The 111869-nt window shown below is 39.3% G+C and overlaps 1 protein-coding gene across 3 annotated transcripts; it reads left to right on the plus strand.

Moving 5' to 3' along the window:
• The first annotated feature begins 12232 nt into the window (after positions 1 to 12232).
• HOMER1 (homer scaffold protein 1) lies at positions 12233 to 109293 on the plus strand. Of its 3 annotated transcripts, none has more exons than XM_065860333.2 (9): positions 12233 to 12388; positions 36932 to 37088; positions 44229 to 44360; positions 49095 to 49187; positions 56754 to 56896; positions 80560 to 80716; positions 92930 to 93040; positions 94658 to 94738; positions 99954 to 109293. In XM_065860333.2, exons 1-9 carry the CDS (start codon positions 12384 to 12386, stop codon positions 100140 to 100142), a joined length of 1068 nt encoding a protein of 355 aa, XP_065716405.1. In that variant the 5' UTR covers positions 12233 to 12383; the 3' UTR covers positions 100143 to 109293. The 3 variants fall into 3 exon arrangements, with proteins under 3 accessions (XP_065716405.1, XP_065716406.1, XP_071658926.1); XM_065860334.2 differs by having other exon boundaries at positions 102126 to 109293; XM_071802825.1 differs by lacking the exon at positions 49095 to 49187.
• The last annotated feature ends 2576 nt before the right edge of the window (positions 109294 to 111869 follow it).

The following is a 111869-nucleotide window of genomic DNA, read 5'->3' on the forward strand; positions in this document are numbered from 1 at the left end:
GGTCAAGTACGTAAGTCCAATCAAAAGTTACACATTCAAAATTGGAGCAATTCTGTCTAATGCAGCAGTAATCCACAGCGTTGCTTTTTTCACAACCAGGTGCACTTGGTGTATGTTCTTTAATGAGTTGCAATCCTAATAAAGTAAAGATGTGTTGCTTCTTGCCTTGAGTTTTAATCCGTCATTTTTCAGGCCAGATAGTTTTTTAGCCAGTGTCATAGAGGAAATGAAACAGGGACCCAAAAGGAAGCCAGCACCTTATCTACGAAGAGGCTACCACATATCCATAATACATTACACCAGCTTGAGGCAAGTTCAGTCTTTGTTGCAAGCTATGTATTAGTACAGTTTCTTCTGAATCATTTATAATGTTGCTGTGCAAACTGGGTTAGTATTAGGAACCCTAGAAATGCCAGGTGTCAAAATAATCCTTCTACTGGTAAAAGTATTCAGTGTGAAATACTATAGTAAAGCAACACTGAAGCTGAGCTTTTGAAATCACAAAAGGCAGGAAATGCAGAGTTAAGGTTACCATGGAAACCTTAACTCTACACCTTTAGGTAGGTAGTATGTTATGGTTTTAATTACTTCCTCTTTATACAGCTCTATATAGGTGTTCTCCTTTTATTATGTGAATTCTAATTATATTGAATGTTATTTATAATACAAAATAATTGCACTGACAACTCAACAAACATTAGAAATCAGGCATTAGCTGTGGCTGGCTGTATCTTGCACTCTAATATTAAGGTGACTGTATGATATGTAGCTAGAAAATAATATTAGGGGTAACTTATTGGTCAAGGTATTAAAAAGTGCTTTTTCTGAGTTAGAATTGCACAACACGGCCGTCACATTACAGAGGTCGTAACAAGAGCAGCAAAATCTTAGGAAACACAGACAGTTTACAGGCTATAAACTTAAAATGGTATTTCATAGAAGTTTAACCAGGATGATGGTACACTTCTTCACCAAAGCACTAAAACACAGCATTAGTGCTTTACTAATGCGCAGTGTCCCCTCCAACACTTCATCTTGCACTTCACAGGACATAGCTCTTCCTCATTCTCCAGCTGCCTTCCCAACAACTTGGTGAGCAGCATGAAGCCTCTGCAAAGTTTGCATTAGTCTACAAACATGACAGTTCTCCAGCCCAATTCAGAATTCCTGTATCTGCCTGCTAAAGGGGCAGATTTATATGAAGCTCTGCCTTCTTTTAATTAACCATTGGCTCGATTGAAATACAAGCAATGGCCAGATGTTGAACATTAGGAACCTCAGGCTGAGAGACATGGCAGCAAGCTGGCATCTTTGGCATTTTGAGGGGTGTGGTAAATTGTATTGTACATTGCTCAAAAAAAGTCCCCTGTCCATGACAGCAATTCATATGATGTTTGGGAGAATCTGTTTCAGGAGTTTAGAAGATTGCAATCAAAACAGTATAAATAAAAGGATGCACTGTGAGACAGATGTTAAAATGAACATCAATAATTTTTATTTCTCAAACTACTGTTGCACTTCTGGCAGCACTGTTTGGATAATAGTAAATATAGTTCTAGGAAGTATAAATAATAAAACAGGTGAGTATGATGTTCAGGTAATGTAAAATCTTTGTATCTAGTTTTCATTGGCAACTGCTTCCTTCACAAGTTTTAGCTTTCCTGCTGTGGCAAGTGCTGGTTCTGAAAATCAGGTTTGGCCTTCCAGCTCAGCCTTTTTTCCTTCTCCTGTCTGAAAGAGCGAGTTGTGCTCTTGGTGGTGCTTCCCGTAAGGCAAAGACACAGAGTTACACAAGGTGGCTTCCTGTGGCTTGAGTAGTTCCTGTGAAGTAAGTGAATCTGCTGCCAAAATTGACAGGGCAAATGGCAGGAGAGAGCAGGGTGGGAAGGGGATCTTCCCTGGGGCATCTCTCAGAAAACTGTGTCCTGTTTTATCTTCCAGACTACATATCACGGTCAGCTGGTGTATAGCTGAGTGTCTCCATTAATATCAGGTGGCACCCAGTGAGTTTTAAGGCTGAAAGGTAATCTTAGACGTACAAGGAAATGTGCCAAATGACGCCCAACAGATTCCAACTGTAAAGGCAAGTCTTCAAGGTTAGGAAATGACAAGAATGAGGTTGCTCGTGTAATTTTAATTCAGCTGCTTTGCATGTACGTCTTAGGGTCACTTCACATATCCTTCAGTCTGTTGAAACAGAAATCCTATTAACCATCCTAAACATTACTATTCCAGAAGTCTTTTGTCTCCCAGATGATGGAAAGCATTCATGCCAACTTTAAAGTCGTCCCTCAGCTAAAATTACACAGGTGTTGTAGCAAGAAGTATTTAGGTTCCCCTGAACAAAAATCAGCTACTATAAATATAAAATCATCTAGTCTTTCATTTAATTTCTCTTCCTCTTGCACTTAAAACCTACTTCTGTGGCTCTTCTTGGAGCCTTTACCACACAAGCCATTTGTTCCCTACAAGTAGAAACAAAGTTTCCACTAAGACATGCATACATTCCAAGTAATGCCGTTCACAGGGCTCTTTAGAGGAAGGTCTTCCTTCACTGCAGGTTGTCTACCAAGCAGATCCATCCTATTCACTGAACGAGTTAGAAATTCTGTGAAAACAAAACAAAACAAAAAACCCACAAAAAACAAACCAACTATGGAACTATGGTCATGTAGTTACTTTGTCATAACGTATATATACACAAGGATATCAACAAGTTGCCAGTGTATCATCCCTTATGGAATGTCTAACCTAGGAGAGTTTAATGATAACAAACTTTCAGTGCTATCTCTGGATGTCCTTAGAAGCTGAACCATAAAAGACAGATCCCACCTTGTGGCACCATACTGTCCCAGGTGGGTCACCAGCAGGATGGAGTCATGTTGTTATTCAGTCTCTTCAGAATAACTAGTCCAACTGACAGTTTACCACTGTTACACAGCCAGCACTTGAGAGGGGTGAAATGCAGATGGAGCCTGTTGGTTTCACTGATGTCTTCTGACAGTGGAAGAATGACATGGTGGGTCCTTTACCTGCATCTGGAGCAAGTGCCTGCCCTCCCCTTCCCTGCTGAGCACACTGCCCATCCAGTTTCACCCATCAGATCTGAACAGTTCATAGAATCATAGAATCATAGAATGCTAGGGATTGGAAGTGACCTCAAAAGATCATCCAGTCCAATCCCCCTGCCAGAGCAGGAACACCCAGATGAGGCTACACAGGAATGTGTCCAGGCAGGTTTTGAATGTCTACAGAGTAGGAGACTCCACAACCCCCCTGGGCAGCCTGTTCCAGTGTCTGTCACCCTCACTGTGAAGAAGTTTTTTCAAGTTTACGTGGAACCTCTTATGTTCCAGCTTAAATCCATTACCTCTTGTCCTACCATTTTTTGTCACCGAGAAGAGCCTGGCTCCATCCTCGTGACACTCACCCTTTACACGTTGATAAACATTAATGAGGTCACCCCTCAGTCTCCTCTTCTCCAAACTAAAGAGACCCAGCTCCCTCAGCCTTTCCTCATAAGGGAAATGCTCCACTCCCTTCATCATCTTTGTTGCCCTACGCTGGACTCTCTCAAGCTGTTCCCTGTCCTTCTTGAACTGAGGGGCACAGAACTGGACACAATATCCAGATGCAGTCTCACCAGGGCAGAGTAGACGGGAAGGAGAACCTCTCTGGACCTACTAACCATCCCCCTTCTAATATACCCCAGGATGCCATTGGCTCTCTTGGCCACAAGGGCACAGTGCTGGCTCATGGTCATCCTGCTGTCCACCAGGACCCCCAGGTCCCTCTCCCCTACACTGCTCTCTAATGGATCATTCCCCAACTTATATTGGAACCTGGGGTTGTTCCTGCCCAAATGCAATACTCTACATTTGCCCTTGTTATATTTCATTAAATTTATCCCTGCCCAACTCTCCAGCCTGTCCAGGTCTCTGGATGGCAGCACAGCCTTCTGGCGTGTCAGCCACTCCTCCCAGCTTGGTGTCATCAGCAAACGTGCTGATAGGACACTCTAGTCCCTCATCCAAGTCATTGATGAATATGTTGAACAGTACTGGCCCCAGCACCGATCCTTGAGGCACTCCAGTAGATACAGGCCTCCAACCGGACTCTGCCCCATTGACCACAACTCTCTGGCTTCTTCCCTTCAGCCAGTTCACAGCCCACCTCACTACCTGATCGTCCAGACCACACTTCCTCAGTTTAGCTATGAGAATGCTGTGGGAGACTGTGTCAAATGCTTTACTGAAGTCAAGGTAGACCACATCCACTGCCCTGTCACCATCTATCCACCTTGTTATATCTTCATAAAAGGCAATGAGGTTGGTCAAGACTGACTTCCCCTTGGTGAAGCCATGTTGACTGCCCCTAATGACCCTCTTATCCTTGATATGCCTTGAGATGGCACCAGGGATAAGTCATTCCATTACTTTCCCAGGGATGGAGGTGAGGCTGACCAGTCTGTAATTACCCGGGTCTTCCTTCTTGCCCTTTTTGAAGACTGGAGTGACATTTGCTTTCCTCCAGTCCTCAGGCACCTCTCCCATCTCCCAAGACTTGGCAAAGATGATGGAGAGTGGTCCAGCAATGACCTCAGCCAGCTCCCTCAGCACTCGTGGGTGCATCCCATCTGGGCCCATGGATTTGTGGATGTCCAGATTGCCTAATTGTTCTTTAACCCAGTCCCCATCAACTAAGGCAAATTCTTGCACCGTCCTGACTTCCTCTGGGGCCTCAGGGGTACGGAGCTCCTCAGGACAGTTCTGTCCCCTCTGTCACACCCGGTTTCACTCTCTCCTCTTTTGACTCCTCAGGTCTGTATTTAACTTGGCAGTTCAAGCTTCTAAACATCAGACTTCTCTATTCACTGCCCTACCAGTCTGAAGCCTCCCTTCCACCCTCCAGCTTCTTTATCCTAGCTTTTCATCCAATCAGTTTCCCTGCCTGTTAAGCTTTTTCAGGCTTCTCTCACTGGATTTTAGCCCTGGGTCTACATCTGATCTCTGTTTCATTCTTAGTTCAGTGCTCCCACTCCTTTGCCTGCCATTTCTCTGCCTGGTACTTAGTCATGGTTTCCTCTTGGATTTCTGTTTTCCCATAATTTGAAAAGCAGGTCTGACTTTTTATCAATCTGGCTCCAGGCTCAAAGTTGTGTTCTCTCTTAATCCTGAGCTGCAGAATGTCAGGGGAGCAGTCTTTAGAGATTTGTAGGTAACTTCCCAAGTGTGTCTGAGAAGTAATTTGTTTTTCAAAGTTTAGCCTGTTGTAAATTGGACTGCCCTGCCAGAGGAATGGAAGAATACTAAATGTGGGAATAAGTAAATAAATAAATATTTGGAATGTTTATGGCCAAATTTCATTTTTCTGCTTGACAGCATGAAGATGTTAGTGCTTCCCAAAGGCTGGTCAAAATTTTCTCACATGGAGAAGAAAAGTATATGCTAAGACTTCGTTCTCAGCAGCAGCTGAACTCTAGGTGCATGGAAACACTGTGGAAATAGATGGAAATTCTGGATGTTATTCATGGAAAGATGTACAGAAATACAGCTTAATTTTCTCCAAATCTGACTTTTTCATATTCTCAGAAAAACTTATCTCTAAGAAGGAAAACTCAGGCAGAAAATTAAGGAGTTTCTTCAAATACTCACAGATGCTATTGTTAGAATGTCTACAAGAACTTCTAAAAAGTAAGTAGGAAAGAACTGCTAAAAACAGAAGCTAATTATTCCAAGGCAATCTTATATTCACTAGTGAATGAGTACTTCAGACACTACCAGCTTTCAGACCCTGAGACATAAAAATATGTACCTAGTACTTGGAAGATAGGAAGAACGGATACAGAAACAAGGAAATAATGGGTAATATTTGGAATTTGTTATTTTTACTAGAAATCAACTTGGTTTGGTTTGGTAGGAGTCATCAAGAAGAAAAATACTGTATGATCGCTATGACTTACTCTTTCTGAAAACACAGACCATTTTGTCTATAATGTAAATATGACTGAAAAAACTTTTTTTTTATTAGTATGTGATCCACAGAGGACACACTAGAAAAAAACTCATTGTATGCAAGTATAGTTTTGCCAAGAAAGGAATCCCATTGAAGAGGTTTCTGATTCACAATGCTATTATTGCCACATTTCAAAACACATAAGTAAAAAATACCTTTTTTTTTTTTTTTTTAACAATATTTTTAGCATCTTCAGCTGAAAGAGTGAAGCAGCGAAACAGCAAAAATATCTGCAAGGATTTGGGGAACCAAAGCTGAGTGATGTATTTAGATAAACTTGGAGTAATTACACAGAAATTACAAGCTGACATAATCACTCTGCTGGCATAAACTCTGATTTCTGTATGGTCAGAAGAAACACTGGAGGAAGTAACAGCCACTGACAAACCTGACTAAGAGGTTAAAGCATTACTCAGGGCTCAGTATCTTTAATAAATTCCTGTAGGGGTGTAGTGCCACAGAGCTGTGTAGGAGATGTGCGATCTATTTCTGGTGGTAAGACAATGAAATGTTGGAAGTGGGTGCTGGAAAAACAGCATTCACTGGCAACAGGACAGAGATAGAAATATTGGACCATAAGGCATCTCAGGGAATTATGTCATACAGTTCCTTTCAAAAACAAATCTAGTCTTAGTTTGAGAGTTCCACATTTACTTGAGTATAAGGCAACATTTAGGCTTCTTCATCTATTTCAGGAGAAACAATGATGAATGTAAATTTCTCCAGAATCCCTCCAGGCCCACCTAATATGACAATGATGATTTTTCTAGACTTATAAAAATGCAGACAGAAACCTTGGGTTCAGTGAAGAGGATGCCATTTACTCTCTTCCCCTCCTTTTCCCTACTTTATTAAATGCAGATCCTGCAAGAGAAAATGATGGAGAAATGATCCCACTCACTGAAAGAAGCATGTGTGTGGGGATAGAGATTTGTGATTAGACAGAAGAAAAGAGGGCAAGGAAAAGGCATAAAGGAGTAGGAGGAAGGAAGAGACACAAAATAGCAGCAATGCACAAGAAGTGAGGGAAGTGTGAGTTGCTGACTCCCTCATCTTTGAAGGCAATAAACATCCTCAGTTTCCTTAGGGATTTTGGAATTTATACCCATCTGGTATTAAACCAAACGGCAGCTGATGTAAAACAGCAGCAGTAGTAACCCCAGCCCTGAGCCCTGGGGTCTGCAGGCTGCGAACTGCTGGAGGAAGGATGTCTGTCCTTCCAGATACCTTCAGCTCCTCCCACATGGAAGCAGTGATGGCTGCCATCTGTGGTTACTTTTCAGTCATCGATTCTTTTGCACCCAGTCGCTATTTTGGAAGGCTGCTCTTGAAGGTACCAGCTTCTTGAAGATCAAAAACATTCAGAGTGCCAAGAAAAAATATTTAAAGCAAGTTCATGCTCATTTATTCTTTTGCCCCTTTTTTAGATCTTCTTTCTCCCCTTTTTGTGTTAGCCTCACATAAAATACTTTGAGAGCATAATAGTATGTTGTACTGGATTTTAGTTTGATAAACCAAACCAGACAATTTTAATTTTTCTACTCTTGAATAATGTCTCTGAGGTTCCCTAAACAACCTTAGAGTTTCCCTCTGGTTCTGGTGCAGCTAGATTTTTTTTTTTTTTTTTTTTTTAATGTGCTGACTGGAGCTGAACAAGGAATTGGATTTTAAATATTTTCAGCACTTTATCTGGTGAAATGGGATTTCCCCATCTTACAAGCACATTCGTCTTTTCTGTGGAAACTGTAGCTCCTAATCAATGTGCAATCAACCACTACCCATCTGGTTTTGCATAGAGAAAACAGAAGTACTATGGAAGCTCAGGCAAAATTCAGACCCTTGTGGTGCTTTTTGATTTTCCAGCTGTGTTCTGCTGCTTTTCCAGGACTTTGGCCAGGCCAATGGCCATGTCAATACACAGCAGGCTTGAGATTCAGAGAGCAGAGCCATCTGTTTTTTTTCTGTCTACAGGTGTCCTACCGGGAGGTTGAACCCAAACCCCCTTTCAGAGGTATCCCTATGGCTGCCAAGTTTACAGGTGTTGTCCCAGCTGGTTGGCCATTTATAGCAAGGGTATCAGAACAGGGTTTGGCAGCTTGATTGTTGGCTATGAATATACATGCCAGGAATATGCTCCTTCACAGCCTCAAATGATGGTCTCTCTCCTGCACCACCCTGTGCTTTACCCTGTCTGCAGCCATCCATCTCATCTGATTGTGGCATTGCTTGGTGTCTTTGTGGAGCAACAGCCACTGAGCTGCTGACAGTTTCCATCAGGCAGCATGCTCTACAGCTCAAGACCGCCTCCATCAGAGAGCTCTAAACAAAGAAGTGTTCCAAAACAGCAGGGGAAAAAAACCCAACCAACCAACTTAGATCTGAGCCTCTTGTTATCACTATTAAATCTCTCCTTGTCATATTAGCTCAGTCTTCAAGATGAGGTGATTGTGTATTGTTTCTCCTGCTTATGTCTATGATTTAATTGCCTACCTTGCTTTCTTTGTATCTCCATGCACAGTTCAGTCTTACCTGATGGATGTCACCATGTTTTTGTATAATATATCAATTTAGGAAATGGTAAGAAAGAGAAGTGATTTCAATAGGCTTGGCAAGCATAAACAAAGTCTTTTTCCAGAGGACAAGTAAGGTTAACTCAACCAAATCAACCTGGAAACTGATCAAAATTGTAAAAGGGTGTAATTGAGACAAAGCTTCAGGCTTAGAGAAAGCTCACTCAGAGCAGGAGGAACAGCAACAATAAATATGGAAGGGAAGGAATCAGTTCTGTGGAGCTTCTACATTTAACTGTAATAATGAATTAATACTGTTTAAATGAAGAATTAAGAGGAAATAAAGATGAACCATGACATTTACTTGGAGCAATGCTTTCTTTGTCCCTACAGCTCTGCTCCTTCACCCGGGATCTTACCTGTCCCAATACTCCTAATTTATTATAGAGGAGGATGAAATGTGCAGGGTGTTTCACAAGTTGGTAAAGACACTCTTGGTATCCCACATGGGGCTGTTCTGGAGATAGCAGTGATTCTTTACCCCTGAATCAATTCACACCTCTCATTCACAAGTGAACATGCAATTCTTCCCCCCAGGGCTAAGTATATGTTTAGTTTCTTTTACATTTTTTTCTTTTATCTTCAGTCTCAGGGATTTCTGGTTTTGCAGCCATACAGTGGGAAAACATACTTCATGCAAGCCAAATATGTGAACAAGTTGAAAGGCAGCGACAGATGGAGCCATCTCTGTGATATCTAAACAAAATACATTGGACATAATGAGATACTAAAGCATTTGCATTAGTGTGTGAGCTTGAGCTGAAAGAACAAAAATGATGCAACTAGAGTTACTCATATGTGGATTTAGAGCCTCAGTTTTTTTGCTCTTGATCTGCGGTTACTGCACGCAAAATGTCATGCGGGACTTGGAGAAACTAATGAATCTAGGCTCCTAGCTACTTGACATCAAAGAATATTTACAAGCTGTTGTTTACAATTGCCTAGTCCAAATTATTTTTGTTGTAGTCTCTTCACTCATATCACACTGATAGCTAAAAGGAACTGTTGTGGATCTTCATCTCCCCCACAAACACTGGGGACTGCCTCAGTTTTATGGATAGAAGCCTGTGCATCTAATTGGATTTTTTAGTGGAAAATACATAGAGCTTCATATGTTTCAGAGTCAGCACGTGAAACTCAACTGAGAAATGACAATGGCAGTCCAGGAAAGTAATGCAGCCTCATCATAACTGTGCGTGTTCTGAGCGCTGCCCACAGCAAACCTTGGACTGTCGCCACTCAGTCTAAAGCCTTTGTAGCTCAGTTCTTTTACTTAAGGTTATGAGGTAGTGTGTGAGAAATGGGAAACTGAGGAAGCTGTTGTTTTCTTCCTTGCGAGGCCGTCTGCCTCATTGCTACTGCTAGGAATGATTCATGCTAGGTTTCTTACGCTTCTGTTCAGAGATGGTTTCCCTTGATATTTAATTTGTCATCTTCTCTCTTCTCATAGCTAATTACTTTTATAGGTCAAAATTTTGAAGCGAGGGTCTGTAAAACACGTGCACGTATTTTGAAAAATACTCTTAGTCTGGAGAGATCAGATTGTTAGGTAAATCCTTTTGCTATATTTCACTTGGTCCCAGGTAGTACATTACCTTCCAAGAGGACAACCAACCTTTTGTTAAAACAACAGCTGTGAGCACAACGTTGTTGGTTTTGTCATGTTTTACAACACCATAACATGTCTTGGTAAAACTTGTGTCTTCTTCCATTTTTATATGGGGATTGACATCTCATATCTTATTGATATCTCCTGGTTATGCTCATTATAGTTTAATATGCCTCTGGTGGGTACAACATCGCTTATGCAGGAAAATATAATGAAAACATTGGAAGTGGTCCTAGAAGTATCTAAGAGCTAGGATGCATGTTCCACCTGGGGTATCGCAATGCTACTGGTATTGCTTAGGAGCAGTTACCCCTGACATTTATAGATTTAGGAAAACTTGGAGAGTTAATGGAAGTATTTACTGAACCTAAGATGAGGTAGGTGCCCACCAAGGTAGTAGGGGTGCTGGAGCTTGGGCTGCCCTATTGGGTTAGAAGCAGCAATGTGTGCTGTTTGCATGCCACCATGGAAGGACTGAGCCGAAACCAGTAGGATCTGGCAAGCTCACAGCGCTGTTTCTTCGCAATACTATTAGCATGGACGTCCTGGAATCTACATTTTTGGGGCAATTTCGGAATGACTGCCGTGTTCCCTTCCCGCTGAGTCAGTAACGCCGTCGCGTTAGAAGCGTTCGTGGAGCAGGAGGAGGCAGCCGCGCGGGACCCGCGGACCCGCTGCCGCTCCCACGGCCAGGGCGGCGGGCCGGGCCGCGCCGCTGCCGCAGCCGCGCTCCCCGCGCTCCCCGCCTCCTCCCCTGGGCGCGGCGCGCGGCGGCGCTCCCTGCCGGCTCCCCCGCCAGGCCGCAGGGCGCCATCCGGGGCGGGCGCGGGGCGCGGCGGCGGCCGCGCGCGACGTTGCCGTGGAGACGGCGCCGCAGGGGGCGGGGGCGGGAGGGGCGGTCCGGCCAGCGGCGCCGCGAGGAGGCGCACGGAGGCGGCGGGTCCCGGGCCCGCCCCGCCCGCCCCCCTCGCCGCTCTGCCCTATTATGGAAGAGCTTCCGGCGGCGTGGACCGCCGTGACATCATCCCCCGCACCCCGGTGACGTCAGCGCCGGGAGCGGTGCGTGACGCCGGTGCGTAGGGGAGCGCGGTGACGTGCGGTATTTAAAGGGCCCGGGCGGAGGATGGAGGCAGAGCGAGCAGGTGCCGCCGCCAGGAGGAGCGGGCTGGCTGCGCGCGGGGCGCTGTAGGGCGCGGCGCATCCTCCCCTTCCCCCGGGAGGAGCGGGACGTGCCCACCGCGCGGTGCTGGGCGGGCGGTGGCGGAGGTGTGAGGCGGAGCCGGGGATGTGAGCGGGGAGAGGCAGTGGCTCGGGGGCGTCGAAGCAGCCGGGCACGCCTGGCGCGGCGCTCGCTCCCTCCTTCCCTCCCTCCGTCCCACCGGCGGGGCTGAGCCTACGGCCCCGCCGCAGAGAAGCGCGGGCTCGGCGGCTGCAGCCCCTCCCGCCGCCCGCTGGCAGTGACCGACCCACCGCGCCCCAGCACGATGCCCGCCCGCTCGCCGCAGAAGAAGGCGTGACGGCGAGGACCGGACCCGCCGCCGCGGGAAGGAGGCGCGGCACCACGTACCTCCGCAGCCGCGGGTGGGCGGCCGGGCGGAGCGGGGGAGCGCGGCGCCCTGCCGCTAGCCGCCTCACGCCGGGAGCCCGATGCCAGCGCCGGTGCTGAGGCTCGCTCTGCCTCCTCGCGAAAATGCGTCGGTGCCCGCCGCACTGCCGGCGGGAGTGCTAGCGGGAGAGGCGGCGTGGAGCCCTGCGCGCACCGCCTGCCCCATCCCGCTCCGCGTCTGAGGCGCACGGAGCCCTCGGCGACCGCTCACGTCCCAGCCAGCAGCGCCACAGCCGCCGCCAGCCCCTCGCGGAGAAGGCGAGCGCTTCCCCATCCGCCCGCAGGAGGGGACCCGTCTGCCCCCGGAGTCGCCGCCGCCCGCCCGGGGGCCGGAGCCGCTGCTTGCGGGCGCCTGGCGGGGCCGGCGGCCATGGGAGCCCGGCCCGCGGGGGGTGCTCCCTAGGGCGCGGGCGGCCCCGCTCGGCCCGGCAGCTGCGAGCCGGCGGCGCGGCCCCCCGGGCCTGCGCGGCGAGCCCAGCGCAGCGGCCCGCCGCCACGGGGCTGCGGAGCTGCCGGCGCGGCGAGGAGCGCCCCGGGGACGCGGCCCGCGCGGCACCGCCGGTGCCCAGCGCTGCCGGCCGCCATGGGGTAAGGATCTCGGGGGGCAGCCGGGCTGGTGCCGGGGCGGGGGGCGGAGGCGGCTGCCCGCGCCAGCTGTTGCTGTTAGGCGGGCGCTGCCGAATGCGCACGGAGGCGAGTGGCTTTATTGGCGGGGCGCAGGAGGAGCAGGCATCCTGCTGCCATCGATGCTGTGCATCAGCCCGCTGAAAGAAAAGCAGCGCGCTCCGTGAGGGGCGCACCACGGTCTGCAGAGGTTTGCCTCCGCTGTAGCCACATCGGATCGCTGGAGGAGCCGCCTTGGCTTCCAGATCCCCACCGTGAGGACCTTCTCCGGGTCGTTAGGGGATGGTCAGTCCTGAGAACGGCTGCTTTAAGCTCAGTGTGGTGAGGTGGAACTTCAGAGGAGCGAAGGCTCTTTTTAACCTTTCTGGAGTCCAGAGGATATAAAACAACGTGTGAATTTCCCAATAAAGTGAAGAAGGCTCTAAGGAAATCTGCCTTACAGCAGGTCCCCTAGTTAACTGGGACATCCGCTTGAGGTTTTAAGGAAATGAGAAGGAAAAAAATCTTTAAAATGAATCTGATTACATCTAAATTTGTAGATTAAAAAGTGACATAGATACCTGTGAAAACTTTACACAGTTGTATCTTTAGTAATTTGTGTAGTGAGATGAAAAAAATAAACCGTACTGCTGGGACTGCCTGATAGCCTCTGAATGGAATGGAAACTCATCCATGTTCAAAAGCAGCAGAAGCCTGATGTGATTTGACTAACTGCAAGGTGGAGGCAGACTTTTTGTGCGTTAACAATGTGCTAGTTTCCTAATACTTTATGACATAGTTCAGACTATAAAAGTTACAAATCAAGTCCTTTGTATTATGGTCATTCAGGAATTCAAATGTGAAATTGGTAGATTAATTTGGAATTTTAAAGTGTTGATTTCCTCAAGCTATTAAGAACACGTGGCATTCTCTGGTTAACTTCATTGCATGTGGGGTGATAACAACTGCAGCATTGGCTCTGTCCTGGTCACTGGGGTTCACTGTACAAGATGTAGGAAGGAATGACTTCTTAGGCTAGCTTTTATTTTCCTCTTGTCTTCCCATCCATTAAAAAAGAAAAGACATCCCAAACAGAACAAATGCAAGCCTGCAGCTATCAAGAAAGTGATCATGTGTTTCAAAAACCTGCTAAAAGGCTAAATAATATTACAGTGGTTTAGGGATGTATTCTTAAGGCTGTTAAGCAGATACGGAATTTGTAGCTTTTAAAATTCAAATAATGGAAAACCTCATGTATTTAAAATCGATATTGTGTTTGTAGATACATCAGTTAAGTGTATCATATTACACATACAGAGAACTGTTGACGAGCAAGTGTTCTTTTTCTAGAATTAAATTGAACAGTTATGAAAACAAAAACCTGACTTAAACAAAAAAGACTCCCCCATTTCATCAGCTTTCATACAGCTGGTGTTTTTAGTGTCATAGCTTCTTAGCAAACCGTACAAATCCATATCTGTAGAGGGAGTTGAAATAATCCTAAATACTTAAGTTGTTGGTGTGGTGACTTGAGTAGTATCTTGGCACACTGAGGTCAAGAAGACAAAACTTGTTGGCAAAGATTTTGAATACTCTATGGACAGTACACATAGAAGTATTGTGAAATAGAGGTCCTTTGCAGACCATCTTCTAACAAGATGGCCCAACCTAGAAATGTAGGTATGTATTACTGGCAAGCTTCCTGATCTCTAAATGTGAACACATCCAAGCCAGGACCAGCACAAGCTCTGTGGATCTGCAGTTGCATATCACACATTTGACAGTGTTTAGAGCAGAAGTCTTCATTCAGTAGCTGTTTTGTGTTAGCCTCTAAATGCAGTTGCCCATGGATTTTGGCAGTATTTCTAGACCAAGGTGTACAGGGATCTTAACACTGCAGTTGTGACAGTAGTCTTCTGATACTCTGCTAAGGTATTGAAATAGAGTGCTCTAGAAGCAAGCTTCAGAATGGTTGATACTCCATTTATATGGCCACGTGAGGGTCTGTGTACTGTATTCAGTATTTAATGAGTATTCTATGCTGCATAAGCTTGTACAGTGAGCTTCTAGTACCTGGCTGATGGAGAATTTACCTGTTTCAATGGCCAGAACACAGAAAACATGAGGTGGCGAGAGGAATTGGCTTGCCAAACCAGCAGTGGCCTTTTTAGCCTCATTTATTATAGTGAAGAATTTGTTCTTTGGCTAGTGTAGTTCTGTCTGCTTGGTGCATTGAATGCTATCAGGCAAGCCAGGTAATTATGCACTGTGTATCTGGTGGATACAAAGCTGTGGGTGACTGGTCTCTGGACAAGTCCTACCATTAAATACATGGTTTTGAGAAACTTGAAGCTAGAGAATGGTCTACAGAGTGCAGTAGTTCAGGACACACTCTTCTTAGTGTTGTATCCCAAGTGTCTGTGGGTGTCTCTCATGTCACAGGAGAAGGTAAATGAATCAAGCGCTGGGAATTGTGCAGGCCAGGCATTCAGGATGTCCACTCTTGCCTCCCTAGCACCTGCCAGTCTGCCTCTCCTTGCCTAGTTCCTCATCCCCATTGCATATAATAAGTTCTTATCAATAGTCACTGTTGAGTGTTATAACCATTTAATTGTGCAGGCAATTGTGTTGGGTTGATCACACAGAATATAGCATTCTCTAATAGGAACACCTGGATTTTGGTGTAGATAGGATGACCTCAATATGTTCTGTCCTAGTTCATGTCTCTTGTATTCCCAGTATTGAGAAATACAGAATTTGCCGTTATTTCCCAATCAGTCTTCTTTGAGCAGAGGTTGATGACATTAAAAATCCTCAAGAAACAGATCTGAAGTAAACATACTCAGGTTGTATATTGGTAGCCTAGATTATTGTATACGTTGACCAGGTAAGTTCCATGTTAAAGCTGCAAACCATCACCATAGTTTGCTGCTCATTGGTACTACTTTTATTTTTAGCTGGAGCAGGGGAGTTAGAGGTTTATATTTGTGGATGATGATGCAGTCATTGCTTAGGCTGAAATGAATACACTTCATGCTAGACATAGAATGGAAGGTGCATAGCCATGAATTCTGGTAGGGGTGAGAAGTTGGTGTCCAGTTAAACTTTATCTCTTGGATTAATTTCTGATTTATTAATGAGTAGTCTCTACATAACTCCTTTATGGCCTTCTGTGCTGTGCATGAGTATCCAGATTTATCTTACTAGCTTTTCCCTTCACTCTTGCTGAATGATAAGGAATTACAAGGTAAAAGCTTCTGTAAGATGTGCTTGTCCCTGTCATGTCACGTTAATCAAGGTATCTTTATAAAGACTTCAGCTTCTTTTCACTGTTGTTGGACTATATTTAGTATTTTATCTTCGTAAAAGTGGTTATGTGTCAGTTTGAGATGGCAGAATTAGAATACTAGGGTTCTTAAGTTGGTCAGAGAGTATTGTGGAAGATCAATATTTTAGGATGTACTTATTAGTGTTGTAATTGCCTAGAAATAAGTATTTTATTTTATTTTTTGTCAGTTGGGAAAATGTCTGTTGCTGTTGATCCACTCCGAATTCTTACACTTTTTTGAAGGATGGAGAGTTAGTCAAATTCATTTATTTAAATGAGGATCTCATCTCACTCAGAATGTTGGGTCCCATTTTGTAGAGAAAAATTGACAAATCATGCTAATTCTAAACTGTAGGATGTAATCATTTTCACAAAGCCCATTTGGAGCTTTAAAATCTAAAAATATGTGAAAATCTAGCCTGTTTGAAAATATGGGACAGACCAGTCTTGCTGTGGAGATTGAATTTGTTTTGCTGCCTGTTGACTTTCTTTTTTAGGTATTTCCAAACTACAGTCTTGTCCTTAAATGTTTCAGTTTCCTTTCTCTATCTGGGTAACAAGACATGAACACTATAAAGCTGTTGGGAGCCAGAAGCATTGATGACAGTTGAATTTGACCTTACTCAGGTTGTTTAACCTGTCTTTTTCCATCCCACGAGCCTTAATGATAGCTCTCTTAAAACTTCATCTCAGCAAGAGTTCCATCAGCTGTGCTTCTTTGACACAGAAATATTGCAGGTAATAGAGCAGAAGGTACAGCTCCCTGGCAGTAGTTCAGTGTTACTGCAGTTCCTAGCCATCTTGCTATCTCAATTAGATGGTTATTGTGTGAAAGCAATGGCAGCAAAGTAGCTTATGCTGTCTTCTGTAGCAGCATGGAGAGTGTAACAGAAACAGATCAACATTGTTTACTATAGATAACACCCACAAAACTTGATTATCTGGAAAAAAACAGTAAGGTATAAACACCGAGACAGATGGACATATGTAAATCAGCCTGAAAGGGGTAGTGAACTACTTTATCAGATGGCAGTGTTTGGAGACCTCTGCAATGCTTAAATTATCTTTTGTCACAGTCATTTTATGACCATGAAATAAGCATGAGAAATCCAAAACAGCTCCTCTGGCCTGGCAACATGTAAGTGAGTGTCCTGAACACCCTGGGGGATGATTTCCTTGCTGGCCTAGTGAAGGTATTTGTAATGCCTTAAAGTTGCGATAGATCTGTTTCAGTATTTCCATGCATTATAAAGATTACGTAGACTGGGTCTTTGGGTGAAATCCTAGTTCTGCTGAAAATAAAGATTTCAGTCCTTCACATTCATCATGTTGAGATTATTTTTACTTTCAGTGTCTCGAGGCAAACATGGGATGAATGCTTTGTGTATGTGTTCTTGTGATTTCTATCTCCCAAATGGTGCTTGCTCTAGTACAGTTCCCGTTGTCTTTGTGGGACTCATAAGCAGATGTTGAGCCGATGCTTGAGGAAATATGCAGTCTTGAAGCCATAGAGATTGCGATGTCATTAAATACTGGAACAGGGCAGCACTTCTAGTCAGGGGAGGCAATGACACCTAACTGGCTTTAGAGTGTTTCTGCCTGCTTAGTTCGTAAAAGTAGTAAGTACACAGAATTCAGAAATCACATTTATGGGAATTTTGTTGCAAAACATTTGTTCTTTATGATTGTCTTTTAAGACTGTTATTTGATTTAAAGCTCTTAGCTGATCACTCTTTAAATTACAGCTTTCCAAATCTACGTCTATGTGTTAGTGTACTACAAAGCATTATCTTCTGAGGTAACACTAATTTACCAGTAGTTTATTAGTGTAGGTGCCTGGGACATCATCTTAGCTGAGCCTATGTTTTTCCAGTGTATTCCAGATCAGTGACCATCTAAACAATGCAAACGATACAGATTTGAAACTTAGTTCTTCTATGCTTTAAGATCTCTTTAATTTTGAACCTGAGGCCTAAACTAATTACCAAGAGCTGATGTCTCTTCTAGTCCAGAAGTTATAGTTTAAAAGGTACTTAGCAAGGGAATGAGTGTGGTATAGAGATAGCCAGTGAGGCTGAGACCACATCTGGAAAGGAACTCACATATATATGCACATAAAAATTAAACATGCTTGTGTTTGAACAATGTACTCTTTGTATTTGAGACAGTCCTGCACTCGAAAGTCGAGTACTCAGTACACTTTTTTTTTTTTTCTTGGAAGATACCATGTTAGGTTGAAATGGTATTTAAAAGCCCTAATTAGGTGAAAGCCTTCTGTAATAAAAATTTGCAAGAGCATGCTTTCTAGTTCAGCAATTCAAGCTGTTCTACTTGTGAGGCTTTTTAGATGTGTTCAGTCTTAAAGGTAAGGTGCAATGGATGTGCAAGCATTGCACTATGAAAAATCCACTTTTAGATCTAATTTTGATAAGTTGTTTCTTTTCCCCATTCTGCTGCAAGTATTTTAGTTTTTATTTTTTCCAAGGCTGGGCCTTGTGAGATCCACCAAAATTAGCATTGTGTTCAGGACAGGGAGTTTAGAGGGGAGAGAAGGATGGAGGGAGCTGTGATTTCATTCCATTTGGGCCTTACAGCATGGAGTGTTGAACCCTGTTGTACTTACGCAGCCCCCCAGTAGTGGTATGAATGTCATCTGCTCTGTTCTGCAAAGTAATGGAACTATGTTTGAATACTGTATTGATTTTCTGGAACTGCATCACAAATACGCTTCTGGCAACATGCTGCATTCTGACATGCTTCTCTGGTGGCAAGTAGTGCTGGATGCAATCATCATGAAAAAAATCAGACAATATTTAAACATGCAATCGGTGTTGCTGGATTGCCAGATACAACGATAAATTGACATTTCCACTATCTAGTCTGTTTTGTTTATTTGTTTTTTAGCCACAGATATCAAGTTAACTAACTTAAGCAGTCCACATCACTTGTTTTGACTAATGGCTTCTACCTGAATAAATAGGGAGGAACCTGAAATACATAGTTCCTTTCAGGTTTTTCTCCTTCCTCCATGTACATATAAATGATTCACAGGCACTGTTTTGTCCATCTTTGTAGCTGTATTCTTTGCCAACATCTTGATCATTACATTTTTACTGAGCTTGCCACCAAAAAAATGGGAACAACAGAAGATGGGGGCTGCTTTTTCCTGTTTTCTGCCGCAACACAGACATTTGTGCAGTGAGCTACATCAGTACTGTAACCCAGCTGACCACATAGCCATACAAATATAGGAACTGGCACAAGGGAAGTGTTATTACAGCTGGGATAGATATACCTTTTGCTATAGCAGTGTATTTTGGTGGGAAGTGTTCAAAAAGATGAAAACTCTGAGATACACCTGTGCAAGTTTGCTCCTCAGTATTGAAGCTCAAGTTTGGAAAGGTTTGAAGTCTCTGCAGGGTGAGGCTCAGCTTGTTGAGAAATGGCATTTTTTTCCCCCTTTCAGTAGTGTCTTTCATAGGAAGAAACGTAATAGGTAACATTGCTGGGGCTTAGAATTCAGGTTTTTAAAATGCTTTAAAATGACTTACTCTGTAAATAGTATATTATAGTCTTGAATTCTTAGGTCATCTTGGAGCTATTCTTGTAACAGGACATATAATGAGATCTTCCTTGAGTTTTGAAAGCTGAAGAATGAGCTTTAAGTGGTCAACACTTTATAGTGAAGTGTTGGTAAAATAAATTATCTTTGACATGTCTTCTCACAGTTCTTGCTTCTTGTGCCTGTTCATTTCCATCAGTCTGTTAGCCCTGGCTTGTCTGTACAAAAATCTTAAAGAATGTACTGTGTGACATTGGAGGAACCACTGTTTTCTTCAACACAGGACTTACTGTGGAGTGTGCAGTCATGTCATGGCTTCTTAGGTTATGAAGTGTTTTCTATGACAGCAAAAATAAGTGTATGGAATAATATATCCTATGTAGGTCTGTTATTGCATGCAGTAACTGAGCTCTAAGCAGCTCTTTGGCCAGTTGACTTTGAAACTGCAGCACCTGTGCTTTTGCACAAGCTGTATTTTTCAGTGAGTTGTATGTGCCTGAAAGAGTCAACCTGCAGTTAGATGGGCACAATTTCTCTTGGGTTAAATTACTTTCAGCTTCTGGGTACTGATTCTCAAGTGCTTTTTCAACATCCAAGTATATGTCCCTCCCATGTCAATATTTGTTCTTTTACAAAACACAGAACGTTTCCTGTGTCTGCTTTAGCGAGCCTCCTACCCAGGCATCCAGAGCTCTCTGCAGCTAGCTATCAGTAGGAAACGGGTTCCTCCCAGGAAATTATTGGCAGTGCTTGGGAATAGGTGGTGCCTTGCTGATTGGAGTCCTAGGTAGGCTTGGTTCTCCAGAAGCACTGCACAGCTCTGGTAGCAGCATGTCTGGCTACACGCAGTGGTAAAACTCCCAGGATCTTTGGGAGGTTTTTCAGGAGAACACACAGGTGCTGAAGCATGGTTAAGTAATGATCTGTTTTGTTGGGATTTCTGTGAACCACAAGCGCTGAACTCTAGATTCCCTAAATTACCTCACTTATGAATGCAAATCCTGCACATGTCTCATAGCAGTTCTTAATGGGCCACTCAAGAGCTGAGATAATTTTTACTGATATTTATGGATTGAATGACCTAAAATGTGAGATACATTGTTTTAAAAAATCCTCCCTTTTTGTCCACATTAATTATGAATTTTAAAAATCAAATTGGAACAAAAGCTAGAATTGTTCTGCTGCTGGGATGCATTGAAGGGCATTATGGGGGCATTTCTTAAAACATCTATGACTTTTATAATTAGCAGCATTTGAGAATTAATATTATTCTGGAGCAAAGTTCTTAGACAAAGGGAAATAATCTTCTGTTTCCCCAGTTGTTCTTACAAAGAACAATTTTACTTAGCATGAAAATATATTTAGAGAGTCCTTTTCTTCTGCTCCTTGGTAACATGCATATTTCCTAGATGTGAGGAATATGGCTGCTCGTGAGTGTTCAAAGATGGACATGATAATCCTTAAATCACTTACACTAACTTTACAGAGAGGAGCCAAGTCTAGATCTTCTAAAGGTTACCTTCTGTTCCACCTTCTTGCTTGTCTTGATGTCTTGCTGCTTCTGTGGCTGGCTGTTGATTTTGTGAAATTGAAGTCCGTGCTGATTCAGAGGACTTTGTTGCCACTTAGAGGAGCAATATGTAGGATGTTGCATATGTTCCTGGAATCATTTGCAAAATAATAGTTTGACACCCTGGCGGGAGGCTTCTGTCAAGGAAGAATATTAACTGTCAACACCATGTTCAAGTTCAAAGTGCTTTTACAAAATCCAACCATCCAAAGAGTTCTGCAACTTGGAAAATGCTATTCCTGTAGTGAGAACTTAAAACAGAGGTTTGATTTGATGTCCTATATGGCTCTCGACAAATCCTGATGAATCTATTTAGACCCTAAAAGTTGCTGGCTTGATGATCCTGCAACTTGAATGTGATGATACTTTTCTGAAGTCCCTCAGGAAAAATATGGCAGGAATTTACCCAGTTATTAAGATACAGACTTTTGTCTTCACCCTGTACAAGATTCCTGCTAGGCTCCTGCTAGATTCCTTATTGTAGAGGAGAAATATTGTGAGAGATAGAACGATGGTTTCAGACTGTGGGTAAGTTAACTGATTTTTGGAAAACCAGTTCATTGCATGTTGCCTCATATGAAAACCAGTTTTGCAGCAAAGTATGTGGCTGTGTGCTGGTATTAAGAACTTGATGATAATGCACAGTTTGTGATTAGCATTGATCATGAATTTCATCTTCCACATTTGAAAAATGCAGCTAGTATTCTTCTATGGGAAGTTTGTATTGAACAAGTAATAGCCCTCTCCAGAATGGTACAATAGCGGTTAACCTTCTTTGTTGGAACTTGACAGTCATGGTGACCTGTGTGTGCCACCTGACACCTTAATGAAGGTTGTTAGAGGGAAAAAAAAAAAAAAAAGGAAAAAGGCAAGGATTCTTGTTTATAGGTTAATATACTTGCATTCCAGAGTTTTAGGAAATTAGTAGCTGTGAGCAAACTTCACACAGAGCTGAGTAATGATTAGAACTGATACTTTAATTGGCAGATATGAAATTTTGCTCAAAATCGTCTTGTCTTATATGTATGCTGTTCATCTTCCTAAGAACTGTTCCCCTTCATTTACTTGCAAACACTGAGGTTTTTTTGCGATGAAGTATAGTATTAGTACTTCCTACTCAAGGTATTCTATTTACTAGGTTAAGCAGTTTCGTATTGTAGTATGCATTCTGTTTCTCCACACGAAACCTGTTAGAGAGTGGGAAATGGCAGTTTCAGCTACATGGACTTGTATTTGATGCTTCTGTTAAGCCTCTTTTGGAGGGAAACGTGAGCACCCAACTGCTCCATTTTGGTAAGACTGTACCACGCTTAGCATATGTGTCACTGTTTATATCAGGGCAACACTGAAGTGTGTCAGATCCTCTCTATTAACCCCCACACACACTAAGGAAAGGGAATAGGAGGAAAAGGGAGAGAGATTTACAAGTTGGAAACCTAAAAAGCTTCACTAATAATACTAATAATTAGAGAAAATAATGCCAAATACACAAAACCAACAGAAAAAAATTAATCAGAGACCTTGACTGCTGTAGCAATAAAAGATTAACGTGAGCCTTTTCTGCATACCATTCCTACCGTTAGCTAAGTAGAACTGTAATAATCGGCCATTATCAGCGCCAGAGCGAACAGTGTCTGAAAAATCTGCAGCCAACTTCAGAAAAATACAGTTACTTAACTGAGCTGAAAAGAAAATTCACCAAAAGAGAATTGGTCTTGTTTTAACCCAAACCAGGACAATGAGTAAAATGTTTTCAAATGCAGCTTGCTTTAAAACTGACTTTGCAATGCAAGCATTCCATAAGTAACTGGTAAACTTGCTTGTTTCTGGCCACTGTTTAGTTAATGGATACAGAAATGCTAGGGCTTGGCTTCCTACATTTAATATCTGTTCTGATATTTGTGCATAGGAATGGATGAGGGAGGCTTGTCCAGTTCTTGGTTCATATGTAGGTTGTGAATGCATTGTACCAGTTCATTCACATACTACGTCAGGAAAATTGTTCCTGTTCACAAAAAAAAAGGGTCATACTGAAATAACTAACTGGGTCTTAACAAACACTGACTTCAGGTCTTTGATTAGATGCTTCCTAGCTGTAGTAGCATGCATTTATTGCTTGAATATTTTTGTCGAAGTATGAAATACAGGCCTTTGATGTAGGCCATTCCAATTCCATGGGAAATACGTAAGAAAATTCAAGTTTTCTCTGGCATGCAGGCATTTGAGCCAACAGTTCTACACGAACTGTATGGTGTGCATTTTGTTGCTTAGCTTGTTAAAATGCTGAGCAGTTTCCTGACATCTGATTTTTTTTCCTGCAATTACACTTCCAACAACTAAAGTAGCTTCCATCTGGGTAAATCCCTAATACCTGCCTGCTGTCTTGAGGTTAGAACTACAGTCATTGTAGGTGCTTTTCTGAAGTGTAAGCTACATTTTGAAGTATGCTTTGCAAACTGGTTGATCATCTAGTTCCAGTACAATGAACACATAATACTTTGTCATTACCAGCCTTCACCAGTGCAAGCAAAACCAACTGCATGAACCATCAGTGAAGAAACATTTCTTTGCCTTATTCGAATAGCAATACCCAAGGGCAGTACTGATGCAGCCATAGTGTTTCCAGCATGGTCATCTTCCCTGTGAGCTGCTTCCTTATCAGTGAGACAGACTAGTCCAGGTGTGGCTGCTCCTCTCCAGCTCTGGGGGGCCCATCCCCACGGCACAGTGCTTGGCACAGTCCCTTGGCTGACTTCTACCGTGCAGACCTGTGTACCTGTTCCCACACTGGCCTCTCTAGCGGGTTGTGCAGGGCATCTTTTGCTCCATGTACGGTGTGTGGTCATACTGCTGTGTTTAAAAATGGATTGTGCTAGTTGTGAATCTCACTGTTATACTGGGAAGTTCCTGACAGTAGTATGTCTTTGGGGGAAACAGGATTTGGAGCTGTTGTAGGAATGCCTTCAGTGTTCTGATGATCTGTTCTGGGAGCCGGTCAGGAGTGGTGTTTGGGTGTCCTGCCTCAGGAGTAGTCTCAGAATGTGTTTGTTCTGTGTGTGATATGACCAATCAGGGAGATTGAGATCTGTCATTTCCAGTTACAGCTCAATACAAGTGCAACCACTGCTTCCAAAATTTAGTAGTATTTACTGAGCTGTAAGTTATCAAAAGGGAGGGACTTGCTGGCATGGTTATGGCATGCTCAAAGTGAATTAAAGAGGCTTTATAGTTCCTGCAGTGCTCAGTGGGATGATTCAAATTGATTTGTTACTTATGAATATAAAATTAATTTGTTTACCTTTTGAGGAGTCTAATTTAGTTCCTTGATACAAATGAAATAATCCAATTCTTATCTTGTGATGTGGACCAATGATTCTTTTTGAAACTTAGCATGCAGCTGTAGCACTCTGGATGGGACTGTAAATTGCCTGAAGATCAGCTGACGGTGATAGTGATGAAGTGCATTTTTATTCAGCCTGGTTCATTCTGCTCACTCTGTAAGTTGTGGTACTTTCAGTGGTGCTGGTGGAAGCATGACTTTGGCTGTAAGGTGTCTGCAGTCAATGTGCACGTTGTGCTAATGATTTATTTTACAGTTTCTGTTTCTGAGGGTTAAGTGTAAAAGCTCTCAAAACTGGTAACTGACAACTTCTTAATGTTAAATAAGGGATTTGTGGATTTTAACTAGAAATAAAAGGAATGACAAGTGCTAGGTCCAGTAAAATAAAGTGTTTTCATATGTGGAAGAAGTGGAAATTAGTAACTTGGAGATGCAGAAAAAGGTGAGGTGGACTTGGCTGATGGGGTGAGAAGTGGAAAGGAGATGTGATCATTTCCATATGAAGACCTACAAGGAAGCAAAATGGAAATTTAAAACCAGTAAGTGGAGTAATGTAAGAGAACTCATAGAAGCATTACAAGAAGTTGTCACTAAAGCTTGTGATGCCAAGTGAGAAAACCTTATTTTGTTACAGAAATATGTTCAAGACAAATTCCAAGTGTCTCATAATAAGCAAGGAAGATACGTATTCCTTGTTTTTTTGTGTTGTGAACAAGTTGTCGAGACATCTAGTCTTTAGAACAGCAAAATTATTACTTGTGTTATTTGAGTTTTTGTTGTCTCTCAAAGTTGACTGGAAGAACAGCAGTTAAACTTGACATCTAAAAGTACTAATTTGTAATTACTATGACTGTTTACCATATTATTTCTGATTATGTCAGTGGAAACATATGATGAAGTGATTCCATAATTTTGTCTTCCTTCTGTTCCTTTTTAGGTTCCAAAATTCTCTGTCACTCTTGTCAAATGCCCCAGCGTTTATCTGTTGCCTTGTACCTGTGAAATACAGCCATCAGAGCAGAAATTCCTGTCATAGGCAGTGATGAGACTTGATGGAGCGCACAAAATCACACTGAATGTCAAATTAGAAAATACTGTGTTTACATTGTTTATTGAACTCTGCCATTTTTTATGGAACTTAAGCTAATGCAGGATTGGCACTCTGTTTTCAGTGCTCTGCATGTCCTCGTGCCAGCCCTCTGTTCTTGGTCCCCTTCTTGCTGCGCCAGCTGTTCACACTGACACTTGTCAGTGCTGCTGAAGGATTTCATTACAGCAACTAAATTCATCTGACCAAACTTCAGAACAGAGGGTGTTGATTGTTGGACAGTCTTTGTGCGCTTTCATGTTGGGACAAAGCAAGGAGCTTCAGTCTGTAAGTGTTCTGAATGTGCTGCTCTGGGTGACGCTTCTGCCACTGCTTAGGACCCTTATATCCCATGGAACAGTATGATTAACATCAAAGAGTCTTTGTGCGCTTGAAGGGGGCTGTTTTTCCCCATCTATGTCTCAGCAGAAGCACCTAAGTGGCCCCATCCAATTTGGCTTAATTCTCACCTTGTTCAGTCAGCATCAATCAGTGTAATTAGTTATTTGTGAGTGGTATTAACAGCTCTTCTCACAAACTGAAAATTGTTTTGCAAAAGAAACTACTGAACTTTAGATCTTAAAGAATCCATGAACTAACTTGAGGGTGTCTGTGAAACGTGACAAGGAAAACGTGCTGAATGGGAGTAAGCTTGCATTCTGGACATTGCAGTGGATTGAAAATCATGTCCCATCTGGAGCCGTCCTCCTCATCCTCTTCCTCCATGCCTCTGGAAAGGAGAGTGCTGCTGGGCCTGCTTGTAGAGCAGAGCACGGAGTCCTGGCTCACCAGCAGCATCTCTGGACCCCAAAGCGACTTTGTGCTCTCATCCTGTCTGCTTCTGTATTTGGAGAACTGTGCTTGTTCTGCTGGTATAGGGATTTTCTTTCCTCCCTATTTTTTTTTTTTCAAACCTCTCCTTAAAACTGTAGGTCTTGTAATGGTTCTGAAGACTATAGATACTGTCCCTGAGGACCATGTTTAGAAAATGTCTGTTTAAACTCATGAAAACTGGTGGCACAGAGGGCAGGAAACTCTAAGTTTCTCGTATGACTGTGTGTTGAAGTGCTGGGCTAAGTGACAGTAGAAGTTCAAGCTGAACAGTTAGGCTTCTTTATGTTCTCCCTTAAAATATTCACATGAGTTCTGTAAGAGTAATCTGACTGACACATAGCTCTACTGATGGAAGGTTTTAGGTGGAGATTGCAAAGGAAAGATTATACAGAGATTACTAAGGAGCTAAGGGAATTAAAAAGAAATCCAGGTTATCAATTGCCTTTGGACTTCTCTAAACTTTTTTCCCTAACAAGTATGAGTTACATTACTATGGACCCAATTTCAAAGAGATGGTGATTTCAAATTGATTCCATCTTTTTGAAACACCCTGTATTTCTTCCTTTACTACATTGTGCTGTGTAAGCATTATTCCTTCCATTTCTATTTGTGTTGCATGTGTGGCAAAGTTTATTTTCCATGCTGTACAATGGAGGGAAATTAGTATTTTTAGATTATTGCCTGCCTGTTTGTTACTCCAGTTGCAGCTTAGCTTAGTTTACTGTGTGCAAGGGCTATTGCAGGCATGCTAACATCTAGACTGCTTTCAGAAATGTCTGGCTAGCCTGTCATTCCAAGGTTTTTTGTTCATTACGTTGTTGTTCTGCTTGCTTCTGGTTCATACTTTCAGTGACTTGATGTGGGAAATAGCTATACACCTAAAACTTAATTGTCTAGTCATAAAGATAGAACTCTTCTCTTGACTTCCTTGACAATAATTTTTGGACAGAGCAAAATCTAGGAATAAAATACAGCTTTGGATCAATTTTTACTATCATGATGAGTTAGTGTTTTCACCATAGGTAAACATCTATTCTAAGATTAAACCTGTCATAGTTTAGTTGCTCCTAAGTCATTAAAACCTGATGATTAGTTCTCTCAAATCTTTTAATGTAAAAAGAAAATTGAAGGTAAATGTTAATTCAGAGATACCTTTGTCTGCTTACTTGCATGGTTTAGAGGAATAATCACTTAGGTACCTAGAGAAATTCTGAAGATGCCTGTATCTCTGGAATAACTTCATAAACTGAAGTGAAAAGAGTGACAAGCTGAATACTTGTCCTTGGTAATACACTTTTTTTAGTCTCATCTGACTTCTGAAGGTTTCGCTTCATTCATGGTATGAAAATGAGCTTTTGAAGGTTGGGTGAGAGGGCAAAAAGGGAAAACCTTAGAGAGATGGACCTTCATGCAGCTTTTGGAAGAACTTTAATAGTGATGAATTCTTGGTGTGAATGTTTGCTGTAAAACTTTGCCTGGTTGCCTACCTGCAGAACTTGAGCAGCATGTGGCAACTTGGGGTGTGGGAGAATAGGCATGTCCTAAAACCCACAAAATTATAAAAGTGAAAGCAAATCCACTGTTTAGCTATTTTTTTCCCTCTGTTTTTTTTAAGCAGGTCAACATTACACTGCACATATCCTCTAGATACCTTTTTTACTCTTCAGTGCAAGCAGCTTCATGTTCCTGACATTATACCAAGATTTTAAGGTGGGATTTTTTTTTTCCTGGCTCTAGAATACAAGCCTTAATTTGAAGTAGTATCTGTTTTATTCTGAATATAGGAGTTTGCATCTTAACCAGCAAATGTAGTGCAGTGTGTTCTGCTTTGATCAGGACTTTGAGGACATGTTGACTCTGCTTGTTAGAGCTCAGCAGGAATGCTGTCACCGTCTTGGGAGCCCCAGAAAACAGCAGTGCTAGACTGCAAGTTGTTCTATGCAGTTAGGAGGCAGACTTCTAGGAGAGGTTCAGGATGATGAGGACAAACAAGTGGTGAGACAATACCTAGAAAGCAGGATGAAATGCCTCAGCTACAGGTGTAATTGTGACTCACATCTAAATAAGCCTAATTTTACTGCAGAATCTTGTGCACTGTGTCATGTTCTTTCTCTGAAGAATGTGTGTACGTTTTCATGTTTCAATTTTCACTTTCCCCAGTGTGTGAGAAAGCAAAATGTGAGTTTTTGCTGTTGATCTGGACATTGAGCGTGTCTAGTAAGACCCATCTGATTTCACTGTATCATGAGTGAATATGATGCTTTACTTGTTGGAAGGAAAATGAATGGACACTGTCATCCAGATATTCACTGTATTCTGAGAAATAGTTATGCAACTAGAGAATTCACTGAAGTCTACTGATATCTCAAATTTACTCTTGAAATTAAGGAAAGAATTAATTTAAAACATTTGTCATGCAGTTAACACTGACCTACCAAAATAATTTATTCCATCAGCCTCATGAATTTGAATTAATATGTTGAAGCCATCCTCACTTGATGTTAGGCATCTGAAGATGGGCTGAGACAAAACACAGTTCTTGACTTCTAAGTGATTTTTCATTTTTTGTGCCTTCTAATGTTGTGAGGGCCAAAGAAGGTTGCTAGGGGGATGTTCCTAATGCAAGATATTGATGGCAGAATCTGTTTGGTTGCTGTCCTTGAAGTACACTAACTGAATTAGTGACCAGCTTTATTATTAACATACTTTGTAATATCTTTGAGGTGGATATATGTGAGTTTGTATGTAAAAACACTGTTCAGAGCATGTAAAAATGAATGTGAAGTCCATGAAGGCAAACAGGACGAAGAAGAGTATAGGAGACAAATACTTAGGGTCCAGATGTTTAAGGGACCCTTGTTCTTGATGTTTTGTAGGTTTCCACAGTTAGTGAGATGCCTGAACAGAAGTGCCAGTGAAACAGATTGGAAACATGTATTTTTTTAAGAGGAGAGGCGCCAAGGAAGAGTTGGTCAGGTCAAATAAATGACTTGCATGGAGGCAAGAAGATAGGTCTGAGAGACGGGTCAAAGCGAGGTCGCTTCAGTCCTGGTCAAAGACTCACTCCATTCTCCTGTGCCTGGGCCCACCAGCACTGGCAGTATCCCGTCCTGCCACCACTGCTCTCCTGACAATAAACTCATTATGCCTGGTTCTTCTTGTCCTCTGTGGAAAGCAGGAACCTGGGCACTGATTTGTCCTGTGCTTTGCAACTCTGCCAGATTCCATGCTGTTGATGTTATTAAATTTGTGAAACGGTAACTTCAGTGCTGTGCTACAGTTACTTTTAAATCTGTGCTGTGGAAAAAGCTCTTTGCTATTCTAAAATTTACCAATAACTGCTATCCTTCACTGGTCTCTTATGAATGGGAAGCTCAGACAGAAGAGAAATGAGTGTAAATGAACTTTCATAGTTATGTTTTTTTTTTTTTAAATTTTGGTTTGTTTAATAGCAAGAGCCTTATTTCCCAAGGCATGGTAATCCTAGCTCTTCCAATTTTATATTATGACTATACGTTTTAAGTGTCGTCTGCATTTATCTTACAGTGCCTACTTGTAGGATACCCCTCTGCATTTCTTCCCTCCATTACTCTTCTGGAAGGTCTTATGTGTGGGCTTCCTGAGCATTTAGTTGAGATTGGCATATATAGAGTGGTTTATTTTTTCCTGAATGGACTGTTTTATAGGATTACGTGCACATAAAAATGCCATCAACATCAGTGGATGTGCCAAAATATTACCAGAAGCAATTGATTTCAGAAATGTTTTCCATCCTACATTTTGAAGTTACATGCTTTCCTGACTTGCCTCCTGTGTTGTACAGGGAATTTTATTCATCAATACAAATAATCATAATACACAGTTTTTCTACTAATAAAAGTCCTTAATCACTGACTTCATTAAGAGTTCTCTCTACACATAGGTGTCAAATTTAGACTGGCTTGTACAAAAATATGGTATTTGCTGTTAGCTGTATACATACGTGTTTTGCTTATACTCCATAGCCCATAGTAAAAAAAATGTTGAGTTGTTTTGTTTTGTTTTTTTGGGGGTGTTTTTGTTGTTGTTGTTGGTGGTGGTTTTGGGATTTTTTAAAGCTTAGGGGTTTAAGGCGTGCTGATATAGTGCAACTGTTTCCCCTCCTGCCTGAATAGCTCTTACATTTCAACTAGTCTTTGTGAGGACATTGACATTTCAAAGATAATAGATATGTAAGAATTTTATGGAAATATAGAGCCAGGTAGAAAAGAGTGATTGTTTGGAGGGCAAGAGCTTAGTTCTTAATAGTCACAAAGGAATCTCTTGGATGAGATGTTCTGCCCAAAAATGCAGGAAGGTTTCAGGTAGAAGTTTCTTTTTGTTAGACACCGGAAGTCCAACCGTGAGTTAGAATTTTGGTTTAGACCAATTTTTATTAATTAAAAATACTTAAAAAAACCCACCAAAAACCTGGTAAAGAAGAACAAGAGGTGTTGCCCTCATCACCAATAGCTCCTTATTGAATGAATAGAGTCTGGGACTGTGTGATAGGCTTTCTCTTTAGGATGATACAAAACGATGCAGGTGTAAAATTGGATGAAGTTTTCTGCCACATTTCCACTGGAATGGGCACCCTTGATATTTCTGTTGTGTTTAATTGTCTGCCTTCCAGTGCTCTGGAGTCTTTTCCTGTACGCTGTTTTCCAGGGATTTTTGTATGAACCCATCACAGAATCCTTTCCAGTAGTAAACAGCTTTTACAGCTTGGACAGCATCTTTGAGCATGTTGTGATTTTACGTTTGCTGGACTAAAGCTACTAAGTCAATTTGAATTCTAAAATGACCTATGCTCAGTTTAACACATGTCACCGTTATGCGGTGTAGTTTAGGAGGGAAGTCCAGCAATGCTTTTGTTTATTTATATGCTCTTTAATGTTAGAAGCTGTTTCGTCAATTCAGTGCGGGGGGTTTGCCTTTGTCTTCTAAAGTTATTTGTCATCTAAGGAACTTTAATAATCTAATGTTTGAATAATTCTAAAGTGTTTTCAAACTCTGATCTGTGCTTTCATAGGATTGGAATAACTTCAAACCACAATCTGTAGTTTTACCATCTTTGAAGCTTCTTTGAAGCACATTTAAGACTAGAGCTATTGAGCAAAGAACATGGATGAAGAATCATAGGTGCTGTACTGTGGGCAAAGGTGGAAGGGAAGGAGTAGATTTTATGGGCTGAGGTTTGAACCTTTCCTTCTGAAAAACAGGCGTTATTGGGCATCAAAATGTGTCTTGTAGATTTATAAAAATAAAAGCACAGTCTACAACTTACCCTGTGAAAAGCAAAGTGTTGGAGCTGGCCAAGCCAATTAAGTGAGCAGGCCTGGCAGCTTCTTGTGGTGTATCAGCAAGGCCTTGTCTCCTGATCCCCCGTGACAAAACACTAATTTCAAAGAAATGCACATGTGAGCAGATCACTAAATGATTTTCTTCTGACTTCCTGTTATCTTATTTCTATTAAGTGCTGTGCGATATCTGATTTCAAGCTCAAACACTTTATTGTTCAAAAAGTCAGATCCCTGAAAATCTAATGTAGAGTACATACTGATGTTTCTGGCATAGGTAAATGTGTTTTTTACTTAACCTTATAAGTTTGATGAAAGGTACTAGATCACTTCTCACTTCAAATCCTGAAAAATTGCTGGTATTATTTGGGATGGTATGCTAATGCAGAAGTGGTAAAAGATCTAATACTGAATGCTGATTGTTAAATGGGAACTAAATGGTTTAGAAAAAAGCTTGAAGGCACTGCTATGTGCAGTATTATGTAGCTATAAAATGTATTCGATAAAGTAGGCTATTGAACTTTATAGGTATGTAGGCTCATATATGTATTAACTTCTAAGGAAATACAGAAGACTTACCAGGCTTTTTAGGAACAACTTGCTAAGCTTTTGGTGACTTTGAATAAACCTGACTCAAGCCCAAAATATAACAGCAAAAACAGGTCTAAGAATGAAAGTGTAAAACTAGATAAACCACCGGTGGTACGGGAGAGATTTTGATCTGGTTGCTTGATTGTAACTTCCACTTTTTATAATATCTCAAAACTTGGTTTGAGACATTGAAGTTGTTATTGTATGTTTGTAATGTAAAAAGAAAAATCTTAAGATGTTGTTTCACAAGTATGTGATGTTTTATTGAAGTACTTTATAATTTTCATTTTTTTTCCCAGATGGCAGTTGTCAGTCACTTTCTGTCCAGAAAAAGATCTTATTTCAGAACAGTTTCACACAACAAGAAGCCAATGTTATGCAATACTGTCCCATACAGTGTTTATCTGACTTCAGTGCATTTTTAGGAATAAGGAAAAAAAACCTGTGTTTTTCTGTTGCTTCGAATTATGTTTGCAGAGCTTGTTGACTTGTACTCCTGAGAAACCATTGGCTGTGTTTGGATACCATAGGCGACAAATTAGTTTTCACTAAAGCTGCACTTTTAATCACTCTCCTCATTTCTTTCCAGGAATCTCTCCCCAAGCTGCTTAGAATAACCAAAGATTGCTACAGCTTTAAAAACAAGCAGGGAAAGTATTTTTTTTGAGACTGTAGCAGGGCATCAGGAGAAAGCTGTAGTCTTGGTGTGCTGTCATTTTGAAAAAAGCAAAAAGGTCTTTGTCTTATCCTAAATCTGAGGATAATCAGCAAATACCTGAGAGATCATGCAGGAGATTCATGTTGTCCGATACAGCGAGAAGTTACCTTGGGTGACAGATCACTATAAGTGGCTCAGAACCCACCATCTGCAAAGTTACCACCCACAAAAACATGCATGTGATGCCTGCTGAGAGAGTTTGCAGTTCTTCGGAGTTTTTAAGACCTACATCAGGGAAATAAAAATGCTGTAATGGTTGAGATAAATGTTCATTCTCATGGACTTCTCATTACTTGATAGATACTTTGCAGTTATCAAAGCTGAGCTGAATAGGAGGCCTTCATGACACTGAACCTCCTTATTTATCCTCTTTTGTCCTGCTAGTTCAGGAAAATAGCTCTACTTAGAGATTTAAAACTTCTAATGTATTTGAATGCTTTGGGGATCCAAGAGGCTTTTGTATAAAGTTTTAGGTCTGTTTTTTGTGTTTGTGGCAGTGAGGGAATGTCATACTCAACCAAAACATTTCGATTAAGGAAATTTAATTAATTTAGTGCATTTCCAATGACAATGAAAATAAACAAACACAGATAACACACCTCATCTTCCCTGTGGACATCCCTCCAACTCCATTCTGGCCTCTCATCCTCTCACCGCAGGTGACACTCAGAAGATAATGGTCAGAGCTTGTGGTGGCTTTCTGCTCCTGCTTGGGCAGCTCTTTGCTCCAGCCCTTGCTCAGGTGTCATCTCCTGTGTCTCTTTTGTTCCTCCAGTCCAATCCTGGTCTGTACTTGTGTCTGCCCAGGGCATCCCTGGCCTCGTCTCACACAGTGCAGCACCCTCTCAACCAAAACCCTGCCGATTTAGACCAGTATGCTGGGGGAAGGGAGAGGGTGTATAATATTTTTTTTTTAATCATCATTAACATACCATAAAGGGAGCCAAGTAGGATGCCAACTGGTATCATAGAAGTTCATACCTTCTTTTCAGTACCCTTATTGTTTTCACAGTAACTAAGGCAACAGAATTGCAGCCTTGAGAAGTTGAAAATAACTTTGGAGTCATGGTAAACAACAGTGTGGGGAAAGAAATAAGAGGAAGGAGGTCTTCAGCACTAGTATTGGCATGATCTGGAAGTACCAGACATGTTAAAGAGTAGATTTTTTTTTTTTTTTTTTAAAAAAGCAAACATTAATTATGTATTAGCAAGGAAAGTTCTTTCTAACCTTCTGTACTAACTTAAGCTTCTTTTGTGAAAGCATCGATTAATCTAACACATGGGAAAATGAAATCTTATGTTCTTATAATTCAGTAGTTTGCATTTTTTTGAAAAAGATGTGTTAAGATGTCAAAATGGAAAGAGCGGTTGAAAACACTGTTTATTCAACTATTAGGACACAGGCTTTTCTCCTAAGCCCAGCCTAGGACTGATCACTTATCAATTAACGGATTTCTATATCAACGACTAAAAAAATCTTGTGTGACCTGCGTAAGTGGTGTCTTCTGTGCTTCTTCAGTCCTCATGTTGCCACACAAGTCTCAGAGGATTTAGCACTTATTTCTTTTTAGTCTATGCTTGACCATTGTAATGTTGCAGTCTAAGCCAGTTAAGAACAGCAGCATATTGGCCTGAATGTTTATGCCATGCCTGAGCAGACATTCTAATAGTCAAACTGTGTTACTATGGCATTCTTGTTAGTTTCTTTTCTTTTTGTTCAGCATCAGGATATTTCTGGAAGAATGAGTGACTTCTCTGTGTAATTAGTGATGAGTTCTTGTCTGAGTTCCTATTAGTGTCTTTAATGAATACCAAATACTTTCTGGTAATGAAAGAATGACAAGAGAAGGCTGAAAGGAGAAGGGAGGCAAGAGTAAGGAACTGATAGGGGTTTTTTACAGGATTATTTTTTCTTACTTAAAGCTGTTATCTTTTTCCTATCTCAGCTCTTTATAGGCAAAGGTAGATTTTTAAATTTCAATGTATATAAATATAGACTATAAAATATATTTTTATTTATATTAATTGTCTGGGTACTTAGGAAAAAAGGAAACCATTATCCTATTTAACTAATAGTAATATTCCTGTAGCTAATATTACTGCAGTTGAATTAAATGAAACTTCCAGACTGGGAGGATATGCGGATAATAGTAGAAAAAGGTTTGAGTAAAGATTGATTAGCTGAAGTTAAAAATCTCGTATATGTTTTATATATTACCTTCTGTTTCTGAATGTTTTGGCAAATATGAAATCTAAGTAGCTCTATTGTAGGTTGCTACAGAAAAGTACGGATGACCTTATTGTAATAGCAGCTTTGAAGGACTTCAGTAGCACATCTGTGATGGATTCTCAAACACATTTAGTCCTGTAGATACAAGGTGCATAACTTCCATTTGTTTGAAGAAATAATAGTTATAAATGTTCATCGTCTAGTGTCAAAATGCTGGTCTAATTCTAAAGACATCTGAAGTTTAGCATCTCTGTTGGAAAAGAATCCTAATTACCCCAGTAATCTGGCAAAATTATGATCTGTCCAACTAGTTTATTGAAGGGAGCTACGCTTTTTCCACAGACTATAGACAGTTTGTCATTCAGCAAAGCTTTAGTTTCAGTTAAGACATAGAAAGAAAAGACTGTAACTATAGTTTTATCAGAAGTGACTAGAAAAGTGTTAAGTAAGCTTCGTTTATGCTGTTGCGATATCGGGCGGTAAGGCCCTGTGAAGCGCTCTGGCCTGTCCCGGAGCAGCGCTGCAGGAGCCTGCAGGCCACCCCATCAGACAAACTGAGGATATTTAGCTGGGGCTGTGGAAGATTTTTGTGCTGACAGGGCTGAACAATCGGACTTTTGCTGACATTCCCACTTGCTTTAGTCATATAGTTTTTGCTTACCTTTTATGCATTAAAATCCTAACCTGTGGTATGCTGAAAGTCTCAGTAGTGTGATGGACTGTACTGTGACAGAACTAGATATCAGTGCTGGTCAAATGTGTATTCATTAACTGTACATCTACAATTTGGATTCAGCACTGCTTTCATCTTTTAAATTAATGTGGTCAGAGCCTTTTTTTTCTCCGTTCAATGTCAATCTTCATCCAAATAGCTGTCAGGCTTCCAAGGTTCTTGTTTTGATGGGCTCTTTAATTTTCCAGAGTTAAAGAACTGGTTGCATTATGGTAATATGCATCATATTATATTTAGATATGCTTAATTGGAAGGTAAATGCAAAACATATCTTGAAGACAAGAACTAAGGCTTTAAAGCAGAGTGAGGGCAGGGACAAAGGATATGTTGCTTCACATCCTGGAAATCGGACAAAACGAGTCTAAAAACCTAAAAAGTTAAATCTAACTTAAAAATTTAGTACTTAGTATCTTTGGGATTTGATGGCAATATTCCCTGAAGAATACAGCGATCTATGTGTCAATAAAATGTAGCTAAATTTAAACTGACAACCATCTTAGTGATACTAAAATATTTTTAGATTTTTGTGCAATACTACATGTCCTGGTAATTATCATGGGGAAAATAAATAAGAAATTCTGAAGTACAGTAGGGTTTTTTTACCTAATATAATTTTATTTGCTAAGCAGTTAACTTTGAACCATGTATGTTATACATACATAGTGTTGTTATGAAAATGTTCAGGTGTGAAGATCCAAAGAGTAAGAGGTTCATAGCGCAAGTTCCTGGTCTTAATTAATATTAGTTTTAAAGTAATTGCGTTGGATGAGGTAGTTCAGTTTCAGATTGTGGCCTAAAATGGATTAGAATTGTCAGAGGATTAAAAGATTTTTTGAGAAGATGGGGCTGTGAAGTCATACACTTTCTTCAGTGTGCAGGGTAATGAGGTGAAGTTACAAATTCATTAATGGCAGTCAGTTTAAAGGGATAGAGGGTGAGGGCTGGGGAGATGATGGAACAGGGCTGAATCTATATTAGAGATGTCTGTCTTTATCTGATTCTACAGCTGGGCGCTGATTTTTGCATTAGAAAGCTTGCATTTTGCTTGCATATATACATTCATGCATTTATCTGCTCTATGCAGCCACACATACAGAAGTTCTCAGGAAAAAATTATGCAAAGTAAAATGTGTGCATCCCAGTGGGCACAACTGCAGATAACTTGTGTACGATATTATGTACAAATTAGATTAATGACGTTTTACTCTGTCCTTCAGGGAACAACCCATCTTCAGCACCCGAGCTCACGTCTTCCAGATTGACCCAAACACTAAGAAGAACTGGGTTCCCACCAGCAAGCATGCTGTTACTGTGTCCTACTTCTATGACAGCACAAGAAATGTCTACAGGATAATCAGTTTGGATGGCTCAAAGGTAAGTTTCATTTCAGAAAAATTGCTTGCTTCAACAATTTTTGTATTTATTCTCTAGTCTGATGTCCTTCATGTATCTTCTCAGATACTTTTGTCACTATCTGAGTAACAGATTACCGACATGTTAAAATAGTAACATTGCATGATTACATGTTTCAAATGCTTCATAAGTTTTAAGTGTTTATTTGAAAATACTGTTTTCCATGTCTTCATATTTACTTTGATAAATCTATTGCTGAATTTAAGTGATGACCTGTTACTTAGTCAATATTGTGAGCAGAGTAAAAAGACATTCACTGTGAGATGCACTAAAAGTACAAATAGGGTTACAATAAGCTGTTTTCATCTCTGCATTCAATGATCTATCAATATCATTGACTTCAGCATTAGGAAAGACATCTGTTCAGTGCCCATAATCACTTAGAAAATCCTTTGTTACGTAATCTTCCAATTTTTGCTGTAGAGAATGTGAGGATTCCCTCCTAATAAAGATCTCCATGGTAAGCTTTTTTCAAAACTAATTTGGTTTGGGTTTGGGGATGTCTAGGGGTGTTTTTCGTTTTCCTTTGGTTTTTTTTTTTCCTCATGTAGGAAGGATAATGTGTCAAACTGCTGTTGTAAGGAACTTTGTCTAAGAAATTAATTTCACACGGAGGAATACTTGACTGTTCCTTAGGTGCTACCCCAAGTGTGTATAAAACCAGTAATTTTACAAACAGTATATCAGAAAACTCTGCAATAAGGACATTTAAGATATACAGAATGTAATCAAAGTTTTAAACCTTTGAAGAGATTTTCATTTGCACCTTCTGGAGACGCATCAGTTCATGATGGCTGGAACTGAAGTCATTATTTTAAATGAGGAAGGAGAATTTTGATTATAAAGTAGTATATGGAGATAGATCTCATCGTCAAAGATGATACCACTTGAAGTGATTGAAACACTGGTATCAAGCCTACCAGAATTTTTCCATGTTTAAGTCTTACTTTGTTTTGTCTATTCCCAGCCTTCATTCAAATAAGTTTGTTCTCTCAAATAATCAAAATACCTTTTGTGGGACTATTTATAAATAAAGATTTTGGGATTGGAACTAGATGCTGTATGAACTCAAGACTACCAGTCGTAATCTGTAGCACCTTATCTGCACCTTTTACAAAATCCTTGTTCTTGTATCCACTGGGGTTCCTCTGCCTTTGTCCAAAGCTGCAACTCCTGCAAAGTGGCTGCAGAATTAAATTGTCGAGCAGTTGTTCATCAATTTATTTGTTCTTCTGTCTACTGCAGCATTTTCTTTACATTTGCAGTACCATTGGCAAGATATATTGATAATGCAATCTGTCACTTTTATTTACACTCTCTGTGAATGCTGCAATCATAATCCATGTTTTACATGTCCTACTAAGACCTAGAAACCCAGTCATGATTAAAAAAGACTCATTGTTTTAGGCATCACAACACCACTCTGAAACACACACAGGTGAATAGCAGGGAGGCCCACAGAAGAATTTTAAGGAGGTTTTCAGTGTAAGTCCCAGAGGATTCTTTTAGTCTGAATTAAAGGCCATCTTTTTTAACGTGTACAAATACAGTATAGTATGTACAAAGGGCTAAGTATAAGTTTGAAGTGCATCTAGGTAGTGTCTCTGCCATATGGCATACGACTGGGTGTCAGTAACACTGCTGGCACCTGAGTTCACAATGCCTCTGTTGCTGATCAGTCAGAAGCATTACATTTTCAAAAGTGAAAAATAAATGCAATTTAATTCTCCCATTTTAAGTTTTGAAATGAAATGTAATAAAGGTAGTTTTGTGGATTTTACTTAAAACCCCAAAATCTTATACTGAAAATGTCTCAAACACACATGTTGCCACTGGCCAAAAAGACTTGTCAAACAGACTGGTTTTGAAGCTGTCATGCTCCTCCCTTGGAGGGAATAGATCTAACCGGATTTTACTGTGCACTTTGGTGCTTGTGGGGTTTACAGCACCCTGTGGGTTTGTATGGTGGAATGATATGTTTGTGGCTGCTGAGTTACAGCAACTCCATGGCTGAGCAGTAAATCTGTAAGTGATGGCAACTCACACATATATATTCACTTAAACTGCAGTGAGGAAAGTTTGAGAGAGATATAGTTTAAATTTTAGTGATAAATCATATTTCTGTCCTGCACCCTACCCTTTCTTTAGGTCAGGAGGTTTCAGTAGGATTCCTGGATAAAATTTAACTTCTGTATGATTGTCTGAAAGTAATTACATCTTTTTTTCTTCAAAACAAAAGGGTAATTTTAAGACATGACCTTCCCTCAGCTCTGAGGAATGCTATTGTACATTGTAGATTCCCACTCGAATTTGCTTTTGGGGATCTTTGGTGTATTTTGAGAGAGTTGTTTTTTGTTTTTTTTTTTTCCTTGTTTTCTGTATCAATGGGTTTATGATCCACATTCAGCCAAGATACGTCATATAGAAGCAAGTTCTGCTTATTTTTAATGCATTCTTTGTAATGCTGTTTTTTTAAGCTATGGTCTTCTGTTGAAATACCTTGTACAAGAAAATATGCATCTCCCTCTAACTTGACTCCACAAAATGTTCTAAGATGATAAGGTGTTGAGTGTACAGGCCATATTTTATAGCCACGTACAATACTTGGATCCCTGTTGTCCACGGCAGGGAGATCCTGATACAGATAATGTGATACAACTCAAGTCTGGTTTCTGTGACCTCTTCAGTAAATACCTTTTATGCAGCCTCGTTCTCCTACCACTCTAGTAATCAAGAGAAAGCCTGAAAAGTAAAATTTCTTATGCAATATGACATGACAACATCGAGCAGTTGTTGCTAAGGCTTCCATTCTCCTTAATTACATAGTCATCTCATAGCTCCTTGGAAAATGTATTTTAGTAGTTCTTTCTCCTTGGTAATGGAAGGAAGCCTCCATTATTTCTTTGTTAAAACTGCACTCAGACACTAAGATTATTCCCAGAATCCCACTGTCTTTACTGTTCAGCCTCTGGCAACCATTGAGAAAAGACGATAAGTAATGTGATTCCTGCAGTACTGATTAACCCGCTGATAATTATTTCACCAGATTCAATACAGGGAAAAAAAACCTAATAATTTGTGGTCATCTAAAGCAAGAGGAGACTCTAGAAAGGAGTGTTTTTCTAGCCTGTTGCTTCCATGGGCCTTGTAGATGTTATTTCTGAGTCAAATTCCCCATCAGTGTTACTGCAGTAGATGATCTTTACATTTTAATATCCATTGTAAAATAAACTAATCACACATTTACATGATAACTTGTTTAATGCCAAATAAAGGTTTTAAATACAGCCTGTAAACACAGGTGTTCAGTGATCTTCCTTTGAAGAAGTTAAAAAAACTGTGTGTCTTAATTATTATTGCTGTCAGTTTTAGCACAAGATAAAACCATATTTGACCACTGCTGTGTATTTTGCAGCTATTGAGTTTGCAGTCAGCAGAATAAACAGCTAAGAGACATGCCCTATTTTCTCATAGCTAAACTAATATGAAAGGAAAACGTGAAAGCTCTTTTATTATTCCAGCAAAATCTAAAGATAACAAAATCAGTTTTCTTCAGAAGCTGAATGTCTGCCTGTCAGGTTGACTCTGTTCTGTTTTTAAGATACTTTTGTACATTTATACTAACAACATTCTTAAAAGTTGATGAAATATTTGACACTTGTTATACTGGTAACTCTACAGTGAAAACTGGCACAGAGGAAAACAGTTAAAGCAGTACCTATTTGAGTAGATAATACAGGCTTAATTATAAATTCTAATTTAAAAGATAAATCTCTATTTTTTTAAGCTGAAGATATGAAGGATTCCTATCTAATATCTTCCAGAAGTAGCTGACACTGACTGTAGCGTGCTCTAGCATTGCACTTTTAAAAAGCATAACGAATTTAGCACTTGAAAGATCTGACATATTAATGGTTTTAATTCAGAGAGGATTGAAAGCTTTGATTTCCTTGTAAAATTGGTAAATCTGATGAAAGGCCTTTTTTTTTGTTGTTGTTTTTTGTATCACTGGGATCTGAATGTAGCTTTCCCAGTGAGAAACTTGCTGTCTTTGGACTAAAACTGTCCACTGGAGTAGAGCCTCCTTATTTTTCTCTGCTGGAAAATAAAGGGAAGAATTGCAGCGACTCTTCCTCAATACAGTTATTTTTTAGAAAGTTCTCTTCATACCTTTCTCGCTTGCAAGGAGGCAACTTGACGGTCACTGTAACCCAGCCTAAATGCAAACTGCTGTCAAAACAGATATCCCATTCTGGTCTGGGCAGCCTGTCGTGGGTTCCCTCTTGTGCATCCGGGCACATGGGCTGCTGAAGTAGTGAGCAGTCTCAGCTGAAAAACACTTGTTTTCTCCAAGGTTTTTCACTGGGTTAATTTTCAGCCAGGTATGCCACTGTCACTGCAGCAAATCCCCATCCTGCAGGCTTCAAACCTGCCCGTTTCTTGGAGGTCCTGAGTCCTGGTCCTCAGAGTCATCTTCTGTGTTGAGGAAGTTACATCCATGATGTAATACACACATTCTCAGATCTGTGACGTAAGTTCAAATTAATCAAGCGATGGATGGAACTAGGGCTTTAGCAGACTAGACAATGTAGCTGGAGCTTGAGTTGGGAGGAAGATTTCTTTTCTACATTGTGCCCAGGATATTTAATTTTGAACTTTACTGCTGACAGCTTCTGTGGCAAGACAGATTGAGTGTTAAGTGAACTTGCACAGGTCTGTTCTGGGCTTCTATGGGGTTATTTCAAAAGTGGGCTTCCAAGCACTACAGTGCACAAGAAGACAAGAAGCGTACAAGAAGAAGGAAGAGCTCTAGAACACCTCCTTTCACTCCACCTTCCTATCTCATAGTATCTCTTCTGTCCTATATATGGCATAGACAGCCATTTTCTATATGGCCGTAGTGCAAGCCTGCTGGCTTTAATTGGGCTCCAAACCTCATGCCTGTAGAAAGGAGAATGACATTTGGATGACCAGTGACTTCACTGATGAGCCTCTCCTAGATGAAAATCTGAGAAGACATTTCCTGGACATTTGGTACTGAAGGTGGTTCTCTAGCATCTGATCACACAGCAAATCCTGTCCTTGACCTGATGAGGCTTGTTGGGTCATGCATTCTGTAATTTTCCAATACTTGTTCACAAATGATATCCAAAATTTTGATTTTGAGGTGAAGGTTATCAGAGAGAACTGCGTGTTTGATATCCCCAGCTACATTCAGATTTGCTCTTCTGATTTAATGCAAGTACAATGGAGCTACCAAAGCTACTTCAGAAGCTGCAAATTTTGTTAAATACATCTGTGCTGCAGTATCTTTGTCTTTGTGCATGTTGCAATACAATGTGTTCTTCTGAATTTTATTGCAGTACTTTTCTCTGCCAGTTCATCCGAGACTTGCCATATGCACATGGGAGCTGTTTGTTAGCTTAGCTGACCACTCAGCTGTAAATTTTTCAAACCTGCCCTTTAGAATTCAGAGAGAATTTTATCTTGATGGTACCTGTGCTCTAGTGCAACCCAAATCTCAGCAAAAGTAAAAGGTGCTAAGTAAACTCTGTAACTACTCATTTTAATATCTACTCAGAAGGCCATCACACACACATAGTATAGACTGATTTTGACGTCCAGAAGATCTTAGGCTTGGGAGGTCAGTGCTTGGTCTCTGTGATGTTGAAGTTTCTCAGTGTCACCATTCTGAGAAAACACTTATTCTCTACACATCTGTACAGTTCCTCCTATTCAAAGAATAAAATAAAGATGTCATTTATGACAGAGAAGATGGCATTTTGTTGCTGCACTGGGATTCTTCAGCCATCACTGGTTTTAACCTGCTGGGGTAAGGCAGGGGTTCTGGTTTTGTGGAAGCAAGGAAACACACACACTCATACTCCAAAGATTCCCAAGTTGGTATCATAAAACAATTGCAGCAGGACACTACTGACAGTAACCTTTGGAGCACAGTAGCTGTCACGTAAGAAAGATTCTTGCTGAATTGTTCTGCTCGCAGTGTGTGCTATTTTCTGGGAAGTTTTGAGGATGTTCTGTTTCACGTGGGTGTTATAAAGCACCAGTGATTCATGAAGAGGGCTGTGAATTATTTAACAAATGTGACAGAAACTCTTAGTAGCACCAGACAGTTAAGAAAGCATGCCTGCATTTCACTTCAGATACACATATTTTATGGTTTATAGCTAGTCTTTTTTGTTCATACTGGTGGTTATAAACCGTACCAACCAACAGATTTTTAGTTAAATGGAACCTGTTGGTGTCACTATAAGGTTTTATCCTTACATACTTTTAAGTCAGCTGGACAATTCCACATCCAGCTTTAGAATATGTTAGACAAACCTAAATGTGATAGAAATACTGTTGAAATCCATGGTAAAACTTTAGTTGCTTTTAGTGGAAACAGCATATTATCTAGTAGTTGTATTTTTTGTTTACAGTTTTATGCTGGAGGATGTGCTTTTTCCATCCTGCATGTAACAAGAGCTAGAAAAGAAAAAATATTTTGAGAGTAGCTCTTTTTCTGTAGTTGGTGTATGACCCTGTCACTGTTAGGCATGCTTGTGTGTGTGTAAAAGAAAAAAACAGATTCTAGAAATACAGAAACTTAAAACCAAATTGTGCCTCTTGTTTTATTGCATGTTTTCCAGTTAGAATCACATATGCAGTGGGCATGAGGGGAATGCAGTGAAGCTTACAGTGGAGCCTGAGAAGCGCTGCCTTAGGGGACAAGGAAATATACTTGTGAGACAAAAAAGGACTTTGCTAGTTCTTCCATTCTGATCTCGTTAGCCTATGCAGATGCTTTAAAAGACTTTTTTAGACTTGCTCACTACTAAATGACTGCTTGCAATTGCAAATAGGTGTGTCTCCCCATGGACCCTGGCTTTTGCTTCTTTTACATAAAATATATGTGAAAATACTCTTTTGTGATTTTAGCTGTGATTGAATCAGAAAGCTGTTCCTTAGTTCTCAGTGTGTCTCATTCAGTATATGCAGATACTTGACTACAATATTAGCATTTTCAATTATGGGTAGTCTTTAAAAAAAAAAATCAAACCCACAAAACCCCTTTTTTACACCTATTATTTTTTTCAGGCAATAATCAATAGCACTATCACCCCCAACATGACATTTACTAAAACATCCCAGAAGTTTGGCCAGTGGGCAGACAGCAGAGCAAATACAGTCTATGGCTTGGGATTCTCATCTGAACATCACCTTTCAAAAGTAAGTATGACCAGTGGCAGCTATTCAGCTAGTCCAGCATCTTAAGAATATTTGATTCCTGCTCATTGTATCTTGAGTCAGTGCTCACTGTTGTTGCTCTTTAAAAATAATTTACAAAAAGTGTTCAGTATTGATACTTTATAATGTAAAAAGACAAGATAAAGTGTGATACCTGAAAGCAGGAAAAATTAAGCTATCACAGTGTAAGTTGTTCATGTTTTCTAATTCATTTGCTAGGTTTCTCTATTTTTAGAGTTGTTCTTCCAATACAGTTTTTCATAATAGAATTTAAACGAGTAGGCAATTTAGTGTTTCTTCTGTATTTAGATCTCCTAGGGAAAAAAAAAAAATAAGTAGTACTTAGATGCATTTTTCTCTTTTAAGCCACATTTATTTTCACTTTTCTACTATATAGTGCATCAAATTACAAATATTTCAACACCTGGAGTCTTAAAGGTAGTGGGAAGAAAACTACATTGCTGAAATACAAAAATTGAAATGTTTACTAGAGAAACTCTGTGCCGTAGGTGAGGTTGTTTCTTTCTGGTCTACTTGTGCAGGAGGGAAGTACACCTCATTCCAAGGAAAGCAGTAACCCCTGTTTCTCAAAATGGTGGTACAGTTCCTCTGAGCACCCTTCTAGAATCCCTGTTGCTGTTGATATTGCTCTGATAGATGAGTCCAGGAGCTTGTACAAGCCAGTGTCATTTTTCTCCAGATGAGGAATTTCATTTCAGTTTAATAACATGTCACTACATTAGGCAGGGAATTTTTATCTTTGAAATATACAAAAGATCTGGAAACCTAAATGCAATAAAAGGAATGTATACTACATGTTTAAGTAAGGAATAATGGTTGACTTGCTATTTATTAAAAAAAAAAAAAATCATACCAGCCATTTTGAGAAGGTAATTGTCACAATCCAAGGATAAGCATGGGTCTGTTAGAAAACCATTAAAATAAGAACCAGTCCTTCTGCTTTACTGGATAAGTGTTACACTTCTAAGATTTCTTCCTTCCATAATCAGATAGATTTCATTTTCACAAAGCAAAACAAACACAGGAAGTTCTGAATAATGCTAATATTGTATGTGCGTTTGTGCACCTGTCATTGCTTTGGTGAACTTGGAAACTTTGCCAATTACTTTAATTGGTGTGTATGTCCTAGAGACACTTGCTTAACAATAACTTTTCTTAGTAATTCAATGTATTTAGCATAAATGCTACTTTAGTTTACCTCTATTATACACTAGCTTATTTTCCTTAGTCACAGAATGCTGCTTTAGGGGCAAATATCGTGCTGTAGTCATGTGCACTGTTTGCCAGACTTTAAACACTAGATTAGCTTAGCCAGTGAAAATATATTTGGTTTTTTTATCTGTTCTATCCTTGACTCTTTTCATGTTCTCTCTATGTAGATCTTACTGCCTTTGTAATTATAGTTATTTCAATCCCATTCTTTCACTGCCCTCAAATGGATGTCTAACAGTTTTGAGTACACTCTTGGCATAAAACTTTATATTGCTGTTGAAAAAATAATCTGAAAGGCTACAGAAGGTATTTTGTTTTAAGTACATGTTTGATTAGCAGTTGCTCAGATTGCTGTGTTTTTTGAAGAATACACAAATCTGTTGAGAAAAATAGCAAGTCAGAGACCTTTTATGAAGCTTGTGGTGATGAAGGTCCTGACCTTTTCAGCAAACTGTTCCTGCTATATTATATCTTAATTATCAAACTGATCTTCATGTGAGTTGAAATTGCTGGTCTTTGCTACTAAAATTCATAAAGGTAAAACTTGTTGTGTTATTTGAAAACTAACAAACATGTTCAATGGAGAAAAGGAAACTTTTCTTTAGGGTACAGTCTATTCAGTCACTAGAGTTGGTAGATATGTTGGTCTTGGAACCAGAAAAGCCAAATTAGAAATCCTGTGTCTTCTGTGTAGCTTTGAGAAATCACTTTATATTCTCTTTCTTGTCTTGTCTCTCTGCTCAGATTACAAAGTATCATTTCTGTGCACTGATATTGCAGTCAGGTTTACCAGGGCGCTCTTTGGTACACCTCGCACCGTAGGACATGAAATCTAATTTAGGGCTCAAGGTAGTGCTGAATGTTAGTAATAGAGCTAACAAATAAACTGTATGTATGGATTTTCTTCGGAAACAGGTTGCTTCTAGAAGCTGTCTTAAAAACTGATTCTGGAACTTCTTTTCTCTATTTGATTTATCACAGTCTTTAAGTGAACAGCCCTTTTGTATGTAATTTGTTTTGCAGTAGTGTCTCTGGGCCCCAATGAAATACTTCAAGTTCCAGGGAACAAAAGGCAGCCTGTAACCACAAAAAACTTAGTCTAGTCTTTGACTAAGTTCAGCAGGTTAATGAAGCAAGTAATCAGAGCAGATAGGATAAACTGTTTGTTCTCAGATCATTGTCTGCTTGGCTTCTAGTAAATGTTTGACTTTTGGACTATTTTGTTTTGGTTCATGTGCCTTTGTCCTCCTAAACTAATCACTAGGGTAGAGTGCAACACTGGTAACCTCTTTCTGTACAATTATTGTGACTGAGAACTGGTGGAGTTAGAATATCTGATAGAAGAATAATGGCACTCTAATCTACTTCACATACAAACAGTATAGAAGAAAATTTATTAAACATTTATTTATTCCCATTAGACCTTTTCTCGATATGTTGGATCACAAATTCATCTCAAGAATGTTCCATCACAAGTCCGTGACACCTGAAAGATGATTCCTATGTCAAAGAATGTTCCTTTCACAGGATCAGGATTTGCTAGCAGAGACTCTCTTGCTGCTGCAGTAGGAGGAACAGAATGTCTCATGATTTTCAGAAAAAAATGAGATGACTTTCTCATTCAGGATACGTCTGTACTTTTGATAGTATCCTGATGTATGAGGAGAAATATTCCTTTTCAGGTTTGCTGTCTGTCGTATGCCTTTGAATTAGCTGACCTGGTTTATTCCATGTAGCTAAAGAGCATGCTAAATGGCAGAAGGGCCATGGCAGATACTTGTCAGAGCCTCTTGTAGTCTCCCTGCACAATTTTTCATCTTTAATATATGGATTCTCCAGAGAACCTTTCATTTCATACCATGAGATCTCATGTTTGTTATTCAGGAATTTTATTAAGAGATTGCTATTACCCATCACTTGACTATCTCAAGGAATTCTAGTAAATTTGTGAAAATTTCCACTGCAGTTGCCTTGCTGTCTCTTTCTTAGAATGTTACCTATTTATCTGTCTTATTGTGTGTTTTTTTACAGTTTCTACCACTGTGATACAGTAGATTATATTTACTGCCTTGCATGTCTTCAGACATTTATTCTAAACCTCAGCATCATGTTTTCCATTTACCAATCCTATGGTCTTAAAGCTGATTTAAACAGTAGGTTGCCCATCAGATTTTGTGGTCTGTGTACAAGTCTTAAATAAGTATCATCTAGTTCTGGTGATCTGTTGCCATTTTGTCATCTATTCTGAGACCTGTTTTGACTCTAATTAGACTTTCAGTGTGTGATATCTTTTTTCTCCTTCTACATTCAGGAAGCGTATTCTTTTAAATAACCTGACAGGTGAAATATAGGATACAAGTGGAGAGAAATGATATTTCCTCAAATACTAATAGCCTACCAGCAGAAGAAGTTTAGACAATAATGTTTTTTAAGTCTTGCATAGTAAGTGAAGTTCTGATTGAAAATAATTGAGGAAATTGTATCACACAAAGGGTACTCTTGATCCCTTCTAAATACAAGCAGTGCAGAACAATTTTTTTGCATACTGCTGCCAGAAAGATTTAGAAACAGTTGGTGAAGCTTCCAAATTTTCTCCAGAATTATTTCAGTCTTAAGCTGATCATAAGAAGATAACGTTCTGTCTGAAAGCAGCAGGAAACAAAACCAAATGCTTGGCTACCATAGCAATTAGTGTAGTGTCAAGCTGAGATCTGTGAAGCCAAATTTTTCTCTAGCCAGAGAAACTAGGCCCTATTCTTACTAAATTGATTTAATCTCTCAAGTTTAAGGGTGCGTGCATTTCTCAATTGGTGCTTTAGCTATTTTCTGGAAGAGGTAAATGTAGCATAGAGATGACACTTCGTGTCACAGTTCAATGTGCAATTCCTGAATTTGGTGTTCAGTATATGCAAGTGTTGAGTTCAGTGAATTTGTTCTTTAAATTGATTGATGTCAATGAACAATCAAGAAGTGAACTTGACTCAGTATTCCCACTGCTGCTTTCCTAATTAGCTATTGAAATTATAAATTCTGTAGGATTTGGGAAGAAATCAGTATTGTTTCGTCATGAAAGAATGAAGCCCACAGAAAGCTCTAGGCTAATAGTGATCACACTAGGCTTCAGAACCACATCATCTGTTGTAAGGAGGAGAGTAAAACCGGAATCTGAAAGCAGCTGTGTAAGGCAGCTTGTTGCTATTATTAGCGATTTCTGAGGTGAGGTTTTTTTAATACTATCAGCAACAGATCAAACTTTGTTGCATTGTAATTTTCGTGACACATAAACAGTGTGCATTATGTCTGAAAGGTATATCACTGTATAACTCATTTAAATGAGTATCCAATAACGAGAAAAATTTTAAAATCCTACTGACAGAATTTGACTTTGTAAAATGTTAAGTACAGCATTCTGTTCTGCATGCAATGTACTACTTCATGCCTACTCTTTATCTTTTTCCTTTTTTTTAACATATGTACCTTCAGTTTGCTGAAAAATTTCAGGAATTCAAGGAAGCTGCACGGCTAGCAAAGGAAAAATCCCAAGAAAAGATGGAGCTAACAAGTACACCCTCTCAAGTGAGTCTTACTGCCTGATTCAAGCCTAGTACTTAATATCTGCACTACTTACCATATGGTATTTTACACACGCATTATATTAAAAATAAATGGGGTACTTCCCAGTTACCCTGAATCCTCTCAGCAGTCAGCTATAAGTGTTAAGAAGTCTAAGAATATGTTTAACATACACTAGAGATGTTTCAAAGGGACTTGCTTTAAAATAAAATGGGCCATTTGTTTATTCTCATTCCTTCCTTTGAGGTTTCACCAGAAAACAAGTAAACATAGTGAGCAGTTATGTAAGTAAGTCCATGGTAAATAGCTTTTGTGTGTTTTCTTATTGTATCTATGAAACTTTAGCTGGTGCACTGTAAAGGAATTTTATAGAAGAGTCATTGCAACAAAAATCAAAGTGAAACCAGCAAACTATTTTTACTTATTTCCTGCTGTGTAGTATTCACTTGTGAAATGTGTTGAAGGAAAATGACAGATTCACATGCTGGTTCTGGAGTTTTATTACAGTAGGCCATGATGTAAAAAGAAGAGTTTATAAAAGGTATCTCAAAACATGAGCTGAGTTAATATAGGCGTAACAGGAGGATAAATTAATATAGTCACATTTACGTGAATCATGCCTAAACTTAATGTACTTGAAAATGAATAACTTCAAATTTGCTTTGAAAAAAGAAATTGCACAAGGCCCCTCCACTCCTGCCCTACCCAGTATTTCTGGTCCTGTGTGTAGCTACTTGATTTGTTTTAAGCACTACTGAAGGCAAAGGTAATTCCTTCTCTTGGAAGATGAAGCAGTTTTAAAACTACAGCAGAGGCTCCTGCGTTGAGTAGGATTAATGCAACTGAGTCTTTTTTTTGTATGGGGAATCTTCATTAATTGAATTAGTGCATCTCTTAGGTGCTTTGTGCTGTAATACGCTCCTGATCTTTGATAGAACAAGGATGGCCAGCACATTGCACCGTGCTCTACGAACAGTTTTATTGCTACCAGAAAGCTACATCTGGTGTTCTTCCAAGAGAAGTCAGTGGAAACCACAAGAATACACACAGTGAACCAACCTCATGTTGTTTTCCTGGTAGGCATTTTGCCCAAGTGTTGGCTTTTGCTATTAACGGGAAACTGCTTGCTCTACTGTAACAGGAGAAAAAAAAGGCAGTATTTTTTTATTAGTTTTCTTGACTGTCTCTATATTTCTGATAAATTCCACAAATAAGCACAGAGATAATGGAAGTAGGTATTTCAAAATTATAACCTAATATACACTTGGCTTTAGAAACAGTGAATTGCTTCAGCCAGGCCTCCAGTTAGTCAATGCTATAGGCAAAACAATTACTCTACTTCTCTTTTGACATGTTGACTAATACTCTGAACTCAGAAGTTGAATCTGACGCTGTCGAATGGAGCAACTTATTATTTGATTTGGACATAAATTTGAACTACTCACTGATGCTTTTTTAGACAAGATGCTTTTGTCTAGCAGCTGCCCAGGGTTAAAGCTTTCTTTTAAACTATATGAGCTATTAATATTGTTCATTTTCCTGTACAGATTTCCTTTTATACTTGGAACCTAACATTTTATACTGTAGGCAGTTACAGAACTGTTACCTTGAGCGATTCTATAATGCACATTGAGAGCTGCAATTTAATTACTGCACACTTAGGAATAATTTCATATTCAGGCCTTACTTTTCATCTCTTGGCTTTTCACTGTGTTGATAAGTTAGCATATTATTCTGAAAGATAAAGTTAGTGCAAGTGCTGACACATCAGCATAATAGTCTTCAAATACTTAATGCTTCTCATTAGTTCCCCAGAGAGAAGGGAGTTGAATCAGGAACTCCGGAGTTTGGAGCAGATGAGGAGTGATGGCTTCATGGAAAACTGCAGCGCTCCCAGGGCGCTGGGGCTCATTCAAAGAGATGTATGACTAGGGGGAACATGGGTGCTTCATAGTGGAAAGGGAAGGTGGGACCCTAGAGACATTCGAAGGAGCGCTTGCTGTCATTTTGATCATCTGCCTGGTAGTGGATGCAAGACAAGCAGTTTGAGTGTTGCCTTTCTCCATAATTTTACAGCTCTTCTTTCCCTGCTGCATAGTGGTCCTTTGCAGAGTGGGAGAGTGAAAGAGGAAGGAGACATTTTCAGTGGCTGGTCAAGACTTCACGGGAGCCTGGCTTTTTTTAGGAAGCTTTGACAGGACAGGCATTGGGAGTTAGTGTGTGTGTAGTGAGCTCTATAATGGTAACACAGTTAGCTACAAGTTTCAATCCCTTTGCTGTCTTGGACTTGCAGACATCCTTCTGCATTAAATTAGTAATAGGTAGAAAAATACTGCATATCAAAACTGGAAAACAGTCAAATACGTGTCAAACTTAAAATTTCTCTTGCTGCTGCTTTTAAAAATGGCCTTATTATTTACAAAATGATTAAAGTACCAGATGTAGTACATTGCCAACTCTCTCTGCTACACAGTTCTAAAAAAGAAAAAGTACATGTGCTTTTTTATGCATTAAGTATTTCCCTACAGATTGAATCTTTATTAAAATATCTCCACAACTAGTGTAACAAAAGCTTGCACATGGTATTTGCTGTTCACTATTCTTTGATGTAACCCTGCAAATACTACAGTTTCAATTCTGAGTGTCCTGTAAAAGCTTGTTTGAACCTGAAGAGAAATAGAAAGCAAGAGATAACAACAGAAATATCTCTGAAATAGCATATGTATTTGTAGTTTGAGTACTTCCCAGAGCTAGCCATGTTAAAACTTAAGAAGAGTCTTATATAAAGTCCACTGAAGTTAGGCTGCTTCTCTAAGGTGTTACAAGCTTTAGCAAAGTGTTGGTACTACTTGGCTGGATACTTCCACCAGAAAAGTGCCTCAGTGGCCTGGAAGTAGTAGTTCTGTGTTGAGTATTTTTTGAATATACTGTTTCATTTGGTAGCATGTATTCTTCGGCTTTTTTGTGTGTGAGACATGTAGGAGAAAGAAAACAATATATAGCCCTGTTTGCAATTACTTAATAGCAGGTGTTCCTTTTCCCTTAAGCTAGGCTGCTGCTGATTTTAAACTCTGCATTCTTACTGTTTCTTTAATACTGCCTGTTCTCCTCTTATTTACCAGCAGGCTTTGCTCTAATTTCCCAGAATATCAGATAATACAAAATTTCACCATATATCTTGTCTGTAAAAAGAACTTAACTTGTTCATAGAGAAAGAGTGCCATCGACCAACAAACAACAAGGGAGATGCTGCTTTGTTTGATTTAAGTCCCACTGGGTGCACGGTGCTTTCTTGAAATGAAGAGGAAAGCATTGTTTCTGTGTTAGAGAACTTATACTTTTGGCCCATCTCTATTATGATGGATACATACAATAACATAGACCTTATCTATATCTGGTATATCTGGAGGCTTCAGTCTAGAAAGAAGTTGTCTATTTTGGTACTTCTGAGACCAGCTATGCACACAGGTGCCCCATCTGGTGTCCCTTTAACTCAGCCTCAGGTAGTAAAGCTTTGCAATACTCTTATCTTGTTTATATAAAACTAAAATACTGGCTCACCTGCTGCCCAGACTGCTTTTTTAACAAAGGGACTTATTTTGCTCATCTTATAAACTCATGGATCTTACAGTGACAAGCCACCCATGGTTTGTTTTCAGTTACAAGCTTGCCTATGCACTCGAGAGCAACACTTCAATCTGGAGTTCACTGGGCCACATGAATGAAGCAATAACCTGAAAACTGTATCATCCCTGCCCCATCCTTTTTTTTTTTTTTCCCCCCTCTCTCTTTTAAATTAACCTTAATTAGGTCCAAGTGTGGAAACAGAGCAGTTTGTGTGGTTTGCAGTCTCACCCTATCCATGTTACAACCCACTGGAGTCTGAACCTCAGTTCTTATTTTTCTCTAAGCAAGAATATGTCCTCAGATATTTCTTTTGACCCCACTCAGTTCAGATTAAGACCTCTGTTAATTTCTGAAATTGCGTGGTGAGTAATTTACTAAAAATAGTCTTGTCTGTGTTTTGAGCCCCTCCCATGCAGACTACTAGGAATAGCTATTGCCTGTGCCTGAAAAGCTTTAGAATCACATTTTTTAATGCAAGGAATGGATTAGTTTCGGCAAAATGGTCATGGTTTATCACCCGTTGGCTTTTTTTTCTTTGTAGAAGTACAAAATCCCTTATAAAGCTTGTGGAACAATTAACTTTCTGGGATATTGTGTGAATTTCTATACTGAAACAAACTTTTCACATGTGTCATGGTATCTGAATCAGTAGCTGGCAGGCTTATGTCATTGCCAGTCAGTATGGAACATAGAATCACTCTGAGGAACAGCAATGCCAGGGAAGTGTATGGAATACTTAATGAGGAAACAGTATAATATTTAATACAGAAACAAGCTGAAATTCATTTGGTATGTTCGTTATTTCATATCTACCTACTCCTCCTTTTTTTTTCTGTTCTGTATTTAATCACCATTAAAAGGTGGCTTGATCTGTGCCCTGAAGCCTGCTTGTTTTACTTTAAAGACACTTTCGTGAGTGCATACATTTTGTTTATAAGATTTTGAAATTTAAGGCATCTTTTGATTAATTACCCTCTGTTATGTTTAGTTTATATACTATAGGCACTGTCATTTTTAGATTGCTTGGCATCACCAGAGTCCTGCATACTCATTAGTAGGGCCAGAGCTCCTTTAGACAGTGCAGATCTCTGACAAACTCTTGAATAGCAAAATATACCTGAGTCTTACTCTCTCATTTACTTGTCATGTAGAAAAATACTAATCCTGACTCCATATGTAAGTCCAGGAATGGTAAGTGACTTGAAGTTCAATATCCTGCAGAAAACAATACATGATACAATAGTGGTTTCATACCACAGGTAAGCTGTTAATTCTTTCTTCTCAAATGCGTGAAATACATATTTGTAGCTATCACAAATGGGAATATTTGGCCTTAAAATAAACCATTTGTTTACAAGAAGACTTGCCATTTTGATTTAAGCACTGTTTTTTCCATATAGTGTAGATACAGTTGAATGTTAGAGCTAACCTTCTCTCTCAGCTAGAAGGGAAGGGTGAAAATCTCTTTTTTTAGCTGACTGCAATTTCTTCCAGACTCTGTAAAGTCTCGAGTGAATGTGTGAAGCTGTAATGATATGAAATAAAAACTTAATTACACATGAACTTCTCACCAAAATGTTTCTAAAATTCTTTTACTCTCTCTAATTGAAGTAAAATAGGAACATATTATTTGTAAACATTTGTAAAAACTTTTCTCAGTTTGTAAAAACATTTTAATAAGTAGACTTTGCCCTTATGTATCTAATAATAGTGTTGTAGGAATTTTAGCTTAAAGATACAAGCCTTCCAGCTTTTGTAGGATACGTATTTTTTAGAATATCGAATGTAGTTTGGGAGGAGGAGGAAATAAAAGAGAAACTCGTGGGTCCATAAGGACTTTCATTTACTGTCAGTGGAAACTACTTATCCAATCAGAGTATAATAATAGACAAAACCATATAATATGTATAGAATAATTTACTTGCCTGATTATCTTGCCAGCTCTGTTCTCCTTTCACACTTAATTTCAATTCAGTTTCTGTTCAGTAAAACTGTTCTGTAGAAATCAAGATTTAATTTTGACTTTGGAAGTATTAACATTTAAGATAATAGTTTTGAGTGCAAAATAACACGATTCTTCCTGAAAACAGGTACCAATTTGCATTCATGTCATTAAAAAATTATATTTATATTATAAATAACAGTTTATATCTGTGGAATTAAATCCATGTAAGCTAATTATTTCTGCATTTTTAATCAGTAGGAATTTAATAAGAAGATGCAGAATGGAGACACTGGTGCATGTGCATTGTATAACTTGATGAATGCTAAATATAATAGAAATTTAAGTCAGTATTAAAATGTCCTATCACCCACTAATTCAAGTTGTAGAGTGAGATACATTTCTCTCGCAATGTCAGAAATACAGCAGAATAAAAGCAAAATTTTGACAATTGTGCTGCAAATGCTTAATGTAATTTAAAGTGGAATGAAAATCTTGCACAACAGTATTTTTGGTTAATGAACACCAGAAAGGCATGGAAGGTCATGATGACAGCCACATCTTACTTTCTTTAAAAGAACCGAGTTTTTCCATCTAGTTAAGTGTCAAAGCCAAAGACAACATTTTCTATACATGGAGAAACAGATTCAGTATTGGCTTGCAGAAAGCCTCATTATTGTAAATTAGTTAGAGGATAGAAGTGGAGGCTCAAAATTAAGCCCTGACTTGTTGAGATCATGACCATCTTCAGACACTTCACAATTCCTGCTGCGATTACTGTTCTTCAGCTTCCCATGCAGAATGCCAAAGAGCTGGGAAGGGGGCCTGCTGGCCTTCCAGAGACTGTGCTTGTGTTTCAGTTTAATAACATTAAATACCAGTTTTATCTGTTCCCTATACAGATGGCCAAAGGCTATGTGCCCATAGGACGTGCTTAGCTTTTGGAAATACCATAATTCAACCAGTCTTCTGCTGCATAGATACCCCTCCATGACATCCATTGAGCTCTATTCATGAGATTCTTCTGTCTTAAATGTTACTATTTGTTTACTAAAAGCCTGCTAAGACACTTTGAAATCTACATGAGCTACTTAGCTTATATCTCCTGCAGGAATCATTACTTGAAAAATAATATAATAGCAAAGAAAATACTAAAATTAAACTATGTACAGTGACTGAAAAGCCTATAATGTTCTAGCCTAGGATGTGGGCTATAAGGGCATACTTTATTATAAAACAAAACCGCTTTTCCATGACTAGAAATTAGCAAATGGTGTTTGCTGGCCAAAACACAAATGCACATGTTGACATGATGAAGGGTGATTAACAGTGCCTTCTGCTGGGAGGCAGCTGTTAAGTTTTTCAGGTGTCTGTTTACCTAGCAGTAGCAGAAGCTGCCTGGCTGTAGCTGGAGTATTCTCTTTCCCAGATAATACCACGACCAGCAAGAGCTAGGCCAGGCTAACGTGTCTACAGAAGCTTTGCGAGGACTCTGCTGAACAAGTGTTCTTCCCAGATGGCTCATACGTGGAACTGAGTACACCACCAATGGCCTTTCCACTGTTTGCTTTGGTTAATAAACAGTATGAAAGATAGATTTTGAAACAAATAGCAGAATTGTTTGCTTCACCATGTTAGAAAATAAACTAAGAGACAAGAGTCCTGGGTGTCAGTTGTCACTCACTGTGAAGCAGGCTGTGGGGTGGGTATGATACCAGGTAAGAGAAAGAGGTCTGTAATAAGCAGGAGGCTGGATTTTTGCAAATAATTCATAGGTTGTTTGTGTTTTGTACAAGATAACATGAATGTTATGGTAGTATACTTCTAAATTCAATTCATATGATGAAATATGACCATGAGGGATGCTGGGAATCTGAGCCTCACATTAATACTACCTAAAATGTGTGTATCATTTAAGAATTGATGTTAGTACTTATGTGGACATAGCCTCCCTGAGCAGATCGTTTTGTAATTTTAATGTGTTGTTTGTTTTACTTAAGGAATCCGCTGGAGGGGATATTCAATCTCCTTTAACGCCGGAAAGTATTAATGGGACAGATGACGAGAGAGTGACGCCAGAAGTGACGCAGAACTCAGAACCAAGGGCTGAACCAACCCAGAACGCATTGCCATTTACCCATAGGTACAGATTCCATTCCCACATCCTGATTAAGTGATACCTGTTTCCTTCCTTGTTAAAGGGGCATTCTCCCATACTGTGTGAAAACAAAGCAAACCCAGCTCCTCCCTCCCCAGGAAAAGCTGGAGTGGCTTTTAGATTCGCAATATAATCTTTGTTTTAAGAAAATAAAAAACCAACACAAACCTGTATGAGAAAATCTCTTGCAATAAGATTTGGGGGAATGTGACCTTATAGTTTAATGGACTTAATGTGAGCCCTTGAATACTGGTGAGTGCAGGTGTCCCTTTAACAGGAAGCATTATTTCAGTGGCTGAGGTCTTAGTAAAATTGACTACTTCACAGAATAAACCAATTAAATTATTTTGCACACATTCATTAAATGACTGATAGGATGGGATGTCAGCCTTTCATTGACAAGTTTTTGGAAGAAAAGGGACTCTTACAACACTTCTGGATTATGAAGTTTAAAGCAGCCTTTAATTGAACAGTTCTCTGACAGTTGAAAACATTTTTCAACTTTTTTTGAATAGTGAGAGAAACTTTCTGCTTCAGACTGAATTATAATTTGTTGCAGTAGGAATGCTGTGCTCTATTGTTCTTTAAGAAAGCTAGGTCTTTTTATTTAATGATACAAATTGACTAAAAAAGAGTTGATAGATATAGCTTGACTATTAGAAATGTTTGTAAACGGGTCACTCAATAAAACATATAATGTATTGAGACCATGGAGAGTAACAGAAACATTTAGTAAACTTAGAAATAGAAATACTAGATTTATTTTTTTAAATATTGTCTAATTCAGTTTAAATAGAGCTTGAGGTCTCTTGACCAAAGGCTGGGGAATACTAGGATGTCAGATATGTCATGCAATTCAGAATGAGCAACCATAGAATTGAAATTGTGCAGGACATGTTTTTTGTAAGAGATTAACACTATTAAACGTATCTGGAAAAAAAATAGACATTTTCAAATCACAAAAAAATTATACTTTTGCACTAGTTTTTTAACAGAGTGATTGTGTTTATTTTTATACTTCATCTGTCACCAGTGCATCTATTATATATTTTAGAAGAAATGGTGCTTTGTAAGAGTGCTATGTGCATGTTGAAGGAGTATTATAAATGTTGCACATCTATCAGTGTTCTGTAATGAGTTCATTCAAACTGTTTACCAATATTTTTGTGAAAAGGAGTTGTGATAAAGTCCACATGTGAGTAGTGTTGTTTGTTTGGTTTTTTTTTTTTTTTTCCCTAAATGATAGCTGCAAGATCTTATCTGTCATTCTGCATCTGTAAATATGTTTTCTGGTATGCCAATATAGTAACTACTCTTTGCTCTGCATTGAGCATGACTGAAGATGTTTTGAAACTACCCAGTTGTAAAATTTGATGGTCTAGAATAGAGGTTACAAAACTTTCACATGCTTCACATTTTGTATCTACTTCATGGATGCAGTGTGAGTGCCTGGTTTTAGTTTTCTGTCCTGTTAAATACCACTAGGTAGAAATGGTCTTCTAACAATAACTCTGCATTTTGAATGTAATTTCTCATGATGATTCTCAAAAGACCAGAGTTTTGTCTTGTCTTAATGGTAGGTTCAGATTTGTTAGTGAGCTGTTACTGAAGAAAATGCAAATTTTTTTAACCCTTTGAAATAAATTGATTTTTGGACTAGATAAGATTTTTGTTATAAGTAAATAAAAATTATTTATTTATTATTAAAAAAGGTGCATGAAACACATGCATGAAAGAGATGGAAAGAAAAGTGTCTGGTATTGTGTTAGTCCTGGATAAACAGGCATGTTTTTGTAGTGGTATTTCATAATACTCAATTGACAACTAGGTAGACATACTGAGCAGCTTGTGCTGGCTGAAAGGGTGCTCTCTGTATACAGTCTCTTTGCCCTGATTTAAAAGAAAAAAATGCTAAAAAAACAAACCAAAACAAGAAAGATCTTACAGCCTGATCATTGGAGACTCTGGGCTTTTCCCGTGTTGGGGTACAGAAGGGGATTGTGGTCCTCCTTATTCCCTCCCTGTCTGAAGATGCTGAGTGTTGGTGGCACTCCATGTGTGATGGAGAGAAGTTTCCTTCTGCACTGTGATAACTCCTGCTGATCACGGAGCCTCTTCCTCCTGCACCCTGCGTTTCAGCAAAGGTGAAGTTTAGCCAGTGCTTCTGGGTGAGGAGGGTAGCACTGGAATGGCATTTGAGTGTTGTCTTGTGCTCGGCAATGCTTTTTACATCTTTGCCTTGACTTCAGGAGCTGTTGATCAGTCGCTAGGTGCTTTTCAAAAGAAAAGGCGTTGTGGTCTTTCCTCCAGTGAGCTCAGCTGTAGGGACATGGCAATCACTGGATATGCTTCACTGAAAAAACACTACCATTGCAAGTTCATTTCTTCCATAAATAGGAAAGCTGTGTCCTGCGCTGGCACAGGCAGTATGTGCTTATTCTGTGGTGGACCAGACAGAGCAGTCCTCAGTGCAGGCTGGAGCACCAGAAAGGCAGGTGTGGGACTGCATGGCAGGAGCCCCAGCAGCTGTGAGGCAGGTGTTGGAGCTTCATGGGCAGGATGATGTGGTAAGGGGGACTGGTGGGGTTGGAGCTGCCTTGCTGCCAAGAGGATCAGCAAGCTGGGCCGAGCACAGGGGGCTCTGCGGCAGATGACAGGGTTAAAGGCTTGAAGGGGCCCGCTGTCAAAACAGCTATCTATGTAGGTCAGAGGTTTTCATGTCTTTGTATGAACTGGAAGGGTCTGACAGGAGTTAACAAGGTCAGAAATCACAGGTGTGGAGGTCCTGCTTTAGTGTACATCTTACTACTTACTTCTAATCTGCACACCCAAAAAATGTTCAATTTGATTTTTTGATAACACATCCTCACTGGCCAGATAGGTTCTCTTCTGCAAGCATTCCCTGTGTTTTTTATGTCTTAGTCTAAGAAGTTGGGACCTGTTATTTCAGCAGCTTTAGTGTAGACTACTTTGGTATTTATAGTTATCTTCTGATCACTTAAACCCAAAAAATGAAAAACAGCATTACTTAAATCACCAGATTTTTGTTATTAGAACTCACATTTCTTATTATTTCAGTAAATAATTGTGAGTATTGAAATGAACATTTTCCAGTAGATGTCTAAAATTCTGTTCATATTCCATGAGCATAACAGAGCGGAAGTCTAGTTGCTTCAATTTATCCTCATCTGGAAAGTCCTAATGCTGTTCACAAGCAGTGCACCACTAGTCAACTGCTTGAGAGATAAGGGTATTAAACAGTTACGAGCCTTGCACAGAAGATGAACTCTTGTAATTAAAGATCTTGACTCTTCAAACTATTTATGATGGTTAGTGTTGAATTATGAAGCAATATTACTTGGGATCTCCCACACCCTATAATATACTATAGCCTGAGCACTGCTCTCATGAGTAAATGTTGTCAGAACAAATTAAAATTAAATGTAGCCTAAGCCCAGCATTAGAATTTCTAAAAATCTTGGCTGAGGCACTGATGATCCTTTTTATGAAAGATAGCTAGTCCAGGAAGGCTTTTTTCTAGCAGAAGCTAGTTAATCAAATCTAATATTTAAAATATTTACAACTTAAAAGTATCTCTTTTCATTCTTAAGTAAATTTTACTTTACTCAAACATCTTTGTTGTTTAAAAAATATTTTCCATATTCTTTAAGTTGTGATGTTTTTTTCCAACTGAAAACTGTTGATCATAAAATGGGTTTGGCAAAAAAAAGCTGCTAAAATTTTTTTATTACTTCTGATGTGACTGGCTTTTAAATAAAAGTTTCAATCATGATGGTGCATAGTATGCAATTCCTGGTTGTCTGAATAAACCCAACGAAATACTATACTAAGTTCATTCAACCTTAGAATATAATTCAAATATTAAACCGGAGTAGTGTATCTGGTGAAGTCTGCAACTGCTGCTTGGGGCTTTTTGGTAACTGGTGAACTTGCTCCTTCACCCTTGAAAAGAATACATTTGTTTATAACAAGATTTATTCCATTTTTGGCACCTTATGAAGCTGATAAAAGACACTTTCAGAAGCAAAATATAAGAGGATTCTTCTGGGACAAATCTCGAAAGTCTTCAGTTTTCTGTTAACCGTGACTTTGAACCTGTTACCTCGTATTTTCTTGTAATACGTAAACTTGGAATTCTATTACATGTTTTGATCAGACAATATATATTTGTGTGTTTGCTTGTTCATTAAAATTCCTATTTTTGTATTCAAACAAGTTTTTAATAGGGCATTTGGATTCGTTGCCTTAGTGAAAATGGACTTATTTTAAATGATGTTTATATCCTTGATATGTTATTGTCTAGATAGCTTATCATTTAATAATGCTGCATGTAAATCCAATGCTGTACAACAAAGAAAAAACAAAAATCTTGCTGCTAGTTCATGTTCCTTCACTGAGTTTTCATTAAAAGTTGTATGCAGAAATCTGTTTAGTAGATCTTTCACTTTGTGTATTAAAATTACTCACGTCTACAAGCTTAAATATTTTAGTTATCTTACAGTATAGGCATTTGTGGACCATGCTGAACTGTTAAGCTGGCTTTAAGGAAGAGTTTTGATTTAATAATTTTTGTACTATTTTTAATTTGAACTTATACTCGGTTTCTAGTATTTGGATGTGCTTTATAGGGTTATACGTAGCTTCCTTACCAAGTATTTCTGGGGGTATGTATTACTTTTTAAAATTATTGGGTTTGAATGTTATTTAACCTGATCACAGGATAGTTTCTTGTTTTGAGGAAACTCAGGAGCTCTGTAATACAAGCTCCTGCTCAAAGGAGATCGGCCATGAGATCAGACCAGGCTGCTCTAAGCTTTATCCCGTTGGGTTTTGAAAACTTTCAAGAGTGAAGACCACTAAAGCCAGGCTTTCTAAAAAAGGTTTCTCTGTAACACAAAAGGCAGCAGCTGTCTTCATGTTGCAGAGTACTATAATGAACTGTGACATTTTAGGGCACAATGGAGGAACTCTGGTAAATTCAATTACTCAGTTGAGAAAAGATTATTATTTCTTGAGGCACACTCAGAGAAAAAGCTCAAAAGTGTTATGTTCCTGCTGTCAGTGTAAGTGAAGACCTGGTTAATATAGCAACTTAGACGCAGGTCTTGATTTCACCTCAACCAACATTTGTTGTTATGGAGGTCTTAGCTGTACTGTGCTTTGGTGTCTTATGCTCCACTGGTGAAAGCCTGGTGGTCTCTGGAAGAAGCATACAGGGTAGGATTTGTTTCCCCTCCCTCCTATACCCAGTTCTTGCTGCTTCCTGCACTTTGCACTTCTGCTGAAGCTGCTGGGCTCTAGCTCAAGTACCCATCCTTGAAAATCAAAAGTTCTTGCTAGGAAATTATTAGTTTGAAAGGAAAATCTTACCTTGTGTTTGTGCAACTTTTTTCCATACTTCTGATTTCCTAATTGTGACAATTTCTGAAAATTTTGGAATATATAGCAAGCCATTACATGGTTTTAAACCAGTAACATGTCAGAGCATAATACAGCTTTTCCTGTGATATTTTCACAAGGTATCTCTAGTAATGGAGGGAGAGGTGGAAAGGACTTGTATCTGCTGTTGGAAGAATGGTCATGGTCTGTGCATTGCTCAGCTCTTCAAAATGAAGAAAGTCTGCAATTAATAGAGCTAATTTTAATGGCTGGGGAAATGGATGAGATCCAAGACAAAAAATAGCCTTACACTTAATTTCACCATCTCCCTTGTGCACCCAAACACGTTGCAGTCTGGATCACCTGAATTACCTACCTCCTGGTGTTTATTTAGTGAGAGCTCCAGGGGTGATTCAGACAATATGAGCTGGGTGTTTGAAACTAGGTGTCCTCAGGGACAAGTAAGCATTCTTGAAACATATCTGTCAAGTATGTTCTTAGAAGAGGAATATGATCCTTCTACAATTCATATTAAAAAAAATTCCAAACAACAAAACAACCAAACAGATACTACTTGTACTGTGTAATTTTTACCACTTTAATCACATCAATAAGAAAAACAAGCCCAGTAAAAAATGAATGAACATTTTCTAAAATACATCTATTGTATTCAACCTATCTAAAATATGGATGACATTAAAAGCTTGTTAATACTTCAGCAACTGTAAGCCTTGGCTCTGTGAATTAGGATATACGATACTTGACACTTAGATTCTGTAGGGTGATTTTTTGTTTTTGTTTAATCTATTAATTCACAATAATTAATTTTGTTAGATATTTTCAAGAGTATAGTTTTCTGAAATGTTTCATTCATTTTAGAAGTCTACTCTTGGCACACTGATTTTTTTAGACATTTTTAGGCCTTGGTGGAGGAGCTGTTCTCTTCATTCTAGATTTTCCTAGTAATTTAGTTGAAAAATGAACTTTTTCTCCTTTGCAGTTTGATACCAGTGTGTATGCTTGTTTAAATTTGTGAGCAGTGTCTGTGAAGTCTGTTTCATGGTTTAATTTGTACATATATTATTTAGAATCTGCTGTTTTGTGAGTTGTAAGCTCAAACATGCAATCATCTTTTCAAGAAGAATTAAAATAATAGTTGTGGAAGATCTAATGTAGACATTTGGTACCTCATGCTTTCTTTACTCGTACTTCCATCAGTGTTTCTGATATTGTTTAGTGTCATCATAGTGCTATCATACTGCCAACCAGTAAGTAAGGATAAGCTGCACACTGAACTTTCCTCGGGCACCATGAAGGAGTACAAGGTGTTGTATTTAATACAACAGAGACCTCTCTGGGTAAATTTTGCTCAGATTAGGTCAGCATTTCCAACTATAACCGGTGTCTTTTCCAAAGTTTTTTTCAAGACTGAGAAGTGTCATTAGTATTAAAGAGAACAGACACCAAAGAAGTGCTACAGGTCTCAATACACTTTTCTCCAGAAAAAAACACAATGAAAAATTTTGAGAGGAAAAAGCCACTTTGTAGAATTAGTTTTTATTTAAAATTGTCTGTGGAAAGACTTAACACTTTGAAAGAACAAATATCATACCTTGTTTGGATTGGAAGCCTCAGTGCATACTTACCATTTTTCAGCCACCCATTGAAGAAACAGAAAAGGAAAGCCAGTAATACCTGAAGTTACCAGGGGAAAAAAAATCCACATAGCAATTAATGCCCTGAGTCTCAAATGAATTTTGTTAGTCATGACCCTCAAAAAGTGAACTCTTTTGTGAAAAACAAAGGCAGAGGGGATGTTTTGCAGAACAAACATATTTTTCACTAAGTTGGATCACTCAAACTTCACTTTCTCCTCCGTGTTGGTTAGGACAGTTGATGCATGAAAGTATTTTATGACTGAGATAACGTGAACCATTCATGCCCATATCTTCAGCCTGGGACTAGTTCTTGATGAGGAGATGGGGTCTTTTTTCAGAGCCTGGAATTTGGCTTTGTAACAAGGCTTTCCTATGGCAGTCTGTTCTGCAGGTAAGAGTACCACAAAGTTTACATCCATCTGCATACCCACATGCTTTGCCTCTCCAAAGAGACCTCTTCAAATTATGCCCCAATAGCCACTCAAAAGTATAAGTTAGAACATAAAGACTCCTTAGAGTTGGTGTGTAGCTGCTTCATTTCAAATGCAAGACTGAGTGCGCTTAACTTTACCAACACAAAATACAAAGCTTATACAGCCATCTATATGTGTAGTCAAATGCTAAACAAACTTTTCCAGACTTGTTCATGTACTGTTTTCTGTCACTAAATGGACTCTGTAGTTATAAGCAGGTTCTATGAAACTGGAAAACAGTCTAGACTTGAGTTTTGGGCTACATATTCCCATCCACATAGACACTATTGAAAAGGTTACACAGTTTTAAAGAAAGGAAATTAAAGAGAATTGAAGATTTGTTGCCTTCAGATCACTTTTAAGTGTGCTGCAGAACAATCCACATCACTATCTTATTTGGATTCTTTTATATTTTATTCATCTTAAGGTTCACTTACTGTCAACTTTGGATTATTTTGTAAAATCAATATACAGAACATGGATGAATGTGTGTAACTTACAGTCATTGTAGTCATGGTAGAATGCCTCTGTCATATTCCTTAGAAGTAAATAAAATTGCAGTGTTTCTGAAAAGTTTTAAGTTCAAAGTCCACAAGCTAAAAAACAGCTTTAAAAAAACTCAGAAAGCAAGAGAAAACTTGACCTTTCGTCAGTTTTGGTATATTAAAATATATTATAACTCATAGCAATAATATATTCTCAAAATGCAGCCTACTCTTTTAAAGCCTACATAAACCTGCCCCGCAAAGCCATGCTTCCTTCAATATTTGTGACATGTTTTTAAGGAAGAAACATCTCCAGTTGTTCAGTTGTTCCTGTACTTTAATATCGTCATCCACATTTTTTACAATGAGGGTGATGAGACACCAGAATATGTTGCTTGGAGAAGTTGTGGATGCCCCATCATTGGGAGTATCCAAGGTCACTTTGGGGCTTTGAGCAGCCACTTGTATTGGAAGGTATCCCTGCCTATGGGAGAGAGCTTGGACTACATTATCTTTAAAGGTTCCTTCCTACCCAAACCATTCTGTTTTTCTGTACCAGGATTAGTTTCCTACTTTACTGAGAAAACAGGCTAAAATTAAGTCACCTGAAACAAAACCCTCTCCAACTCCAGCAAAATAATTACAACAAAACCCAAAGCTTTCAGTTAGTGGCTCTTTTGTAATGTATGCTCTTTGTGCTTCTAAGTCACTTGGACCCTCTACCCTGCACCATGTATAGCATCTGGTTTTCCTGCTCTTCTGAAAGATCTCTGTGTTGCTGTATGTCATCCATCTGCTTTACTTTAAGATAAAGCATATACATTAAGGTTTTTAGGCAGTGGGGCCAAACCCAGTGCAATACTTGAGAAAAGTATTTTTTAAAAGGTGTGGTGGGGAACGAAAGTCTGTAACTGAGTACATTTTAGTGCAGGTGAAGCACCACTGAATGCATTTGATTGATACCTGTTGAGTCTTTGTCTTACTAATACAAACAATTTACTCTGCTTTCTGTGTCATCTCAGGTGTAGTGGTGGATCATGACATTACATGGACTTCTCATATGAGCAGATAGATAGATAGATAGATAGATAGATAGATAGATAGATATCCACATCTGAAATCTTACATATGCTGTGTGGTTATGGTTTCACTGCTCTCCAAAAGGCCTGAGGATGAACATACACCTATGATGGCACCAGTAATGACTAAACAATTACTATTCTTGAAACAGTGTAGAACTCATTTTTCTCAAAATTACAAGCAGAATTTAAATTACTGTACTTTTGCCCTTTAACAACTCTCATTGGAGATTAAATGATCATTTTACTTTATGGATTTTTATATTCTTTTTAGGCTTTTCTGTTTTACTCCCTTCTTAGCTGTCCCCTCTTCTTGGAGAAGAGGTATGCTCAGGAAACAGAAATCAGTCTGGCTAGCACCATCTTCTGCAAATGTTTAAGCTTAAGAGCCTGTTACTCATTTTATTCCTGCTGTCATTTATAAGGATACCATTAGATATGACGTAGGGAAATTTACCCTACATCTGACCTGAATTAGAAGCTGCCAAGCATTTTAAGTCATGGAGTGTTTCCAGTTTAAGTCTTAGTGAATTATTATCTGTGGATTCTCTTAAAATAATCTACATGGATTATAGGATCCAAGGGGTTTGCCATTTATAAAATGCTTAGGTGGTGCTAATAATGCTCATATGGACTTAAAAATTAGCTAATTTTTATTCAGGGAACTTTCTCCTAGGAGATTGACCATGAATGTCAGAGCCAATGATAGCTGGCAACAAATTTTAAGTTATGGATTCTTATCCTGTTGAAGAGTTGAGATAGATATACTGCTGTGCCAAATTCTGCTTGTGTTAAAATGAAGCAGAGATAGAGCTTAAGTTTAGGAGGTGGCTGTAGCTCCTATTCTTTGCTACCTCACTGATGATGTTAAATCTTCAGAATTCGCAACTGTAATTAGCAATTCTACCTTGAGCAGCTGGGATGGGGTCCTCCAGCGGTCACACAAAAGGAGGACTGGATATTGCTGCACAAAGGCTTCTGTGCCCTGGAATATTTTTCATTTCCAGACACATGTGGCTTAGGAACTAACTGGGCTGTGTCTGTTGACTTCTCCAGTTCACAGACAACATACAGTTGTCTGCGTGGTGCAGAGAAATCACGGTGAACTTGATGAAACCACTTGCTAGTCTTAGATATTTATTGATAGGGTTCAGCCTCTGCCCACTTAGTGAAAAAAAGCATATTTTAAAACTAAAATTAGACAACTTTTTGGACTGTGTCGTTTTTGTCAGACAAATTAAGATTGCTAAAGATTACTCTCTTATTTAGAGGGAGGCTTTACAAGTAAACCTAGTTGAGGTAGTAATTCCTTTGGAGAATGCTGTGGCCTGGGTCCTTTGTGAGAGAAAGAGCAAATTCTGCCACGTCTACATGAAACTGAGGTCAACAAATGACACCTGAGGGTCTTGCATGGTGCCTGATCCATTTCCTCACAGATAGGCACCTAAGACCAATCTGATGAAGTGCCATTGCAGGGTACTTAACCTCTCTTAGCTTTTAGATATCTAAACCAGAGGAAGATCAGTTTCATCCGCTAAGCTCTCTTTACCAGGCCCGGCCTTTAATCGTACTTCCTGCCAACATTATGATCCTGTGTTTCCTGTTTTACATGGAGACAACATAGTATTCGGTTCCCCAGCACTGCTGTCAGCTTGCTGTTGCTCCCTGCTGGGCTCCTACATTCACTCTTCTGACTTTCCAGGTTGTTGTTCCTGTCCAGATAGCATAAGCCCCCAGAAGATCAGGGTAAAAGTTTGTTGATCAATAACAGTCCAAAGCTGCTTTATTGTAAGCGACTTCACATTGTATCTGAACATGCAAACAGTATTCAGGCTCCACCTGAACAAGTTGTGTTATTGAACATAGTCGTGTCATGTTGTTTATTTTCTGTCATGTTGTAGTAGGCAGACCCCTTGCAGTGAAACTGCAATAGCATTGACCTGTGTCCTGCAGACACAGGTAGAGGTTAGGGGCAGGCACACATAAACAGAGAAGAGGAATATTTTGTCTATCAAAAATATGAAGTACTTAACACATTGCTAAGGTAAGAGTTAACTTGAAGAATAAAGTAAGGAATACACCTAAATGGAGATCAACATTTCCTCTAGTTTTCCATCAGCTCTATGCTTTAGGAAAGCTTTCTGTATCTAAAGTCACATCTTCTGAGTTCCTTTAATATCCCTGTAAGATGCCAGTGACATTTTGTAGTACAGGTAGAAAGTGTTTTGTCTTGATCAGTGCTTTGATCATACAATGAGGGGCACTGTTGAGATGAATCTAAGTTGCTGAATAGCACTTCGGTGAGATGTGGACAACTGGCAATTCATAAGTATCATCAAGGTATTTTACAGTGACACCAAACAGCCATCAAGTTTTATCTGTAATGAATTGGCTTGGCACAAATCAGCAATGAGCTAGAATATAAGAGGGTTTTTTTAATCAGCTCTTAAACCATTCGGCAAATGAAGAAAGCTGGAGCTGAGTGAAGGTGCTGAAATAAAATATCTGGGATCTCTAGGACTGTTTTCTCAAGTGCACCATAATAAAACATTACATGTGGTCCATTTGTTGTGATGAACTTCAATGGTAGGGTTGTTCCTTTGCAGATCTTACTCTGTGGCACTGTGGTGTAATGATGTTCTGTCTTCCTGTCATTAAATGCAAAGGGTTTGGTTTTGAAATTAAAGTTAAAATAGTGGAAACCATTCTTCTGGGAGACTGCAACCACACAGGAAATTAAGAAGTAATTTTATTTGAGCAACACAGCTCAGACAAAAAAAACCAACCCAAAACGCTAAAATTTAATTGACTGAACTGCAGTTAAGTTACCCAACCCCATAGTTTGGCAAAGGAAGAATTTTTTTTTCCCCTTACTATAGTGAAAATAGGTCTAGAAATAAGATATGATTTTGTTGTCTGAAGCCAAATGCTTTTTCATGTAGGCAATACAATCAAATTAAGTAGGCCTGAATTTTAAGAGGAGAGCTAAAATAGTTTTGTACATGCCCGAAGTGTGATCTAACTGATCGCTATGTATGAGCGTGACTTACCTGTTCACTTTATTTAGGAAGTACTCAGAAATTTAAAACTAAAGTAATTACATGACAACACCAATTGTACAGCACATTCTTTCTACACCCTCCAGAGATTTTATTATTCTTGTTTAATTCTACTTTAGTACTTTCGGGATCACTTGTGCTGGGCTTATGCTCAGCACAGCGGGAGGCTCAGGAAAGCTGTCTTTTAAATGTCTTCATATCATGCTCTTTGCCCCGTCCTTTCCCTAGTCTATGTGCCTTATCAGGGAAAGTGAAAATGAGCTCACAATGTTAGAAAACAGACCTGCTGAAACAGTACGGTGGCACACAGGCATAGCCTCGTGAAAGGATGGCAGCTCAGCATGTGCTCTGCTGCCCAGGAATTCACATCTAGCAAAACTCATGTGCAGCCTCATACATGTTGGGCTTGTGATGAGCTAAGTAAGATGGGCAGGGAGAGAAGTGGGGAGCCAAGTTTTATATTCTTCTTTGAAACTGTTGGACCGATTAAGAGTCGAAGTGGGAAGAAAGGTCTATAAATTATATTCTTAACCTCCAACTGAGTTTTTGAGCCAAATCATCTGACCTATGTGTTATTCTCACGAGAAGCTGAAGGAAACCTGAGATTGCTTAGTCTAGGCTGAGTAATAAGAACTAGCAACTACCAGTGAATTAAGGAAGGTGCCATGTTAGGTTTTTTCTTAAAAACTGTGAATTTTTTACAATAGGGGAGAGAGAAAAACTTATATAGGGACTGATTCCTCTGAGTATTAACCTGTAATTCATAGAAGTGTCCATATCAGAGACTTCTCATGTAATAAATTTTATCTTTTATTTTATCCATTTAATCTCCTTTTAGTAAACTTGACCCTAGGATCAACATAGAGCAAGAAATTAATTATTTTCTTGGATTCAGATTTGGTTTAAACCAGGCAAATTTAATACTTCAATTCTCGTAAAAAGCCAGGATGGAAAAACACAAGTTGCAGTATCATCTTATAAGTGTTACAACTCACTTCCAAGTTGTTTTGTTCAAATGTATACATCAATAAATGTTTTAGTGTGATCATATAGTTGATGTGACTTACTGCTTGCTCTTCAAAGTACTTGTGACAGCTCCATAGATAGTTTAGCTTGGGCTTTATATAAAGGCTATTGAGTCTTAAGTAATTGTATGGCTATCACAGTGGATAAATGAGACTTAATTAAATTTGCAATGCTGTCACATAGCTTCTCTTCCCTTAATGGATTTGAATTATTTTGTTGTCCAGATGTAAACTGACAGTTCATCTACTGCACTAGCTGTGCAATTAATGTATGTAGTCATATTTACGGGGATAAACAAACTGGCAATTGTAATGCAAAAATGAATTGCACTAATAGTTATTATTTGATATTGTAAGATAACCTAATGCACTTGCTGGGTAGAAGCCAAGTAGTTATAATTCAGAGTCTTTATGCAACTGCCTAATCACATATTTCTGTAGGTCACCCTATATTATGTCTTTCTGCTGCTGGTAGTGGAGCTCTGGGGCCCTGCATCTGTAATGATTGTTTTGCCAAGTTTAGTGTTTGATATTAAAGTAAGTCAGGAACCAGCATTAAGGGGTCTTAGAGGCTGAGCTCTCCTGCAGTATCCCTAACAGAGGATCAACTAAAATCTTAAATAGGCACTTGCAGATCTTTCACACTCCTGACAGCTGCTGGTAGAACACACTACACCTAAATCTGTGACAGTGCCTAGAAATGCAAGCAGAGGCTCATGCTGAGGAGCTCCAGCCCTTGCACATGGTGCATATCAGGTTTACAGGTTTTGGGAGAGGTCCCTTTAGCCAAGCTCGCTGTTCTACACATGGCTGCCATTACTCAAAGCTCTTACAGTCTTCTCTCTGTGGTTGCAAAGCTGAGTATCTCTGCTGAGCGCCAGAAAATCCATCTGTAGCTGCAGCAGCCTCATGGGCCCCATCTATATGGCTAAACAGAAGGGCCTTGGCACTGACGGCTGTGGGCCGAACCATTTCCATGTGCTACAGCAGTGACACGGGATTTCTTCTGCACCCATGCAGTGTCCTTGCAGCTGTAGGACAGTTACTGTTTCATATGCAGTCCTTTTGCAGTTCCACGTACCTGTGATAATCTGAGGGCTGCATTGCCACCCACCAGAGCAGGGTTTTCCTTGGACAAAAGCACAAATGTGTGTTGCATGCCCAGAAGTGTTTCAGATAGGCAAGGGAAGGTTGCAGATCACATGAAGCTTTGGAAGACCGTAGAGATGGAAAGGTGCTGAACTTGACCATGCAAACTGAACTTGGGATCTGCCTGGCCAGCTGACATGGACCGAGGCAGTTTGCAGAGAACACCAGCTCCCTGGTCCGTATGCCCTTCAGAAGCTCAGGGCGTTCTGGCCCTGTTTTGCTTAGTGGTGGAGGTGTGGTCATTGGGAGAAAAGTTATTCCTTGTCCTTACTACCACAGTGTTTTTGTGGTGAAGCTGGGGAAGTTTCTCAAACTCACCAAGGTGTAATTGAGAGCAAGGTTCAGTGAAACTCTTAAAATCAGAATAGCACTCAATAAATGAGCGCCCAGGTAAGAGAAGCGTAGGGCAGTCAAATACTCTATTCTCTTCTGTTGCATTGCTGACAGAGTGCAGATTTGTTCAATGGACACAGAAACTGTTGTTATCGGTAGGATTTTTGAAAGAAACACAGGGTTTTGTCTAGCCAGGGGCCTCAGCAAAATTAATCACTGCTGATTCAAAGTGTGAACTTACAGTTAAACTGCTTCAAATTCCTGTGTGTACAAATGAGTTCCAGAATGAAAGTGGCTGTAATTCAGATCATTGTAGTGTCTGGGTCATGGTGTGCTGGTATCTGACTTGCCGATAACCACATCATCTAATTGCTTTCATAAAGTGATTAAGTGTCATAAGAGCCCAAGTCAATTTGACTTTCTTCGCAGCCAAATACCTAGTCATTTTAGAAAATGGGATGTAAGTTCCTAAATAACTTAGGTTGCTTTTGAAAATGTAGTTTCGTTGGAATATTTGAAGTACTCAGCAGCATAGCAAAAGCCAGGAATTATGCCTGGTGTTCAATGCACTGAAAAACTTACTGAATATCGATAATTGGTGAAAAATATGAGGTACATTGCAAGTGTGAGAATAAACTATTTCCAGTTAAATCAATAAGCAATTTCACTAAAGTAACAAGGGCAAATCTTTTTATACTTTTTCAGAATATGTGATAAGATTTTAGGTCTGCAAGGTCTCACAGGCATGAGAATAAAATACTTGTTGAGGTACTGATAAGCAATTTCAGTAAGGGAGCAAGAACAAATATTTTAAAATTTTTTATAGTATGTGATGTTAGGTCTACAAGATTTTAATGCCTAGTGCAAAAAAAAAAAAAGCTAAAAATCAATTAGATATGCTTGCTCTTGCAAAGGGCTAAAACTTATAAGACAGAGTTACTGATTTTGGTTTATGCTCAGTGGCCTTCACGAAAATATAACCTATTGTCTCTCCACTGTATAAAATTAAATGACTGAGACAAAAATGATACCTTTTTAAAAGAATAAAATTAAAGTGGAGCCTCTTCAGAGAAATAAGGGATTTTCTTAGTGCTACTGTGATTAAAATGGTTAAACACAAGTCTTTTGCATTGTGATGCAGTGTACAAAAGACATGCATAAACCTGTTCTTAACAGTGTAAGTTTAACGAGAAACAGAGTTTAAATGTCACCGGTGTAGATAACACCCAGCATACACTAACAGACAATATAAGAAGCTTGGAAACTTTGTTGTGGAGAAGCGCGACTGTTCTATTTGTCACCCAATTTAATTTGGGTCAGGACTGCGATCTAAGTCACTGGTTGATAAGGATCATAGCTGAAGCATTAATTTTGTGTTAATACCCAATCTTCTGCATCCCATGGAGTGCCTTTCAGGAGCTCTTCTGTTGCTGTTGACTCTTGGTGTTTCAATAAGCAGCAAACACCACCATACTTGGTCTTTTTTTTCTCTGGCTTTGTCTTCTGCAGGAATACTGTGCTGAGTTGCCATAGAGAACATTTCTGTGAAATTTCCTTCCTTGAAAAGTCAGTCTATTCCTCAGCGATAAGCCTGCATATTGAAAGATGGTCCATCTTGTGGTCATTTCCATGGGCCTTGTGATGAATGAAGACTGCATTACAAAATACAGCACATGGGTTTAGGTGGTGGATCTAAATAGGGTATAGCCACCAACTTGCATTGCATAGTGGTCTTGCTATATAGTGGAAAGAGTCAGTAACATTACTCAGCCTCTTTGGTCATCTTCATGCATCAAGTTTGCAAAGATACTGACCCTTCCTCAGTGAGCTGATAAAGCATAGCACATGAGATGCCTAAGAACAGGACTGCCTGTAACAGAACTGGAAAGGCAACTCTTCCATCTGTGGGCTTCATGGTACTTCAGACGATTCAGAATTTGAGGGCATGGTCAAACTGAAAGTCTGAATGGAAGCAGAAGATCATATATGAAACACCTTGAAAGATAAATCTGTAATAGCTCCATAAGCACTCCTCTGCCCAAATTTGCAGAAAAAGCTTCTGCTTTTCTGTCTTCTACAGTGACATATAAATTGGGAGTTCAACCATATTGTAGCTCTGAGTTGAGCAAAACAGTGTGCAAAACAAAACAAAATAGATCCTGGAGTGGGATAAACCTTCAACATTTGTAGAGAATGATAGACTTTCAGAAAACCTGCTGGTTTCAGCCATTCAGCTGTTCAGCACTTCCAGTAGGTGTGTGTGACTTTATTAGTCACCTCACTTAAAGTACCACGTGCTTTAAGGGCCTCCTTCATCTTTTTTGCTATGATTGAATTTGTCATGTAACCAGTCCAAAGAGCTGATTCACAACTATGTTTCTCTGGTTTTGTGCTGATGTAACTCCATTAAGATCATGTAGATATTCCTTATCCCAAAGGGAAGAACACATCTTTCATGCTCTGTTAATGTTTCTACTTCTCTCCCCAGGGGAGCTATCCTCCTTTGCTAAGAATTCTTTTGAATACTCCAATTAAGGATAAGAATCTCTTTGAATATTAATTAGTTTCTCATTGTCCCTACTAAAAATATTTAACTCAAAGCAATTTCCTGGTAATTACCTCTTGATTGTAACTTTGAGAGGATTTACCCTTTTAAAATAAATCCCAGTTTGTCAATAAGACTTTCTTTTGTATGTGTCCAGTTAGTCACAACTACAGATAAGAAAATAAGTGGTAGCTGTGAAGAGACAATTTTGTTTTCTTTATTAAGTTTTCTTCTCAGAATAGGTGTCATTCTTACTGTGGTTTACCCTCTTTTGCTGGTCTTTAATTATTTAACTACACTGTGGATGACTGTGTCCCTCATGTACATAAGTTTGGAGTCTTCAGTGGCTGAATCTACTGAGCTTGTAGAAGCAGAGGGCTTTGTGCAAAGACTAAAATGGCAGAACAACTCAAAACTTTTATTTCTTGCGTCTTTCTGGAATGGGGAGACAGGGCCTGATTCACTCCACTGCTTGCTCTTCAGCTTCCCACTCATTGTAGGACTCCTAATTAGGTATAATTAAATCAATGACAAAACCCCTTTCTGTTTCCAATTTTGCTTTGAATGTTCAGGAGAGAGGGAGAAATTTCTGCGTCATTATGAAGAGTGTATGGTACATTGGACTAACAGCAGGACGAACTCTAAACCCATCATGTTTAAATCCTTTCTGTCATGGAGTAGTTTGACACGCTTAATAGATGGCCAAAGAAGATGCATTTTGAAATCTCTGAAAAGGGGTGAAATTCCCAAAATGCCTGTTTAAAATTTCTTTGAAATCAGGACCTGAAGTGAGGAGCTTAACTCTCATTCTCAGCATGAATGAGAGGAGAATTCTTGTGAGCTTTTAGGAATACCTCGAGGGATACTGCACTGATCTTCTGTGCCAGAAAAGTCAACATCTCCATCTAATAGGCCAGTCACATCATTCCAATGTAGGGAATAGCAAGTATAGCCCGTTGCAGAGATCTCACCCTTCCAGCCTGAGACCTAAGTATTATCTAAAGCTTATTTTCATATGGAGGATTTTGTAAGGACCTTGTGCAGAATTCCTTCCCAAATGCACCAGGGAGTTCTACATAAACCCAAACATTTGCCTTACACTTCTGAAGAAAAGGAGCTGCACTGCTTGAGTTCACTAGAGCTCTTAGATGCTGCTGTAACAGAACCAAATTATTCACAACCCCCCTTTGCTTCCTTAAGCATGAAGAGCTGCTCTGTAAGGCTCACCAGCAAGGCTACCAGAGGGGATCACCCCTTGTTTCCAGCACGGCTAGTGCCTCGTTACCAGCTTGTTGATGTACCTCTCTCCTGGTTGGTAATGCTGACTCCACCAGACTCTTGGGCTGCTTCCAACACATGCCACTGTTTATCATCTGGGCAGCAGCTACAGGAACTCGACTCTGTTCATATTTATCAAGTCTTGTGGATTTAGTTACTACACCAGATGCCAAATTTTGCAGTGAAAGTAATCCATTCTCTGCTCAGCTGAATTCCTCCTCATTTCTGCTGTCCCAGCACAGTGCTGCTCACCATACACCTGCAGTGCAGATCCCGGTGACACCTGAAGAAAAGAATTTATGTCGTCTTGAGTAACAGTAGTCTTTGAAACCATGACTACGCTGTCGTAAGAAATCCAGTTTTAAATTAATTCATTTTATGCACTGAATACCATATTAAACCCATAAAATATTAATAAAGCAGAATTCTGCACACACATTATGTCTTTAAATGTGAAATAAAGTTTAAACCATACTGCATGGTGTTGGTGCTGCATACAACTCGGCAAACAGTGCGTAATCAATACTGGTTCAAAAATCAGAAAGCATCTCTTTATTTGAACTGCTTTTGTTTCTTTGTTTCATGAAGGCATCTCTCAAAATAACTTCATTCTGAATGCAACTCATTAACGTGTGCTCCCTGCCCCCTGCCTTCGCAAGCCTTCTCCAACTGGCTAAACATGGTGGCTGGAGCTTTTCGGATTAATTTTCCTTAAGTGACCTGCTTTGCAGAGAAAGATAATCATGCATTTATAGCCCCTGGCATTCTATTCAGGTCACAGATGGACAGATAGCAAAGCCATTGCTCAGTGACTTACTGGGGTTGTAACTAATCCCCAATGGGCAAGGAGATTCGCTTGATGTTAATTGGTCAGAATGGCTTTAAGTATGGAAGATCACTGACTCCTACTTTAATTTTCAGGGAGTGTCACAGTTAGGCTGCGTGATACCAGCCAGCAGTGTTTCGTGGTAGTGATCGAATTACTGGATGCCGTAGATGTTAAATATCTGACTTCGAACCCTTTGCCTTGATGGTGGAGCACCATGCGGTGTTTCGACTGTGGACATGCCTGGGGTTACACACATATCAGATACCGTGGCCAGCACCAACAGTCAGAGATTCAGGGGAGTGTTGACCTTTTGCATGCTAAAATGTGCTTACAACATGAACAGTTGTCATTGTAAAGATAATTTTCTATGCAATGAGACCTAAACCTCTCTTTATGAAAGCATTTTTTGTATAGCATGATCAGTTGAGCCAATAAAATTAATATTTTGCTATTATCCGTTAGCGGCCCATTCTCCCTCTCGTGTTTGGCAATAATCTATTGATGTGTGCAAAACAGCTTACTCTCTTATTATCAGATGTTCAGAAATTTCACAAAGGAAATGACCAGGCTTTGTTCTCTGTTCAGGTATTTTTAAAAGTTTGATGGAGCTTTTCACGCTGAGAAACAAGCAACAAGTAGGACTGTTCAGGATATCTCTTTTTGAAGGACCATCTTGAAACTTTGACTCTGCCAGGCAGTCAGTGATGTTAATTCTGACAGGTCTGAAGAAATGAATTATGAAATTGTGACACTGCCAGCAAAGGGATAGATGACTTTCAGGAAAAAAAGAAAAAAAAAAGAATAAAAATAAAAAAATAAATCTGTATGCAGATTGAATTCTTCCACCACAGGAGTGCAAATGTGTATTTCTGCATCCCCCAATACACAGATAGTGTTTTTCTTTTTGCACTTCTGTGCAAAACTGAAAGGTGTTCTGGTAGAAGTTGCATTGCAGTTTGGATCGCTTTGATCACTGAGTAGGTGTTCTTATTTCATGTACTTCCTAGAGCAAATAATCTCAGAACGCCTGAGATATTTACAGCTCTTAAGACAACCTGAGAGAGTGGTGTGTGTAATTTCTTTGACAGAATCTAATGCATCCAGGGCAAAGTCAATACTGTTTAGCAAAAAGCCTTTCAAACAGGAATTAAGTAAAAGGTTTTAGAGAGAACGAGTATGTGCAGTCCTCCTGTGCTGTCCTGAGGGACTGTAGCGCAGATATTCCACCATCAAAATTCTGGCCATGGGCTCTAGCAGTTGTTGGAAGCCCTTTGAATTTTCCACACATGTCCTTCAACTTCTGGATCTACATGTTCCCCCTCCCAGGTGTTAGCCCCAGCATCTTCTCTTCCAAGGGAGAGTTCTCATTGAACCAATGTAGCTCTACAGATATAGGCATCAATGCAGATACTCTTAGTCTAGTTTAGGAAAAGCCTGCTGTATATGTGCTTTTGTCTGGTCCTAAAATAATTAATCTAAACCCAAGTAAATACAGTTTTAACCAAAATAATCCACAAAGCATAATTTTAATTGTCTTTTTTGTTGTTGTTGCTTTGAGTTTGTCAAGGAATTATTTGAAAAAAGTCAGTCAGTACTTCCAGGATTGGTTATTGGCTATTTTAATCAAATTACAGTTTTATGAAACAAAAAATTCACATCCTTGATTCTGTTTCCTGATATGATATCCATCACATGATTGTATTTATGTGAGAGAATGTGGAGTTTGTAAGAAGAAACACAATAAGTCTAAATAGTTGAGAAGCCATTGTGTTATCAGATACAAAACTAGACTAATTTAAGTAATACGTTTTTATTTTATGGAACTATAGTACAATCTATAGAACATACAGTAAAAATTATTTATAGAAAAAAAGCACATGCAACAAACTAATAACTTTGGCATTACAGTAGACGTGTTCTTGTGCACTATGTAGACCTCTTAGGGATAAAAAGTACGATTGAAAAATAATACTGGTGCATTTCTATTGAAAATAACCAATTTTAAAATAACCAGCTCCAAAATAACCAATTTAAAAATAACCAGCTCCAAATAAACTTTCTGGATTTTGAAGTAGGGTAGCCATAGAAGTAATAGAAAATATGTGCTTCATATTTAATGCTGACATTCCAGTACACAAGCAATAACTTAAGAGCTCCTGACTGTTTTCTTGGCAGGGTAGTAAGGGCACTGGGCAAAGGTGGAGGTGAAACACAGCATGAATCCCCCTTGCATTATCACTCAGCAGCACCTGGGAGTCTTGTCTTCTGGCATCATCATGGGTTAGAAGTTTACCTTTTATCATTGTGGGTTTACAAATAATTACTTGGAAAAAAAATCCCTTCGCTTTTCTGTTTGCATATTAAATTAGGATATTAAGTGATGAAACAGTTCTCATCATGTGACTGTCCCGGATACAAAGCTTTTGATCTGCTGCGTTACATCAGTATAAAATCTGGTGTGTATGTGTCTTTTGTGGGGAAAGATGAGTAGTAAGGCACATTTTGTAAACATGCACAGGTGCCATGCACACAAAATTCGCTACCAGACCTGCCAGAGCAGGACTACTAAATAGAACTGCTTGCATGAAATGTCTGGAATGGATATTTGCTTGCCAGATCAGAACATCAAGGAGGAGTTATTAATACGATAATGAACTAGACTTTTTTTTTTTTTCGTTATTTTTACAGAATTTGTTGCTCTGTTGTGCTATTGTAAGTGAAAAGTAAATCTGATTAGAGGAATAGAGGAGTAGACATTATTAGAGAAATTTGTTCTCATCTTCAATATGTGAGTCAGTGTTCACTGATGAAGTAGGATTGTCATTATTTTAGTGTAGTCATCTAAAATTTACAGATTCCAGTGGTGAACTTCTAATTAGTTGAATAGATCACGAAATGCTAGAGCATTTTTGAAAGAACCTGTATTCCTCTTCCAAAGGAACTTGTGTGCTTGTTCAAGGGGACAAAGCAACATCTTTGGAAGGAAATGCTAGAGCCTGGAAGAATCACACAAAATGTTTTAGTGAAAAAGTAGATGTGATCTGAAGTGGTAGGTAATGGCTGGTTGGGTTTGAACACCTAAGAAGCACTTAGAGGAGTCATAACATTTTGGAAATACACTTCAGTGGGGTGGGCTGTGCATATCATGAAATGGAAGAAAGAAACTGGATGCACAAAATGGTGGCAGAATGTTTCATTGTTTATACGTACAAAGGTCACATAAACCTATAAACTTACATCCAAAATAGTATTAAGTTATAATTAAATTAAGCATATTAAAATATGTTTATTATCATAAATAATTAAATTATGGTAATTCATCATAATTCATCACAAAACTGTATACAAAATCATTTTGACCAGAGTTACAGGTGTTTGGTTTTCCATGATGCATTTAATAGTAAGCCAGTGAGACGAAATATTTTCTCTGTGTATTTTCCATGTAGGTGTGCACCTCATATGCTGTTAGCATTATACAAGTAAGCATTAATGAGCTATTTGCATACTAATACATTCACCTGATGTGTCTGAGATGCATACTGAGTGCAAATGTAGAGTCTGTAGATGATGGCAAACTAATTACCTGTGAAAATTAAAGCCCTGTGTTTTCTCAGAGAATAACTAGGCAAAGATTGTTCCTGCATGGGCTACTTCCAGTAAACCCCAACATTGTTTTTCTCTCTGCAACAAAGCAATAATATCTCTGTGTTCCTTGATCTCTAGTTTCTTTGCTGATATTATTGAGGAAAGGCATATTAATAGTATTATGGTGTTGAAATTAAATAACTTTGAGTTTGCAAGTACAAATTAAATATGGTATTTAATAAGAGAAAGTACATTTCAATGATAGAAGGCTTACGTTAAGACAACTAAGCTGCAGTTCCAAAGCACTACATTAACTCTCTTTACTCAAGTTGATGACAAATACTTTTCTACTATATATTTCATAAAGTAGTAGATTTAAAAAGCACTTTCACTCAATGTATGTATTAAAATAATAATTAATCCTATACATATTATAGAGTTATATACTGTTGCTTTTGGGAAGCCGATGTGGATTTCATCATCCTTAACGTTTTATTAAAAAAAATATCCCGCTGAACTGAGAGGTTAGAGGTTGTTTTCCAATAATGAGATAGTTATATTTTCTGAATTTACAGTTTTGATGATGTCAGCATTTGGATTATCATTTGGACATACAGTCACAGGATTTTTGCATAATTCTGTTTTTTCCTGGATAGTTTGAAAAGAAAAAAAATAGAAGGCATTTTAATGAAAAAAAAAAAAAAAGGAAGAGATTTTGGAGCTCTGATCATTCTCATTCTGTCTGTGCAGTTCGACAATCAGCAAGCATTGGGAGGCAGAACTGGCCACGCTCAAGGGTAATAACGCTAAGCTCACAGCAGCCCTGCTGGAGTCCACTGCCAACGTCAAACAATGGAAACAACAACTCGCTGCGTATCAGGAGGAAGCAGAACGTCTTCATAAGCGGGTAAGTCAAGGCAAATGGCCAGGATCCTTGAGGTAGAAGTACTAGTGACTGTATGTGCTAATGTCCAAGTAAAATAAATAAGTTTATTGTTGGGGCTTTAGGTTAATCTTTGAGACAGAAATTAATGATAGCTTTAAAGCACAGAGTTGCTCCATTGGGAAATTCTTTCCTTTGTAGCAGTTCTTTTTCTGCAAAGCATATTGTTACAGGAAGTTATCTAACCTTAAGAGATGTTTGCCAACTTTAACTCTTCATTTGATGCCATCACATCTGTTTCAGTGCCTTCTCCATAGCATTACACTTCAGTCCCTTTTGCATTTAAGGCCACAGAAGCTTGATATCAAATCTGTAAGTTAAAGAAACCATGTTGTAGTTTCCCCATATAACAAAGATGAACATTTCCCTCCCATCCTTGCACTTAAAGGAAACGGAACATAGATTCAAGATCATTATATGCAATTAGAGATCTGCTCCTGCTTTCACACAGAAGGTGCTGCTGGTAAATTTTGAAGAGGTCATTTGGCAAACCAGAAATTAGTACACAGTGGGGGAAGGAATAAGAGTGTTTGAGAGAGGAATAAAGCATGCGAGGTTGAAGGCTGCATTATGAAAACAAGTATATAATATTTTCATTTATCTTTTCACATGTAACTCTTCACGTATTGCATAATCTATTCACCTTTATCCGTATGAATTTGTCATCCAAGCTTAGGACACATTTTTATGTGCAAAGTGAATGCACAATTAGTACATTTATGGGGGAAAGATGTCTTTGATTAAGCAGTATAACTTTTGTTAGTATCACTTAACTTAGAAAAATATCAAGGAGATGTTAAGAAGTTAAGAAAATAAAAACAAACGGAAACATTGCTTTTTTGCATGAAAACAGATTTCACGAATATGCTGAAAAGAAGGGAAAAGTGAAGCCGCAAACATGGCAGACCTTTTAATTTGGTTTTGTATGCTGTACTCACCTATATGAAATGAGGTGTGGCAATTACAGTTAGCCAAATCCTGCGAATTTTGAAGGGGTCTTCAGACCTGCACTGGACCGCTCCAGCTGGAGGCTGTTAGTATTCCCGAGAATGAGGTTCATTTTCATCTGTGGGGGGAGAAATGCAGCAGGTTCATTGAACCTGGGGGATGTGGAAGAGTAGCGAGAATTCCCTTGAGCTGAGAAACTTTGGGAAATGTCAGTTTTTGGGGGCTGTCCTACTCCTCGGCTGACTTGCAGACAAGGATCCTGAAGTCTCAGCCAAATGGTGTGATAGGGAAGAACAACAGTTTCCAATGGACTGTAACTGCATGTGCCATAGCTGTATGGATGAAATGCATGAAGTGTAATTAAACTGGTGCTTTTTGCAAAGTGCTTTCAGTTCAGGCAATTGGCACTTGCTGACAAAACTGCCTTGCTTCAGAAATTTCCCAGTCAGGCACAAGCTTGTCATGGTGTACAGAGAGAGACTCTTGCTTTGCCTGTCATCTCATTTAAGCTTCTTCTTCAGAAGAGTGGAAGTTCTAAGCTGTGCTTCAGGTTTGTGAATATATTATAATAGTCATTGTTGATAAAATGATTTAAATAACAACCTTGTATTAAAAGTGCAGATGTTCAGGTATATTTGAACATCAGATAGGCTTTACAGGGAAGAACTCATCGTGAAAATGTGGGCATAATGAGGGAACATTCCTCCTAGTAAAATGTATTAACAGCTTTTATTGCAAAGTTGAGACAATACAGTCCTTACCTAAGAAAGAAAAGTAATATGAAACAACAACAGCTGCATTTGCTGTGGGAGGCCTAACCAAACAAGACAGGCAAAGATCCCTTTTTCTTACTGTTACTTTTGCTCTTGTTGAAATCTTATTTAAATCTGTTACTGCAGAAAAAAATTAATGAATATAGGAATTTTTAGCATGTCACTTTGCTTTTTATATGATACTACCCTTGACAGAAGTAGTAACAAAGTCTTTGCAGCTACATTCATTAATAACATGATTTTTCATAACTTTCGCCCAGCAAATTTTCTACAATTATTTTGTGTTTCTCAGGGAATGCAAAAATCTTATAACATGGGATCATCTACACTATGCTCTTCTCATCACCATTTATTTGCCTGTATGAAATGTTTCTGTAATCTCTGACATTGAGGCTTGTTGATATCTCACGTAGAATATAGGAACACTCCGTGTCTATGTCTCTCTGGACATGACTGTGAATTACGGCAGGACAGTTCATCAGGAGTACTGCCCTCTGTTGGAATTGCCTTTAGAAAAATATAGACTTAGATAACCCAATAAATAGAACTCTCTAGTCAAAAGTAGACAGATCATGTAAAAAAAAAAAATCAATCTCAATCTGTTATTCATACAGTGTGATATAAGAGTTCTTCTAACCTACATGCTGGAGACCGATCTTTCAAACTGAAATAGTGCCCCATTTCAAAAAGAAACTGCAAGTGAGAACAATACTGCTGATATTAGCTGCTATATTTAGTTCCATTTAATAATATATTTGATAATATATTATGTGGTTTATACATAATGTAATTGTGGTATTAACTTCTAGTGTTCATTAGGTTCATATACAAGTTTTGGTGCCTGAGTCATCTGTCTGCAAGCTACAGCAGACTCATATCCTTTGTCAAGTGTGGTGTGTAGGGGGAAGTAATGCATATTGATTAGTAAACTTTGCATTATTATTTCCATCTTTAGTTTCCTCTTTACATAAATAGCCTTATAAATAGCCTTATTTACATAAATAGTTTCTTCTTTATATTAAAAATATTACTGCCAATCCTGTCTTAAGTGTTGACTTCTTATGGTACCTTTTTCATAGTTTGAACTTTGTCATGGTTTGTTTACAAACATCCTTTCATTTTACATTATGTCTCATTCTTTTATCTCCTATTTTTTTCATTCACTGTGGTAAACCAGTTCTTTCATCTCATACAGTATTTGTTGTAAACTTTGCTTTTTTTACTTGTTTTACATTATTTTAAACCAAATATTTTTTATTCTAGAACTGTTTCAAATGTAACTGAAATAGATTTTCTGTGTATCACATTTTTAAAACTTTTTAAAATACAGGAACAAAGCTAAAACGCCCTTTTCTTTGATTTTGATTGCATTTTAAAAAATTCATTTCATTTATTATTTGCCATTTCTGATTAAGTGTAAGAATTACTCATCTGTCAGTTCAGTTTTTCATATTTTCACTTTTTTTTTTTTCTCTGCGCCTGTATCTTCCTTCTCCCATTTGTTCTCTGCAATAATAATGCCTACCACTGAGACAAAACAGAATACAGATTCAGTGTGGCTGAGTGCAAAGTTCCCAATAATTAAAATTTTCTGCTCTCTTCAGATATGTTATGAGCTTAATTCAGGCATGCTGTACTTTGATATTTTGTCTGACATAGTATTTTTTGAAAGTTTGCTAAATGAGTGTATGGATTTCTCCCTCTCAAACACAAGAGATGATAATTGTGGGAAGATGCGATGCCCAGTCAAGGACTTAACTTGGAACTCAGCCTTCTCTCCTCTAATCTGCTCAAAAACAACTTGATAACAAGGGTTTCCCTTAAACGGGGTTGGGGAGCACTCCTACACACCTTGCCTAGCTTTTTGAAATCAAAAGAAATTAATGAGCTTAGAACGGCTCAGTAACAGAAGGAAAAACCCTGAAGTGAGCTACTTCAGACACGTAGAGTAGCATCAGTACTAACATTAATCCTGCTACCGCAATAAGGAAAGGATTGAATGGTGATATGAATTATGGAAAGTAACCCGAAGTTCTGTCTTTGTCATGTTAAAAATGAAAATGATGAATTTTTTTCTTGCATGCTAACTGCTAAAGTAAATCATCCTATGACACTGGGCAATAGCACAGAGTAATAACACCAGTGCATAATAATAAGAGCTGCAGTCCTTGAAGATTATTCATCTGCAGCAAAAGAAGCCTAAGATAAAAAGAGATAAAGGGAAGTGATCACTCTTTTGGGTATTCCTGAAAGAACAGAGAGGTAAACTCTTGAATTCTAGCTTGTTATTTTACCAGGATTTCCTATGAAATAAGATGAAATTAGCCTATTATGTTCTGTTTCCTTTTTTCAATGAATGAAGTAAATATGAAAACGTCTTACATAGTTGCCACCTGACAAATAATGGACGTTAATTTCACTACTGCTAAAAGATGTTTAAAAGTGGATATTAAAAAATGCATGAGCATACAGAAATAAAACTGTGGTCATTTTATTTGGCTATTTCTGTTCCACTTATAGAAAACAACAATCTATAAAAGCAGTTATTAAAGTCTGCAAGAAGTATGGAGTGCTATATAAGCCATCTGCTGAGGTTATCTGTAGAAAATCTTTGCAGATCTTTTAGCAGTCACCTCCATATTTCCACCAGCTGCATTAATAACTGAATAACCAAAACTAAATTTTGAACATGCAGATGAAATAAAGTTACTTTCTGAACCAGAGCCCATATTGTGGGCTTCATACTTACTGAGAAGTCTTACTAGCACCAGTGTGGGACTACTATAAATAATTGGGTTTATGTGGCCAAGGAAGGACATTATCTAAAAGCATCTAAAGTGGAAGTATGAAAAGTGACAGAAAGTGTAGTAAAAGGAAATACAGGAATGGAGTTTTGATCCAGGAATTTATTGGCAATGTGCCTTTTTTATGTGGTGCCTATCTTCGCTGGTTTAACTGAGAGCAAGTTAATTTTCTTCAGGTAGTTAGGCACTTTTCTTTTTTGTAGCTAGCACGGTCATTTTGAGAACAAGAAGATAACACCCCAGGACAAGGTTATTATTTTTCTTCAAATAACTTTCCAGTGTCTTAGACGTGGAACAGATTAAACATAAGAGTTTACGGCTATCTTATTTGCTGTCTGGGAGGCAAAGCCTATTCTGAGCTCCGTGCCTGCAGGTGTGAGTAACGAGGAAGTGGGACAGGGATGGGGCAGAGCTTGACTGACATCCAGGGTGATCAGTGAGAATATTCCATCCCATTAGCGTCATGCTTCGTATTTAATGAGAGTTGGGTTTTCCAGCTAGAGAGACATAGACGCAGACCCGTTCTGGTTCTGCTCCATTTCAGTTGAGTTCCATTCAGGAGTTCCTTTAGTTTTGCCTTGTGCCATCCTGCTGCTTGCAGTGGCCTTTTGGCCTTTCAGCCTTTTTCTCTTTTTTCTCTCTCTCTCTCTGGGATCAGCCATTCAGGACCAGGCTACTCAGCTGCTCTCAACCCACAAGTTTCTCCCTTCCCTCTCAATTCTCTCCCCAATTTGGGGGATGGGAGGAGTGAGTCAGTAGCTGTTGTGTTTGTGATTGCTAGCTCAGGTTAAACCAGGACACTATGTCTTGTCATCCCCTATTTGAGACTGTGTCCCTCCTACTCCCACTGAACAATGCAAACTTACACTATATCTAAATTTTGTTTGGTTGATTAAAGAAAAAAAGAGTTATCCATGTGCAGCTTCTTTCTTAAGATATTGTAATTAGCATGTGGTTAGAGAGCAGCTTGGTACTGTTTGTTTACAGTGTAAGTAGATGAGCATTTTGCAGGGTAGTTATGGGTAGCTTTGCAATTTAACCAAAACAATCTGATTATAATTTTGTCAGTATTTCTCTGTGCATTTGTTTGAAAAGATATGTGTGCAGATGGACCAATTCTGAGTGCACAAGAAATAGACAACTAAATCTGTGTATTTATGTATGCTGTCCTTTCATCTGGAATTGCAAGTAAACACTTGTTGCACTAGAAGCTCCTGAAAAGGCAAAAAAAGGGGCATCTCTCGCCCAAGTGAGGTCATAATTTAAAATATTGACCTAATGTCCAAGAGAGATGTTCTGGGGAGTATCAGAGTTTTCTATGACACAGTAACATCTGGAAAGGCTAATTGTTCTAACTGTGATAATGGAGTTTTTAGAAGACATATGGGAATGTAGCAACTGTTTTTTATTTCTTAGCTTACAATCTTTCCTTAAAAAAGAGTTTATGTTTCAGAGCAGTAATTAGCTCTGTAAGGTCAGTTATCCTTCTCACAGTGGAACTAGTTTCTAATAAAAAAAATCCAGAGTAATATTTTAAAAATCCTTGGGAAACCATTGCAAACTGACCACGGTTTTTTGCATAGTATTAGGGGATAACAAAGGAAAAATACAAGCATTTTATTTAAGGGGATATGTGGGTTTTTTTCTCCGATATACATTTTTGCTCCTCCTATAACCATTTCAGCTATCGTAAGTTCCATGTTACTTTTGAAAATGGTGTTTGTTGTCAGTCTTGATGTTAGACTCACAGAGCGTTTCCTAGGACAGGATTTCTGAAACCAACCTGTATTCTCAGCTTCTTTGTGTGATTCCTAGTACAAATAATCTGCATAGTTTTCAGTTTTCAACCCTGTATTAATAATTACAGTTTCCTAAAAAGACAGCCTCTTTTCAGACAGACCAGGTGATACAGGTTTTATTCCTGAAATCAAAACGTGAATTTGGCTTTTTTTTGATGTATGGTGAACTGCAGGCAAGTCTTTTCTGTCTTCTTCTGTTTGCCTTGGTTTGTTTTTAGAGCAGATTTGCATTTAGGACCCAGGACTATTTCATTAGGTTTTTCCTGAGAATTCACTTTCACTGAATGTGTCGTTAACCAGATTACAATTTGAAAAAAAACTAAAACAACACGCCAACCAAACCTGTTGTGACTCTGGGAAGAGATTAAAAGCTTTCATCGGCAGGTCTCTCATATTCGTCTTTCTAAGAAACATAAGAAAATTGTTGAGATACATTTGTCTGCAAGTTATAAAAAGCATACTTTGTGGAGGCATGCCACAAAATCTTTGTGTGGTCAAAGCTTTGTAGAATGAAATACATCCTATAATTCCAAAACTCTCCAGGAAAATGAGGAAATTACTGGATTTAAATCCTCAGGATGAAAGGATGGTATATCTGCAATGTGTCTGCTATTGCACGTATTTCATGAGCTGGCCAGATAGCTGGAAAAAGTATTTGCTAATTAGATTGCAGAGAAAGGGATGTCTCTGAAGTTAGTATTCGCATTATCAGTTGCAAATAATAATGCATGGCTGAAGCTTAAAGCATCAATTTTAGTAAACTTCCTATATTTTCAAAAAATTCCTACTGCAGTGTCGTTACTTCACAAAAATGGAGTAGATGATGGATTATTCCTTTTTCATCTCTCTAGCAATGAATAACTGTGGAAAACATTTTCATGTTTCCATGGCTTGAAGCATCAGTGCCCACAGAGTAAAATGTGTCCTTTTCAGCAAAATCTTTAATTGTTTTCTCCGGTGAAACAAGTAATATATTGTTGGTAATGCACAAAACTCCCTTCTGCCTCCAGGTTATCATTTTATCTATGAGCACTTGGAGAAATGCAATAATTAATTTGCTGTCAGAAGTGATGTATATGAATAATACGATGGTGTGATTTTTGTCCTTTCAGCAGCAACCTTGAAAAGCAATTTTCCTTGTTTTCTGCATTTTCAGATTTCTTAGCACTAAAAATCTTTCTAGAGTTTTTTATTCTTGAAAGCTATACTGGAATTATTTTTATGACTGGCTTGTAGCACGCTGTCTTGCATCTTACTATCCACCATAAAGAACTGACAAGCTGCTTCTGCATAAATTATGTGAAACTTTATGCAGTTACTCCTAGTTTTGCTGAGCCATGCAACACAATTTCTCTTCTCTTTGTGGAAAGCAAAGGGCTCTTTTTTCTTTGTAGGAGGTTCATCCTGAATTATTGATGGAATAATGTTGTCACAGATACAGTTATGATCCATTTAGGGATCTAACTCAACTAGACTAAGATACATACTTAAATTCAGTCCTGCATGTGAGTACTCTGCCTCTTCAGCATTGTAGCTTGGGCTAGTAGACCTTGAATATTGCACTCTGCAGTAAACAGAAGGGATAAAAATACCTTTAGGAAACAACAGGGTAATGGTGTCAAGTATATAAAATAGTCTACAGCTACAGTGGAAATATATTCTTATCTGCCTTTCTTTGCATTTCTGTACCAATTGAACTGATTTCTGTATGAAGTTTAGAAGGAACTTCATAATCTCTTGGTACTGAGTTTAAGATGCTGAATAAAAACTATTGTTTGAGATTAGAAGTTTACAAATTTATCTCAAGAAAGTGGTTTGAAAAAATTAATCAACCTGCAGCACAGCACAGATTCATGCAATCAATAATTATTTGGGGAAGGAGATCACTCAAAATATTTCCGTTATTCCCACTTCTTTGCCTCTGTCTAACTGAAGTCTTTACTTGTGAAGTAGTTGTCTATGTTGGGAATTGGTGCAACTCCTCTCTTGGTTTCTTTGTGATTTGATTCAGTTTGTTTTCTTTGAGAGGTTCCTCAGTCTTCTGAAGCTTTGGGCGGTCACTGTCTTGAGCTCACATTGAGGGTGTTGCTCCATGTTGTGTTAGGTGGCTCAAAGCCCGACTCCCCTGGTGTTCCCAGCAGTGCAGTGTGCACTAGCTGTCTGCTGCAATGAAAATTTCTGCCTGGCATCTTCCTCTATTTATGGGCTGTTGAACCTAGATTAAAATTTTCAGAAAACTCTAGAGTGGCCTCTGCTGAGAAGGTCTAGGCTCTGCCAGAAAAAGTTGCCTTTTCAGCTGATGTATTTCTTACTGAAGTATGGAGTTAAATATAACGCCAGCCATACACTGGACGAGTGTGCTCAGTGAATAGTCACTAAAAAGCCCTTTTACAATTTTTTTTCCTATGTGCAATCCTTACCTGGATGAAAAGTGCAAAGTAAAGAAGAAGAAGCTAAGAACAATTTTTTTTTTCATTTTTAGTCTCAAATACAAAACCACAGTATTGTCAGTGCAGTCTTACAATAGCACAATAGAAGAACCTTGTTTAATCAGTTTTTGCTCAAAGGCTGTTCTTTTAGTTTGAATTCTGTACTGGAAACAAAGCTTAATCACAGGTACATTGCTCAGTGTTGCTGTGCAAAGGCTTTAACGATTGATTGAGCCTTGCTCTTAAAGATGAAACACCGAATGAGGAGATGTCCTGAAAATAGCACATGGGAGGGTCAGACTATAGCATTTTAGCCTCCTTTTATGCCTCCTTCTGTGCATAATGCATAAACAGTTATTTTTAATGATTTTTGGGCCACTGGTCATGAGAAAAGTAAATTCAATTTGAAACAAGGAAATAGAGCAAATAAATGCTATCCAGATTTTTGCCTAGAGCTTTATCTTTTGTTACTTCTCTTTTCAACTGCATATTCTTTATATCACATCATTTTCTAGCCCATCTTACTTTACGGATTTTTTTGAAAGGATCACAATATTATTTGCCTTTTTATAGGTATATTCAAGAAGATAACGTCATGAAGATATTTGACATGTTTTGAGTTTTCTGTAGGAATGGGCATTAAAATAAGACTATGATTAAAGTAACCCCATTTTTAAAACGGGATTTGTTATTTTTTTCCAACTTACTGATTTTTCATCCAACAGTAAACAAAACAGTTGAACAATGCATTATTTTCTTGCATAAGCAGTAGGAGATGGACATTTGCCCAGAGAAAAGCTGGACCAGAATAAGACATTACAGGCTCTTTAGCATTGGTAATTAATTGCCCTTCTGACAGCAGTTGCCTCTGTTGGCAAGAAGGTTTGTGAGAGCACTACCTGCTCTGCTCAAGCAAAATTAGCTGTGTTTGCTTGAGCGATTTCAATAGGTGTCTTAAGTTAGTACGGACTGGAGTGTACTGGGGAGCGTGAGGGTCCAAGTGCTTCCTTGCTCCCAGGATGAGACGCTTCTGCACGCTTCCTTCCAAGGCACTAGGTGCTAGGACAGAGGTGGTTTGGGAACTGAGTTTTCTTCTGTCTCAGCCAGTGGATGGAGCTGAGTCTAACAGTTATAAAAGAGACATTGGCCTTCTTGGAGGTTACCATACAATGCTCTGGTCTTTCACAATGAGTGGGAGAGGGCCTGACCCTGGGTTCCTATAACAACCCTAGCCATGGGTTCACAAAGTCTTCCACCTCCAATTCAAGACTTGGGCCAGCAGAAAAGCTTGGAAGTGTTTAAGACGTTAAACATCGCAAGTGGGGGAGGTGAGTGAGTTTGACAGTTCCTGCAAAATTTAGGAATGAGCCAGAGTTCCGCATAAATCCACAATGTCAGAAATACGGGAACCTGTGTAAAGCTGAGGCAGCTCTGCGAGATAGGGAAGGACTCTTAATAAGGCAAGACACTGAGCAACCAAATGTGACTTCAAAATTGACCCCATTTTAAGCAGGAGGCCTCAACTAGATGACCACCAGCATCCCCTTCCAGCCTGAATTAGTCTGAGCCTCTGTGATTCTTGTTATATGTAGATGTTAGTTCAGACACTGTGTAGACATAGGTTAATAACAGTCACGTGTTCCAGTTCTGCTCATTGTGTTATTGTAGTGGTGAGTGCTGTAACAGTCGCAACTGGTAGGAGCCACAGGGAATCTAAATAGACATTTTTGTGTAATTGAAGCAAATTGAGTAAATTTTCTAAGACTTCAGTTTCCATGTTTAGTGGCATATAAAACTGAGCAAACTACTATTACTTTTTGCCATGAACACTGATATTTCTTCTGGGACAATTCCAGCAAGTAAGATAGTTCTTTGTGACGGGGTGTGAGGTTTTGTGTTACCAAGCTATATCCTCATCCCTCATTCCTCTTATATGTCTCAAGAATTTGCTGTAATTTCAGTTGTCTCTGTTTAAAAATACATGATGTGCAAAACTGTTTCGTCGCAGTTTTCCAGTAGTGGAAACCAGACTGGTCATGGCTGTCACAGAGAAGTTCATGCCCTGTGACTCAGAACGGAGAAGTTGATGGGGATTTTGTTTTAATTTTCTTGTATTTCATCTTGTCTTTCCTTGTACTTCTTTTTGTGGTAAATGAGTTTTGAGCCTATAAATAGTTCAGAGTCTGAAATTACTGGAATCACAGTGGCTTCACTAGCTAGTCTACATCAGTGCTGGAGGGCACCCACCTGGATTCCTCAGGATGTTCTTTTATCTAAGAAATAAAATTGTCTTTGAGAATGCCTGCGCTCCATCTAAGGGCTACTTCTCCAAGAAAGTTAAATGGACACCTAAAGGGTTTTCTTGCAGAATTGTATAGCACTTTGTTCAAAGGATTTGGGGGCCAGATTTATTAGTTACTGTAGGTAGATGGTGCAGCTCTGTTGAAGACTATATACTAAGATTGACAGGCTCATGTCTTCAGTATAAAAATGAGTTATTAGGTTGTAAATAGTATTTTTAATATTTCAACAGTTTATTATGAAACAGTAGGTGTTGGTGCACACATCCACGCAGATGTGCAGTGTGAGAGCGCTCTGGTATCTTGATCTGTAATTTGAGAGGTACATGAACAAAGACATTTCTGCATAGACTCTAGCTGCATGGATTTTATTTCTTCAGTGCAGATGCTGGTTTTGACAATTGTTTTTTTGTGAGTGACAGTATATTAACATCTCTTTGATTAAAATAACAAAATAAAAAGGGTGTACCACTGCCAGGTATCTTAACTTATCCAAGGGCAGATGGAGAGTGTTTGATGTCTGCTAATAAAGAGGAGCAATGCAAATCCAAATTGTGCCATTAGCTGTTGGCTTTGTGACTGAGAGATGAGATGTGAAACTAGAGGAAGTAAGAAGTTGGCAGTTGTACATTGGTGGCTGAGTGTCTGCTATTATCTTTGGATGCCAAGTCGGAAATTGAGGCTGTGAAATGTTAATAGGTTTGCTAGGAGGTGGGTGAGCATTCTGGCTTAGTTGATGAAGATGGTGAAAAATGAAGACGTGTCAGATGGAGAGGTTAGTTAGACAGACAGATTTGTGTTTAATCGTCTTGCCATTACTGACTCTGAAATGGTAATTCAGCTTCTTTCATAAAAATCTCAAAAATTAGTGAGTATAAGTTTAACTTAAATGTTCTTTTCAGCCTGCAACTTATTAAATTTATTGTTTCCAAGAAGCCATAGCAACCATTTTATGCTAAACAATTAATTAAGGAATTTTATGCTAACTTCATAAGAGCACTTTCACTATTTTAATCAACATAAGTCATACAGAGTTAAGGTTATATTTCAAATGCGAAGAAAAAATAGTACCCTGAATTTGTTGAAATTAATTCTATATGTGCTATTTCTACTTACTTCAACAGGTGACTGAGCTAGAGTGTGTGAGCAGTCAAGCCAATGCAGTCCACACACATAAAACAGAATTAAACCAGACAATACAGGAGTTAGAGTCTACACTGAAGAAAAAAGAAGAGGTATTTGCTACCATTTATTCTTGGATTTTCCGTTGTGTCATTTTTAAAGACTTTTGATATTAAGCTTGATGATCGCTGGTAAATACTGCATTATTTCCTATAGATGATACAAAGTAAAATTTTTTTCAGCTTCTTTGAACTTATTAACATTTTTCTGTGTATACAGTTATACCAGTCCAATATAGGGCTGGGCATCTGAGCAACAAAAAAAATGTATCATGTTTTCCTGTTTGCTTTTACCAAGCTTCTCTGTTTGCAAAAGTCATAAGTGGTTTCCACAGAGCAGTCATCACACTGCTGCAGGCCAAATTCACTAAGAAGGGAAGCTCTCATAAACATGCTTTTGAGTTTGGAACAAGTAATAGATCAATGCCTTTTTCAGGCCAATCTATTTTCAAGCTGTGTTAATACAGCTGACTTTTATGATCAGCCCTTTCCTTAAACATATTCCAAGCCCCCAACCTGAAACCTGAGGATATTTTTGTGCCATTTTCTCTGGGCTGGACCAGCACCAAGAAAACAAAAGGAACTGGAGTAACACCTGCACTGGCATGGGTCCTGGGGAAAGCAGATTTATGCCACAGGATGATCAAGAATCGCCCCTTTATGAATGGGAAAAGAGAGGTGGAAGGAGCTGCATGTGAAGGATTATTTGCCCCATGTAAGACCAGATCCCTTGAGCCCTCCGTGACAGATGCCATGGGCACTGGTGTGCGGGTTTGGAGGGGGCTGCAGGGTCCTGCCTCCAGTGGAGCAGTTTCCGGGTGTTTCCAAAGGGGATACAGGAGAGGCACAGTAGTTACAGAATATTCTCCCAAAATGGAACAAAGCATTTTACAAACTCCCTCATATGTAGGAGACTAGCCTCAGCTTGATAATGTGTCCCATTTTGGTGCCTATCCACTTCTGAATTCTGCTGAGCTGTTCGCTGCAAAGAGATCTTTCCAAAAGTAGTTTGGGGAGGTGAATACCCCCTTCTGGGGAAAAGTATTTAATAGGTTTAAGTTTGATGCTGTTTTTATTCTTATCTCCTGAAAGTAAGCTAAGAAAAAGTTTCTCTTCCATTCACTATTTTATCTATATTTGTTATTTTAATACCTAATTACGTTCTTCTTGCTAAATTAGAGATACCATTTCTTTTAGACTCACTTTTAACAGAAAACAATGGTCAAAGCAGGCAATTTTTTGATGCTTAGCCCTGCTAAGCAGAACGAGCAGCTCACAGATGAAAGTTGGATTTTTCTGTTGAAAAAATAGAGAAGGATAGATTCTGATAGAATTTAAAGTATAAAATTGCTTCTCTAATTACAGGACCCTTAATTTTCCAGGAAAAAAAAATATTTCAGATCTTTTGTGTGGGAGAGGAAAACTTTGATTTTTTTTTTTTGGAAGTGAATGCTTATCTGTAGTGTTGTTTATTCACAGTGGAATTGCTGTTTAGGCACCGTGATTCAGGAGCATGGAGATTGGGGCTTAAAATTCATGTGCTGTGCTGGGCAGTGGCCAGCTGCCAGTTTTGGTATCATTGCAAAGGCTTGCTCAGGAGAAGAGGCGATATCCAGCACTGAGGCCAAGCCAGGTAACACATTGCTAGCAAGGTTATTTCTTCTCCCTTAGGAAATAGAAGGATTGAAACAAGAAATCAACAATGCCAGAGAGCTCCAGGCACAGAGGGATTCTCTGACCCAGAAGTTACAGGTGAGCTATCTTAATTTAGGTGAGCATCATCTTAATTTAAAGAGAAGGGAAAAATTATCATCGTGTGAGCAGTTCACATCAGCAACTTGTCCTGCCTTCACTGGAGATGCCAGGTAAATACATAAGTTAGACCGCATTGGGAAATGGTGGGTGGGATGATCCTTAGGAATTAGTATTAGCAGTTCCACCTGATGCAAGGTGCTATTTTACCTGAGGGAGCACACCCAAATTTCGTTTACAAGTCCACAGAGTACTCTCAGGCTAGCAGAAGTCCTGCACTGATACATGTCCTGGGCAGTTGTGGTCTCATTCTCACTGCAGTATCTTCCCGGAGGTCTTGTGTGCCATGGAAAATCTGCCTGTGTATCATCAGGTTGGAATGAGTTTGTGTTCAGCTTTTAAATGTGCTCTGAGGAAGAGAAGGTTAAAGGGTACTTGTGTAGTACAGACTTTAAAAACACACTTTGACCTTTCATTGGAATTATTTAGAATTATTTTGTTTTTATTGTTTGGTTGTTTTTTTTTTTTCCTGGCTTGTTTCTTTACTGTATGTAAAGCCAGATACCTCAGCCTACCAGAGTCGGTGTGGCCTCAGTGTGCCCTCCCTTGCTACATCTGAGCTCCTCTCCGTCACCGGGCTGACCAGCCAGCACATACGCTCCATTTTGAAACCTGCCTTGGGAGCGAGGCTGACCCAAAGCTTAGGGGGGTTAAACTCTGAATTTGGAATTCTGATAGTACTGGCAACTCAGGCATTAAATAGCTCCAAATCCGAATCGCTGAAAGGTGACCCTCGCTGTTCTGTGGCTCGACCCAAATCACGCTGAAAGCAAGCCCGCAGCTTAAAAATCACTAAGCAGGTATTCTTTGAAATGCATTACTTGAATTGGAACTTCCTTGAATTTCATTTTAACCTACAGAATAACCACATAAGAACAAAATGAGTCTATTCATTTTTCTCATTCCTAAGTCAAATTATCTGGAAAAAGTATGTTATTTCTTTAAAGAATCTTTAAAGATTGTTTTGAATGTACCTGAGCTTGCCTGTTCTGCTATTCCAGAAATTGTTGCTGGCTTTAGGCTAAAAGTGGGAGTTTGCAGCTGAAAAGGTGCTTATCTGAGAGACTCAAAAGGGAGATTATAATGGAAGTTGGAAATTGTTCTAGCAGTAGCATATGCAATAATTTTAGGGTAAGATCATATGAAAAGTAAAAGTGAGCCAGGAATTAGCTATCCTTAGCAAGCAGAATTCTGAGAGACTAGTAAGAGATGAAAGATTAGAAAATGCTAAGCTTTTATTAAAATTTGTACTTTATAAAAGTCAGTAGCTTCCTTTTGGTATATTTATATCTTTAGTAACCAAATGGATATGTTGTGTATGTATGTCCATACGTCATAATGTAGTTATAATCAGTTTCTGAAAATAGTTCTGTATGATTCAAGTAAATTTAAAGCTCACTTAGGATCCGAGTTAAAAGTTGTCTTTCTTAAGCTTAAAGCTTATTACTGACCTGATGCAGCCCGTGCAAAAGACCTTTAGCCTTTGCTTTGCTATAAACATCCTGCTTTGATTATACTGGCCTTCTCTGAGGCGCTTTACCCCAACCTGTGACGTCAGTGAAATGCTGTTTTCTTCTGTAGCTCCAGACCAACCATCTCACATCTATTAATTTCCTTGACTCATCAAATATTTTCAGAGTGATTGGCTCCAGGGTCCGTATCTGTTCATCTCACTCTGCTGCTTTATTTTTTCCCTCTTGTGCTTAAAAATGGATTATGTAACTAAAATATTTTGGAATATAGCCTGTATGAAAAACGCTATACAAAGACATTACTATGTCAAGGTGTATTGCATTTCTGACAAACTTGTATCAGGGAATGAATTAGAAATCCATCATTGGCAAATTCCAGTGAAGAGCAACATGTTATCACTGTGACAGGTAAGTATGAGGGCACTTGTTACTTAATAATTTCATTAGCAATGTAGAGAAGATATATCAATTAGTCATGACCAGTGTAACTCTTACAGTAAGTCAGGATATCTTTATTACTATGGCTGATTCCTAAGTATAGCTGTTGCATATAGTTTGAATATTTTATTTGGATCCTTGCACTGAATTCCACAAAAGATTATTTTGGTGCAAACTACAAACATAACTTGTTCATAATTTATTTATTTTTAAAAATAAAACAGTGCATCAGAAATTATTGTGCCCACTGTAAGGAGACCTTGTAAAAACAGTGTAAAATACACCTTGCAAAAGGCCTGAGTGTATCATATCAGAAGAGTTAGTTTATTGTTAGATGAGATTAACTGCGAATAAAGTGAGATGACACAACTAGAATAGATTACATTACATGGACACCCCTTCTTCCAATCAAGAAGCAACAGTTTTGAGATAGATTGATTTGTAAGAGGAAACTGCACATTAGTTAGACATGAACTTGTAATGCAATACTATTGCAAAAATAATTAATCCTAATTGATGGTAAATATGTGTAAGGATCAAATGTAACATTTAGGAAGAAGCAGAAATTAAAAGTAACAGCTTGTGACATATTTCAGGTAGTTCTGCTTCCCATACATTATTAAATATGTTAAGCATAATTTAGGGAAAATAAAACAGGAGGAAATGTTGGAGAAAGTATATCTGAGGAAATGTTTGGGAAGCCAAATGTATATGGATTAGGAAAGAGATGTCAAAAATGGAATAGAAATAAGATACGGAAGCTGGAATTACAAACAAAAGAAGGGAGCTCTTCTAATTTGAAGAGATAACAGGGCAAGGAGTAGTAATGGAATGTTTGCCTTTTGCTGAATATGAACGGAAATTCCTACGGCCAACATAAAGCTTTCCATTTTACCTGTGTGCTCCCACCCTAACAGCTCATAGCAGAACAATTCCTCAGTTTAAGGGCATCTGAGAATGGGCTGAAAGATGATCTTCAGTACTAGATACAGGCCAATGGCATGCTCTTCATGCCCAAATTTCACAAAATAAAACCATTAATGTATCCGTGGATTTGTTCCAAAGTGGTCCCTGTCATCACAGGCTTCCCTGCTTATAGAAATTAATTATCTCTGGTCTAAGAGCAGTGGCAAGGAGACCTTCTAGTGCACACACATCTTTTGAGTAGAAGAGGAGCAGTGACAGAAGTAGGATGCATGAGCAAACATGGAGAAACAGCTATGGGTTTTGAGTGAGCTAAAGAAAGGACTATGTCATTCCTGCAGAGCTGAGAGAGCCTTGAATTTCCCTTTTGGTCCTGTACTGCAGTCACTTGGCCTTAGAGGGTCTTGAACCCGTGCAGTCACTATACCAGGTAGTACTTGTCAGTACTCAGCTCGGAGGGCAGGAGTAGGAGAGCCTTCAGAGGGTGTAGCTGAGTTATTATCAGTTAGCTTGCCCGTTTATAGCAGTGGTGGGGTATTACTACATAAGCATGTATGTATTTTAATTTATATTGTTTCTACAAATACTCTTTTCAGTTAGCTTCCTTTAATGTTTCGGCAACTATATCATTCAGTGTTAAACAGATTAAACTACTTCTCCTCTTGGTCCCAGCAGCAAGGGGTGATTATTGCTCTCAGCTATGATATTCAAGACCAGTGCCCAAAGCTCTGTAATCTTTAACTTGCCCATTTACAAACAACAAGTAAGGAAGATATTGCAGTTCAGTCTGGACATAACCCTTGGCTGCACAAGCAACCACAGGTATTAGGAGATCAGATTCCTGAGGCTCTGCCTTCTCCACTTACTCTGGTGCTGGGGTTCCTATAGTTCTGCCGTGCTGCAGGGCCTGGAAGCCAAAACTGGCAGTGACCACAAGCCCACATCCCTCTCCTGGCCAGGGATGCAGTGGCTGGTGGAGCTGTCAGAACCTTCGCAGGTGGAAACGTGTCTTGGGCCATGGACTTTGACACAGGCCTGACATTTTATACCTGTTACTCTTGAGTTCCCACATAAATGTTCTGCGTGGGTCAGGTTGTTTATTGTGGTTAGCTGAGATCTTTCCAATGTAAACATGAGTACATTTGTCAGCTTTGAGGGAGACAGAAGAACCGTAACGAAAACGGGGAGGAGGGCGGGAAGAGGAGTCGTGGTGCTGGGAGCAATGCCTGCTGCCAAACCTCCCTCCTGTGGCTGTGTAGAACTGGTTGCTGTAAAAACTCAGAGCAGGCCCATTAAAGCTTTGTGATACAAAGCCTCTGCAAAGGGAAGCAGTGTTGAAACAAGTTAATGTATGTAAAAATGAATTCACAATGCTTTATTCCAGAGAATGGTTCCACAGGGTGTATGCCTCTGTTCTGCCTTTGAAAGTGTCTTTCACAACTGAAATGATGAAATTCAGAATGAATTTGTGTGATGTACAATGAACATGACAAATAACAATATGCTATTCCAGACCCGCGCAACTGTCACACCAGTAGTTTGACAGAAGAGAGGGCACCGGGTCCGCACAAAGCCGGGCAGCCGTGACCCCGTCCCCTGCCCAGCCCGCAGGCTGGTGCCAGGGGTTCCTCCTCCTCACCATCCAGTGCTGAGCTGGCTGAGGTCGGGTCCCCCAGCTGCCTGTACCCCGTCTCTGCTCAGTCATCCCACCACTGTATGGGAAGGGACCATCCCTGGGGCTGGTGGCCACAAGCAGCTTGCACTCGCTGGTTTAACTTTCTTACAGTCAGTATCACCTCAAGATCTGTCTTGCTAGTTGATGTTTCCATCCTAGTTTTCAGGGTGAAAAGGCCTATAATGTAGGACAGGGGTAAGGTAGTACTCCTCTGTCCAGGAAGCAGTATTCTGGATGAGCTTCTGTGTGAGGCCATTTAATGGGAACTGTGTCCTTGAGCAATTCGTGTAGGTTAAATGAGGGAGTACTTGAACTTGAGCAAACCTTTGAGAAGGAGGCACATCTCTGAATGATACAAGCAGTAACTTACCTGAGTAAGTAAACCAGATCTGTTGTATACTGGCTAAATTTTATCCCTCTCCAAAAGTTTCTGTCCTTCAGATGAACTACTGAAAAAATGGAGGAAGCGGTGGTACACACGCAATTGTAATAACAATTTAAGTTCTGGTTTTGGATTAGTGGAAGCTTTAAAGTGTCACAAATTGTTTTTAAAAGCAGTTGACAAAAATAGCAGAGGAATACCAGCAGGTTAGACTGCTTTGTGTTTGCAGATGAGACATTAACATGTTATGTATTTTCTCTGAAGGAAGTAGAAATTCGAAACAAAGACCTGGAAGGCCAGCTGTCTGATCTAGAGCAACGTCTGGAGAAAAGTCAGAATGAGCAAGAAGCTTTTCGCAATAACTTGAAGACACTTTTAGAAATTCTTGATGGAAAAATATTTGAACTAACAGAGCTACGAGATAACTTGGCCAAGCTAATAGAATGCAGCTAAAGAAAATGGGATTTCAGTGCCAATCAGCTTAAAGATGCACTGTCTCTCTTCATAGGACTATGTTGGGCTCTGCATCAAAGTTGCACAAAATTAGAAAACGCTCCTCTGAGAGGGCTTGTTTTAAATTTGAGTCATATTTCAATGTAAAATTTAGAATTCAGCTTGTAGCTAGTTGAAGAAAAAAAACAAACAAAAAAACTTGAATTACAAATTACCTCCTTGTACGTTATTGGCCATAGATAACTTGAAAGATATTAACAGTAATTGAATGCAATCCTTTTCTAATTATCAGTGGAGGAAGAATTAGCAGTGTCCCAGGTCACATCCCCTTTTTGTGATAGACACAATATAGGTTATCTGCTGTTTTATTTATTTAAGATATTTAATTGCTGTGTTTTGTGCAAGAACTTGGTGATGACAGCCCTGTGTTTTATTGTTCTTAATAATTTCTCAGGATACTTTGCACTGTGGCAAAGCAGTGTCATTACCAATTTATTCTTGCCAGGAGTGAGAGAGAATTGCATCTTTAATTGAAAAAAAGTTACTATAACTGCTTGTATAAAGTTCTTCCTTTGGGGGTTTTTTTGGTTGTTTGGTTGGTGTTTTTTCTTTCATTTTGTTTTGTTTTGTTTTATTTTAATATATATATATATCTCTACTGGAAGATACCGTATCTCTTTATGGAGCTTACTCTGGTGTTCTACAGTATTGTCCAATGTAAGGTTTACTTTTTCATATGAATTCCATGTAATTACAGTGAGATGCTATCTTCCACTTAACTATATTTTGAAACCAACCAATGATAGAAGGTGAGTCCCCCAGAAAAAAAGAAAAAAAAAGGCAAAAAACCCCTGAGAATTTTAAATGTAAAATTTGACATGCACAGATAACAAGAAATAGCCAGTTGTTTGTTTTCTGGCCTTGATACATATATTGAATATGTATGTTCAATTAACTGCTAACCTGTTCTGCAGGAGACGTTTTCAGAATGTCACATGAATTTCAGGTTTTGTGAATAATGGCTTATGGGGAGCACTGTTTTATTACAGATTGTGTTAAGGGCATAGAGCTATTGCAAGGGATTACTTGTACACTGAACTTGTCCAGCCAAGAAAGCTGTTTCTATAAGTTTTGTTGTCATAGCAAATTGAAATGGAGACATGTTTACTCTTTTATGGGTCTTCATATCACATCTTTATTGAAACGACACCAGGCAATATTCTGAACTGTTAACTAAATGTTTAAAAACAGGAATTTGAATTCAATTATCCTTAGTGAGCAGGTTTTAAAATTGTTTTGATGTAATTTTAACAGACTTTTGGCAGACACACATTTCTTTATATAATAGATTTATTTAAAAAAAAAACCAAACCTCTTTGAAAGGTAAGCCAAGTGTCATGTGTCTTGCATCAAAGAACATTCTTGCCATAAATTGCTTGTAATGTTAAAGAGGGCTTTTTTAAAATGTATGAATGAATGTCTGACTTTAGAGTCATAAGATGCACGGACCTTTGTTTGCTCCCCAAATTAATTTGAATGTTAAACATGAAACCTAGCTGCTTATTAAATTTGTACAACACTATTTTCTTCACTTAGAGACTGCTATTCAAAACTAGAAAAGTTTGTTTTCATGTGTGTACTGTGTGTATATAACACATACTACACACAGGTTCTCATTTATATTAGAAATATGTGCTTTATTTCTATAATACCATTTTTTTCTTTACCAGTGATTTATCAGGTCTCCCCTGACTAGTCAGGAAAATGGTTTAGATCAAAAGCTAAACCCTCATGTATTATATGGTATGTAATATACACAGTGTTTAAGTTTTCTCCATATTTTAGCGTATTTTCTCACTTATTTTATTTATTAAAGGGGCGGGGGGGAGCTTGGTTCAGCGTGCTACTGGTTGAAAACTTTGTGGTGAGCTACATGTTTTTCATTCAGTGGATTTTAAACGGTGGTGTGTATATCTTCATCAGGTCCAGATGAGCAGATAACGACAAGTTTTTAATTTACATGGGGATGTTTGGGCCTGATTCTCCTGTCACTTCAGCTGCTGTAAACCAGATGTGTCCCTGATGTGATGTCAGCAACATTCACTTGGCATAACATCTGTGGAAGTGCAAGCAGAGTCCGGCCTGTTAATGCTCAATGGACATAATAAAGATGAAGAAAATAAAAACACAGAGAGTTGATGATGGAATAAATGTAATATTATTTTTAATGATATTATTATTGACATTTTTAAATATATGATGTCATTTACATGTGGGAAAATAGTGGACAGAAATATTTCCACTTAAACTTTGTGAATATGTGTGGTACATGAGTATTTCTATGTATACGTACACACACATATGTATATACAGAACATGGAAAAATTTAGATGTGCACATTTTTAATATTTTCCTATTTAAATTAAATTTAAAATTGGAAATGGATATTTGAGAATTTCTTTTCTCATAGAGTAGATATGCTTCATTTCTTTTTTAAAATAATACAATTGCTGATGGCTGCACCTTTGAATTCCCAAATAGTTGCCAAACGTAAATATGGGATAAGGTGGACATAAGTGCACATATAAATAAAATCCTATTGCTAAGACTATTTTTAATGTTTATGTACAGTGGTTGAGTGTTTAGATATTGTGACCTAAAGTTCATACTTACATGGCTATACCTCCTATAGCCTCTCCACTTCTGCTTTGAGATAAAAGTTGCCTGTTTGGAACATTACTTTCCCAGAGACAGGTATTACACATCATGTCTATCTTTAATGAAACTGCGGGAAGATGTATAGGAAAAAACGGTGTTGAGTTCTATAGGTATGACTGTGAAATTGCACTGGACGGGAGAGCAGTCACATCGTGTGTAACTTGTTATGTGGCAACCACTGTCTTGTAAAAAAGAAAAAAAAGGCAAAAAGAATTACCAAAAACCTAACAGGAATATCCAACCAAAACAAAACAAAACACAAGACAAGACAAAACAAAGAAACAAACAAAAGAAAATGAAAAATACAGGTTTTTATTTTGAAATACACTTGCTGTTCTCTGGAGAATGTACTTTTACTCTCTATTTTTTTTCTTAAATCTTTTTCAAGTATGTGCAAGTGATAGCAGCAGCTACCTTAATCTTTCAGGTGCTACTGGATTTTGCATTAGGGTGTTATGTTGTGAAATCCTGACTTTGACATAAAAGATTTTTGTAAGTATATCCCCGTCTGGATAGTTAGTTTTTGGAGTGTCTTGTTCATAATCCATATGCCTCAATGATCTAGAAATTGCATTTTTCTATGTGGACAAAGTAAAACATGTGAATTAATCTGTCTGTTACAGACTGGGGATTCCTTTTCCTGGCTAATAAATCCAGGAAAGAGAAGAACAAAATGAACTGATAATGCAGAAATGCTGTTATAAGGTCTCTAAGAAAATACATTTTCAGGTAAAATATAAATAAAGGGCTAAACCAGATGTAACACAAACAAGTATTGTTTAATGCTATCGGTGGCATTGCCAGGATAATGCCTTTAAAGAAAACCCTGCAAGAATCAACAATGTGTCGATTAAAGATGAATGTTTTGGGATGTGTCTTTTCAGTTGTCAGTTGTGAAAGGTTTCTGGTATCTGCTTGTTTTTCTACCAGTTAGGAATTAACTTCAGGTTTACCTTCAATGAGAGGCTAAACCTCAATTCGTTCTGTCATCATCTTTTATATTTTGTACTGAAGTGGCTACTGAACACCACTTTGCAAAAGCCGCATTCAAAAGTCAAAATCAAAACCTTTTTCAGAAATACCGCATGGAGAGAGGAATGGAAAACTGTTGCAGACCTTTATTCTCTTGCAGAACTGGGGATATCAGTAAAAGCTGCCAGTAAAAGCACTTGATTTGGTTGATTGCAGATACTTGGATCTTGAAGCCAAAGATAAATCTAATTAGAGATGAGGTCTGGATGTCAAAAAGCAACTAAACAAAAAAGGAGCATCCAGAAACTCCATCCAAACACACAGAGTTCAGTCGCAGTAACTGGACATGCCAGCTAAGTGCGCAGCTATACACTGATTTTTTTCAGGAAATGGACCTGACTCTGCAAAGCAATGTTCAAATTGTCTTGTTTACATTTTCTTAGTAATGCTGCATATGTGCACTACCTCTGAATGGTGCTAAGCTGAGAACATGCCACAGAATAACAGATGTTTTTAAGGTCTCTATTTTTGCTTAGTAGCATTACTTCCTTGTTTCACTCCACTGACTTTAGGCAAGTAGGATTAATTTTCCCCATTACGTTAAATGTTTGGGAACACAAATGTTTGTGTTCGATCCTGGAGTTAGTTCAGCTCCTGTCCACTATTCTGGCCATGCAGCATCGCCAGGAAGCAGGTGCAAGAGTTCATACCGACAGCAGTGGGTTTCACACGGCGTGGGGTCTGGCAGCTTGTCCACCACAACCTCTCAGGGACCCACAGCTGCCCACGCTGCCCCTGCAGTGCTGGCAGCTCATCTGAGGACCAAAGAAACAGAGGGGTCACTTATTCCCACTTCCTCCCTCATCGCTGGGTCTTGCACGAGCAGAGCTCAGCTGCAACCAAACCTCTGGCGGTTTGTGTCAATTTCAGATGCAGCCTTGGGAAGGAGGAGTAACCACCGAAGATGTTTTAGACTTGGGGCGGGTGGAGGGGAATTGCTGAGCTGCCAGAAAGACGCCCTTACATGGAACTGGCAGCTGTAAGACAAATGGGAATGGTTTGCATAGCAAAGCACAGGCCACCTGAACTTCCAGCAGTGACAAAAAAGTTCTTAGGAAGGATCTTGCTTTCCTTAGGTACTGACATCGTGCTAATATTGCGTACAGCTGGCTTGCCCCCAAACTCTGCTTTGATTGCTGTTGGCTTCTCAAGGTCAGAGTTAGGTGTGCGTTGCATGACCACAGCCTGAGTCTTGGCAGTCTGCAAACCAGCCCCATGTCCTCTCGGTTGGTTTGTCTTCACAGCTCTAGAGGTCTGGTATCGGTATTAGTCATCAGTAGTGGTTGACAACACACCCTGTTTTTTCCTGCCCTCAGTTCGTATCACCTGTGGTGTTTGTGTAACCAAATTCTGAGCTGGGTTTTGGAGTATTTATTTCTTTTAACTTTGAAGTAGTTTCAGACCTGTCCAGCCCTGCTCTGGGGATTCTTATCTGCTCTCATGGATCCAGCAGTGTGTCAGCCGCTTTTGCTTCCGCTAGATTGAGAATAGCAACTCACAAGTTTTCTTGGAGGAGAACCTGCATTTCTGTGACTGTGGTCATTCTGGAAGAAGAATTTTTTCCCAGTAGACCAAGAAGGAGACAAAGCTCAGGACCTTCACAAACAATATGGGCATCCAGGTGCCAAGGGGAGAGGAAGAGGCACATTGACAAGGTATGTTGAGGTATAATCTGCATGTTTGGATTTTCCCCTTTTGAGTTAAATACAGTCATGCAGATATTTGCAAGCTTAAGATTTTCGGAGAGGGAACAAGACCTTTGAAATTGATCATGGGAATTTTCTCTAAACAAAAGAAATGGGAAGATAAATCATCTTGTACTTCCCTGCAAGAAAGACATCACAGCCCTTACCTGTGCATTGAAATGTAAAAATTAAATCTACTTTCTGTGCATCTGAATATACTGCTATTTTTGTAATTCCAGCAGTGTTATTTCTCAGGAATCTGCACCAATGGGAACCAGAAATCTATCGGTGAAAGGCACAGCTCTCTCTCTGACTTCCATCTAGTGAGAGGAGCCAGGACAGTAACGTGTAGCTGAGCAACTCAAGCAGTATGTAGTCTGAGCATCCTGCGCCAAGTCCCTGCTGTTCTCATCGCTGCTGCGCTCTGAGAGCTGGGCGGTAACCAGCCCAGAACGTGGTTGCACTTGCTGTGCTTCCTGTGTGTCCCACAAGCAGCCCCGGAGGGTTCGTTGTCCTTTATTCAGAAGCTGCCGGTTCAAACTGTAGCCCCATCATTGCCAGTTGAGCCCTCTTGCTCTGGAGTGTTCTACGCATTGGGGAGAAAAGGGGAGAAAGCGGAGGGGAAATTTCATTCTACAGATCTGAAACAAGCAGAGCAATGTGCTGGTTTGAAATAAGCACCTTTTCCACACCTCTTTGAAAGAAAAAGAAATTACGATACATTGGGGGTGGTTATTGTTATCATTGGAAACTACAAGTCAAAACCTTTTGACCCCAGATTTCTTGTATTTTTCCTTTTTTTTTTAATTTTTTTTTTTAATTTTTCTGCCTGTGTTCTTTTCTCCTTCATAATGTGGAGCAGCCAAGCATATGTTTCCAATAGACGTAAGAAAGTCCTAAACTGCTTATGGAATGAGACACGTAAACATCCAGCGTCCTGCTCACCACACAGGCACATAAGCAACCCAAACAAAAAAATACATAAAAGGTGTCTGTAGGTATGGGGTGCTGTCTTTGTGCTCGAACATCTCAGCCTCAGTGAAGGAGTCGGTCAGCCACAGAAGCCAAAAGAAGAGGCAGTGAAGAAGTGTTGGGATGTTCCAAAACAAGCATTACTGGAGCGTGCCACAAGGAAGTATTTTGAATCAAAGACCAGGAGCAATGCGAGTATTTTCAGAAGGCAGGAGTTTGTACGCTCCTTGTTGATAATGAGTGCATTGCAGAAATAGAAAATTCCTTTACAGTGTGTTTGAGGCTTCAAGTCAAAATACAGTAATGTGGCAGGATTGGCAGGTTGTTGGTTTTGGGGTTTTTGTTTTTTTCAGAAGAAACTAAGTTGATTTTCCTGCTAAAACAAAGGGATCATACACCAGGCAGCAAAAATTCCCATCAAGCCAGAGGATTTCTGTGTTCAGCTAGAATAGGAGACTGACCTTTTGCAAAGGAATTGAAGCAACGTTTGAAACTTCTCTGAAAGGACCAGCTGGTGCAAAGATGAGAGCAGACCTCTGCAGCAGCTGCAATGTGCCCCAGTCGGGCTGGGAAATCTGGCTACAAGACTCAGTCTGGACTGGTAGGAGAGGCAGGCAGCAAACCGTGTTGTAGGTTCAAAGGTGTTTAAGGGAGTTGTGACACTTTGGCCAAATTTCAGTAATGAAGTGGCAATAAGGACACAGGTACCTGAAACTGAACTCCAGAAGGAATTAAGGCCTGAAGGAGGGCAGCAGGAGTCAGCCCCATGGCTGAGCAAGCAGCCGCACCAGGTGCTCCTGGTGCGTCCACAGGTGCAGTCACCTCTGTAGCCCTGCCAGAGAGGTGGGTTTACTCACAGGATGAAGACAAACAGATTAACCAGCCACTGAGGCTGGTCTTACAGCTCTGGAGTAGCTACGAGGTGGCTGTGTAATTCACCATGACATTTTAAGTCTCTTTCGATGTGCTGCACTGGAAGAGGGAGCCACTGCTTGAGGACATTGCAAGCCCATCAGCCCAGCTCTGTCTCAGACAGGGTGAAAGCTGGAATGCAGCAACTTCTAGAACAGTTAACTGGTGACAGTGGTGTGTCAAGGGATCAGGCCTCCACTGGCTGGAAGGTTGTGACAGATGTAAGTGAAGAAATTATGATTTACAGTATTTCAGTAGATCAGATTGTTTTTTTAGGAAACCACATGACTTGCTATTGCAATGACACATCGATGGGCTAATGGAAAACATCTTAGTGTCCTTTTGGGAAACAGCTAGGCTTCTTCCACTGGGTGGGCTCCAAAGGGAGCAGGAGCTACATTTTTTCATTCAATATCACTCAACCAACCTGGTGCTGACAGTACCAAATGTTTCTTATTCAGAAGCATCCCTGAAACCTTGAGTACCCACTAAGGACTGCAGCAAATTCGTATTTCTGGGCCTCAGAAGGCAGGAAGACTACGGATCTGTTGGGCAGCTGATGGCTGGGAGCAGAACCCAGGTTTATCCCAGATGGCTGATAGTGCAGACTTGACAAATGCTGGTTAGGACACAGAGTTTCTGTTTAAAGTTTCTTGCAAATTAAAAGCTGAAGACTTGCAGGGTTTTATTATTCTGTGAAATGGGACATAGCATTGACTTGGGACTGTAACTGGTTTTGAGTATTTAAATGTGTTTTAGACATACTGTACATTAGTTTGTATACAAGTTGAAGCAAAGCATGTCCTGGTAGGCAACCTGCAGCTTCTGTGCTCCCTGAAAACATTGCATGAGTAGACACCTTTTTTTTTTTTTCCTTCTTTGAAAGAGAAGTGACAAACTTCATCTCCTGAACAGAGATTTGCTCAATCAAGCATGGTTAACTAATGCTACTTTTGGCTGAGGACAAGTCCTGCACTCCTCCCGTTTTTTCCCAGGATGGATTAAATGAGAGCAGATACGCTCCCAGTGTCACTTGCTGGCATGCGGCTTTTCTTGATCCCATCTGCTGGCCACGGGTACAAGAGGAACAAATGGCCCATGAATGGCCAGACCTGCCCAAGGCCACACCAGTGGCCCAGCCCGGGCCAGTATGGCCTGTGCCAGGCTGACCCACCGAGCCTGGCTTAATGTAAAGCTGCGCAACAAAGCAAGGTGGGGGTGACGGGATACATAAAACGCTGCTGCAAAGTGGGTGGAAATAATGTGTTTATACTGTAGTAGTGGGTTGGAGATGAAGTAAGGAGCTTATGTTTCAGCTTTGATACGAAGATACGCTTTCAACCAGTAGGCACTGCAATGGGTCACTTGGAGAGGCTGTGACCTTCCTTCAGTAGAAAGCTTCAGGAAACTCTTACGGGAATGACACAGGTGTATGTGCTCCAGCAACAGGATAGGATGTGTGTGTGTGTGGTGTTGTATTTTTTTCACATATTACTGATTTTATTTTGTAATGCAAATTCAATACTTTTTTTTAAACATGTCATTAGAAAACAAGAGCAGTGTGCAATGGCTTCTTTGTCATACTGTTTTTGCAGGACTCTGTCCACTCCAACAGTCATTTTACCCACAGCAAGTGGGCGTGGGGGATAAACAGGCCATCACTTGATGTTTTGTATGAAGTTGATTCATAAAACATCTGTTGTGTTGTTTAAATTGTGTGGTTAACGTGCATGGCAATTTGAGCATGCATTGATGATTTTTGTATGCTAAGAACTCAGTTACATTCCTACTGAAATTTAATGGGCTTAAAATAAAGTACTGAGGAAGAAAAAGTATAGTTAATATAAATGCTTTGTATGAATTGCATGATTCTTCATTTTTTCTTATTCCTGTCACCTCTAAACAGCAGTATACAGAGGGAGTGTGATGCAAATTACTGAAGTTTTTGAAGACAAAGGGAATTTAGTAACCAGTGGATTTTGTTTGAAAGACCATGAATGCGCTTGGTCTTATACAAGCAACATGAGGCAAAGGGAGATGTCTCAGAGAAGTCGAGTTTTCTGCCTTCCATGGTGAGGCAAAAGAGCAAAAATAAGGTAATACAGGTGACTTGGTTGTGGCACAAGCAACTCCAACAAACATCCCACAGACAGCACACTAATACAGTAGGAACAAAGGGATAAGGCAGCAGATACAGGGAGCGATCTTGAATGCAATTCCTATTTTGTTTTGTTTTCCCAGAGTTTTGGTTAATTAATTAGTGAATCCCAGCACTAACCCAGAGAGGCAGCAGCTGTAACAGCACCGATAATCTCTGCCTGTTTTTATGCCCCCCCTCCCGCTGAGGCAAGGTTCCAAGGGAGATGTGCTGTCTTCCAGCTGATGAAGGACTGGGCGGTCAGCACGGCAAAGATCTGCATAAAGTTTAGAGAAATTAAGAGACAGAGTGTCTGAGGGCAAAGGGGGGAAGGCAGGAAGGTGTATCTGTGGTCTGCAGTTGTACAGACCTGCAGCACTTCATGAGCAAGGCAGGTTACGTGGTGATGCTGCTACAGCTTCCTGGTAAAACCTCCGGAATTGTAGAGGAGTTTGTGTCAGCAAAGTGAGCTTTTAACAGTTAAATTGCTGAGATGTTACATCTGACGTCCACAGAGGCTATTTTAGTGTTAGGTTACATTGCTCCCTCCTAAAAGGTAAAAACACTGGCAAACCTCTGTAGCACCAGACCTAGAGAAGTGATCCATGACATGAGCATCCAGCTCAGGTTCTGGTGGTAGCGGTGACACACGGGTGGTTTGGCGGTTCAGAAATACTGCAGAACTCCCGGATTCGTGTAACCTCCCTCCTACGGCAGCAAGAACAAAGACCGTGAAACAGGCCTCTCCCTGTGTGGGAAGCAGCAGCAACTGCTGAGAAATGAAGCAGTTCACCGTTTTGGAAAAAGAGATCTGACAAACTCACTTTCCATTTTTACTTCTGTCCCTTCTCCCTATCCCCTCTGCTGAGTATTAACCAGTGTAACAGAAACAAACCCTACATTTACCACTGTTTTCTGTGAGAAAGAGGTGGTGTTTGGTTTCTACAAGTTTGAGGACTGTGGCCCAGTGAATATTTACTTACTCTGTACCTTTCCTTTCCATCTGACATGTAACAAAAATGAAAAAAATAAATGATGGTTCTACCCATCTCCCATCTTCTGTCTTGTACAAACGTTTAGGCCTTACTCTGAGCGGCACACTGCTGCCTTCCAAGTGTGCCTACAGATATATTCACTAATTTGCAATTCTAATATGATGCATGCATTAAATATACTTCCAACCTGTACAAATACCCATGAGTCACTAGAAAGCAGCTCCTTATCTTCTGAAGCCAATGCCAAAGCAGCCACCAGTTGATGGCAGTAAATACTCTTGGATAGAAGTCTGTCCTGCAGAGCAGAACGTGTGAAGGGACCCACACTGGGGTCAAACACAGTGCCGAGGGCGCAGCGAGAACACGCGCAGCAAACCTCGTCAACAAATACAACCCTCTTCCTCCGTAAGAAAATCCATGGGTGATCCAAGAACTTGCGTATTTCAAAACACATTTCCTTCTTGTTCTGCCACAACCCAGCATATGCCATTGTCACCAAGGTGAAAAACACCACTAGAAAAGCTGAGCCAGACACGCTGCAGTGTAGATTTGTGCGGGAAATGCAGCCTCGGTTTCACTTTGTTATTAGAAATGTTGTACCTTTTTCTTGTTTTCTCAGAATCGTGATTGCACTAAAAGTGCCTGTTCCATAAATACATCTACTATTTTTTTTCTTAATGGACAAGCTGGGCACAGAACCTGCATACACTGACTTACCTGCACTGTAGTTCTTGTACCAGGAACAGTGAAAGGAAGATATACAATACAAATATATCTCTGCACGCCATGAATATTTTCCTAAGATTTATGTCTACATAAATAATAACACAAAATGGCTATAGGAAAAACCAAAACCAACCAGCTGCCAACTCTACTCTGGGACATGATTGGTCATTTATTTTGGGGGTATTTCCCCTCCCCCAGAAAAAAAAAAAAAAAAAAAGGTAATGTCTTTGGAACACTCATACAGGTACTTACCTGAGTTCTTTGTATACAGTTGGTTTGCTTTTGAAATATTATGTAGCACGTACACCAAAGCAGCAAACTGTGGAGAAGTCACACTTTTGACTGGAGCTTTTCCATTCCCGTTTCTTGTGTTTCTCAGGGGCTCAGCGGGAGGTCTGGGCTCTCCCGGCAGCGGCGGTGCCACCACTGAGCTCCATCGGGCAGCACCATGTCCTGCGTCAGCTGAGCTCCTATTATTCCCGGGTTTAAACGTTCACTCTTATGAAAAAGAGTGCTTTTGTCTTTTGATTGAGAGACGGAAACTGAGCGT

This window comes from Patagioenas fasciata, chromosome Z (genome assembly GCF_037038585.1).
Source record: "Patagioenas fasciata isolate bPatFas1 chromosome Z, bPatFas1.hap1, whole genome shotgun sequence".
In the NCBI taxonomy this organism is placed as follows: Eukaryota; Metazoa; Chordata; class Aves; order Columbiformes; family Columbidae; genus Patagioenas; species Patagioenas fasciata.

Coding starts and splice junctions, on each gene's coding strand:
- HOMER1 (XM_065860333.2), top strand. Junction 56,897..80,559: donor GCATTGCCATTTACCCATAG/GTACAGATTCCA, acceptor CTGTCTGTGCAG/TTCGACAATCAGCAAGCATT. Junction 94,739..99,953: donor CTCTGACCCAGAAGTTACAG/GTGAGCTATCTT, acceptor TTTTCTCTGAAG/GAAGTAGAAATTCGAAACAA.